This window comes from Mytilus californianus, unplaced genomic scaffold (assembly GCF_021869535.1).
Source record: "Mytilus californianus isolate M0D057914Y unplaced genomic scaffold, xbMytCali1.0.p SCAF_5, whole genome shotgun sequence".
In the NCBI taxonomy this organism is placed as follows: Eukaryota; Metazoa; Mollusca; class Bivalvia; order Mytilida; family Mytilidae; genus Mytilus; species Mytilus californianus.
Window position 1 is genome coordinate 9,628,677 of NW_026262701.1, and position 144,179 is coordinate 9,772,855.

General features: G+C 32.2%; 6 protein-coding genes and 1 long non-coding RNA gene across 7 annotated transcripts in view; 5 read left to right on the plus strand and 2 right to left on the minus strand.

Annotated features, from left to right (window-relative positions):
* Nucleotides 1–13,462: 13,462 nt before the first annotated feature.
* LOC127700583 (docking protein 4-like) lies at nucleotides 13,463–32,991 on the plus strand. Its single transcript, XM_052204133.1, has 7 exons — nucleotides 13,463–13,658; nucleotides 17,055–17,178; nucleotides 20,281–20,509; nucleotides 21,708–21,776; nucleotides 25,750–25,945; nucleotides 28,727–28,866; nucleotides 30,007–32,991. The coding sequence occupies exons 2-7, from the start codon at nucleotides 17,101–17,103 to the stop codon at nucleotides 30,036–30,038; spliced, it is 744 nt and encodes a 247-aa protein (XP_052060093.1). The 5' UTR covers nucleotides 13,463–13,658; nucleotides 17,055–17,100; the 3' UTR covers nucleotides 30,039–32,991.
* A 14,491-nt stretch (nucleotides 32,992–47,482) lies between these two features.
* Nucleotides 47,483–47,902, plus strand: LOC127700587 (uncharacterized). Its single transcript, XR_007981648.1, has 2 exons — nucleotides 47,483–47,615; nucleotides 47,706–47,902. It is a non-coding gene; the product is annotated as an uncharacterized LOC127700587 (long non-coding RNA).
* A 1,264-nt stretch (nucleotides 47,903–49,166) lies between these two features.
* Nucleotides 49,167–62,786, minus strand: LOC127700584 (E3 ubiquitin-protein ligase ZNRF2-like). Its single transcript, XM_052204134.1, has 4 exons — nucleotides 62,333–62,786; nucleotides 59,038–59,133; nucleotides 52,777–52,882; nucleotides 49,167–51,630 (listed from the first exon to the last, which is right to left on the minus strand). The coding sequence occupies exons 1-4, from the start codon at nucleotides 62,628–62,630 to the stop codon at nucleotides 51,573–51,575; spliced, it is 558 nt and encodes a 185-aa protein (XP_052060094.1). The 5' UTR covers nucleotides 62,631–62,786; the 3' UTR covers nucleotides 49,167–51,572.
* Nucleotides 62,787–62,875: 89 nt separating this feature from the next.
* On the plus strand, nucleotides 62,876–86,392 carry LOC127700579 (uncharacterized). Its single transcript, XM_052204129.1, has 12 exons — nucleotides 62,876–63,139; nucleotides 64,724–64,773; nucleotides 65,889–65,994; nucleotides 69,460–69,580; nucleotides 71,387–71,502; nucleotides 74,185–74,254; nucleotides 77,791–77,888; nucleotides 81,408–81,454; nucleotides 82,510–82,615; nucleotides 83,570–83,705; nucleotides 85,149–85,258; nucleotides 86,183–86,392. The coding sequence occupies exons 1-12, from the start codon at nucleotides 63,048–63,050 to the stop codon at nucleotides 86,259–86,261; spliced, it is 1,131 nt and encodes a 376-aa protein (XP_052060089.1). The 5' UTR covers nucleotides 62,876–63,047; the 3' UTR covers nucleotides 86,262–86,392.
* A 9,659-nt stretch (nucleotides 86,393–96,051) lies between these two features.
* Nucleotides 96,052–116,304, minus strand: LOC127700575 (putative sodium-coupled neutral amino acid transporter 7). Its single transcript, XM_052204126.1, has 9 exons — nucleotides 116,059–116,304; nucleotides 109,980–110,101; nucleotides 109,195–109,393; nucleotides 106,860–107,001; nucleotides 102,691–102,783; nucleotides 101,735–101,792; nucleotides 100,905–101,164; nucleotides 99,212–99,411; nucleotides 96,052–98,978 (listed from the first exon to the last, which is right to left on the minus strand). Exons 1-9 carry the CDS (start codon nucleotides 116,174–116,176, stop codon nucleotides 98,788–98,790), a joined length of 1,383 nt encoding a protein of 460 aa, XP_052060086.1. The 5' UTR covers nucleotides 116,177–116,304; the 3' UTR covers nucleotides 96,052–98,787.
* Nucleotides 116,305–131,484: 15,180 nt separating this feature from the next.
* LOC127701813 (uncharacterized) lies at nucleotides 131,485–140,968 on the plus strand. Its single transcript, XM_052205779.1, has 4 exons — nucleotides 131,485–131,575; nucleotides 135,988–136,977; nucleotides 138,267–138,396; nucleotides 140,894–140,968. The coding sequence occupies exons 2-4, from the start codon at nucleotides 136,019–136,021 to the stop codon at nucleotides 140,966–140,968; spliced, it is 1,164 nt and encodes a 387-aa protein (XP_052061739.1). The 5' UTR covers nucleotides 131,485–131,575; nucleotides 135,988–136,018.
* LOC127701632 (uncharacterized) overlaps nucleotides 140,323–144,179 on the plus strand; it is a 7,931-nt gene continuing 4,074 nt past the window's right edge. Inside the window, exons 1-2 of the mRNA XM_052205612.1 lie at nucleotides 140,323–141,129; nucleotides 142,031–143,057. Coding sequence (XP_052061572.1) covers nucleotides 140,976–141,129; nucleotides 142,031–143,057 — 1,181 coding nt within the window. The 5' untranslated portion in view covers nucleotides 140,323–140,975. The remainder of the gene's footprint in view (nucleotides 141,130–142,030; nucleotides 143,058–144,179) is intronic.

Consider the following 144,179-nt stretch of genomic DNA (forward strand, 5'->3'; position numbering starts at 1 on the left):
TAACGTCCAATGGCAAATATTTCTTACATGTTTAGGACGAGTATAATAGAGACCAATTGGCAGAAGAATAAAGAATAGAGTGAAATCGTATAAATTTTAAGAGATATAGAATTATAGAAACGATGATCTGACCCCCCCCCCCCCCCCCCCCCCCCCCACCATTACCGTGGCACCCACACTCGCATATATACATCTCTAAATAAATAATTAATGTTGGTTTTATGTTTCATGTGCCATCCCCCCCCCCCCCCCCCCCCTGTTCTAGCATATTTGACATCGTATACAATCCGCAAAGTAAGGCGGACAGAAAGTCGCAAATTTGAGGAAAAAAAGTCACATAATTTGTTTATAATTGTTTGAATATATAAGAGAAAGTTCTTGAAATAATTTTTTTTAATTAAATATATATATATTCATTTTACGTATACACAGTCACAGAATTAGGAAATTCTTCATCAACCTTGATTAATGAAGATTTATCCGTGGAGTGTTAAAGCTTTTATAATATTCCATGTTGATCAAAAGTTTTAATATCTTGCTTGCAAACTTTGTTTGGTTGTTTCTCAAGCATTGCAATTAAGATTGACACATAAAATCAATGAAAAGGCGGAGTAACAGTCTGTTTACAATATGCATAGATTTGATTGGACTATGAATAGCTTTGACTTTCAAGTGCCTGACTGGAAACATATATGATAATGTGCATTGTCCAATCAAATCTTCCACGTGGCTGCTGGTGTACCAGGACAACGTTGCTGCCGCTCGCTGCTGTTTGCTTGGTCTAGCTTTCCTCCTGTTCCTCCGTTTTTGTTAATTATTTATTTTTACATATATATATTTTTTTTTATTTTTATTTATCTTTGGTTTACTATAAAAATTTGCATTGTTGTATTCTTTTATTTTATTTATTTTTATTCATCAATTTATCTATTTATTTATTAAATTATACATCAATAATGAATTTATTTATTTATTTAATTATTCAAATTTTTACTCATTTTTACTTTTATTTACTTTTTTTGTTTTTTTTTTTGTCATTCTAAATTATATCAATTACCATATGGTAAAAACTAAATTATTTACATACACAAAAAGGCGCCGCAAGCCAGGGCCGACCGTGCAAGGGCTGTATAGCCATTCAAGGTCGTTAAAAACTTCCATATATATACAAATCTTCCAATATAGTAAACAGACTGTTACTCCGCCAACCCATTGAATTTATGTGTCAATCTGAATTATAATGTTTGAGCAAACATCCAAACGAAGTTTGCATACCTGCCAACTTTTCAAAATGTCCATGGGGGTTTTACGTGCAAGATGGCTCTTATAGTCCTAAAAAACCTTCAAAGGGGCCTTCAAATCTATTTTAATGTTGGTTTTTGGCTTCTTCGTATTTCTAAAAACTCAAAGCCATTGTAAAATAAACTGTTTTGTTTAAAATTGTAGACAAAATTGCTATTGTTTTTTCTCTTTTGATCTTTACAATTTTGGCCAAATCTCACGCATTTGCTTCATGAAAACTTGGCAGTACTCACTGGCAGACCTATTTGGAAAATCACCGCGATTTTTGTAAAAACTCCGGTGTTTTTTGGCTAATCTCCGCGAAACGGATAAAAATTAGAGGTTCATCGTAAATTTGCTGTATTACAGGATATTTTGCATGTTATCCGGAGATTTTCCGTGTCGGCGGGAATTAGCCGTTTGTCCGATAAAACTGGTGTGTATTGAGTCATTGATAGAATCACTGATGCGTGAGCGACGGTTATTAATAGGTCGTTGTATAATCCGTTATGCGTGAGCGACGGTTATTAATAGATCCTTGTAGTGTGGTACAAATTATGATATATAGATGTTTACAGAATTAAAAACAAAGTAACTATAATCATTTGAGATATAAGGAATTTTCAAAAATATATCATATAATGTTTCTGTAAATTTAGAGAGAAACATTATATATATCTGGGGATTAGATGGTTACTTTTTTCAATTATATGTCAGAGGCCGCAGATCATTTAATTGCTTCTAGAACCGTTTATTGAAACAAAAATTAAATGAACGGCCAGGGGAAAGTCTTTAGTAACCTTAGTTGGTATCAGGGGTCAACTGGGTTGAGTTCAATATCGTAGCAGCTACGTAGCGGCTATGTAGTTGCTATCAATATCTATGTAGCAGCTTATCTATAGCTACACGTTCAATAGTAAAAATCTACATAGCACTACGTAGCCGCTACGATATTGAACGCAACCCTGGTAATACATAGAGTCAGACCGTCGTTGCATAATATGTATATGTATTTACACACAATGCAGTGCATTCAAACTCGATTTCGCAAACTCGTGGGTTGTCTTTTTAGACAAAAAAGTTCAATTTAAAAGATATGAAAGTTACGTACATGTATACAAGCATAGATATAATAGCCATTATATCTATGATACAAGGAATTGTATATTTAACGTCAATGCCTGTCTTGTAAACTAATCTGTTACACTTTGAAATGTAAATAAGTTCTTTTTAAAAGATTGGACGGTTATTTCACATGAATAAAAGTTCTTCTGATCATTTTTGTTTTACAATGATTTTTGAAAGTGCGATCTTAAAACTAAGTTTGTCCGGACTTGCATGGAATATTTGCCACTGGAAGTTAAGCAACCAACAATCAATCATCTTAAAATAAAATAATATGCCTGAGCGATAATATTCTTAATTTTTTTAATGTGAAACACAGTTTCTTCATTTATTAGAAATCACTTTCAGGTCTAATGGTAAAGTAAATATACATTCCGGGATGAGATTAATTTACTATAATTGCCAAAGAAAAAGAAATGATATTACGTTTCTTTTAATTAAATTTTAGACTGCAACAAATGTAGATCGAACATTTTTAATAATAAAATAATGCACGTCAAAAATTTCGCTCACAATAGAGATGTTAAAAATAGATTTTATCAATTGTGTCACTGCACGAGATCTTCCAACGGCGGGAAACATCATGTAGCTATAAACACAGGTGATGTTACTGACCGATTGTGGAATGTCAATTTAGGGTTAAATTTGATGTGTAATGATTGACATTATTGTGCGCGTTAGGTTGAGGCTCTAGAAGGTTCATTTCAATTGATAACCAAAATTATAAAATCAAGTTTTTTTTTCAAATCAACGTTTAAGTGTAAAATTTTGTGGGAGGGAAACTTTATTTTGTTTGTTTTTTAGGGGCACAGGGAGTTACCATAAAAATCTATAGGAACATTGAATAAAACAATTTCGAAGGTCACAACTTGTAAACTAATGAAAACAATGATAAACACTGCTGACAAGCGTAAACAGTTGTACATTACTTAGAAAATAGAGAGAGTGAAAAAAAAGGACGTTGATGATGGTTACTGTTCATGTTAATTTTGAAAGATCGTGGTAACTGATTTCTCGGATGGTGGTACTTGCCAAAAGGTTGTATAAAAGGACAAACTAAGTACAATTTTAGCCGTGATATATGGGGGCCCCTCACGCTTGAATTAATTTACGTTACGTATTTCGTCCTTTATTATGACCTACAGTTGATCATAGTTGAGTACTACGTATCGGTCAGGGGCGGATCCAGACACTGTGAAAAAAGGAAGGGTGTGCTAGCCAGGGTTTCTCAGAAAAAAGGGGGTGCTAGTACAGTTGGCCTAATGTATTTGAAGGCCAGGATTGGAAGATTATCAGACATTCTGTGGCTCAATTTTAATTTTATTTTCTAACTGTGAAGTGCTACCTAAGCCGTGGCCTGGAGAACCATTCCCAATTTTTTAAAAGGGTGTTCCAAAGGCATATTAAAATACTTCCAGCATTATACAGGTCCTGAGGTACAATTTCTTGGGGAGGAGATTTCAATTGCTGTTATGTGGGTTAATTTTTTGTTACTAGGAATTTTCGGTTTTTTTTTTCATCAGGTTTGCCCCAATTGTCTATTCTGTTGAGGTTTCACAAAAGTCAAAATATATAACACTTCATAAACATCTGAACTTTGCCTGTATTTTTCAACCTATAATGAATAAAGTCCTAAACTATATGCAAATATCTTCATTTAAACATACTTAAACATGTGCACACCGTGTAAATTGTAAATACAATTGAAATTGTTATGTTGTGGCCAACCCGGTTCTTGGGGTGAACACCAAATTTTCCAAAAGAAATCTGGAGGCCTATTCTGATCATATTCTGATCCCCAATTTGATGAGAGAAAAAAATATTGTGGTCTGGCAGTTGACAAAAAAAATCGGAATTCCAGAATTCCCCATACCGTTTATTTCAAGAAAAAAAATGTTTGGTGCATGGCAGTGGGGAATAACGTTGTGTTCCGAATTATTTCCGACTCAGAACAAACCCCTAACCCATTGAATTTAAATGTTGCTCCTATATACCTTACTATCGTGAATTTTCAATGTTTCATGTATATTTCAGGTCAGATCCCAGGGCATACTATGTGTTCAAAATTATAAAAACGTAGAAAATTCATGATTCATGTACGTGTAATATGTCTCAAGAAAATGGATTGAAGGCATATTAATTATCAAATTATTTATTTGTACAAAAACACGCATAGGCAATGAAAACCGTGTGTGCGCCAAGAAAGGTCAATACGTATGACTCAACTCGGAGGCTGATTTAGGGGCAGGCTGTCCAGATCCCTCCTTATGGAACTACATATGGTTAATTTTGACTTTTATTTACTTGTTTCACTTACCCGAATAATTCAGTCGTTATATTCCGCTGATCTACGATTATTTCATTAACAAGTATATAGAAGAGATCGATTACGGAGAGAGACTGAATTTTTCGGGGTTATTTCCACTCCGACCTTTTTTTAGTTTATACAATAAAGCAAGTCTATTTAATCCATTTCTCCGCTGTTTTCGTTATATATAAATAGCACTTTCGTCATACTAAGGTTAGGTTTCAAAGAGTGGATCATTAATATGAACATATCGGGGTCTTTTAGAGCTGACAATGCGGTATGGGCTTTGCTCATTGTTGAAGGCCGTACGGCGACCTATAGTTGTTAATTTCTGTGTCATTTTTGGTCTCTTGTGGAGAGTTGTCTCATTGCCAATCATACCACATCTTCTTTTTTTATATATAATAACAATATCATAATTACAAATACTAATTCTCCTTACGTCATTCGAGAATACACGTGTCTTTTCTTTGGGCTTAAGCGCGAGTAGATGGTCAGATATATATATGGAATTTTGAAAGGACCTTGACTGGCTACACAGCCCTTGCACGATCTGATCGATGGTCAGAAAGATGACCGTCAAGTTCTAAGTGCACACAAATGGTCACATGTCATGAATATCCATGAACGTACAACGAACTAAATTTTATATATACGAATCCTTGCTGTACCACAGGTGTCCTTGTGTAATGAAATTTTAGGGTATTGGTGCATAGTCAAGTGATTAGATAAACTTGGATAATCAATGAGAGAGAATGAATGACCATTTTAAGTTAATCCAGGGACTTTCTATTGATTGTTGTTTGCTTTACGCTGCATTAGCACAAAAATGCTATATCGCGGCGAGAGCTTATTCCAATATTTTTACAATTTAAGGTATATTTTTAAAATCAGACAATAAGGTCCTTCAATAAACTAAAAATCTAGACTAAAGGGACTTTCTATACTAACGGGATAAGATAAGATAAAACTTTTTTTTATTAAATAATGAAAGCTTTTTCAGATAAAGGGAGTGTCGGACATAGTTTTAACTCTAAATGAAACTGTTCTTTAATTCATAAATAATAAAACATAAAATTAAAGGCATTTTAGACCCTTCCTACAAACGGAAAAGATGAGCATGAAAAATAAGTGAAAGGGGGGTGGGCATAAGTGACTGGTTACGAATTAATTTTAATAGTAGTTCACCGTGCAAGAAGTTTTAAAGTACTAATGGAATAGTGTGACAGAAGCGGATTTAGAGGGGGCCAGGTACCCCTTTTCTTGAAAAAAAAATGTGGTTGATTATACATGTATTGGGAATCACTGAAGCGACCCCCTCTTAGGCAGTCAGTGCATATGAAAATTTCTGGATCCGCCACTGGTGTGCTAGCTTATAAATGATATATTTTTTACTTCCTTTATTTTTTTAATCCTTACTCCGTCTTTGTAAAATAATCGAGACTTCATCAGGTATACACGCGGAGAAATAAAATATTGAAGTGATTTGAGTACCGATATATGAAATGTCTCCTTGTTAGCTGGTATCCCTTGTGGGATTAATAAATTGAACTCATGTGTGCCGGAATAGGTAATTAATATATTTAATTTTTATTATTTGTCAACTTATGGTACGGTAATAACTTTTATTTTTTTATTTTCCTTTTGTTTCAATTTCAATTTGCCCTTCGTTCTGTCTGAGACTACTATAACACATTATAGTAGTCTCAGGTTCTGTGAACAAAATAACACGGCTACACATTTTAAGACAAAACACACTAATAGTTCGACTAACACGTTGACTTATTGTACTCACTTAGTATCAGATAAACGAGATGCATGCTCCTTAAAATCATTTCAGATATTCTATGGAATTTTTAATTCACCAGAAAATCAGAAATATCCATCTTAAACATTTCTTTTTTCATTGGATGTTATATCATTTTAAATATCTAACAAGGCACATAAAAAATTCTAGTTTTTTTGCGATGTCCAATATTACGTGCGATGATGCGTAGCTGCATGGAAGTTACTACATGAATTACATCATTTTGATTATCTTTGAAATCACTCACACGTGGCGGTGTACACATTACACTCAATATACGACTTAAAATACCTGGGGCAATTTATACTTCCGTTTATTGTCCCTTTACTAGCCAGTGTACCTGTGTAAGGTTATAGATGTAATTTTACATCTATGGTAAGATGTATCTCTGACTCCAAAACAGTCGAGTGCGAATCCCGGATTTTGACAAAGAATGTTGGAGGACGAAAAGACAACATTCGAAATGAGATTTATGTATAAAGTTTATATTATGCATATATACCATTGAAGCAGCCTCTGATAAATTGTCATCTAAGACGGTATAAATTAAAATTCTGTTGACATGGCACGAAGAGGAGTTGAGAAATATGCGACACATTTTATTCAATGTCCTCACAAATGTAGTTTATTTTACATGTTCTCGGACATTAAATATATTTCTTGTGTGACAGTTTGCTGACTGTTAACACCATGTTCAATTTATCTTAATTGACAAACATTTTGATAAGGTTCCATCATTTGAAAATAAGTTATTAAAATCTCAGTAGGTTCAAAACTACTAAATTTTATCACACAGAATGCAACAAATAACGGTTACAGAAATGGGCTCTACCACTTCACACTTTGGCAATTGAAAATAAAATCTAATCAGTCAAATTCTCAGTATCACAACTTCATTTAACTGCAGTAGATATTGTCTTTCAAGATAACTGAATAAAATAAATATTCTTTAAAACAAGAGTGTAGGGAGTCTATTTCCTACCGACTCGCATGAACAATTTTCATTTTTTTTATATACTGCCTGAATGACATGACTCGAGAAATATTTGTCACTGGACATCAATTTAAAAATTAAAAAGAAAACAAAGAACTCGAAATTAAGGATCTGTATGACACCGTACGGCCCTTCTCAGACAGTGAGCAAAACTCATACCATATAGAATTTATAAAATGCCCCGACATGACATAATTTGGAAAAATTAAAAAGACAACACCTTTAAAAATTACAAGCTCCTGACTTGCCAGGACAGTCATAGAATGAGGAGGGTTTAAACCTATTTGAGATAGCTCAACCCTCATGCAGTCACCAATCCTGGAATGTAAGACTGAGAAAATCCATATCCTTTGCTTTATAGGATAGGACTGGGCCTCTCCCAACCTGGACAGTGAGGTAATAACATGCACAAATTGTGAAAATTAAAGTTAAAATCAATAAGAATCATTGGATCTAGTGTAACGCAGTTATAAACAGTCAGAGAAAAATCATGAACTTGTGTGATACCAAAATATACGTACATAAAATCGAGAGAAAAAGGCACGACCATAAGTATGCATTAAAGCAATCTATGTATGTAGCAGGGAATTTATGTTTTTTTTTGTTCACATCTCATCCTTTTTTTTCCATTCATTTCCAATGTTTGTCGACTTGATATATAGCCTGGTTAAGGATGTACTTATGTGATGTTTATGAATTTGTGTATAGCTTGTTATGTTTCTTTACAAAAGCTTCTCCGACTTATAGTATCTATCTATCTATACTACTTAAACGAGAAGACCTCATTTTGTTAGTCGCTTCTCTTCCTTTCATAATAAATTAATCATCATGACTCTGTGTTCTATAGGTTCCATGCATAGTTGCATTTGTCATCTATTCTTATGATTCTACTGTTTGGGTTATTTTAGGAGAAATCAATTTAGCAGTGATCGCCGTGTAGAAGAAACTTGGAATTGATAGTTTATATCAAATATACTTTATTGATAATAAATGTATGTTCGAAGTATACAGAAACGCCAAAATAATGGTATTTAACAGAAAACAAAAAAAATAATGCACTTTGGAGAAAAGGGAGAGGGCTTGAAAAAAATTGTCCCGTCTCCAGGAGTCCCTATGAATTTTGATACCTTTTCTGAAATTATCCAGATTTATAAAAAGAGATGGACCATTTTGTACATATACCAAGGGGAAACTTCGTGCAAAGCATTATTATTTATAGTTTAATTGAATTTAGTAGAAAAAGAAAATTTGGTGAAAATAAAACCAAGATTTTTTTAGAAAATCCACAGATTTTAAGACCGAGATTTTTATACGATTCCAATTTTTTTTTGGGGGGGATCGTATAATGGTATGATGTGGTTGTTGTCGTCTATGTCGTCCGAAGACACATTTGTAGTTTCTGGACTATAACTTGTGTGTAAGTGTATGGATCTCTCTGACATTGTACCACAAAGTTCCATATCACAAAAGGAAGGCTGGGATTGAGTTTGGGGGTAATTGCCCCAATCATGAAGGAATTCGGGGCCATAAAAGGGCCAAAAAACATTTTTTTAGTTATTCTAGTTTTTCAGACAATAACTTGTGTTTAAGTCACTGTATGGATCTTTCTGAAATTGTACTACAAGTTTCCATACTACAAAGGAAAACTGGGATCAAGTGTTGAGGTTATTGCTCCAAAGGGCGGGGGGGGGGGGGGGGGTTGTGAGTTCAAAAAGTTTGCAGGTTTCCAAATTTTTAAAAGGGGTTTAATTTTTTTTTCAAAATTTTTCAAATTTTAAAATATTTCAAAAGTTTCAAGAAGATATCTTTAATTGCACAGTATTGCCCAATAGATTTGAAAGACCTTTACACATGTTTTGTGTCAGAAACCTATATTATGTCAAAAATTTGATCACAATCAGGGGTTAAAAAATCCACTAGCCCGACGCCCGGGACTAGACTTTTACACTTCGGGCAATTAAAACTTGTAACCGAATATGCCCGACGGACTAGTAACAAACAATTCTTGGCATTTCCAAAATAGTAAGAGGAAAATCCCCTCATCGCTATTCTATCTTAGCCAATCAGATTCAATTACGTACGTCATCCGGGATTCCAAGAATTTGAACCGATTTTGTACATGTTTTAAAAATAGAACAACTAACTCTGGGTGGACCGGTATCATGTATATTGATCGCAATTCACGTACTTTCAATATCAATTTCTCAGTACAGGGGGTATTGTACATTGCTTATGCCGAGATTTTCAATTAATGGTACTTGGGTGTATGATGTAATGATCGATATTGACCTGTCTTGTCGGACAGCTGTTAATTTGAGCTTGAAACCATGCACAAATTATTTCTAAACATTTTAGTACGGCCACCACAGGAACTTTGTCAGTTTTAAAACGAAAAACGGTAGATGAAGGGGGTAATGAGGCTGAAAATTTATCCCAAAAAATGCCAAATACGACCAGGAAAAGCGGAAAAAAACATTTATAGTGTCATTGACAGAAAGATTCCCCATGGGCAAGGTCGACTGTTACTGATGATAAACAAGAGATGATGTTTTGTGAATATTGCCGTTATTTTCCCGATCTCGCTGATAAAAAGTCTGCTTTGTATGTGGGAACAACAAATATACGAATTGAACCGCTGGTTTAACATGACAATATCAATGAACATATTTTCTGTGCCCGAAAATATTTAACAACCCATAGTACAAGGGATATCCAAAAAGATGTCTAGAGATCCCTGTTATAATTAATAAAACAAAAATTCATTTGATTTATTTAATCAAATACCGTGTATAATGCCGGATTCAAAACAAGGGACATCCACTCTAAATTTGAAAGGTATACTCGGGCTAGCAGGTCAGTTTTGATGGGCTAGCAGCTCTTTCAACAGGGCTAGTAAAATCCTGCTACCAATAAGTCCTGGGCTAGTGAGCTGTAACACATTTTTTTAACCCCTGACAATCCTAATTCAGACAGTAATAAGCTTGAATATTGTGTCAAAATTTGCCCCAACTGTTCATGGTTCAACTTCTGCGGTCATATCAGGCTGCGCTCAGCGCCGAAGCATTTTATTTTTGTTATAATATTTTAAACATATATAACTCAATTAAAAAAATCATTGCTAGCACTGAATGCAATAATCCTTCATCAATAAAGCATCGAATCGCCAAATATGACAGTACAAGGGAAAAGTTGTGGATTTTCTAAAAAAAAATCCATATGTTTAGCATTTAATCAACACAAGGGTACATAATCCTTAAAAGCCTTTGAGAACGTAACTTTATAGCAAGGAACTATAACGTATGCAGATTTTCTTTGAACACATACGAAGGTCTTGAATATTGGGGGGGGGGGGGGGGGGGGGGGGGGGGGGGGGGGGGGGGGGGGGGGGGGAGGTCTTTCAATCCTAATTGTCTTTTAATTTGTTAGTCATCTGTTTTTCTCTATTCTTCATATTTTTTTCTCATTATTCTATATTCTTTATTTTCTTGGCAGCTATTTTTTTTTACTTTTCTGGTCCTATGTTGTGCACTTTTTGTCCATTTGTGTTCTCTATTCTTCTATAAATCCTATCCAGACCCTCACAAACATACATAATCAATAAGTTCCGCTCCTATTACCTAACCCCACTTGACATGGATATAGATAATTGTCATCCATGGGGTTTTCTCATCCGTTTTGAATATAACATTGCTATTAAAACGGGTACGTTATAAAAAAAGAAGACGTGGTATGATTGCCAATAAGACAACTCTCCACAAGAGAAATGACACAGAAATTAACAACTATAGGTCACTGTACAGCCTTCAACAATGAGCACAGCCAATATTGTATAGCCAACTTTAAAAGGACAACATACTAGGAGTCCATTACATCAGATATAACATATAGAGATGTATAAATACGCAGTCACGTATACGTCCGATGCTAAATTGTTGACTTTGTTGGAAGGCAAAATGATTAGCCCTATACTGACTGGAACTAGTATATATATAACTGAAACTAGATGAAAATCAAGGAATCTACACATGCTGTAATAGCAAATCTGAACGGAACCAAAACGCATGTTTGTAAAAAAATAAATAATATACAACTTACATTTCAGCAACTGTTATATTAGTAATTATTAATGATGTAGTTCGTGAATAAATTGTCCTACACAGTGGAACAAATGGACAGTCTAAGTACGTTTATGTCTGGATTAATATTTCTGCAAAGACGTTGTCATTTGATTGTTTCCATTAACCGACTTAAATAAAAATCAAATTATAACTTTGTAATTATTATAAATGTTTACCTTTTGAAATAAATTTTGGTTTATTGAATATATTTACGGGAAAAACGAACTCAAATGTTTTATTTCCATGTATTTTATGACATATTAAAAAACATCTTTGTGTAAAAGAAAAATCGAATCACATCAAATTTTGATCGGCCGTAAAATAAACTTCACATCACTTTATTTATATCACAAATCAATTTACAAAAACTTCTCAACGATGTCATAATAGAAAGCACGAGTGATCTATCTGGCGGACCAACTTGTGGCTAATGATTGACAGGTATGATTAGATCTTGAGGCTCCTATGGGGAACGTGGTGTCGAAAGGAAAATAGAAGATTATTCAATTATAATTTTTAGGACTCGTACGAAATGTGATCTAATATGGAAAATTTTGAGTTCTTTTAATAGCACAAAGAAATAAGACGTTAGAAGGGTTACAAATGTGTAACTATAAACCAAGGACTCGTATGTAATTTACGGGAAAGATTTTATCAAAAGTTTGTTGAAAACTTTCAATTTCAAACCTTCTTGGTTAGAATGAATATGTTCGATTTATATGCAAATAGGTCTTTATTATATAATATATTTAAATTATCTTCATTAATTACAATACAATATATAACATGTATCTATGATATCCTCCGTAACGACTAAATATATGTACAGGTAAAATTAAATTCTGATCAATCGGGTACAGATTGATTTACGACCTTCCACTGGTATTGCACAAGCAATATCACAGCAGGTGTTAAATACACTAGGACAAGGGTCAGATCAGTTTGACATCCTGCCCGATTACGGTATCTTCCGGAGACTCTATAAGTACAAGGACTGATTTTTTTTTCTAAACATGACAATTGTGAAGAATTTTTTAAAGTGAGAACAAAGTTTCTGACCCAAACTATCGATTCACATTATGAATCTATCATGAATAGTAGATTAGTTTACGTTTTTTAACGTAAATACGATTTCCATTCATATATTAAAAAAATTGTAGTTGTCTTTTGCAAAGATAACACATGTATTCATCTTGTTCATTGGTCACATTAAAATAGATTTTTCTTTAATGAACAATGACAACATTTGATATTTATATCGTAAGTAACTTTATCATCAAAAACACCGTTTTATCTCGACCGAAAAGGGAAATAAGATAGTTTTTTTAATCTGACTGTAAACATTGTATATATCACAACGATCTATTAATAACCGTCGCTCACGCATAACGGATTATATAATCATCTATGTACAACGATCTATTAATAACCGTCGCTCACGCATCACTGGTTCTATCACTGACTCAATACACACCCGTTTTATCGGACAAACGGCTAATTCCCGCCGACACGGAAAATCTCCGGATAACATGCATAATATTCTGTAATACAGCAAATTTACGATGAACCTCTAATTATTATCCGTTTCGCGGAGATTAGCCAAAAATCGCGGGCATTTTCCAAATAGGTCTACCAGTGACTGTATTTGGGAGCTTTCATGGGGGAAATCCCCCGCAAATAGTGTAAGTTGGCAGGTATGAGTTTGCAAGCAACACCATGAGCAAGGTATAATTTAAATTGTTGATCAACATGGAATATTATAAAAGCTCTAATCAAAAATCATAATGCCGCATATTCCGAAATTGTATTTAAACTTAGTCACACCGGAAGTACCAACCGGATTTTTTAGCAAGCAAAAGTTACAAACTCACCAAATATATTGTATTTTATACAGTAGGGAAAACAAAGATAATTTACAGTTTCTTTCTACAAATCTCGAAGAGACAGTGTTGTCAGCTGAGGCACAACAAACTGAATTGTATACAATCAGACAGTACAGTATCTAATTGAATCATGGTGACGAAGGTAAATAATTATTCTCTTGTTCTGTACGTATTTTCTTCCGTTTAGGAACATTAATATGATTAAGGAATTTCTTGTAGAACATTGATTTGTTTACACGTGAACACTTAACACAGGTTAACTGTAAGTCCTCATATAAATATGAAAACAGGACCTACGTGTCATACACAATTTAGACATGTATCATGTGTATACACTTCAAATTTGATAAATAAAAAACGCACAGTGGTATCAGGTTGTTCCAGCTCCTTAACCTAAACCAATCCGGCCCCATAATTTAAAAAGGAATACCTACATGTACTATAAAAATCTGAGAGTTTCATGAACTATTTGATCATTGTTGATTTAGGGCAAGTAGAAATTTTGCAAATGAAAAAGCTGTGTAAATTTTGCTGATGATCAGAAAAATATCTTGAAACATTATTGATGAATTCTGTTTATAGGGACATGCGGCACTGGGCTTCGTCAGTGTCGCAAATTCCAAATTTTTTATATCATCTGGTGACAAAATAAGGGTGCTGGCGATATATCTGGCACCAACAGTTTTCCATGTCAAATTTTATTTTTTCTGACTGCAACGTTAATTAAAACGATGTTAGGGCATTTTCTGGTATATTTGTGGTATGTTAGCATGTGTCGATCTTTTATATAGGTAAACGGATTATCAAAGAGTGATCATCGACATGGTGATCATGGTGATAGTGTGAAATGAAGATGAATAGAAGGTTACATTTAAAGTAATGAGCGCTCGCTGATTTATAAAGGTTAATTCAAAATGTGTTCCCTTGTTCTATTTTAAGACCTAAGGTCATGACTAAGTAACTAACTGAAATCCACTCTTAGACTGGTTACTCCTCAAAACTTGATCATGTTTATGAACAGGGAAGTGAAAAAAGCGCCTCGGTCAAGGTTAAAATAGTTATCCTCATTTGGCTTTAGTTCCACATTTTCAGATAACAGTGTCAGTGAGCCTGTAAGTTTTTTTCTTTCACAGAAAGGAAGAAAAAATATCAAATAACTGGGCCATACATTTTGTACATCAATATGGGTAGAGAAATCAAGACTCTAACTGGCTGTAAGTTTTCCCAATTGGTGACAATATATATAGCAGCTGGCGATTTTTCTGGCTCCAACTTTTTTGGAGCCAGTAGCCCCTGGGTTAGTGACTCTTTATGGCATGTATGGAAAATACTCTGCAAATCATCATGATAAACAAGATTCCTTAATTTGAGTATTTTTTATTGATTTTTCAAAAAGGACAGTGTTTGTGCATCAGCTTTGGGATTAGATTGTGTGTAACCAATTGTTATCACACCAGTTGAAGTTAAATCACAAAAATACTGAACTCTGAGGAAAATTCAAAACAGAAAGTCCCTCATCAAATGCCAAAATCAAAAGCACAAACACATCAAACGAATGAAAAGACTGCCAAGATGAAAGTCATATGAAAAATTGCTGATTAATGTTGATTGTACTAACTTCTTTAATACATGCGTGGGATGTATATGTTTTTATTAAAATTAGATGTATACCTCAGATTACTATCATGACTATAATGATTTAGTAGTCTCAATAGTCTGGATAATTTCTTACAATGTCACATTATGTGTAAATTTATAATCAACATACACTCTATTATATACTATATATATATACAGGTATACTTCATATTTATCATCCCTACTCCTGCATTAAACATGTTAGAGGTGATAAAATGATTTTAATTTAAATATTTGACATTAAAAAAATAATTTTATTTTGATATTTCAAAGCTCAAATTCATCTACTGATATACTGCACATGTGCAGATGTTTGATACAGTATTGTACTATTCAGCGGCTCTTTTCACAAACAATCTTAAGAGTAAAAATACTCGTAAAGTCTTGCACATTTCAGTATAACTTACGATCGATTTTAATCGTAAGATTTTATGTGAAAAGAGTCGCTGAAGTCTCATCCTTGACAAGCAACATCACAACAAGGAGATGAGTTTATGCCTGACAGTCAATAACAGTTGTGGCAGTGCTAATTCATTTTTTTTTTCATTTTAGCCTTTATCATTGATTCAATAAGGTACCCGTAACCACAGGAATAATTATGTTTTTCTGATTTTGCTATTCAAAGCAGAAAGGCAGTTCTCCATATTAAATTCAAGCTAATCCTGACATCTGCTGAGGGTATTCCAGGCTTTACAAAATTTTTTGAAAGAATACATCCACATGTCATGCATGTACCAATATATATACAATGGCAATTTTGTAGTTTGGTATTTGATACTGTCCTACATCTCCTAGGCCTGGATTCTTTCTTATTCTGATATTTATCTTCTTGTGTCTAATGTGTCAGGAACCTGAAGATGTAAAGTGAAGTGTTTGGTAGATGAAACATTTTAACATGTTCAAATAAAGGTGTTAATTTTTAAACAGCATCCACTAAATGGAAATGTTTAACACATGATTATGATGACAGTCTTCCTGTCCTTTTAAAATGCATCAGTTGTCCAGACTTCTCTTTTATATTTATGACTATGTACATGTATATCATGTATATACGTATTACAAATTATATAGTCTATCTGACTGTCAAGTTAGTGTACCACATGTATAGTGTACTTGTAGAATTTGTGGTTGTGTTATCAGCTTGGACATGTTTAAATGGTGTTTAAGGTACAAGTTATTTTTGCACAATTGTCAATAACAGAATATAAAAATAAGAAGATGTTGTATGATTGCCAATGAGACAACTCTCCATAAGAGACCAAATGACACAGAAATTAACAACTATAGGTCACCGTACGGCCTTCAACAATGAGTAAAACCCATACCACATAGTCAGCTATAAAAGGCTCTGAAATGACAAATGTAAAACAATTTGTTTGTGCAAGGCAAAAGCCACATTGATTTATAAATGCGAAAATCCCTACCCATTCATAAATTTCATATGAAAATCACAACCCATTTATATATATTTCCCAGCTATCATGGCATCTGATTTCAATGAGATGGTAACCACATGGGATCTGACATTCTGTCATTCATATTATGAGATAAAAAGATCAGAACACAGTTTTTACAGACAACTTAATGTTCAGGAGATGAACATACATGACCCATGCATTGATATATTACCACATAATTACTTCTGTGAAATTGCACCCCATTGATATATTTGAAATTCCAAAAAAGTTACCCACACCAGGGTCTTTGTATACCTTTATATAGGAAGACAATCCATGGCAAAATTAAAAAAACAATTTTAGCCCTTGTGTTGCCCTAGATAACTCAGGCACAATAAATTATAATTATAATTTTTAAAATTTTAGGTAGATTTTGATTTGCATATTTTCACCACAGTTTAATTCAAAGACAATTAGATGATAGTTTTGTTTTACTTTTGTAGATATGTAGTTAACTAAGTGTTGAAAGTAAACAGTATAGACTTGAAGATGGCAGATCCTCAATATGATAAAACTATGATAAAGAAAGGATATGTCAGGGTAAAGGGACGAATACCTATAGGCAAGGTATGTTAGATTAAAGGGTTGCTTTGTCCGAAGCCAAATTTCATACATTTTTTAGGAAGAAGGTAGCATTACCTAAATGCCAAATACAGAGGTAGATTTAGGGGGAGGGGCGGTGCCAGCCCCCCTTATAGAGCTTCATTTATGGTTAATCCAGACTTTGCCGGGTTCCATTGCAAATTTTGTCTTGTTTGTGGTTCAAAATCCTGGATCCGCATCTGAAATGTGTAAGGGTAATTGGTTTTTTTTTTTCTAGAAGCATGTTATATGAGGGTAAAAGGCAGATTTTTATTGTCTCGCCTTGACAGAGTCAAAAAGCGAGACATAGGTATGCTGTTTCCGGTGTCGGCGATGGCGATGGTGACAGCGTCAACAATGTATTAGTTTGTGATTAGGTCTAGTTAATGGTGAACCACAAGTGATAGGTCAATGATAGTTGGTATGCAGTTGTATTAGCATTGGCACATCTCATTACCATGGAGATTATTTGGCCCCGCCCCCTTAGTCAAGGTCTATTGACTTTGAAACTTTTCATAGTTTACATGTATTAGTTTGTGATTAGGTCAATTTATGGGGAACCACTAGTGGTAAGTCAATGATATTTGGTATGCAGTTGTATAAGCATTGGCATATCTCATTTCCATGGAGATTATTTGGCTCCGTCCCCTTAGTCATGGTCTGTAGACTTTGAAAATTTTGCTAAGTTAACATGTATTAGTTTTTGATTAGGTCAGTTCAAGGGGAACCATTAGTGGTAGGCCAATGTTAATTGGTGCTCAGTTGTATAAGCATTAGCACACCTCATTTCCATGGAGAATATTTGGCCCAGTCCCCTCAGTCATGGTCTATTGACTTTGAAACTTTTGCTTAGTTTACATGTATTAGTTTGTGATTAGATCAGTTTAAGATGAACTGCTAATGTTAAGTCAATGATATTTGGTATGCAAATTTATTGGTATTTGCAAGTATCATTTCCATGGAGATTATATAGCCCCACCCCTGATCATGGTTCATTGACTTTGAAACTTTCACATAGTTTACAAGTTAATGTTTGTGCTTAGGTTTGTTTAAAGGGAACAACTTATGATAAGTCAATGGTATTTGGTATGCAGTTGAATTAGCATTGGCACATCTCATTCCATGGAGATTGTTTAGCCATGTACCTTCAGTCATGGTTCATCGACTTTGAATATTTGCATAACTTACATGTACATGTTAAAGTATTGCTATTTTAATTTCAACATTTGCATTATCAAATTACAAAAAGGTGAGACATATCTCTGTGATAACAGTTTATGAAACTTATAGTGTAGATTTATATCAGCAATGTTTTGAACGAGTTCGAAAATCAGTGCTGATTAACTATTTTTAAAATAGTTATGCCCCTTGGAAACATTAGTTATATGGAAAATTGCACTGTTAGCGGTCTCATGCGTGCAATTCTTGCCAGATGTTTATGAAACTTATATTGTAGGTTTATATCAGCAATGTCTCTGACAAGTTCGAAAGTCAGTGGCGATCAACTATTTATAAAAGAGTTATGCCCCTTGGAAACTTTGGAAACCTTGGAAAATTGCATTGTTAGCTCTCTGATGTCATGGATGTGTATAATTCCAGCCAGATTTTTATGAAACTTGCATTGTAGGTTTATACCAGCAATGTCTCAGAGTTCGAAAATCAGTGCAGATCAACTATTTTCAAAAGAGTTATGCCCCTTGGAAATATAAATGACATGGAAATTTGCATTTTAAGTGCTCTCACATACATGTTCAATTTTTGCCAGATTTTTATCAAATTCATATCAAAGGTATATAACAGCAATGTCTTGGACAAGTTTGAAAATAAGTGCCGATCAAATATTTTTAATGAGTTTCCCTTGGAAATATTAGATATATTGGAAATTGCTCTCAAAGTTTCAACTCTTTAGTAAGATGATTTAAAAAACTTTTAAAGAAACAAAATTTTTTTCAGTAATTGCCCTTGGACAGAACAGATAAAATATGTGCGATGCGAGGGACATTGGAACTCTCTTCTTTTATTTAGCTTAAGTTATAAAGGTTTGTTAGGGTGAAGAATTGTATTTTAGCTCACCTGATCACCCAAAGTTTAGTGTGAACTATTGCCATCACTTTGCATAGATCTGTTGTTTGTCATATTCTAACTTTTACAAAAAATACAGAAATCTATAAATTAAGCTTAAAGGGCATTATCTGTCAAATTCATGTTCATCGATTTGACTCAAATTCTCATATTTGATTTATAACATACTAACACGTGTATCCAAATTACAATAAGTCTGAAATAAACAATTAACAATGCATAGACTCGATAATATATCTCGGCATTTTGTGTGTATTTTAGTCAAGACACCATCTAATTAACCATCGATGCCTACGGTCACATAACCCGATATAAACATACACATAAATATAAATAGATAGCGACCTCGTGCAATTGGACTTTTCTAGGTGTATTTGATTTCATGTTATAGGTTAAAAAAATAAGTTAATCATTGTTTTTACCTGTATCAGAATGATTTTTTGTGGATCGAATCAGTCAACGAAATGGTTCACCTTTGTACCATTTCAATGTTGACATTCTTTTCCTTTTAATGGTTAAACACAACTTATACATGCGTAACCAATCTCTAGCTAATAGGTTGAATAAAAGGTCACATGAATACGGATTCAATGAGGTAGAATTATTCACTTGCAAGTGAATAATTCATCAGCGATGTTTCTTAGCTTATTTTGACAAAATTGAACTAAACTGGCTGCTAAAAGCTGATTATTATTTCACTATTTCACTTTCATTAATGATTGAACAAAAAAATAAATTATATTTTATTTTTTTTTATATCTCACGTAGCTAATGCCCCTTTAAGAAAACAAGTAAGGGAATTTGATATTGACATTGCTTTGTTGCTTTGTTTAGTTTTCATCTCAAAAATTGTTTATTCACATTGTTTCAGTATATTATCATTTTCATGCTGTTCTTGATAATGTCTATAAAATGTTGTATACTTTAAATACAGCACTGTAATACACAATAAGTCATCAATATATTATACCTGTATTTTTTAATTTATTGCTAATTTTTTTTTAGTCCTGGAAGAAAAAATTGTTAGTGTTATATGGTCCATCCAGTAATGGAGCCTCACGACTGGTCAAATATTCAGGAGAGCAGGCATTTGCAGAGGACGAGCCTTCATCACAGATTCCACTCAAAGATGTTGGTAGTGCTTTGAGATGTAAAATGTCCGAAGGATCTCATGGAGATGGCATTACTTTACATATGTCTGATCGCAGCATTAAACAGTTCCTTTGTGATACAGGTTACTATATATTCCACATCAGTTTTTATATGAATAAAACTTTTTATAACTCACCATCGGATAGATTACCTCAAAGTAACTTATATAAACATGATAAAGGTTATACTGCAGATATGAATAAATTCATTTGTGATAGAATAGGTAGGAATAGAGCCATTATTTGTTTTTGATTTTCAACTTATTCAAAGACCAAAAATGTGGCCTTTCTTGTCTTTCTCTTTATTTTAAGTACTTGACAAATCCTAAATCAGTAAATGAGATAGAACATTTTTTATTAATAAATTAAATTTCATATCATTACAGAACTTGACATAATCATTATAATTGCTTTATACCAACACGAACAAGTAGTCATGTAGTAGAGAGTGTGACATTATATTATATTATACTTCACGTAAAAATGCCATATTTTGATTGGCTAATACGAGGGTGTTAATTTACTCTATCACATTACTGAGCGGGTGACAATTTTTTTGAATGTCACCCTCTCGTCCAGACCAATCAAAAATCGATAATTTAAAGGACAATGAATTGAAATTACATCAAGTTATTAAAGACAATGCTTAAGTTCTACATTTTGGCTCAGATTCTATTATTTGACTGTCAAAATAAAAAAATAAAACATCTTGTTTCACTTCTAATCCCCGTAACGTTGTTATGTATGTGACGTCATAGAAATTACTTTTGAATAAAATTCATCCGTAAAAGACAATAATGATAGGACATTCATTATAATAAATTGATTAACACATAGCTGAATGGGTGATAGAGCAGATTAGTTCCCCTCAAAAAAGCATTGTCAACCTTGGCTTCGCCGCGGTTGACAATGTTTTCTCGGGTACCAATCTGCTCTATCACCCTCTCAGCTATGTGTTATTTATATGATATTCCATATATTTATATATGTATTTTTTAAGAAATTGTATTTTGATGTTTTACAAAAAATAAAACAAAGCATAAATGTAGCTAGTTTCTGCATTTAATACCTAGGAATTTCTTTTAAGATGTATTTACTTCTACATATATATAAAAAATTCCATTCAAGGATGTATAGATATATATATATATACAGAGGAGGAAATCAAAAGACATGTTTCTGTGTCAAATTTACTTTTTTCTGAAAATTTTTATCTACCTAGAAAAGTTTTACTTTCAAGTTATTGAACAGAGTACATTAGCAAAACTTTAATGATTACAGAATCAGAATCTACAGATTGGTTGAGCGTCATACAGACAGAATTGACCAGAAATGATAATCTGCCTTCTGGTCAGTATATATATTTATTTCAACATACAAATGTACATCAATCTTCAACAATTGTTTCTTTTCTTCTGAAAATCTGTACGATTACAGAAATGAAAAAAAAACTAACAGTAAACTAGTATAAAAAAAACTACCCAATTTAGCTGTGTATAGTATGCAGTTGTGTATAATACACACCCCTTTTCATCCCTCTGAAATCGTGAAAAAAAAGTTAAAAAACATTTTTATACGACCGCAAAAAATTTTTTGGGATCGTATAATGGTATGATGTCGTCGTCTTAGGAAGACACATTGGTTTCCGGACAATTACTTTAGTTTAAGTAAATGGATCTCTATGAAATTTTTTAAGAAGGTTCAATACCACAAAAGGAAGGTTGGGATTGATTTTGGGGATGACGGTCCCAACCGTTTAGGAATTAGGGGCCCAAAAGGGGCCCAAAACAAGCATTTTTCTAGTTTCAGGATAATAACTTGTGTATAAGTATTTCGATTGCTCTGAAATTGTACCACAATGTTAAATACCACAAGTAGAAGGTTGGGATTCATTTTAGGGGTTTTGGGGCCAACAGTTTAGGAATTAAGGGCCAAAAAGGGGCCAAAAACAAGCATTTTTCTAGTTTCCAGACAATAACTTGTGTGTATGTGTATGGATCTCTCTGACATTGTACCACAAGGTTCCATATAACAAAGGGAAGGCTGTGATTGAGTTTGGGGTTAATTGCCCCAAACATGTAGGAATTGGGGGCCATAAAAGGGCCAAAAACAAGCATTTTTCTAGTTTCCAGACAATAACTTGTGTTTAAGTGTATGGATCTCTCTGAAATTGTACTTCAATTTTTATACTACAAAGGAAAGGCTGGAATTGAGTTTTGGGGTTATTGCTCCAAGGGGGGGTTTCAAAAAGTTGGGGGGGGGGGATTTTTTTTTCCAATTTTTTAAAGGGATTCATATTTCAAAATTTTTCAAATTTCGATTTTTTTGAAAAGTTTCAAGAAGAAATCTTCAATTGCACAATATTGCGCAATAGATTTGTAAGATCTTTGACAACATTTATTTTGTGTCAGAAACCTATGTTATGTCAAAAATTTGATCACAATCCAATTCAGACAGTATCAAGCTTGAATATTATGTCCAAATTTGCCCAAACTCTTCAGGGTTCGACCTCTGCGGTCGTATCAGGCTGCGCTCAGGGAAGCATTTTATTAAATGGAAGAAATACAAAAAAGAAAAAAAATTTAAAGAAAAAACGAAAATTTAAAAAAACTCTAGTTCACTGTAAAAAGCCTTAAATAGGGAACAATTAAACCATGTTTTTATTTAAGTCTGTTGAAAGATAAAAATAATATATACGATTGATTGTTCAATCAAATTGTTTAATTAAATAATATTAAAGTCATAAACAATAAAATGGTAGAGCTTTCATCATGTAATTAACATTTATTAATTCTATAAAAGTAAAGTTATTAATTAGTTATCCCTTTTGAAATCAATGTTTGTCTAATCTTATCCAAGCTCATGCACTGTTAAAATATTATAATAGAAATAACTGGAATGTTATGGAACAAAAGAAATTAGACCTCAAACATTTTCTAAATTGATTAGCAGTAATTAAAATTTATTAACTCTTTAATCCAATATTTTCATTTCATTGGTCATGTTGATTTAGAGCACTGCCTGAGGTTATTAGTCCCCTACTGACGGGGACTTTAGGTTTGCACTCCATCTGTCTGTCAGTCTGGCAAATCAGTTTTCCAGACTTTTTTTCTTCAGGCTTGAAGATATTGATTTGATATTTGTACATTGATTCATCTTGACAAGTTACAGGTCAAGTTCATTTATCACGATTTTAGCTTTTCTCTTTGTTCAGTTAAAGCCCCTTTCCCTAGAATTAAATTTTTGATGAAATACTTATTAATTAGTAGATTTCTGTTGAAAGGGAAATAACTCATTTTTTAAAAGATAAAAATGACATTTTGGATTTTTTTCCTTTTCTTTGGTAAATTGTTTGAAGAATTTAGTGGTAGGTTTGTTTGTCATTCTTGAAGATATTGATTTGATAATTAGTATATAGTTTTATCATGACAAGTTACAGATCAAGTTGGAATTTTGTTCCAGTCTGATAATTTTGTGCAGAGTTATGGTCTGTGGACATAGAAAATTCACTTAAATAATCAGTTTTCAACAGTTTTTTCGTCATGCTTGAAGATTTTGACTTGATATTTTTATGTAGTTTACACCATGACAAGTTATAGATCAAGTTAGAATTTCGTTCCATTAGAACGAATTTGTAACCGGTAGGGGACTATGTATTGCCATGCAATACTCACAGAATGCTTGTTATATTGAACACCTGTCAAAAGTTGACATGATTAAACACCCATACTTAATCCCTAATTTCATTTTAAGCTCTCTCAAGAAGGATGTCACACCAGTATTTTGAATATTCAATAATGAATGAAAAAAACGTTATTAAAAAAATTACGAATAAAAAAACGTCTTGAATATATACAATAAAGAAGAAAGAAAAAAAAACGATATTAATAAAAAGAAAAAAAAAAGAAAAAACCATCTATAGTTGTATATAATATGCACCCCTTCTACCAACTACATTTTTGGGGTAAAAATGTGCGTACTATACACGACTAAATATGGTTTATGAAGTAAAATAGTATCAAAACAACTATATGAAGTAAAATAGTATCAAAACAACTATATGATGTAAAATAGTATCAAAACAACTATATGAAGTAAAATAGTATCAAAACAACTATATGATGTAAAATCGTATCAAAACAGCTATATGAAGTAAAATAGTATCAAAACAACTGTAAAATAGTATCAGATATTAAAATGGCTTCAAATTTATTGTTTTGTTGTTCAGGTATTTTTGTATAGAAATTGTTAAAAGAGCTTTTTTAACTATTTACACCACTACCTGTACTAAATGTACTTTCAATACATGTGCAATTAGTATAATTTTGCTAAGTATTGATATATTTTAAATCTAAAAAAAACTCCTGAAAAAACATGTGCTAAAGTCTTTAAGAATCAATGAAAGAATTATTTTCAAGGAATTTTATGTTTAATATTTAGATATATGTTTTTATGATTAGAACAGAAGATATCTAGAAATTTAGAACATTTTAGGTAGACATTATTCAGACCAATTAATTTCAGGGAATAAAAAGACAAATGGGTACTCTCTTGTTTTCTTGCTATTCACAAAACAAAGTAAATGTGATAAATTCAATAATATCCAGTCTGATTATCTCCCCTTAATTGGCTGTGTGTATATATATATATATATATATACATACTAGGCGGTGTTGTCTTAGAAGTATGAAGTGAAAAGTACAGGTTCCAGCCCCGGTCGGGGAGGCAGTAAAGAATCAAATCTACTCTTCACATTGTTAGGTTGATTTTCTAGGCACTTTATATATATATAAAGATATATACAGATATATATAATATATATGTGCCAAAAATTTCACCCATGATAAAACACAGATTCTTTGATCCATAAATAATACAGAAATACTAATACATGTATATTTTTTTTTATTTCTTTACAAAAAGAATGAAATGTTTCAGTCATGTGAATTTCTCAAGCAAAAGGATAAGTTCTAACGTTTGTATGAAAATGAACATAATTAACTGTTACTTAACTCAATCTATTGCAACTTATTATTGTTTCATTGAATCAAACTGTTAAGCTAGTTTGAAATTGTACCAAACTTCTCTAGGAGAGCTGTAGTCATGTCACCAATGTTAGCAGTGCAAGTACAAAAAGAAAACATCCTTACAATCCTGCCATGATTGATACAGGCTGACAAAAAGTATATATTTTGGAAGTATAGTTAAAACTTATCATTTCAACTTGCAAAATTATAAAGAAGATTAATATTTATACAACAAACAACAAAGCAATAGTTTGAGATACAATATTATGACATCTAAATGATAATCTACATTTCAGGTATGTTCCGAGTCTTTCTTTTACCCTGTGCCACATTAAATGACAGTGGAGAATGTATATTATATGTGACTTCTGATTGTGTATATATTTATGATAACGAACAGAAAAGTAGACAAATAACTGCATGTGATATCACTCATATACGAAGATATGGCGCTGATGGTAAAAGGAAGCAATTTCTTATAGAAGCTGGCAGGTAAATACTATATTTTAGAACACTGAATGATTACTTTGGGTTGAAACTATACACCATATTTATAGGGTGTAGAAAATACTGATCAAGAAAAATGTAAAATTTCCTGATCTGCTAGCTATAGGCAAAACAATTTCCTCCTCTAGACTGTTGTATGTTAATAAAAATTTTAAAAAAATACGCTAACTTTACTTGATAAATGAACAGGATAACTGCCTGTCCAGTTAAAATCAGAAATATCATTTGTGATGTCAAAACCGACATATTTGATAAAAAATGGTTATCTTACATATATTTTTTGTTATTTATGTTTTATAAAACACCATTACCCCAATATACATTGGACCAACATCAATACCTGCTTACAACACAATTATCCTGGTTAATAGTGGTCATATCTTAATCTAAATTTTGATCTTTGATAATTTCTGTTTAATTTATTCACAATTTTTTTAGACTCCAGACTGTTTAGAACTTTACCATGTTGATATGTTGTATAGATACCTGTCAATTGTTGAAGATTGTAAGTTGCCCTTGATGTTGTCATTTCTGTTGTTTTGTTGTTGTCTCATTGATGTATACCCAACATCTCTTTACATGGTCTAGCCTGCAACATTATGCCACAGAAGAGACACATAACAATCCTTCATTCTGTCGGGGTTGGTGTCAGTCACCATTAAGGTTCTGTCTAGCTGTGATTAAAGTTTTTGTTGACATCAGTAATTTGTCATACCTTCATGAAATTTCATGAAAGTTGGACTGAAGCTATATTATTATCAAAAGACAGTATCCAGAGTAAAATTTTGAATTTCTTAATTTTTTGGTATTTTACTGATGAATGGACTTAGTATATTTAGCAGTTAACATTTAGATACAGTCTAATGTTAAAGTTTTTAGACATCAATAACTTTTTCAAGCATAGAGTTTTATGAAACTTTAGCAGAAGCTTTTTATGCCCCGGCCGTAGCGGAGGGGGCATTAAGTTTTACCCTTGTCCGTCTGTACATAGGTACTTGAGTACATACGTCCCAAAATTGGTTTCCTTTCTCTAACTTTAGTTTGCCTCAACCAAATGTTATGAAACTTATACACATTGCTTATAACCACAAAACACAGATCAAGATTGAATTTTGGTGGCGTCACTTTTACCGTTCTAGAGTTATGCCCTTTACAAATGGAAAAATTGCTGAATTTTTCGTTTCCGTTCTCTAACTTTAGTTGCCTCAACCAAATGTTATGAAACTTATACACAATGCTTATTACCACAAAACACAGGTCATGTTTGAATTTTGGTGGCGTCACTTGTACTGTTCTAGAGTTATGCTCCTTTACAAATTGAAAAATTGCTGAACTTTTCGTTTCCGTTCCCTTACTTTAGTTTGCCTAACCTAATGTTATGAAACCTATGCACAATGCTTATTACCACAAAACTCAGATCAAGTACGAATTTGGGTAGCGTCACTTTTACCTTTTCTAAGTTATGTCCCTTTATAGCGTTATATGCAAGCGGGGGTATTATCTTTGTCCCATGGACACATTCCCCATTTATTGTTTTATACCTCTAAAACTTAAACAATAAGAAAAAAAAATGACATAGTTTAAAATAATCAGCAGGTATGAGCCCATATCCCCTGTGAAGATCCTAACTAACACACAATAATATCCCCAGCCATTGTTCATCACTGTATCTTAGGCTATAATTTTGAAAACTATAAAAGACAGAGTGAAACAGCAAATATAGTCAGCAAGACAAGATCAAACATAGTTTTAATACTTTATTGATTGAATGTTACATACCAATATCATACCTGTCAACCTATGACAATGAAAATGCAGGTGATGACCTTCATAAAAGAATGAAATCTCAGGTCATAACGCGTACGAAATTTTTCAAGCTGAATATCAGTATTTAGGGGACATTTTTCTTATAATTTATATCAAAGTTTCCAAAACATGCCCACATGGTTAAGTAATTTAAAATTGTACATTTTATTATTTCATTGCACTTGGAGGTTATTGATAGATTTGTGTTACATTGCCTTTATTCCTGTTCATATTCAGTCTGTGGCATACAATGTGCCACTTTGTGTTTTTTTTTGCATACATTTGTGCAGCTTTTAAGCAGTGAAACATTTAAGAGGTTGATATTAGAGTATAATAAAATAAAGTTAAACAATTAAAGGAGGTATAGATGAAAAAAGTAATTTTCAAATTTTTTTTTTTAATTGTTCTAAGGTAAAACAATAAGTAAAAGTATTATTCTGATATGTTTTTGCGTTCAATTCATTTTAGATTTAATCTTTTTACAAAAAAAACTCATAAGTTTAAGGAGTATATTGTGAATTGACAAAAAAGGGGAAGTAACTCAAGTTGTTTTTAAAACAACTTTGAAATACACAAATTATTTACGACCTAAAGCTAAGGTAATTGGTGTTAATTAACAGTGTGTTTGACACCAAAGCTGTCAAGTGAAGCCATGCACTGAAATGGGTCACTTGAGCTGAGTTTACACAGCTAGTTGAACTTCTTGTCCAGGAAGAATTACGAATTTGCCGGTATTTTAAAGAAATCAGTTTATATCTAATCAGTCTCAAGGCTTAGGAATCCGGGTGAAAACGGATTATTTTCCGAATTCCCAGGTTATTTGGTCACCCAGTGGGTGTTCTGGGTGACCCCTCAGAATTGTGAAAATCTCGAGTCCAGGATCCGGGTCAGTTGACAGGTATGCAATATGTCACATTGATAATATGTTTGATGCTAATTTATTGAAGTTTTCTCTTACAGTAAGAATCCTACTGGAGAAGGAATCTATTTATTCAGAACAGTTTTTCACCAAGAAATTCATGATCAAATAGAAGATGCTGCTGAAAGAATAAAGAAAAAGTCTTCAGGACGACAAAGAACTGTTCCTAGTATTCCTGCAAGTATGTCTATATATATCGCCAGCATTTAACTGTGATAGATCTCTGGCAATGGTTGCTACATGAGGTTTTTTATATGCCCCAGCCGTAGCAGAGGGGCATTAAGTGTGACCCTTGTCCGTCATGTCTGTACGTCCCCAAAATTGGTTTCTGTTCTCTAACTTTAGTTTGCCTCAACCAAATGTTATAAAACTTATACACAATGCTTATTACCACAAAACACGGATCAAGTTCGAAATTGGGTGGCGTCATTTTTAACTCTCATAAGTTATACCCCTTTATAAACAGAAAAATTGCTGATTTTTTTGTTTCCATTCTCTAACTTTAGTTTGCCTCAACCAAATGTTATGAAACTTATACACAATGCTTACTACCAAAAAACCCAGATCAAGTTTGAAATTGGGTGGCGTCACTTTTACTGTTCTTGAGTTATGCTCCTTTATAAATGGAAAAATTGCTAAATCTGTCGTTTCTGTTCTCTAACTTTAGTTTGCCTCAACCAAATGTTATGAAACGTGGAAGTTGACTCATGCATATTTACAAGAGGGGGCATCTGTGGCCCATAGACACTTTCTTCATTTATTTACAGGTTAAGTTAATACTTTTTTTTTGAGAGACTCTATGATGAATGGAAATATTATCATTCAAATGAAGAAAAAAAACCTCTTGTTTTTAAAGACAAGAATACCTCTCCTGCTTGGAGTATATTTTAGAGTACATAGATTTCAAAAATTGGTTCCATTTCATGGCATTCGTTTAGTTCTCCCTTCAACAAATGATTGACAATTGGCAACATGGCAAACTTTGGCAAAGCCTAGTGCAATAGTGCAATCCTGCAAATGATTGCAATTATTTGTGAATTTTATCAAAATATATGTCTATGTTTTTCAATACTGTAAATTCAGAAGTTATTGCGAGGTTTTTATTATTGCAAATGGGTGAGTATCGCAATAATAAGAACTCCCATTCTGATATCTGATACATATATCTGTTTGCAGATTTTCTTGAAATCGCAATAATTAATCTCGCATTTTTGCCTTTTCTTCAATAATCGCAATAATAAATGCACTCAATAATTTCTGAACTTACAGTAGTATATTCTTGGCTGAGCCTCTAGTTGATATATATTTTTTTTTATTTCAGAGCAGCCCATTTATGTGAACCAGAAACCTTAAAGATGCATCTGATAATTGATCAAACCCTTGTAGGCCTTCACAGACATTCCTGTTGGAATTTGCTCAAGATATTGAAGTGGCGATTTTGTTGTTAGGACTATTTCACTATATGGGATAGCCCTTAGTCATGTTTACATTTTGTTGTTAGGACTATTTCACTATATGGGATAGCCCTTAGTCATGTTTACAAGCATTTTTGAAAGTATATTTTTATATTATAAAAAAATGGTGTAATCTGTGCTTTAGCACAATCAGTGGGACTTCTTTGATTTTTCATGTTTTTATGTAAATCTGTTGTATGCAAAGGCTTATATTTGTACTGGAACTCAGGGTCCTTGTTCAAACTATTCTCATATTTGTTACAGTAGAATGTTCTAATGTAGTAGAATGTTCTAATGTTGTGGTTATTATTTATTATATTTTTGATACAACATAAAATTTGAATGACATAACTTTTTTTGGGAAAAGATTGAAGTTATGCAATCAAAACCCTTTTGTTGATGGCTTGATAGTTATCAATTTTCCAAACTGTATCACTGCTTTAGAGATAAAAAAAAACATAGTGTATTTAGCACAACGTTCTATGCATAGTATTCAGCAACATTTCAAGAAATTATCAATTAGATATATACTCAGATATTCAAGTTACAAAATTATGTCTATGTGTATAACTGTACTCATCAAGAGTTTCATAAATTTTGCACGATGTATGAATTTAGTATCTGTTCTAAAAATATCAATGATGTCATTGTTAAAGTAATATTCACAAAATTTGGGTTATCTTCCTTTGTCCATAATTGCAGTCGAACCAACTACAACAATGGACTCCAATTCATAGTATTACCTTTCAATGCTTAATACAATGGAATATTTAATTTTTAGTTTGCACCGCAAAATTAAAGCAATCTTTACCCTTCAATGCTCACAAGCACTTTAATTATGTTTATTTTTGAAAATGTGTGTATTGTAGTGTGTAAAGTTCAGTTACATTTTCTCTGACAATCTTCATTAACAAATTCGTAATTAGTAAAAATCATTCAAGATATAGCCAACAGTGCTGAAATTAGCCTTAAACACTAAGATTTAATCAATCAATCAATCAGAAAATGGTTAATGCTACCTTCTATAAAAGTAAAGGCTGCTTTGTGTCCAATGGTCAATACTATAGAGTCATTGTCATGTTAAGTTTTATACTAACAACAACCAAGATAAAAATAGTCTTATATAACACATTCCTTAACTCCGGCAAACAGGATTTTTCATTCATTTAGTTTATTGTATCATGGGGTAAAATAAAGTCCGTAATAAAACTGAAAATGTAACATAAAAAATGAAAGGTTTTCCATATTTATCATTAAAAAATGCTATATACCTGAAGTAATTGGGACACTTTTAAATACAAGTACAGTACCTGTCAATGGAGTTACAATAGGTTATATAAATGACTAATCATATACCACTGATGTTTTTTTTATGAGATATATGCATGCTTTTTTTATCTAAGAATATATATCAGCTGTGTAAATTTTACTTTTTTTTTCAAGAAGTATTGCCAATTTATCAAAGCAATTTTCCATATGTAAAAATGTTTTGACAGGAAAAATATTACCTGCTAATATATTTATATATTTTATCACTTCTAGTTCATTGTAAAGGAGTAGGTCCAGTAAGACCACTTTTTGGCCCCAAAATATAGCAGTTTTACAAAATTGTTAAAATGTAAATTTTCAGCTATTTATTGGAAAGAAGAATACTTCTGTTACATAAATATGGGCTGTTTTTGACAATACAATGCACATGTATCGGGTACTAGCATCATTAACTCATGCTAAATTACTGAAATCTTCAAAATTATAGCATTTTGGTTAATTTTTAGACAGTTTCCGTCTTAAATGGAAGTGGCCGCATTTGTGTTCATTCTTAATATTTAAATGTCAGTTGTATTTGATGATAATACATAACATATATAAAGGTTGAGAATGAACACGGATGCGGCCACTTTCATTTTTGACAAAAACCATCTCAAAAGTGACATATTATGGCATATTTGATAGATTTTTCATAGTTAAGCTTGAATTTGAGCGTCTTTAATGACTAAATCAGTTCAAATCTTTCACATAAACTAATTGAATCGACTGAAGAAGACACTTAAGTGTTTAAAAAGTGTCCAGAATCTTTCATCAGATGAACCTGAATTTTGAGGCCAAAATCGGCCCTTACCGGACCTACTCCTTTTGTATAATTAGTGAGCAATAGCTGATAGTACATCTTGTTACTTCTTTATGGATCTTGGGAGGAATCATAATGCAAATACTGCAAAATTATAGAAATACACAAATTTTACACTCCAAAAAAAACCCAGTATGGTACAGTTTTTATATCAGTGTCTCAACGTTGTTTCAAGGGGATACATGTGACAAGTTTTAACAAAGTCATAGTGACTGGGGTGGGGGGGGGTCAAATAGCTGCCAATCAAAAGAAGAATGATTTGATGGTTGTTGTGTCTCCTCTTTTAGTATGTTGTTAAACAGTATGTTAATATGCATAATATTTATAAGAGATTTCACATGTTCAGATCTATTTATGTCTGAGGTTCTGTCATATGATGAATTATTTTGAAATTTTTGTTGGTATATCTTGGTTCGATAATGTTAAATAATGTTAGTGATTCCTAATTGGGCATTAGTAATACATTTCAATTATATAGGGTTAGTTGTAATAAAAATAATTAAATTCAAATGTATAAATTGCTCTATCATCAGAAAGTAAGTACAATGTAGTTTTCTAAATGTTCCAAGTTTCCAGTCTCGTCATGGCTATAACTAAGTCCTGAATTCAGGATAAGATGATGGGATGTAACAACACATTTATTGTTAAGTCTTGCATGTTTTATTTTAATCTTCAGAGACGTGTTCATATTGAATTAATGTTGAAAGCATTTATGAAATACTATTATTGCTATTGTATTTATTCAATAGGACAGGTGAACTTGCAAAAGTTTAAATACCTGGTCAAGATAGAGATGGCACTGTGAAAAACTTTCATTGGGTTCGCAATAAGAGTGCATGAAAAGGAAATATTGTCATCCACTGTGTTATATTTAAGTGAAGAGATTTCTTTTTAAGATTTTAAGAGAAGGGACCAAAAACTTCTCTTCTAATTTAAAAGATAGATACATGTAAACTGTTGTTTTAAGCTTAGTTTGGGGTTTTACAGTAACTATAGTATATTGTAAATTCAGAAATGAATGCATGTTTATTATTGCAGATCACTGATACTGGTTACAATGCAATATCTAATTGAAGTTTTTAATTGGATGAACTAATTAGTTAAAAAGAGGAGTTTCTATGTTTGTAAAGCCCTAATTTCATTTGCTGTTTTGGTTTGCAATCATATATTTGCATTGTACTTTTTGTTTACAAGTCTTCCTAAAGATTTACAAACACTATGCAACATTGTAGGTGATTTTATTTATTATTTTGCTTGCTTGCATGATACAGATAAAGCTATTCATATTTTAGTAGCAATCAGTACTGCTAATCATTAATATAGAAAAGTTGAGTGATACAGGCCTCTTTGAGCCTTTATTTTTTAATTTTAATAAATAGTTTTGGTTTTTTTTCTTGGTTTATTAATAACGCATGGATTTATTTATTTATCAGTTCTTAAATCAATAGATAAGTCTATATGCATATAACACAACACATCTCATCAGTTTTATTGAATTATACTTTTCACATACACAGCTACTGTGAATTGACAGTGTTTCTGTAGGCATATTCATTCTCTCATTTGGCATAAAATTAAATGTTTGACACAAAAATATAGAGAAAAATCTCCCTTTTTTCCTCTCACTATATATCTGTCAGTCAGTTGTTTTTGTGATCTTTTACTTTAGCTTTGTTTTAATAAAAAGGCTGCAGAAAGTAGATTGCATAAGGAACATGTCCGTCCATATGGTCTTTATTATATCAATATATAAATTTCTTTCCATCAGTAAATTTTCTATTTCTTCATAAGGTGAACATTGATCGTAACAACTTAGTTTTGTGACAGAAAAAAAACAAATGTACTGCCATAAGAGTGTAAAAATTATGTATCACAGTGCTACTATAAATAACCAGTTCTTATCTTTGGAATAGCCTTGCTGTGTCATAGACATTTACCCTACATTCTTTATTCATGTTAATAACATTATTTATAGAATAAATAATCTGAGAATTCCAATATCGAAAAAAATATTCAACTAGTGACAGAACAAAATATTACTTCAGGAATATGCATAGTGCATGAGTTAATTATCAGTGTTGTTTGGTTATAATTTGAATATTTTCAAAGTATGCAATCTTGGATTAGTTTTTCATTTTATTACATTGACTTTTACCAGAAATAAGGTGGAAAATTCAAGGAAATATAACTCTTTTACACATTCTTACTTTGTTTTGATGCAACTTCATTGACAATGTCTTGACAACAGCCATTGTTGTATGATGTCAGAATAGTGAAATTATTGGTTTTTATTTTGTAATTTCAATGTAATAAATGTGGGTACATATAAGTCTGTAAGTACATTTGTATTTGTACAAAGTTGGCAATTTCATTTAATGAACTGATGGGTGTTTAACATCAAGTGGGTAAACTTTGAACTAAATGCAGGTCTAGAACATGTAGATGTGATAAAAATATCAGTCCTTTATTGTACAAGACACACATACTCAAGAAAGATTTGGAGCAAACAAGGTAACAGTTTGCAGGAAGACATGTCAGGAAGACATGTCACCCTACATGTTCACTTTATTCTGATTACAGATGACCAGTCTGCATTTTTGATAGATAAGAAGAATTTTGTATTTGTTTTATAGTATTTGGTTGACCTGACATGGGATTACACTGGTGACCTCTAGAGATATAATATGTGGTTGACCTGACATGGGATTACACTGGTGACCTCTAGAGATATAATATGTGGTTGACCTGACATGGGATTACACTGGTGACCTCTAGAGATATAATATGTGGTTGACCTGACATGGGATTACACTGGTGACCTCTAGAGATATAATACGTGGTTGACCTGACATGGGATTACACTGGTGACCTCTAGAGAGACCACCAAAGTAGTTTACTTTGTCCACCTTTACCTTTGTTACGCACTGACTTATTTTTGAAACTTTTTGCATGCAACACTAAGAATATTATAGTTAAGAAATTTTTTTTGTGTTATGGAATCTTCATAAAAGGATGATCATATTAATTAGAATTCAATAATATATTACATAAATGGCCTTGCTAGAATTCATGTAAAACAATTCATTGACCTTTAGTATTGTATCTTTATTTCTTTGCTTCTTTTTTTAAATTATTGAGATTTTCAAGATACTGTAAATTCAGAATTTTTTAGATGTTTTTAGAGATTTAGCAAAAATTAAAAACCCACATTCCTATTTTGAAAGCATTATTTGTATGAAGAATTTCTAGAAATTGCAATAATAAATCTCACTTTTTTGTCATTTGTTTATCAATTGCAATGATAAATTTACTTTAATAAAAAATTTCTGAATTTACAGTAGTTACCTTGGTGACCAATGAAATTATACGCTATTATTTAAAGTTATTAATCATGTTATATATTCTTTTTGAAATAAATTTATTCATAAAGTTTTCGTTGTTAAAATTCTTGTGGCTTATTCCTATTAGATGATGGTCATTCAGGAAGTGATCAGAATGCCTATGGTTTTAGTCTCGCCTGCGACAAAAGTTGTGGAAAGCGAGACATAGGGATTGATGACATCAACAATTGTATGAAGTTACATTACTATCTATACATATCAGTTTGACAACTATTTTGAGGCCCTGCCCCCTAGGACATGGTCCAGTGACTTTGAATTAATTATCAATTTTTAATGTTAAGTTTTCTGTCCAAGTTAGATTGATAGGAACTACTTGCAATAGAGAAGAATATTTTCTATAAAGTTACATTACTGTCTGTACATCTCAGTTTGTATACCATTTTCTGGCCCTGCCCACTAGATCATGGTGCATTGACTGAATTTATAAGCAATGTTGCTGTCCAGAACTCTAATTATAATGGAAGTGCAGGATTTTTACCTCTTAAATTTCACTGCCAAATTTCAATCCCAGTCGGCTCTTTGTGGTTCCTTTTGTGTTCTCTGAGAAAATTCTTGAAATGTCATGATGGCCATTTAAAAGATCAATAAATAATAGAAGATGTGATATGATTGCCTACTATCCATCCAAGACTAAAGAGAAAAAGTACAAAGATGTAAACAACAAGAAATGATTGTAACAGGATGCTGTTACGAAGTCTCCCAAACGAAGCTCCCATAATTCGTAATTCCCAGGGTCGCCTGACATTGGGCAAAGTCCAGTGAAAATTGGTTTGGTCCAGTAAAGTTATTTGCATTAGTGATGCCTAAGGACTAACCCTGTATATCATTCATATCATCTTGGCATGACAAACCAGAATATATATGGTTTAGGGGTGGGGATCTCGACCATTTACAAGATATTAGAACTTTCTCAAATGGCAGGGGGTTGGGATAACCCCTGGGGACTAACCCTGTATATCATTCAAACCATCTTAGCATGACAAACCAGAATATATATGGTTTAGGGGTGGGGATCTTGACCACTTACAAGATATTAGAACTTTCTTTAATGGCATGGGGTGGGGGTGACCCCTGGGGACTTACCCTGTATTTCATTTCATGTGCTTAATCATGACAAACCAGAATATATATGGTTTAAGAGTGGGGATCTCGACCATTTACAATATATTAGAACTTTCTCAAATGGCAGGGGTAGGGATGACCCCTTGGGACTAACCCTGTATATCATTCAAACCATCTTAGCATGACAAACCAGAATATATATGGTTTAGGGGTGGGGATCTTGACCACTTACAAGATATTATAACTTTCTTACATGGCATAGGGTGGGGGTGACCCCTGGGGACTAACCCTGTATTTCATTTGATTTGCTTTATCATGACAAACCATAATATATATGGTTTAGGGGTGGGGATCTCGACCATTTACAATATATTAGAACTTTCTCAAATGGCAGGGGGTCGGGATGACCCCTGGGGACTAATCTGTATATCACTCAAACCATCTTAGCATGACAAACCAGAATATATATGGTTTAGGGGTGGGGATCTTGACCACTTACAAGATATTAGAACTTTCTTAAATGGCATGGGGTGGGGGTGACCCCTGGGGACTAACCCTGTATTTCATTTCATGTGCTTTATCATGACAAACCAGAATATATATGGTTTAGGGGTGGGGATCTCAACCATTTACAAGATATTAGAACTTTCTCAAATGGCAGGGGGTCGGGATGACCCCTGGGGTCTAACCCTGTATATCATTCAAACCATCTTAGCATGACAAACCAGAATATATATGGTTTAGGGGTGGGTATCTCGACCATTTACAAGATATTAGAACTTTCTCAAATGGCAGGGGGTCAGGATGACCCCTGGGGACTAACCCTGTATATCATTCAAACCATCTTAGCATGACAAACCATAATATATATGGTTTAGGGGTGGGGATCTTGACCACTTACAAGGTATTAGAACTTTCTTAAATGGCAGGGGGTGGGGATGACCCCTGGGGACTAACCCTGTATTTCATTTAATGGGTTTTGTCATTTAGAACATTTTCAATTAAAAAGATTGTGTCTATCACAAACGGTTTTCAATTTATAATCATTTGAAAATTTTAAAAAATAAAATCCCATAGGGTTCTATAGTAAAACCCTCTTTTCTTTTTGCCCCTCAAAGTACCCCTTTATAAACCCCATTGCACAAACAAAACCCTGATTGCACCACTAGACATGTTAGTCTAACATATTGTGAAACCCTAAGTTAATCTGACAAGCGGTTTTGGAGAATGGGTGTGGACAAGTTCAGATTTAAAAGCGGCGGAAGAGGAAGAGGAAGAGGAAGAATAATAATAATAATAATAAGAACTGAGCAAAAACAATAAGTCTTCCCAAACTTCGTTTGGGAGACTTAACTACAGGTCACAGAACAGCCTTCAGCAGTGAGCAAAACCAATTCCATATAGTAAGCTATTAAAGGCCTTGGGACAACAAAATGTGAAACAATTCAAAAGAAAAAACCAAACAGCTTTATTTAGGCAAATAACATTAAATGGTGGCCGAGTAGTCTAAATGGTCCAACTACTACATCACTAGTCTGCCAACACTGAGATTGTCAGTTCCAATCCCACATGTGGCAGGTGCACTCGACTCCAATCTTAATTGACTAGGATTCTCTCCAGGCACTCCAGCTTCCTCCACCAGTGAAAACTGACCGCCACAAAATAGCACATTTGTGCTGAAAGAATCGTTAAAAAACCCAATCAATTAAATGAAAGAGACCAAGATTGGAATGCGATAGAGAAATGTCACCATTTAGAGTAGTAAGATTGGATGTCATTATGTCATTGTGGTATGATAGTTGAAATATGTTTTAAGTCCCATAACTCCCATAAAAATGGTCAAATCAAAATGAAATTATAATATGGTCAACTACACACGATGGCAAACATTTCTGCCAAATATAAGAGATTTCTGTACTACAGTCTCAGAGGATTTGCCCTAACAAAGCCTCATTGTGGTACAATAACATACAATTTTTTTAAGGCTATTGTACATAACAGGATCTAAGGTAAAATAATTTGAGGTTCAGGTGGTTCAATTTTTAGGAAAAGGTTAGGGCCCTCGGTGGCCTAGTGGTCTAAGTAGTTCATCTACTGTATCAATAGTTTGTTAACACTGAGGTTGTGAGTCCGAAACCCCACATGGCCAACGACACAATATGGCAAAAATTACTACAAGGTTTAAAGCTTTCCTTCAAATGGAGACACTGTAACATTACTCTAGTATGATCAACTACACATGATGGCAAAAATCCTACCAAATATGATAGCTTTCTGTAAAACAGTCTCAGAGGAGTTGCTTTCACAAGGAGCTTTTGTAACAATACTCCAACAACTGGTCAGTCCCATTTCTCCTATAAATATGGTCAAATCAAATGGCAATATAATATGGTCAACTATATGTGATCGCAAACTGTGAATAGAACCAAGTATGAGAGCTTTCTGACAAATGGTCTCAGAGGAGTTGCGTTCACAAGGTTTTATTGTTACAATACTCCATAAATGTTTAAAGTCCTATAACCATGGGTCTTATTGTTACAATACTCCATAAATGTTTAAAGTCCTATAACCATGGGTCTTATTGTTACAATACTCCATAAATGTTTAAAGTCCTATAACCATGCATGATAACACTTGTTAAAATTTTCATATCAAAATGATGGTACAATATGTTCAACTTCAAATATATGATGGCAAACAATCCCCAATGATTATGGGAAGTTTCGGTAAAAGGACTCTGAGGAGTTGCATTCACAAGGTGTCATTGTTACAATACTAAATAAATGGGGAATGTGTCAATGGGACACAGATGATGCCCCCTCTAGCATATAACATTATAAAGGGACATAAATCAGGAACTGTAAAAGTGACACTACCCAAATTTGTACTTGATCTGAGTTTTGTGGTAATAAGCATTGTGAAAAAGTTTCATAACATTTCGTAGAGGCAAACTTAAGTTAGATAACAAAAACGAAAAATTCGGCAATTTTTCCATTTGTAAAGGGGCATAACTCTAGGACAGTAAAAGTGAGGCCACCAAAATTCAAACTTGATCTGTGTTTTGTGGTAATAAGCATTGCACATAAGTTATTCATGACATTTGTTTGAGGTAAACTAAAGTTAAAGAACAGAAACGAAAAATTCAGCAATTTATCCATTTGTAAAGGGGCATAACTCTAGAATGGTAAAAGTGATGCTACCCAAATTCAGACTTGATCCGTGTTTTGTGGTAATAAACATTGTGTTAAAGTTTCATAACATTTGGTTGATGCAAACTAAAGTTAGAGAATGGAACGAAAAATTCAACAATTTTTCCATTTGTAATGGGGCATAACTGTAAACTGGTAAAAGTGACGCCACCAAAATTCAAACATGATCTGTGTTTTGTGGTAATAAGCATTGTGTATAAGTTTCATAACATTTGGTTGAGGCAAACTAAAGTTAGTGAACGGAAACAAATTTTGAGATGTACGTACGGACAGACGGATAAGGGTGTAACTTAAATGCCCCCTCCGCTAAGGCGGGGGCATAAAAACAAATGGTCAAAGTCCTTTAACTCCCATAAAAATTGTCAAATCATACTGATGATACAGCATGGTCAAGGGAATATGATGACATTTAACAAGCATTCTGAGAGTATTGCATAGCAATACATAGTCCCCTACCGGTTGTAAATTCATTGTAATGGAAAGAAATTCTAACTTGATTTATATCTTGTCATGGTGTATTTAACTACATAAAAATATCAAGTCAATATCTTCAATCATGACGAAAATTATTTTTTAAGTGAATTTTTTATGTCCAAAGACCATAACTCTGCACAAAATCATCAGAAAGGAACAAAATTCGAACTCGATCTGTAACTTGTCATGATTAAACTATATACTAATTATCAAATCATTATCTTCAAGAATGACAAAAAAAAAGTATGGAAAACTGATTATTTTAGTGAATTTACACATGGCCAGGAGTGGGCGATGATATTTGGTAATTCCAACCCTCGCTAACACTCGGGAATAATTTGGATATCATGGCCGAGACCATGTGTAAATTTCCAACAAATCTATGGCTTCCATGAATTATTTCTTAAATGAAATATATCCATTATCAAAAAAAGATGATTATCTAAATAAAAGAGTTCACTTCATCCAAATTTTTTTTTTAATATATAGCATTCAGAATCAATAACAAACAAACCTACCACTAAATTCTTCAAACAATTTACCAAAGAATAGGGAACAAATCAAAAATGTCATTTACTATTAATAAAAATATCTTTTAATAAATGTGGATAGTGTCCACATGTGGACACAGATGATTCCCCCGCTTGCATAGCATATAGTTATAAAGGGACATAACTGAAGAACAGTAAAAATGACGCTACCCAAATTTGAACTTGATCTGAGTTTTGTGGTAGTAAGCATTGTGTGTAAGTCTCATAACATTTGGTTGAGGCTAACTTAAATAGAGAACAGAAATGAAAAATTCAGCAATTTTTCTATTTGTAAACACGCATAACTCTAGAACGGTTGTGTATAAGTTTTATAACATTTGGTTGAGACAAACTAAAGTTAGAGAACGGAAACGAAAAATTCAGCAATTTTTATGTTTATAAAGGGACATAACTCAAGAATGGTAAAAGTGTCGCCACCAAATTTTGTACTTAATCTGTATTATGTAGTAATAAGCATTGTGTAACATTTGGTTGAGGCAAAATAAAGTTAGAAAACGGAAACAAAAAATGTGTACTTGATTTTAGTTTTGTGGTAATGAATATTGTGTATAGGTTTCATAATGTTTGGTTGGGGCAAACTTAAGTTACAGAATGGAAACTAAAAATTTTGCAATCTTTCGATTTATAAAGGGGCATAACTCAATAACGGTTAAAGTGACACTACCCAAATTCAACTTGATCTGTGTTTCATCAGTGGAAGTCAAAATTAAACATTGCATTGTATAAAACATTGATTGTAGTTGATTCAATTTTAATCACGGACAAAGGAAGATAACTCCAATTTTAAAAATTACTTGATATTTAGAAGAAAATAAAAATTTTGCAATTTTTCCATTTATAAAGAGGCATAACTCTAGAACGGTTAAAGAAAAGCCATCAAAATTCAAACTTGATCTGTTTTTTTTATGGTAATGAGCATTGTGTACAAGTTTCATAACATTTGGTTGAGGTAAACTTAAGTTAGAGAACGGAAACTAAAAATTTTGCAATTTTTCAATTTATAAAGGGGCATAACTCTAGAAGGGTTAAATTGAGGCCACCAAAATTTAAACTTGATCTGTGTTTTGTGGTAATAGGCATCGTGTATAAGTTTCATAACATTTGGTTGAGGTAAACTTAAGTTAGAGTACGGAAACTAAAAATTTTGCAATTTTTCCATTTATAAAGGGACATAACTCTAGAACGGTTAAAGTGACGCCACCAAAATTTAAACTTGATCTGTGTTTTGTGGTAATAAGCATTGTGTATAAGTTTCATAACATTTGGTTGAGGTAAACTCAAGTTAGAGAACGGAAACCAATTTTGGGACGTACGTACGTACGTCCAGACGGACAAGGGTAAAACTTAATGCCCCCACTGCTACGGTGGGGGCATAAAAAATGAGTTATTTCCCTTTGAACAGAAATCTAGTAATAAGTATTGTGTCAAAAATTTAATTCTAGGGAAAGGACTTCAACTGAACAATGAGAAAAGCTAAAATCGTTAAAATTGAACTTGACCTGAAACTTGTCATGATAAAACAATACACCAAATATCAAATCAATATCTTCAAGCATGAAGAATTAATGTGGATAGAGTCCACATGTGGACACAGACGATGCCCCCGCTTGCATAGCATATAGTTATAAAGGGACATAACTGAAGAACGGTAAAAGTGACACTACCCTAATTTGAACTTGATCCGAGTTTTGTGGTAAATAGCATTGTGTGTAAGTCTCATAACATTTGGTTGAGGCTAACTTTAGTAGAGAACAGAAACTAAAAATTCAGCAATTTTTCTATTTGAAAACACGCATAACTCTAGAATGGTTGTGTATAAGTTTTATAACATTTGGTTGAGACAAACTAAAGTTAGAGAACGGAAATGAAAAATTCAGCAATTTTTATTTTTATAGAGGGACATAACTCAAGAATGGTAAAAGTGACACCACCAAATTTCGTACTTATGTAGTAATAAGCATTGTGTATAAGTTTCATAACATTTGGTTGAGGCAAACTAAAGTTAGAAAACAGAAACAAAAAATTTGTACTTGATCTTAGTTTTGTGGTAATGAATATTGTGTATAGGTTTCATAATCTTTGGTTGGGGCAAAATAAGTTACAGAATGAAAACTAAAAATTTTGCAATCTTTCGATTTATAAAGGGGCATAACTCAATAATGGTGAAAGTGACACTATCCAAATTCAAGTTGATCTGTGTTTTATCAGTGGAAGTCAAAATTAAACATTGCATTGTATAAAGCATTGATTGTAGTTGATTCAACTATAATCATGGACAAAGGAAGATAACTCCAATTTAAAAAAAAACTTGATATTTAGAAGAAAATAAAAATTTTGCAATTTTTCCATTTATAAAGGGGCATAACTCTAGAACGGTTAAAGTGACGCCACCAAAATTCAAACTTGATCTGTGTTTTGTGGTAATAAGCATTGTGTATAAGTTTCATAACATTTGGTTGAGGCAAACTTAAGTAAGAGAACGGAAACTAAAAATTTTGCAATTTTTCCATTCATAAAGGGGCATAACTCTAGAATGGTTGAAGTGACGCCAACAAAATTCAAACTTGATCTGTGTTTTGTGGTTACAAGCATTGTGTATAAGTTTCATACTATTTGGTTGAGGCAAACTTAAGTTAGAGAACAGAAACCAAAAATTTTGCAATTTTTCCATTTATAAAGGGGCATAACTCTAGAATGGTAAAAGTAACGCCACTTAAATTCAAACTTGATCTGTGTTTTGTGGTAATTAGCATTGTGTATAAGTTTCATATCATTTGGTTGAGGCAAACTCAACTTAGAGAAAGGAAACCAATTTTGGGACGTACGGATGGACGTACGTACAGACGGACAAGGGTAAAACTTAATGCCCCCACGGCCTAAAGTCTCCTTCAACTTCGTCGGTAGAGGACTAACAATCATACCAAGTATGAAAGCTTTCTGTAAAATGGTCACCAAGGATTAATATGCTTGGGACTGCACAAAGTGTGGAGATAGTTATTATGGATGACAGCAACTAGTTACAGGCACATAAAGAATATGGCAAAGTTAAAACATGTTTGTGAGCACTCAACCTTTCCCTAACCTTATACTGTGGACTAACAGTACAACATAAAAACAATTGTAATAATCCATTGAAAAGGGCTGGACTTACCAAATCAGCATTAAGCACTAAAATCAAGGCAAAGGGTTTTTGGCTTTACCTTTGGTTCTTTTTGGTTTTATTGTCTTGCCTGTGAGGAAAGTGCCCTGTCTATTTGTAAATGACTCAACAAACAAAGAAATATTTGAAGTCAATCTGTATTTTCATTATAATAAGTAACAACAACTGAAGCATTATATAAATACTGTCAAATTACTTACATTACACATTTCATGATTTATTTTACAAATGGTGCACATTTCACTCTCAGGCCAGTTATAAATAAGTTTTAGTTGTATGATATTTAGTATTCAGATTACATCTGATTATTATTGTAACAAGTTGAGTATGAAGTGTACCAAGGAGTGTAATATAACAGTTATATCAAATTACTAACAAATCAATTACTTTGAGAAAATTCAAAATACCCTACAACCTCCATATTCTTATACTGTATATTCAGAAATTACTGAATTTACACTACTCCATTTCAACCTCATTTATGCATAATTTTCATTATTTTTTTTATTTTTTTATAGAAAAGTATAATTTGAAGTTATTCAAAACTGGCCACTGATAGCTAACAAAACTAATTAGCCACATATCTAACCTGATTTTCAATAAAATGAAAAAAATTATCTCTTATCTTATAAAAAGATTATATTGTATTGCTTTCAATGGAACTATCATAGATGATGAATGTATTACAAAAATCACAGCTTGATATCAACAATGAAAAAAATATATGGCATGCCGTATCAACCTGAACTATTGAAAACTTTTCTGTGTCAATGTTATTTTAAATATCTCAATGATTTTACTGTGGATCAACTTTTATATTTATGCTTACTATGAACCTTTAGAAATCGTTTATTTGTTGTATATCAACATGGTCGTTTTGTAGTTTACTGCAAAAAAAATTAGAAAAAAGAAAAAGAAAATTAAATTGACATTATTTTGTATACCTAACAAAATACAAAAATTATTTTCACTCACATTAAGCTTGCCACCACAAATTTATATGTACTTATGTTATCCCCAAAAAGATTTTCCCTAAAAATGAAATACAAAGGTCCACAAATAAAACATGTTCATAGAATACATATGAAATAGGCCTTAAAACTGTAAGTAAAAGATTTGTTTAGATAAAACACTTTTCAAAAGAATATTTCATATGAAATCAATTTACCCATAGAATATTTTTATATTATGTGTTTTTATAGGTGCATTTATAAGACCTTAAATTTTACAATCATTTACAATCTATTCAAATAAATTAGGTGTAATCCTAATATTATTTATTTTACATTTTGATATAAATAGAAGAAAAGTGATTTGATGGTTGAAATATTCTTTTTTATTTCTCCATTATAAATCTCATTGATCATTCAATTTCGTATTTTCTCCTTTAGTATAAACATGAAAGGACATCAATCCACATTAAACGTACACGATTATGGTGCCGGTGAAACAAAAAAAGTAATTTCTACAAAGAATTAAAACAGTAAATGTGATAGAAAGGCACTAAATTTAAACATGTTGATGAGTGAGTTATTTAAAGTATCATTTCAAGATTTACATTTGCAAGGCAATTACAATGAATTTGATGTCGGTTCAATGTATTGTGTCATCAATTTTCAGACATCTAAACCTCATTAATTCAATGATAAAATAAACTAAGGAGTTAATTTTTAGTCAAAAAGGTTATAGGTAAGTATAATTATCATACATGAGAAACCAGAAGTTTTAATATGTGAATATATGATCTAGGTTCTAATTTTAACCTCGTAATAAAATGCTCTGCTGGGCGCAGCTTGATACGACCGCAGAGGTCGAACCCTGAACAGTTGGGGCAAGTATGGACACAACATTCAAGCTTGATACAGCTCTGAATTTGGATTGTGATTAAATATTTGACACAGCATAGGTTTCTGACACAGAATGAATGTGGTCTAAGAACTTAAAAAATTTTAATTTACCTATTATGGTCCAATATCCAAAATCTAAATACATACACGGTTAGATTCAGCATATCAAAGAACCCCAAGAATTCAATTTTTGTTAAAATCAAACTAAGTTTAATTTTGGACCCTTTGGACCTTAATGTAGACCTATTTGAAAACAGGACCAAAAATTTAGAATCTAAATACAAGGTTAAATTCAGCATATCAAAGAACCCCAATATTTCAATTTTTGATGAAATCAAACCATATCATTATTATTTGCTTTTATATATAAATAAAAAATAACCAACTTAGGACAAAAAATCCCCCCCCCCCCCCAATTTTTTTAACCCCCTTATGATTCATAACCCCCAAACTCAATCCCAGCCTTCCATTTGCGGTATGGTACCTTGTAGTACAATTTCATAAAGATCCATATACTTACACACAAGTTATTGTCCTGAAACTAGAAAAAGGCTTGTTTTTTGCCACTTTTTGGCCCCTTATTCCTAATATTTTGAGGCAATTACCCCCAAAATCAATCCCAGCCTTCCTTTTGTGGTATGGTACCTTGCAGTACAATTTCAGAGAGATCCATACAATTGAACACAAGTTATTGTCTGGAAACTAGAAAAATGCTTATTTTTAGCCCCTTTTAGGCCCCTTATTCCTAAACGTTTTGGGCAATTACCCCCAAACTCAATTCCAGCTTTTCCTTTGTGGTATGGTACCTTGCAGTACAATTTCAGAGAGATCCATACAATTGAACACAAGTTATTGTCTGGAAACTAGAAAAATGCTTATTTTTAGCCCCTTTTAGGCCCCTTATTGCTAAACGTTTTGGGCAATTACCCCCAAACTCAATTCCAGCTTTCCCTTTGTGATATGGAACCTTGTAGTACAATTTCAGAAAGATCCATACACTTACACACAAGTTATTGTCATGAAATTAGAAAAATGCTTGTTTTTTGTCCCTTTTTTGGCCCCTAATTCCTAAAATTTTAAGGCAATTACCTCCAAAATCAATCCCAGCATTCCCTTTGTGATATGGAACCTTGTGGTACAATGTCAGAGAGATCCATACACTAACACACAAGTTATTGTCTGGAAGTTACAACAAGAGTGCACACACTGAAATGTCTCGCCTTCTTTACTAATCATTGATATTATGTTGATAGTCCTAAATATAAAGGTTTATTACAACTGTCACATAAACTTAACATTAACCAAGTAAACTAAACATTGACCAATGAACCATGAAAATGAGGTCAAGGTCAGATGAACCATGCTAGGCAGGCATTTACAGCTAACAATTCTTCCATACAACAAATATTATTGACCTATTGCTTATAGTTTAAGAAAAACAGACCAAAACACAAAGACTTAACACTGAGCAATGGACCTTGAAAATGAGGTCAAGGTAAAAAAAAAAAACCTGCATGACTGACAAATATATCATAAAATATTTCCATACACCAAATATAGTTGAACTATTGCATATAGTATTAGAAAAAAAGACCAAAACTCAAAACTTAACTTTGTCCACTGAACCATGAAATTGAGGTCAAGGTCAGATGACACCTGCCAGCAAGACATGTACACCTTACAAGCATTCCATACACCAAATACAGTAGACCTATTGCATACAGTATAAGAAAGGTCAGATGACACCTGCCAGCAAGACATGTACACCTTACAAGCATTCCATACACCAAATACAGTAGACCTATTGCATACAGTATAAGAAAAACAGACCAAAACACAAAAACTTAACTATAACCACTGAACCATGAAAATGAGGTCAAGGTCAGATGACACCTGCCAGTTGGACATGCACACCTTACAGTCCTTCCATACACCGAATATACTAGACCTATTGCTTATAGTATCCGAGATATGGACTTGACCACCAAAACTTAACCTTGTTCACTGATCCATGAAATGAGGTCGAGGTCAAGTGAAAACTGTCTGACCGACACGAGGACCTTGCAAGGTACACACATACCAAATATAGTTATCCTATTACTTATAATAAGAGAGAATTTAACATTACAAAAAATCTTAACTTTTTTTTCAAGTAGTCACTGAACCATGAAAATGAGGTCAAGGACATTGGACATGTGACTGATGGAAACTTCGTAACATGAGGCATCCATATACAAAGTATGAAGCATCCAGACCTTCCACCTTCTAAAATATAAAGCTTTTAAAAAGTTAGCTAACGCCGCCGCCGCCGGATCACTATCGCTATGTCGAGCTTTCTGCGATAAAAGTCGTAGGCTCGTCAAAAATGCTTATTTTGGCCCCTGATTCCTTAAATGTTGGTACCATAACCCCCAAAATCTATCCCAACCTTCCTTTTGTGGAATTGAACCTTATGGTCCTTACTCCGGACGACAACGAAGCCAACGTCATACCAATATACAATCGCAAAAATTTTTTGCGGTCGTATAAAAATAGCTGACTTTCCATAGATATTTCTTGTCCCTGATTATATCCTAACTTGCCTTACAGTAATTTCACACAACTTTACACAGGAGACTTTTTTAGGGTGAAGAGTGGTTTATTTTTTGCAGATAGCAGATATGATTAAGAATAAAGAATTCTTTTAAAACATTGACTGTCAAGAAACTCAATAATAAAAGGCAAATCTCAAAACACGTCATCAAATATGAGTTATGGGGTCTTATTACCCATAATCCTTCACTTGCTTCAATGTCAGTTTCAGAGTATTATGATTTATATCTATAAATGATTAAAAAAAAACATGCAACATAATTTTTCAATTCCTTTCTGTGAGAATCTCCAAAAACAAAATGATCTTACATAAATGAATTCAAATGCTTATTTGCTGCAAATATCTTTTGCATTTTCTGCATACAAAATAATGAAACCTGAATCAAGTGAATGTCAACATTCATAAATCTAACATCTAAAATATCACAACATAACATATAAACATGAAATAAGAGCACTGCACTGTCATCGTGGATGTACTACATCCCATTAGAGTAACATCAATAGATTTGCTTGGTACATACATTTTCTGGCATACTTGGTAATAGCATGCATATATTTTGTTTTAGTTTTCAAAGAAAAATTGTATTACAGAGAAATAACTATAATTTTACATGTTTATTTTTTTTTTTTAAATAAGTCTGCAAACCCATTCCTTTAAAGTTAATTTTCTATAAAAATATGTATACTATATTGTGCTGTAATATTTAAATTTCTGGATTGTGAATTTGTGATCCAACTTTTTCGGGGGGTACTTTAGCAAATCTTATTTTTAATTTTTGCCCTATTTGTAAAAACCTCTCTCAAACTGAAAAAAACAATAAAAAACAACTAAAATTTAATTTTTTTTCACTCTCACTGAATATAATTTATAGCACTATCAATTCTCAAAAATATTTGTTGATTCAAAAAAGTGTAGACCTACAAACTTTTTTTTAAATATTAAGAATGGCATAAAGCAAATATGTATATGGCAAAAATGTATATAACTGATGTACACATCTGACAGTACAGCAATAAAAAGAAGAAAATTTTGATTACAAAGATTGAACTCACTGCTTACAATGTAACATTAAATCCTTTAGAGTTAAATAGTATAAACGAAATACATGTAAACTTATACATGTCATACAATGCACTATTAACTTATACATGTCATACAACGCACTATTAAAAGTAAACATTAATCCACAATTTACACAATAAAATAAGGTATCTGATAAAATAAAAATGAAAGATGTGTTTAACATAAAATAAATACTGCAAATAATTATCACTATCAAAAGTAATCTTTTCTAACCTCTTTGGTGTCTTTGTCAAATACTCATTTTTTAGTCAAGTAAATTATCAACCGACCTTCAACATGTTTAAAAATATATTGCCATGTTAAAAATCTATTTACTGGTTCTGAGGTACTAAATTCAAAATTTTTTTTTAAAGTTTGTAATTTATTCTATGAATATATTAACGTCAACTGGTATTGAGCATCACAGTTTAGTAATCTTTTTTCTAAATATGTCATATGACTTTTAAGAATCGTATGGTTTCAGGTTGATGTACAAAACACTGAACATAGAAATAAAACTAGATAAGTATACAGATCCATTTCATACTGCATTGATTTTACTAATTTAGAAAGCATACATGAATGCTATACAACACTGTTAACCAACTAGATTTTGTGACTTAGGCGAGTAGAAAAATAACATGAATACAAGGATGTTATCTTTGATGTATGAATTGTAACTTGACAGGTCAAAACTAGATATAAGAAAAAGAATGACAGAAAAATGTACACATCCATCCATCTACTGTTCAATCAGTTATACATGAAGTTTACGTAAAACATTGTGAACTCAGCTCAAATCTAAATACAGTGTATATATATAAAAGATTCTGACAACTGATTATACCATTGTATACTGTGGATTCATCATTAGTCATGTGATACAAACTTTTGTGCATTTCTTGGGTCAAGGTGAACCACAAATTTTCTATAGACTTTTATGTCTCGCAAAACCATGATATCAAATATCCCTAAAAATACAATTTTCCCTCAATCCACGAAAATAAATGAATCCACGGTATAGCTGTGAATTAAATAAATATCAAAACTGCAACAAATTCACTAATTGAATCCAGACCCAGGTTTATTTGTAGACACAATTGTTACATAATGAATCAAGCAAAATATTACATGCCTTTATTCAGATCACTTCAATTATAACATACATTTAATTCCAGCAAGGCACTTTTACAGAGCAGATATAAGCATATCAATTTAGTGGTTTGGTACACTATATTACTTTACTACTTTTTTAATGCAAGAATATTGCAATAGTCAAGGCCCTTTTAAAACAGATTTTCTCAAAAAGTGCTTCAATGATGAGTCAAGCCCTTTCCAACTGATCTTTAGAGTTTTTCACATTTTATCATCCTGGAACCTGTTACTGCTGACTATATGGTAAAAGTTTTGCTCATTGTATAAGGCCGTTTATAATCAGTGGTTAACATCCTTGTTTTGTTAATCTTTGTGGATATCATACCACATCTCCTCATTTTTATTTTTATAATAATGAAACATCCCACATTAAAAACTTGATTGATTGTTGGTTGCTTAACTTGAGGATTCTGACTTCAAAGTGAGCAGCGTCTTCTCTGGTCTCAAATGTATGTTGTAGCTGAAAAGTTCTGTAAATGTCAAGTTACATCAATAGATATATCTAACTGTTGTGACTTTGCAATTTTTTGTGGATATTTCTTAACAAAAATATAACCATGTGATGAACATTGTATCATATTTTGTCTAATAGCTATACTATGTATCTCTTTGCAAAATGCACCATCTCAGGAACTATAAGAATAGTGTTAAATGTTCAATATACATATTGTATATATCAGATCATTTCTGTTACCATCGTAACACACATCACACAAAATTCTTCTTATAGTCTGTAATGACTTGTGTATAAAAAATGAAAGCCCAAGTATACTGTTTTATTGTTTGTCTCAGTCTTGTGGATGTTCTGGACATGATCTGTTTCTTTCAAACCATTTGTCTATACACCTAAAACACACAGAATAAAACATTCAGAAGATGCTCGAGCATGTGTTTACTAGTCAAAGATACCTCATATATGACCGAAATAAACTGTTGATACAGAGATGATTATTTTTATTTACTTGAAGAAGTAAATATTAATATACTTATATAGGTAAATTTGTAAGATACTTATACAAGTGTATTTTATTTACTTGTATAGGTAAATTATTTTAATGGCTTAGTTATGTCCCTTAAGACATTCAGATTTTTTTACTTATACAAGTAAAAAGTCATACTATCTTCTTATCTTGAATTTCTCAGGACTTCTTTGCTCTAATAGAATTTTTAATTCTCTGTCCTTTGCAGATGTCTTTACTAATCATTTAAGTGTAATTTCATGGACAATGAAAATCTCATTTGTCTGTTATCTTCAAAACACTGCTCATTTACAAGCCTCCAAGGGGCAATTTTTTAAGGCCTTGCGCAATTATTTAAGAACTTTGCACAATTAGTTTCTTTGTTGAATTAATGAGATGAAACGATGAACTCTAATAAAATATTATGAGCTAACCAGAGAAAAATTGTTAAAGGCATGTTTTAACATCCCAAAACTTGAGAATTTTAGTGATTGTAAAAAAAAATTACTTATTCAAGTAATTTTTTTAAGAAAATTAAGGGGAGATTATTCAAACCTTATAAGAAAATATGAATATAACAAATCTACTTATATAAGTATATTATTATTTACTTCTTCAAGTAAATAAAAATAACTTGTACAAGTAGTACCCCTGACTGACGATATAAATTTCATAAAAATCTAGCAAGAATTGTACACATGAGAGCGCTAACATTTGCAATTTTCCTTATAATTAATGTTTCCAAAGAGCATAAAACTCTTTTAAAAAAAAAAAATAGTTCATGATTTTCGAATCTGTCCGAGACATTGATGATATAAATCTATGATTTAAGTTTCATAGAATTCAGGCAAGAATTGTACATGTGAAAGCAGTATCAAGATTGGACGGACAGATGAACGGACGGATGACCGTTATTTCTATGTCCCCAGGAACATGTCGTGCAGGGGACAAACATGAGCAGAAATATCATACATGTTTTATTACTATTATGTTAATACAATGTATTAAACTTTAGCTGACTTGATAAACTTACGCTTTATGATATATACATAGGCATGGTAATCGTGCTATAGTGTCTCCTTGATTTAATTCATCAAAACATATCACACATTCTCCTTTGTCTTCTGTAAGAACATCTTCTGCAAATAAATATGCCACTTGACAATACTTGATTATATTATACACAACATGTAATTTTATTTATTTTTAAGAGTACTTTGTGATTATTTACCATGTAATTATACAAGCATGTTATAAAAGAGATTATGGGCTCTGAGCCGCTCTATTGGCACTAAAATCAAGTGTCTTTCAAATTGGTTTTTATTTGCAAAATTGAAAGTTGAGACTATGTACTTTTATTAAAATTTGAAGTTATGTACCGGTATACACTTTTCATATGAAAAGTAAAAAGTCAAAAATTCACATGTGAAAGTAAAATGGCAAAGGGTAGAATTTTTTACTTTTTACTTTCACGTGTGTAGAAACAATAGACAGCACAAGTGTGGCCCAAGCAGACATACTTACACAAAGTGTATTTTGTGTTTATCTATTCAATTGCAAAATATTTTTCTGTTTGAACCTGAGCTTTAATATAATATTTAGCAACAAAAATGTTTCCATAGTACACGGATGCCCCACTCATACTATCATTTTCTATGTTCAGTGGACCATGAAATTGGGCTCAAAACCCTAATTTGGCAATAAAATTAGAAAGATCATATCATAGGGAACATTGGTACTAAGTTTCAAGTTGATTGGACTTCAACTTCATCAATAAACTGCTTCGCTGAGCGCAGCTGGATACGCCAGCAGAGGTACAACCCTGAATAGTTGGGGCAAAAATGGACACAATATTCAAGCTTGATACGGGTCTGAATTTGGATTGTAATTAAATATTTGACATATAATAGGTTTCTGAATAATTGTAGTCAAAGAACTTGAAATTGGTTATATGAATTGAATTTATATTCAATTTTAAAGATTTCTTGCTGTTGTGCAATACACTATGCTGTTGCACAATACTTACTAAATCTGTTGTCATACTACAAACAAATAAAATTTATAAAATTCTAAAGGGACCTTACATCAATAGATATAATCAATTCCCCAAAGTTTCATAAGAATTGCTGAAAGCATTTTTGAGTTATTGTCTGAAAACTGGAAAATCCCCCCTTTTTTAATGAATAAAACCCCATAACTCGGAAATGTAAAATCTAAAATTTATAAAATTCTAAAGGGAGCTAAGGGATCATAGATTTATTCTAACGAGGAAGCTCCGAGCATGCTCGGAGGATGCTCAGAGCTTTTTCAGTAGGCTCTTCTCTGCAGTTTATGTGAAAATAATTATCATGATCCATTAAGATGTCAATCAAATCTACACCACTTCTATAATAAGGAAAGTTGAGCATTATAGAGGAAGCTCAATTAACACCTGTGTAAACATCTAATCTATTCAAATACATTTTGCCTGAAATTTTACAAAACTATAGAATAGATTAGAAATTCTTCAACAGTACTGTGTAATGCTTGGAAAGAAATCTCATGTCTCCACAAAAAGTGAAAGTCATTTGACAAAAAATATACAATTATTATATTTTTAAAATAATCATTTCTTTTTTTATAATAAAAAAAAATCTCAAATTATATAATTAGATGATATGATTTAAATATAGTTTATATTATATAATATGCTACATAAAAGTTATCAAGACACAAACAATAGTCAGTGGGCGATACTAAAAGAGTTATTTTTTTTAGTTACTTATATTAATAGGTATTTTTTGTTTTTTTAAATTATTTGATATAATCTCAATTGTTATTTTAAATGACAAAAGTGGACTAAATGTAGTTTTTAAGAATTTTTATATCATTTCATTAAGTAAAATTAAGTATTTATCCAACTTGAGATGAGTATAGAGAGATTACTTTAAAAATAATGACAAAAATATTACTTTTATAAATTATTTTATACATCTTCGAAAAACTAAGCATACTTACAATTATTTAAGGAACATATGTAATTGTTTTTGATAAATATTTCAAATTATAAATAACTTCATGTCTTAATTAAATCACAAGGTTCCATCCATTTATATTTGTTCATCTCTAAGATTTTGAAGGAAAATGTTATTTTAATAGCCCCAAGAGACCAATCTATGACCAAGAAGTGTGGCATCAGAAAGGCAATTAGTGTTTCAGGAGGATTTAAATAGTTTTATACTGCATGGGGAAAATAACCAGATGTGAAAATTTGTTAAAGCTTGTAGACCTGTATGAATGGACACCTATAGAAATAATATTAACAGAAGTTACTTATTCATGATATATAAGTAATATTTGAAACAACCTTGTTTTCAATATAACTTGTATAGGTTATTTTGAAAATTACTAGTTTAAGTAATGCCCTTAACTAAACAATGGTATTTTTTTTATAACATAGCAAAGTTAGTTTTTTATATAAAATATTTTTGCAATTTTAGGGGACATGACTACTAAAGCTTGTAAACAGAGAAAAAAAAAGGGGGATAGAATTTGGTTGGTTAATTCTGGTGATGTCTTCTTTCTTATATGCACAGAAAAATTATGTTGTTTTATTACTATAGAACAGGACAAGAAAAAACTTTACTCATGTCAAGTATTTCTTTATTTAAAACATAGATAAATTCTGCACATATTTTTGGAAAAATACCAATTAAACAAAGACTGATAGGGGGAAACAAATTTATATTAGATTTTCATTCAAGTACAGGTCAGGATAAAACTTCACTTATATAATTATGCTAAGTATTTCTTTATTTAAAATAAAACCAAATCTGCACAATTATAAAAAAAATTACAATTAAAGTGAGACGTACTAGAGGGAAAACAATGGTGGTATTACCTCCTCAACTTTTCTTAGAGTAGCCATAATTTTTTTTATAAAAAACTAACTTTGCTATTTTATAAAAAAAAAAAAAAATCATTGTTTTAATAGTTAGGGGCATTACTTAAACAAGTAATTTTCAAAATTACTTATACAAGTTACATTGAAAACAAGGTTGTTTCAAATATTACTTATATATCATGAATAAGTAACTTCTGTTAATATTATTTCTATAGGTCTCCATTCATACAGGTTTTACAAGCTTTACCAAATTTTCACATCTGGTTATTTTCCCCATGCAGTATAAAACTATTTAAATCCTCCTGAAACACTAATTGCCTTTCTGATGCCACACTTCTTGGTCAAAGATTGGTCTCTTGGGGCTATTAAAATAACATTTTCCTTTAAAATCTTAGAGATGAACAAATATAAATGGATGGAACTTTGTGATTTAATTAAGACTTGAAGTTATTTATAATTTGAAATCTTTATCAAAAAAAATTACATATGTTCCTTAAATAATTGTAAGTATGCTTAGTTTTTCGAAGATGTATGAAATAATTTATAAAAGTAATATTTTTGTCATTATTTTTAAAGTAATCTCTCTACTCATCTCAAGTTGGATAAATACTTAATTTTACTTAATGAAATGATGACAAAATTCTTAAAAACTACATTTAGTCCACTTTTGACATTTAAAATAACTATTGAGTTTATATCAAATAATTAAAAAAAAAAAAAAAATACCTATTAATATATATTAAGTAACTAAAAAAAATAACTTGTTTAGTATCGCCCCCTGACTGTTGTTTGTGTCTTGATAACTTTTATGTAGCATATTATATAATATAAACTATATTTAAATCATATCATCTAATTATAAGATTTGAGAATTTTTTTTATTATAAAAAAAGAAATGATTAATAGATATAATAATTGTATATTTTTTGTTAAATGACTTTCACTTTTTTGTGGAGACTTGAGATTTCTTTCCAAGCATTACACAGTACTGTTGAAGAATTTCTTATCTTTTCTATAATTTGTAAAATGTCATGCAAAATGTATTTGAATAGATCAGTTGTTTACACAGGTGTTAATTGAGCTTCCTCTATAATGCTCAACTTTCCTTATTATAGAAGTGGTGTAGATTTGATTGACATCTTAATGGATCATGATAATTATTTTCACATAAACTGCAGAGAAGAGCCTACTGAAAAAGCTCCGAGCATCCTCCGAGCATGCTCGGAGCTTCCTCGTAAGAATAAATCTATGATCCCTAACATCTATAGATATCAACAATTCATCAAAGTTTCATGAGAACTGCTGAAAGAATTTTTGAGTTATTGTCCGAAAACTGGAAAATCCCCCTTTTTTTTATGAATAAAACCCAGTAACTTGGAAACGTAAAATCTAAAATTTCTAAAAATCAAAAGGGAGCTCATGTCAATACTACAATAGCCAATTCACCAAAGTTTTATGCAAATTGGTTAAAGCGTTTTTGAGTTAATGTCCGACATGTTGACGACGGACGGACAACGGTATACCATAATACGTTCCGTAAACGGGCGTATAAAAACTACCTTGACCAAAAACTTTAACCTGAAGCGGGAAAGACATACGGACGGACAAACGAACGGATGCACAGACCAGAAAACATAATGCCCCTACTACTATCTTAAGTGGGGCATAAAAATGTTCCTACAATAATGAATAAAAGGCTAAGCTTGGTATATGTCAATGAGGCATTTATCCTACAACAAATATAACCAAAAGGCTTCCAGAGGGCCACATAGTCTTACACAATAGACAATTGTCTACTTCCAGGGGACAACATAGTCTTACACAATAGACAGTTGTCTACTTCCAGAGGACAACATAGTCTTACACAATAGACAATTGTCTACTTCCAGAGGACAACATAGTCTTAAACAATGGACAATTGTCTACTTCCGGAGGGCCACATAGTCTCATACAATGGACAATTGTCTACTTCCAGAGGGCCACATAGTCTTACACAATAGACAATTGTATACTTCCAGAGGGCCACATAGTCTTACACAATAGACAATTTTCTACTTCCAGAGGACAACATAGTCTTACACAATGGACAATTGTCTACTTCCAGAGGACAACATAGTCTTACACAATAGACAATTGTCTACTTCCAGAGGACAACATAGTCTTACACAATGGACAATTGTCTACTTCCAGAGGACAACATAGTCTTACACAATGGACAATTGTCTACTTCCAGAGGACAACATAGTCTTAAACAATGGACAATTGTCTACTTCCCGAGGCCAACATAGTCTTACACAATAGACAATTGTCTACTTCCCGAGGACAACATAGTCTTACACAATAGACAATTGTCTACTTCCAGAGGACAACATAGTCTTACACAATGGACAATTGTCTACTTCCAGAGGACAACATAGTCTAGCACAATGGACAATTGTCTACTTCCAGAGGACAACATAGTCTTATACAATGGACAATTGTCTTCTTCCAGAGGACATCATAGTCTTACACAATGGGCAATTGTCACTTCCAGAGGACAACATAGTCTAACACAATGGACAATTGTCTACTTCCAGAGGACAACATAGTCTTATACAATGGACAATTGTCTACTTCCAGAGGACAACATAGTCTTACACAATGGACAATTGTCCACATCCAAAGGACAACATAGTCTTACACAATAGACAATTGTCTACTTCCAGAGGACAACATTGTCTCACACAATAGACAATTGTCCACTTCCAGAGGACAACAGAGTCTTACACAATGGACAATTGTCTACTTCCAGAGGACAACATAGTCTTACACAATAGACAATTGTCTACTTCCAGAGGATAACATAGTCTTACACTATAGACAATTGTCCACTTAAAGAGGACAACATAGTCTTACACAATAGACAATTGTCCACTTCCAGAGGACAACATAGTCTTACACAATAGACAATTGTCTATACAATATGTCATCTAAATAGTCCCTGGTTCTATAACAGTTGCACAATTATAACCATGAAAACTGAAAATGAATAAACAAAATGATTCTTAACAATATGTAAATAGCAAATATTTCCCCTGAACAGAAATCTGACAAAAAGAGTATATTTCTGTTGAGAGTACCAACTTATTTCCAGGCAACATGGACACACAGGTATATATACTGAAATATTCTGGGAACAGCTGGTATCTTTATATGTAATGGTCAAGCATGGTCAAGGTAGTGACAAACCTATAAAATAATAATCTGGTAAAAACAGTGTCTTTTGGGTTCATAAAATCAATAACAATTTACAGAAATACATTTACCCAATTCTTGGAATTGGAAAGTCCTGAAAAATATTTTTTCCAAGGATGAAAGTTTTAAGAGTTTTAGAATGTTTTATTTTTTATGATTTAGATGACAATATCTTACCATTATAAGTAATCCTAGGTTTGGTTAAACATATGACTAGGTGACATTCCAAATCATCTGGGGGCACAAATTTGGAACACACAGGACACTTTATACCTATAATGGAAATAAACAAAATGTCAGGGAATTGAAACTCTGGAACACACAGGACACTTTATACCTAGAATAGAAATCAACAAAATGTGAAGGAATGGTCAAAATCTTACAGATGGAAAGTCTGGAACACACAGGACACTATACCTAAAATAGAAATCAACAAAATGTTAGGGAATGGTCAAAACCCTCAAGATGAAAACTCTGGAACACACAGGATAACTATCTTTCTTTTTAAAAGAACTATAAACTTATTGTTACAGCCTGAGTGTTATTAGCTTTGGACATACTAAAGTATGAAATGTTTTTGCTGAAGTTCAATCAAAGTTTTAACTCCTGATCAATTTATGCAAGATTTTGCAGTAAAAGGCTGCATTCATTTTTCAAATAAAGACATGTGTAATACTGTATAATGGTTTATGTTCAGTGTAGCAGACAGTAGATGTTGCTGATCATTTGTGAAATAACACGAAAAGCCAAGATATTATAACAAGTTAATGTGACTCATTCATGAATGATTTCTAAATCACTGATTCAAGTAACAATTTGGCCACAAATGTTGGAAGTGAGAGTTGTCTTTCTTTAATAATCACCTATTTAAGTAGTACAAATAAATCACTAGACTAAGTGATTTAATTTTATTGTAGCTTTAAATATACAATACTAATGATCCAGGAACTAATTATGTTGCTAAAATTATCAGAACCAACATCTGTGTTGATGGGATGACCGGTCATGTCAGGTGATGACTTTGTACTAAATCTGGGATAATGACATAAAAGTCACTTGTTTAAGTATCATACTTGTACCTCTATTTTCTTCCAAAAAATCACTTCTTTAAGTATTATTATTTTAATAACCCCCACTAATTTCAACACCCCCGAACAGTGAAATTTTGATCGGGAACAGTAAAATTTCATTACATAATCTGTAAGATGAAACCTTGAATTTTACAGGAAAAATACTCCCACTGCTGGGAAAAATCTGTTAAGAAAGTACCACTTCATTATGTAAAGCCTTCATCAGAGCATTTTTTCAACAAAAATAGAATTTACAGCTAAAAGGCGTAAACCTTTCTACTTAAAAGAAGCAAAAGGTTCATTTTTTTCAATTTTACAAATACATGTAATATTAAGATATATTCTAAACCTATGCGTTTAAAATTTTGGAAAAACTACAAAATCACAATTTGTGACAAAATTTCGAATTTGCTACATAAATAAGTGAATTTATAAATCACGTATTTCAGTTTTTCCCCTGACTGGTATACTCGGCTATAAAAGGCCCCCCTGACATGAAAAATGTAAAACAATACAATTGAAAAAATTAATGGCCTAATTTATAACAAAACAAATATGGCAAACATGAACCAATGACAACCACTGAACTACAGGCTCCTGACTTGGGACAGACACAAACATTTTTGTAAAGAGTGTGGCGGGTTTAAACATGGGGCAAAAAAGTCGCTTTTAAGGTCTGTCACTTCACTTTGCCTAACCGTCAAAAGCGAGATCTAGTCCCTCTGGTGTTCTAAATAGTCGTTTTGGTCATCAGCAATTTTCCATTTTTACCAAGTCAATAAAACAGCATTTTTTTATTTATAAGTAAAGAAATTCAAAGAAGCAATGATTTATTGCTATAGAAAAGCTCTGAAAGTATTGACTTTACAGATTGGTTGTATGTTATTTCAAAGAAACAACTTTAATGAGGTATTTTCTTTCACTTCCCGTAATTGTTACTCGAAAGCGTATATCAAAACATTCTGATTTTCGGCAATATAAGTTTGTTTCTTCATTAGAACGTGATAAAAATTGCCTTTAAGTAATGTTTCATCCATTTATTGCATTAAAAGCATCATATTCCTTTTCAAATCCCTTGTCAAACATTGTTTATTTTCTTTAATTTTCTTCGACCGCCATCGTATGTTCTGGTTGATACCTCCCTTATTCGGAACTCCCCTCGAAAGCTGCTATGGTACAGTGGTATCCATGAACACTCCCTCACAGGATTAGTGGAGATGTGTCACTAACATATATGTACAACCCACCACCAAGAACAAAATCCCCAACACAACACCCCGGGAGTGCTAGGACACCGGAAAGTCTGTTATAATGGTGGAGGAAGCCAAAGTACTAGGAGAGAACCACTGGGCAACTGGGCGTGAACAGACAAACCAAAGAGATATCTGAAGATTGATCTCCTGGTCAAAGTCAGGGACCACTTCGACCAACCGAGGCCCCCAAAGTACCCATTCTAGTTTAAACTCCTGTATAGGTGAAAATCTCCCTTCTAGTGTACTGAAATTTCCAGCGCTCTGAGTCAGGATCGAACCCAGGACCTTCAGCACTGTAGCCATTGGTTTTAACCACTAGACCAACAACCCACACATGATATATTGAAATATTTGTATTTGGATTCATCGAAAGCGGATCAGCTATGACCGAAATCTGCATTCTTAGGATGATAACCACAGACGCACCAATGGAACAACTGACAGAAGAATAATGATCCCAAAAGTTAAAATTTTGTATTCCACGCGCATACAAAACTTTTGGTTAGATCTCCTTCCTAAATGTTTATATTTCCATGTAAATGCATTGTTTCAATTTATTGATTAAATTTGCTTAACTTTGTTAAATTTATATATCTTTTTAATGAGAAACAAAATATTTCATAAACATGATAAACAGAATAGTTTTTTGGTTGAATTTTAATTGTTATATGATGCTTTCTTTTCTTTTTTGCTATAAAAAAGATCTTTTTAGTGCTAGATATATAGTTGGAAGTTTCTGACTAGTGGAAAAAATATAATTGAGTTACTATAAATGATTATTAAAGACATACATTGTAAACTGAAACAACTGTTACTTTAATTGTATTATCAGGTACATGTGTACAATGTATGAATTGAAAAATATAAAAGTTATAAAAACAGAATTAAATAAATAGGATGCTCTTTATATTATGGCAAAAACAAAACATTGTAGTGCCACGAGCGAATGAGCACTTCTCTTTCAAGTCTCACCACTTCTCCGTATCAGTTTCAAAAAGAGAAGTCACTTCTCCCTATAATTCTGAAGTAGTGTGAGCCCTGGAAGGCGCCAACCATTGAGCAACATTATTTGTTCTAAAAGTTCTTTCACAATTGTAGGTACATGTCTTAACAATTTTTCTTAGTATACATGTCCCTTCTCATACTCACCATGAAGGGCAAATAAATGTAATGGTAAAGAATGTGCTATGTTAGTTCTGCCAAAGATGGGGCCATCCTCAGGGGTACTAGAATCCGAGTCTGGAGAACCAGCTCCTCTCGCATCACCATTCCCATTTGGAATCCCCATTGAAGAACCTGCAACAAATGCACCAAGACTTCGTGCTCTCTGACGAGCGCCATTAGCTGTGCCAGACAACCCCATTTCAGAAGCACCATGACTTGTTCCAGGAGCACTTCCAGAAAAAGTTCGACCCCTTGGAGTGTTTGTACTTTGTTTTCCTCCCATTTTATTACGACATTTCTTTTGAAATCATAGTATCTTTTCTTACAACTGTCAAATTAAGGTAAGGGATACACGTTTTCATTTTCATTATAAATTGTTTGTTTATGTGGAATCATTGTCTTCCGCCATGTTGTCTTCCCTGTTTGCGTCATGGAACCAACACAAAAAATGACGTCAGTCATGTGATCAAAGTAAACTGAAACAAACTAAATGATAATATGTAAACATTGGGTGCTTTCTATGAAGTCCGCGTTTAAACTTGTTGTCGATGCCTACAGTAGTGTTCTCAAGGAGGTCCGCAATAATCTCTATAAAATCAACCAAAATTGTTAATGATTAGACAATGTTTTTTGTTAAAGGGAAGCAACTGTATATTTCCCGCTCAAAGTGTGAAGCAAAGAGAAACTAAGGTTGACAATCATGTCCAAAACCAAATCCACATTGAATTTAGTTGTAGCAGCTTGTAATAGTAGAGGCATAGGTATAAATGGGAAACTTCCATGGAGAATAAGGTATACATATGATGTGACATCAGACATTATCATATGTTAAGATTAAGTTCCCCTTTTCACTGCATCAATCTTGTCTGATATACATGACATATGAATATTTGATTGTTCGTGATATACATACAGTGCATACAAACATGCAGCAATATTATAGGTGCTGATGCAGCTCATTGTTCCTGTCCTGATTTTTTGGCACAGGAGCAGTGTGCTGTCCAATAGGCATGACACTCATCTGGTGGTGTGCAAGACAACACAGCCCAAAGAAAACTTGTGCTGTGTACAAAAAAAACAAAGCAAATAGTCTTTGAAGTCAACTCTGACCGTCTATAAAGTTAAGTTGAACCGCCTTTAAAGTCATTTCAGACTAAGTATAAAATGAGAGTTTGGATTTATTACATGTGACGGGATTGCTTCCTTGAATAGCAGATACTTAGTCAGCCGTAAGCCGTTGAGCTAAGGAAGAACTTCTTTAGCTCAGTCAGTTAGAGAGTTGTCTTGTAACACAGAGGTCCTAGGTTCAAGTCCCTGAGGAGACTATTTGATTTTCATGCTCTCCAGTTACATTTGGTGCCATATTAAAAAAACCACAGTGGTTAGAGAAGATTGATATCTAGCCAGGGTATCTGTTGTGAGAGTCATAATAGTATGATGACTGTTGAGGTGGGGAAAGTGTGATGGGATTGCTTCCCTTGAATAGTAGATACTTATCTGTAAGCTCAGTTGAGGTAAGAAAGTACTTCTTTAACTCAGTCGGTTAGCAGGTTAGAGTGCTGCCTTCAAGGCTTGTAACACAGAGGTCTAGGGTTTGAATCCCTGAGGAGACAGTGTGATTTTCTTTTGAGAATCAAGTTCTCCAGTTTATTCATATAATTATGTCACATTTTTTACATTTCATATCTCTGATAGGAGAATATACATGAAGGTACACAGGTAACTCACTAGTTAGAATTCATTTTTAGAATTGTGTGACTTTTTGCATTTCTTATCAAAACACTGGACATATCTGTGCCTAATGCCATGTACACATTAGGTAAATGGAAATAATTAGAATTGAATTCACATTAAACAAATTATTTTGAAAATGTTTTGCTAATTCAGCTACATTTAAAGGATTCCATCTTTTATTTGAAATATAACAATTTGTCATTTATAATCATTTTAAATAGTCCAAACTCTCTTTTTATACTTTATCTGAGTGGATATAGATGGTCCGAGTTGACTACTACTTTTGCAGTTGATCAGATTTGACTATTTGCAAATAAATACTTTCAAAAGTTGAAAAGTAGATTTAATCAGAAAAGAAGGTTATATGCAGATGTACCTGAATCTACAAATTCATTTAGTACCTTAACTAGAAATGAAAAATATCGAACATGTCAAGGGCACAGCGGTTTCATATATAATCAATATTATTATAATATTATATATATATTATTATATTTCCAAACTTTAAGTTAGATAAATTCACACAATATTGTATACAGCAAATGAATTACCCTGGTGCAATTTCAGTTACTTCACCATTTTTAACCTTGAACTTGTTAAATTGCACTAACTTTTGTTTTATTTTCACATTTTTTTTTTCAGGAAAGATATGGACTTTTTCAAAAAGATTACCATGGAAACAAAGAACCCAGGTAATTTACCAAGTTTCAGGTCACTTAAATATGTTTATATAAATTGCATTACTAAGACTATCACCACTTTAAAAAGAAAAAGTTTAAGCTTTTTCAGCTCACCTGGTCCTGTCAGATTTTCTCTATTTCAAAATAATGGACAAAAATTGCATTTAACCCTATGTTTTATTTTTAGCCATGTCAGCCATCTTGGTTAGCAGGCGGGGTTATCAGACACATTTTTTAAACTAGATACCCCAATGATGATTGTGGCCAAGTCTGGTTGTATTTGGCCCAGCAGTTTCAGAGGAGCTACTGGGCCAAATTTAACCAAACTTAATGAAAATCAGAAACCTATTCCATATTGGTTCCCAGTGACAAAATACTTAAAGAGTTAATAGCATGAATTTTAATGAAACTTATATTTTGTTAGAACATGTCCTGAATATTTTTTTGAGTCAAAATTTACAAACATTGATACCCCATGAAATGCATTGCTTTGTTAACATTGATCAATATTAATTATTTAGCTTCTGTGACTCACACAAAAATTTGCAAGCAGTTTCTCGACATTTAAGCCATCCAGGTAACTTAAAAACAGACTGGTGCTAGGGGTTGACTTAAACATGCAGTGAGGTGAGAGCTTTTATGTTCCATGTAGAAGGCCTTACTGTGACTTTGAGATGACAACAATGAAAGCACTATTCCTTTGCTTTTTGTGTTTTTTGCTGTGCATATACTGATTATGTGTCATGGATGGACCCCATATCCTTCTTCTCTATAAGATTATGTTTCTTCAAAGCAAACTTTAAAAAATAAATTTTTATACACATTCAGAACATTTCAGCCAAATTGGTTCTGATCTGCAAACATCTTACTGTATTTCTTGTTAAAACTCATTCAAACAACAGTTTAATTTAATTTCATATAAATCTCTCTTGTTTCTGTGTTTATTTACTTAAACTGCTAAATATGTCCTGACAGAAAACATTTGAGAACTTTACAACCATTGCTTTTCAAATTTAATGTTGTTACAGATTACAAAATTGAGGTCAAGTGTAGTAGTTTGGCTGAAGAATAAATGAAGAATTTTTATCCATTTCATGTCTTAACATTGCTTAAATTTTTGTTTACAGACAAGAAGAATGTTGTGATTATGGGAAGGAAGACATGGTTTTCTATACCAGAAAAGTTCAGGCCACTTCCTAAAAGAATCAACATTATACTCAGCAGAGAAATGAAGTAAATACTGAAAAAATATCTCACTTTTTGATTGAATTATATTATCCAATAAGGCCTAAAATAAAATATTGTTTGTTTCCCCAATCCTGACCGACCCTGCAAAAATGGTCCTACTCATAAAATTTTATTGTCAAAACTTAGTCAAATATTATTTTATTCATTTCCGATTTTCAGGCTTGCCGGATCATCCGATAATGTTCAAGCTTTTTGGAAAAATAAAATTATTTCCCTACCTACCTACCCACACCTGCTTGGCAGGGTCGGGATTGGGGAAACAAACAATATATTAATTTAGGCCTAACTGTAAATTGCATTTCCTGTATCCTAATTTTGTATATTCTTCATACCAACCTTCATTGATATTGTATGTGCTTTGGGTATTGTATGTGCTTTGGGTATTGTATGTGCTTTGGGTATTGTATGTGCTTTGGGTATTGTATGTGCTTTGGGTATTGTATGTGCTTTGGGTATTGTATGTGCTTTGGGTATTGTATGTGCTTTGGGTATTGTAATGATGTAGACATTTGTAATGGACTCTTGCCAATGTAAGACTTTATTTGTTTAAAATTTTATAAATACATAGGAAGATTAAGATATCAATTGGGCAATAATAGTTATGTTAAAAGTTAAACAACACAATGGCTAAAAAAAACCCAGAAAAACAATAACCCCCTAAACCTTACTCAGAAAACTGGAGATTGCACACAACTAGAATATACACCAGTTAGAAGTAAACTGTTACCAACATTAAGAAATTTTTAACTAATTTTTTGACAAGCAAGCTCCACAGGACAACCATTGGGTGTATAACTATTTGCTGATTTCACCATACATTAAATAATGATTTTTTTAATGTATACTTAAACATTGTATTTGATTGGTACATGATGAGCAGTAGTAATGAAAGTATTATGAAACAATGTTTTCTGTAAACATCAGTCAGTGTTGTCTTTGAAGTTTAGGCTTTTACTAAGTACTACAGAACTAAACAAAAAAGAAGATGTGGTATGATTGCCAATGACACAACTTTCCACAAGAGACCATACACCGTTAGAAGTTAGCATTTATAGATCACCATACGACCTTCAACAATGAGGAAAACCATACCACATAGCAAGCTATAAAAGGCCCAGAAAATGAATAACTAAGGCCATAAAAAAGAATAGGTTGGTTTGCCTTAACCCGACCGACCCATAAAAAAGCACCTGAGTCAAAAAAAATTTTTATTCAAAATTCGCGACGTTTTTTTTTTTTTTGCGGAGTTTTGTCGTATCCGTATCCCTCTTGAGTTTGTTGCATAGAATAACCTGATCCGATCTGACCGCGCTTTATCAATTTGTGTTATGTATTAAAGCCTCCAATTAATACGGATGAAAAACAACGTTACCGTCTAGTACAAATAAAGGTTGGATTAAAATCAAAACCCGTAGTTTCCAACAAATTCTATCGTTTTGAAAATGCAAAAACATGGAAAGAGGTGTTTGATAAAGTGTGTGATGACGATTTCATGCTACGGAAAACTGATGAAATTTGTGTGACTGTCTCTGACCGATCGGGACACTCGTTTGAGCCCGATTTTGAGGAACCAATCCAAGTTGTTCAGGAATTTGATTTGGCATTAAAATTTGATTAAAATGATATTATTCTGACAGAAGTTCTGTCAACAATGTTTTGTTCAAGTGTTTTGTAATTTGAATTTTGTATTCAAAAAAACTTCTTCCATTCTTCTTCTTAGTATGAGCCTCCTTGAATTAGGAGACCCTCCAAATATATGGAGTTTTTCCTTAACTTTAAAATTTTAAAGAATAAAAAAAAAACGTTTTTTCCAACATATGTACAGCACATATAAATATAAAACAATAAAAGTATCATGCATGGCATATTTACAGGGACCTTTTTATTAATTATTTAATTTCATTTTCATAGCTTTTAATATTTGTCCAGAGCTTCTTTACATTTCTTACAATTGTTATATGACAGACTCTTTGTCGGTATATATATGTCACTTATGATAATCACTATTTTCATTTGGTTGTCATTTTCTCCATTTTGAGATATATATGTATATATATACGTATATGCAATATATGTCTTTCTATTTGTGGGGCCTCGGTGGCCAAGTGGTCTAAGTAGTTGGTCTAAGTAGTTACTACTGTAATCACTAGCCAGTCAACACTGAGGTTGTGAGTTCGAACCCCGCTCCTGCTGGTGCACTTGACTCCAATCTTAATTGACTAGGATTGTCAGTTTTCCTATCGAAGGTTGGTGGTTTTCTCCGGGCACTCTGGCTTCCTCCACCAATAAAAACTGGCCGCCACGAAATAGCCCAAAAGCGGTGCTTAAAAGTGGCGTAAAACACAAAAAATCAAAAATCAATCTTGCTATTTGTTGTCCATAATTTTCAATCTTTCTATATGCATTTGGAATAACATATTTTTGGTTTTGTTTTCAATATTTTCCTTGAATTTTTCACAGTTATTAAACAGCTCCTTATATTTTGAACAGTCTATAAGCAATTGTACTATCGCAGTTTTGTTTGTGAATGTACAGTTCCATTTTGTTGGTGTGATTTTATCAGTGATCTCTTTTCTTATTTCAGGGAAATATTTTTCCCTCGTAGTACTGAGTATAAACTCATTTAAAATGTTTGTCTGTATTTACAATGTAAACATTCAGAAAAAAGTGTGAACATTGAGGTGGAATGCTGAAAAAAAAACTGTCAATAGAAAAGATCATATAGTACAAAATTATAGATCCTGGCATATATGTGTCTGACAATTTATACAAAACTCTATAATAGTCTTTCATTTTAAAAGTTGTTAACAAGGTAAAATAATTTTCCCCCTATTTTTCTCTAAAAGTAAAAAAAAAAAAAAAATTCCCTACCTACCTACCCACATCTGAGACTGGTGGGTAGGGTTTGGGCAAACAGAAATATTTTTAAGTCTGGCCTAATCCAAGAATTCAAATATCAAAAATTATCCAACTTGTGACCTTAAAACAATGGAAGTTCCAATTGCGCTATGCTTTCATGAAATAATGTGTTGTTTAGTCACTAGTTGACTGCTTTATTTTATTTTATTTGAAAGCTTGGATTAGGTATTCTACAATTATTGTCAACCTTCCATTACAGAGAAGCTCCACCTGATGTGTACATAGCTAGAAGTTTTGGTGGAGCTATCTCTATAATAATTTATTGTCAACCTTTCATTACAGAGAAGCTCCACCTGGTGTGTACATAGCCAGAAGTTTTGATGGAGCTATCTCTATAATAATTTATTGTCAACCTTCCATTACAGAGAAGCACCACCTGATGTGTACATAGCTAGATGTTTTGGTGGAGCTATCTCTATAATAATTTATTGTCAACCTTCCATTACAGAGAAGCACCACCTGATGTGTACATAGCTAGATGTTTTGGTGGAGCTATCTCTATAATAATTTATTGTCAACCTTCCATTACAGAGAAGCTCCACCTGGTGTGTACATAGCCAGAAGTTTTGATGACGCTATCACCATGGTGAACAAAGACTTGTCAGACAAAGTGGAATCCATATATGTCATTGGAGGAAGTTCTATCTATAAGGTCAATATACACAGTTTCTGTTGACATTCTTGGTAGTTTGTTTCAACCTTTTGGTAACAATCATAGCAAATTGTTAATGTTTGTGTTTACTATAAACCATATCATATTGTTTAAAATGTGTTTTGTTGAATGTTTACATAAAATTTGAATGTTAATGCAGTAATTTTTACATAAATTGCCGTCCTTGACCTATGGTCAACACCATCAACCATACCTGTCAACTGACCCGTATTTTGCGGGTGTGACCCGTGAATTTCCCCTCTCACCCGGGATTTTTAAAATACCAGATTGGTGATCAAATAACTCTGGAATTCAGAAAATGACCCGTTTTCACCCTCATTTCTGACCAGTATTGATTCCGGTATTTTGAAGTGACATATACATTCAGTTTTATCGGCTTTTTTCCTTTGAAAAAGAAAACATAGGATTGGCTTATTTACCTTGCTCTTAATTGGATGAATAAAACTATCAAAACATATTTTTGACACTCCTTTGATTGAAAAGTAACAATTCGCTTATTATCTCGTTAATTGTTCACCAGAAAGGTTGAAGCCAGTCAAGCTTGCCATACAATGTCCTGATTATATGTTTGCCATTTGCAAATATCAATTATCCTATAAAAATCCTTTCAAAACAATTTGAACCTCTAAATACATTTCTGTTGGAGAGATATAAGTCGCTTATAAACTATTTTAAATCATTTAATTTTGTTATCAGTTAAATGTAAAAGCTTTGAGTCAAATCAAATGCTCTAGATATTGCAATGGAATTAAACACACTTACTTCTTTCTCTTATCTTCCTCTTGTGTAAAGGAGCACATTAGCCATAACTGATTTCTAATTATAGCTGAGGTTTATGAAATTCGTTTATAAAAAGTTGTGTGCATAAAACAATTAAAGAGCATTGCTTAAAAAAGATATTTAATTAATGATAGATATTTATGTATTTAACAAATACAATGGTGGACATTGGTAGGAAACTGGTATATATTGTAGTATAAACATGTATTATAAAAAAAACCTCTTAAATACTAAAATTCAACCGAAAAAAAGTTTGTACGCTTTATGACCTGACATTTTCTTCCTCAATGCAGGTCATGACCTGCATTTTCATTTTCAAAGGTTGACAGGTATGCATCAACTATAAGCATATTATTGATAATTTTTAACAGTTTAAAGCTTCCAAGTCATAAAATTGTTCATAGTAGAACAAGTTGATCTATGTCATGAGCTGGATATTAACCTGATTGTATATCAATATTTTGCATTTTTTGTATATTTAACTACTCGACCAAGTCTTAGCAAAGAAATAATAATTACGTTAATAAACTACCATGATTTTTACCTTAAGATTGAAAAAATGGAATGGGAAAAGAGTAGGGCCATAAAAAAGAATATGGTTGTTTGCCCTAATCCTACGTACCCAGAAAATAGCAGCCTACTCAAAATCTTTTGTTGTCCTGGTGTGAAAAAGTTTTTTTTTAATCAGATAGGTATGAAGACTAAAAAACATCAGACACTTCTATTTCTCTTTGACGAAAAAAAAAAGAAAATGCCTTCCTACCTACCCACTGTCTCTACCATTGGGTAGGGTTTGGGCGAACTACAATATTTTTAAGTATGGCCTAGCAAATTTTTTATTTTTCCCACGCTGCAGATAATTCAGATGTATGAAACATAGACTAAATTTTATATAAAAAAATATTAAATTTTATGGTAGAATGAAATTTAGCATCAACTACTTGCATACTTTTGACCTCACGAATTTAAAAAAAGTATTTAAAGTTACACTGTTTGTCTTTTCAGGCAGCAATGGATTCAGATTATGATATAAGAATATTCCTGACTAAGATTTTAGCTGATTATGATTGTGATACATTCCTTCCACAGTTTGATGAGAACCTGTACAAGATTATAGAAAAGTAGGTAAATTCTAAATTATAATTGGGTTACTACATTCAAACATACATAAGTATTGAATAAGTGAAGCAAGCACTTTTAGATCTGTTTTTACATTGATAAGAATTGATATACACGAGATGACATATTCATACCTTTACTGGTAGTTTCTGTGTATTGAACACTTTACCAGAGGTGATTGGGGGGGGGGGGGAGAGGAGGGGTCCTGATCCCGAAATCCCGGGCTTAAAAACATGGAATCCCAAGGTCCCGAATTTAAAAAAAATTAAATCCCGACATCCCGAAATTCGAAAAAAGAATTCCCGGATCCCAAAAGGACCAATCCTGTAATCCTGAGCATAAAAACACCCGATTCCTGAGTCCCGATAAAGGTTCTACCCCCCCGTGATTTGATCTAAAGATATAGTCTTTGATGGTAAACACTTGAAATATTTTCTCCAAACCAGTGAAGTACTTGTGAAAACTAAAACAACAAAAATACATAAGAAAATTCAAAACGGAAAGTCCCTTAACAATTGGCAAAATCAAAAGCTCAAACACATCAAACAAATGGAAAACAACTGTCATATTCCTGACTTGGTACAGGCATTTCCTTATGTAGAAAATGGTGGATTAAACCTGGTTTTAAAGGTAGCTAAACCTCTCACTTGTATGACACTGAACCTTTCAAAGATGGTCTTTAGGGTAATTGCTACAACAGTTTATGTTCCTGTGGATTTTATCCCTTAACTAACATAGCCTGTGGTAAATAAAAAAAAATTGTGACACCTATGTCCAAATTGAAACCAAATTTATAGGTCAAGGTATTACTTTTTTTTAAGTGTTGACTCATGGTAGTTAAATCTATGCACATTTTATCAACTAATACAGCAACAAGATTTTCAGATCCCAAATTGAATACCTTACTTTATTGTATTTATTGTATTATTCTGAAATATAATTGGAAATGTTATTCTTATCTACTGTATATGAAACCCTATACAATATGAAAATAAGAAAATGTGGTTGGATTCTGTTCTTACAAACAATATGATAACATTATCAGGTTACTTTGCTGATAGAGGTGTAGCAGTTATGTTATTGTGCTTTTATTAACAGCTTTTGTGCAATACACTTATTATCAGGTGTTAACATAAAACGATAGCAACACACAAGAGACTTATTTTTTAAATATTTGATGGTATTGGTAAAACAACCCATAGAAATAACATAAGGTTCCTATGGAGATACTGGCCAAGAAATGGGACGTCATCCCAGAGTAGCTAATCAATATGCCAATGACAGTTGAGTTAGATTTACAATACCAATGCAATATATGTAAAAGTCTTGTTCTTTAGATCTGCTTTTAAAAAGACAACAGAGCCCTTATAAAATAAGGAGATTTGGTATGATTGCTAATGAGACACCTATCCACCAGAGACCAAATGACCTAGAGGTCACCTTACGGTCTTCAAAAGTGTGTAAAACCCATATAAGCATCTCAAGATATAAAAGGCCCAGACATGACATAATGTAAAACAATTCAAACAAGAAAACCAATGGCATGATTTATGTCCAAAAGAAATATGATAAAAAGACTTGGGACAAGCACATACAGAATGAGGGAGGGTTAAACATGATTGGTGGTGCCTAAACCACCTTATAACCTGGGACAGTGGTGTAAAAGCACAACATTAGAACAAACTATTAAAATCAGTTGAAAATGTCTAGACCATACCTGTCAACTGACTCTTATCCTGCGGGTCACACCCGAGAATTTCACCCCATACATTGGATTTTTTAAATACCCGCTGGGTTGTTAAATGACCCTATTTCAAAGTTGTTTTGACAATAAATTTGAGTTACTTCCCCTTTTTTTGTCACCTTTCACAATATACTCCTTAATTTTATGTTTGTTTTTGGGAAATAGATTAAATCTAAAACAAATTGTATGCAAATACATATCAGAATATTACTTTCTTTTATTAATCTACCTTAGAACAATTATAAAATTATTTTGAAAATTAATTCTTTTATCTCTACTTCCTTTAAATGCTTAATTTTTTTTTTTATCATATTCCAATATCAAAAACTTTGTGGCTATACATTGTGATGATGTACTGGGAATCAAAAAGATTAAAAATAAAGTAGCCTGAGAATTGATATATATAACTATGAATGAAACAAGAAGAGGGGGTATGGCTTGGTATGAAGTGACAAAGTACAACACATCAATAGTTCAATAGCTTATATTGCAATGAATTTCAAATTATTTTCAGTTAGTATTTCACCATGTGAACATATTTTGGAAACTGTTCCATTTAAAACACAAAGAAATGTCTCCTAAATACTTAAATTCAGCTGAAAAAAGTTTCTACACCTTATGACCTGAGATTGTCTTCTTCAATGTAGGTCATAACCTGCATTTTCATTTTCATAGGTTGACAGGTATGGTCTAGACTCATCAGATCGAAACAAAGCACAAAAACAACTGAAAAATAACTATAAAGAAGCAAAGTACTGCTCTTAATATACTCCTCGTTCAAAGCCAATAACAACTAAAGTCTAATAGAAAATCATGTATTCAAGTCATAATATAAATCAGTGCACATCCAATGGATTTAGTGTAAAGACATCATTAATATTGTATGTAAACATTACCTTGTGCATTGCCAAACTGTATATATACTTTATTACTATTTCAGTTATGAAGGAGTACCAAAGGGGAAACAGACAGAAAATGATATTGACTTTATTTTTGAAGTTTATGAAAAGGTCAGATAACTAAACACATCACCCATTGCTGTTGTTCATATTCATATTATCCATACTTCATTTGCACTTCATTGTATTATTTGTTAATAAGGTTCTCTTTCAAAAGTGTTGCTGTTATTAAACTGTAAAGGACTGTCCATAAAGTTTAGTCATGTTTAGATATGAAAATTATATGTCATTTTTGATAAAGTTTAATTTTTGTTAACATTGTTTGCCTTTTCATTTTATTTACATACACCATATATTATTCCTTTGCTTATCAATAGCAGATGGAAACACTTCTTGTTGATGGTTATACTCATTTACAATTGAATCATTTCATTTTTGTTAGCTTTCTACACTGAAAGCTACACCCTGTAATCTTTTTTTTCTCCTATTTTCCATAATACAAAAATTTATTCTTCAATTTTGGATAACACAATTCAGGATCACTTATTTGAGTAATTTGAAATATACAATAATTATAATGTTAACAACAACTATTCCATGTATTCCATAATTCCTTACATAAATCAATTATCAATTCCTGTTTTAAGTCAATTTCATTGGGTTGGATGGCCAGTGAATTTATACTGCATCAAATCCTTAGGTATACTCCTTTAGTATTTTCCTGTAATTCTTAATTTATTAAATGGACTTTCACTAAGACAAAAGTAAAGAAATTTTGGAAAGATTAGAACATCAATAGGATGTACCCAGGTAAGCCACTTAATCTATATACACTGAAATTTAGTTCTTAATACTTCTCATGTAAGTATACACAAATGAACTGTAAACATTTTGGTTATATCTTTAGAGCATTTTTATCAAGAAAGAATGTCATTAGTTTTGTCAGTTTTTGGTTTCCATTCTCTAACTGCCTCAACCAAATGTTATGAAACTTTAATAATACACAATGCTTATTACCACAAAACACAGGTCAGTTTCCAATTTGGGTGACATCAATTTTACCGTTCTTGATTATGTCCCATTATAACATTATATGCAAGCGGCGGCATCATCTATGTCACATGGACACATTCTCCATTTTTTGCTTTTTAGATAAGCAAGAATATTAATACAATACTAGTATGAATGAACTGTCTTAATGAAGAAACAATTAAACACTAAGGTTGGAGTGATTATTAGAACTGTTTAAATATGCCTCCAATCTTCATTGATCAAATTATTGAGTTTATGCATAGCATGGCAGACCCTTCATTACACAAATCAATATACAGCTAAATACATAATTCTTGACCTCACTAGTATAGAATAGATTTTTGATCAATATAAAGGTGTTAGATTTAATCCTTAACCTTTGTATAACTTTTGATTTCTAAACTAAGGATCAATGATGGCTGATTTATTTGTTTAAGAAAAAGAAAAAAATAACATCTATAGTAGTAAAAATACAAGTTGGGTCTATTTATGCCCCACCGTAGGTTTTACCCTTGTCCGTCTGTCCGTATGTCCAGAAATTGGTTTCCATTCTCTAACTTTAGTTTGCCTCAACTGAATGTTCATAAAGTTATACCTAATGCTTATTACCACAAAACACAGATCAAGTATGAATTTGGGTGGCGTCACTTTTACCTTTCTAGAGTTATGCCCCTTTACAAATGGAAAAATTGCTGAATTTTTCGTTTCCAGTATCTAAAGTTTGCCTCAACCAAATGTTATGAATCTTATACAAAATGCTTATTACCACAAAACACAGATAAAATATGAATTTGGGTAGCTTCACTTTTACCATTCTTGTGTTATGTTCCTTTATAACATTATATGCAAGCGGGGGCTTTATCTGTGTCCCATGGACACATTCTCCATTTATTTACTTATAAAATCTGTGCAACAAGCATCTGTAATTAATCCAAAATTTAGGTTACAAATATCACTGAAAGGAAAATTTGATAAAAAATAATACAGGAAATGATTTTGTTTTGCAATGAAGAATTACCCCCTTTTTTACCTTAAATATAATATAACAAATATTTAGAAAAAGATTTTTTTTGAAAATCAGTGCTTCTTCTTTAATTGAAATATAAAAAGAATTTGCATCTAAAGTTAAAATTTTCCATCTTTGGACAAAAGAATTAGTTCATTATATTAAGCTTATTGATATGCCAATTACCCTTTGCATCTACATACAACCATTCATTGTTAGGTTTTACAGAGAAACTACAATGATAATATGTTTTTTTTAAAAAGATAATTCCTTTTCTTTCAAAATTGTAAAACTTTATACTTGAAAATGATTATAATGTAAATTTAGTGATCACCGGTTGCTCTATTGAGCTCATTTTATCTACTGAAAAAATTTTCATATTTCTTAAAATCATGCAGTTATGTAACAAACAAATATATGCAATAGTGCTAGTATGTTTATGTCATTGTGTGTTATTGTGACTATCTTACACCATAGTGCAGACATAATTTTTATTTCACAATAAACTGTTTTTAATCATTTGGTTTTTAAGTTGGTCAATCTCGGATTTTAAGACGAGACAAAATTTAAAAAAATGTGTTTAATTAAACCATATATGTGTCAATGACTTAAAGAAAGCATAAAACACAATTTCAATCATCTCACACCAACTTTTCACATGTAATTATACCCCAGCTCCAAAGAAGGGGGATAAACAGGTTAACCTCTGTCCATTGGTTCTGTCCATCCCATGGAATATTTAGTAATAATTTTCTCATGAAATATCAGAGCTTCCATAAATTTGGTTTTGAGCTTCATGTGAGCATTCCATATAGTGCAATGCGTTTTAACAGTTCAATCTCTTTTTTACTGAATACTTTATATATTCTTTACATAATGGCCATGTATGAAGTTCTCTTCACAATTTTGTTGGGAGCTACAAAGCAGAGTTTCAGGGAAATTTGGTATCAAGCCTCTTGTAAGGATGCTTTACAGTGTGATATATTTTCATATTTATTGCTTTTCAACTTCTTGTTTACCAAATACTTACATTTTCCTACACATTATGAAAATATATATATGAAAATTTCCTCACATTTTTCTATGGAACTACAAATCTTAGCTCCCTGAAATTTGGTATCCAGCTTTATGTGAGCATGGTATAATGTGAGATGAGTTTTCACAACCTGTTAAGAACAGACTTATAGCTGGGGTATCATCAGTGCACAATAGCTGACAATTCAACTTGTTTGTTCTTTATAAATTAGTTTGTGATGAAGCTTCTTTAAACAATTTTGAATAAATACACTTGCATGTAGTTCCTATGTAAATCAAAGTTTATTACTAGGAGTTAAAACTTTTTAACAAGGTTTTCCAATAAAGAATCTACTAATCAATTCGGGGTAGTACAGGGTGGAATGGCTACAGTGCTTTGATTGAAAGCATTGTTACAAGATTACAACAAAAAACAACATTCATATGGTATAAATATTTGGTTTATTCTCACATCAAGCTCCGCCAAAAAATGGTGCCCAAAAATAACTTCCATAGTAATTTCCTACCCAGTCATTTTTAAGAAATTCTCGAACATTTAAAAAAAAAATTATTAGAAATGCATGTTCCTTTCTAGGAGAATATTAACCAGATGTGTGAATTTGATATCATGGCAGCAATGTGTAGCAACAGAGGAATTGGAATGAACAACGAACTTCCCTGGCCATATATAGAGTGAGTGTGTTATATGCAAGTAGCTTGCTCATACTCTGCTAATACTTGATCACTCAGCTGCAATATAAAATGAAGCAATTCAATGTCATCATTTTTCTCTTCGCTGTTTTCTAGCTGTGCGAAAAGAGAGGCGAAGGATAACAAAGGGACATTCAAAATCATAAGTCGAAAATAAACTGACAGCGCCATGGCTAAAAAAGAAAAGGACAAACAACAGTACACAAAACAAGATAGAAAACCAAAGACTGAGCAACACGAACCCCACCTAAAATGGGGTGATCTCAGGTGCTCTGGAAGGGTAAGCAGATCCGGCTCCACATGTGTGACTTTCATTCAATAATATTATTTGTGGATTCTTTAAAAAACATACATAAAAATAATACAGTATCGATGTCCTTATGTGATCTTATGCACTCACTTGGATAGTAGATGTGAGAGATTAAGAATTCCTTTCCCAGCACCAATCTTGAAAATTTGGTCGGTTTTCGTTTTTTGCCATGGCATTGTCAATTTGTTTTCGACGCATGCGTTTGAATATTCCTTTGGTTTCTTTCGCCTATCTTTTGTCAAGGTTACATGCCCATCTAACAGGTGTTTTTCTTACATTAATTCATTTTCACTTTTCATTGATTAACGTTGAAGTTAACCGTTGTAAGATCAGTTTCTCAGTAACTTTAAATGATATGTCAACTGAATTTATCAGATGGAATTGTTGTAATGAATACATATCCAACTGACGGGGTTCTTCTGACTTTGACAGCGTTTTCATGACTAATTGATCAGCGTTTTGTTTTGTTTTCTTGGTTAGGTTAGTTTCGTTATTTAAATACTAATAGTAGATAGATAGAAACTGTAAACAGACAAAACTATAAGCAACACAAGATCAACAAAAAGAAATTTTAGTCGTGCATTATCATGTTATATTCAAGTCTACGATGTTGGGGATTGAACAATGTTGAATATGCACATACAGTACATCACGGTGAGCGACACAGATTCTTTAGAGCTTCTAGTTTCAGGGACCAGTCCATAAGCGATAGGTTAATTGCATTTGGTCCATAGAATGATTGTGAGCTGTTCGTGAAATGTCCTGGTGAAGTTCATCTGATCTTAACCTCATTATTATGGATCATTGTTCAGTGTTTCGTTTCCTGATAAGACTAGTATAGGTGAGCAATAATTTGGTGTAATGAAAATTATAAGGTGTCCACTTCTCTTGCTTATTTCTATCTGACTGGATTCACCAATTTTTCACTTCATTGTCCGTGATATTGAATAATGTTGTCTTTGTTACAGATTTGAACCTCCTCATGGTTTTTATACGCCCGTTTACGGGACGTATTATGGTATACCGTTGTACGTCCGTCTGTCCGTCCGTCCGTCGTCAACATGTCGGACATTAACTCAAAAACGCTTTAACCAATTTGCTTAAAACTTTGGTGAATTGTTTATATCTATTGACGTGAGCTCCCTTTCGTTTTTTATAAATTTTAGATTTTACGTTTCCGAGTTATGGGGTTTTATTCATAAAAAAAAGGGGGATTTTCCAGTTTTCGGACAATAACTCGAGAATGCTTTCACCAACTTGCAAGAAATTTTGGTTAATTGTTTATATCTATTGACACGAGCTCCCTTTGGATTTTTATAAATTTTAGATTTTACGTTTCCGAGTTATGGGGTTTTATTCATAAAAAAAGGGGGATTTTCCAGTTTTCGGACAATAACTCAAAAACGCTTTCAGCAGTTCTCATGAAACTTTGATGAATTGTTGATATCTATTGTTGTAAGCTCCCTTTAGAATTTTATTAATTTTAGATTTTACATTTCCGAATTATGGGGTTTATTCATTAAAAAAGGGGGATTTTCCAGTTTTCAGACAAAAACTCAAAAATGCTTTCAGCAATTCGTATGAAACTTTGGTGAACTGTTTATATCTATTGATGTAAGCTCCCTTTAGAATTTTATAAATTTTATTTGTTTATAGTCTGACAACAGCTTTACTAAGTATTGCGCAACAGCACAGTGTATTGCACAACAGCAAGAAATCTTTAATTGAATATAAATTCAATTCATATAACCAACTTCAAGTTCTTTGACTACATTTATTCAGAACCTATAATAGATGTATGTCAAATATTTAATTACAATCCAAATTCAGACCTGTATCAAGCTTGAATATTGTGTCCATTTTTGCCCCAACTGTTCAGGGTTAGACCTCTGCGGGCGTATCCAGCTGCGCTCAGCGAAGCAGTTTATTTTATTATGTGATTACTTTGCCGTTTTTATAGTGATTATTTGATTAACAGACTAAATATTGCATGATTATTTGATAATCTAGGACTGTATTTTTGATTATTTGATTATTTTGTTTAAAAAAAATAATTAATGGCCAAAAATTTGTGATTATGGGTTACTTGGACAACCCCATGAGGGGCCTCAGATTTAGTAAGAGCCTCGTCTGATGTGTTTTTATCTTGATACACTACCTGAATGTCGTGGTCTCATTGTCAATCGATATTATACCATATTTCGTCCCATTACTTTTTTTTACCAACAAGAAGCTTTGTATAACAGTTTACTTTTTGGAGTAGTATATTTTATGGTGAAATAGGATATTGTGTAAATGAGCGTAACATTTGTGACGGGATTGCTGACTTAGCTTGGATAACTAAAATACCCACAGTGGTTAGAAAGGATTTCTAGCCAGGGTATGTGTTGTGACAGTCATAATGGCAGGGAAGAGTGGTGGGATTGCTTCACTTGAATAGTATATACTAGACAAGCCGTAAGTGGTTGAGCTAGGGAAGTACTTCTTTAGCGCTATCGGTTAGAGTGTTGCCTTGTAACACAGAAGTATCGGTGGGACAAAGTGATTTTTTATTGAGAATCATTCTCTCCGGTTACATTTGGAGCCCAACTAAAATACCCACGACGGCTAGAAAGGATATCTAGCCAGGGTATGTGTTGTGAGAGTCATAATGGTAGGGAAGAGTGATGGGATAGCTTCCCTTGAATAGTTGATACTTAGCCAGTGGTTGAACTAGGGATTTACTTCTTTAGCTCAGTCGGTGAGAATGCTGCCTTGTAACACACATGTCACGGGTTCGATTCCTGGTGGAGTCAAAGTGGTTTTGTATTGAAAATCATGCTCCCCGGTTGCACATTGTATACAAATGTATGTGTTTTATCTGATTAGGTAAATGCCTACAGTAACTATGTATAACTTGAAGCTGATAACCTACAAGTATCATTGCTTAAATAAGGCGACAGTTGTTTCCTGATGTTCAAATATCGTAAATCTATTGGGAAGAGACAATTCAAGTTAAAAAGGAGAAAATGAGGGAATCCCATGAAAAGGTGCGAGACTGAATGCATCTCTTGCTATGCATGCATCACCCGCCATGCGAATTCACAATATCACAAACGGGAATAGGAAACGTTCAATCGGTACAATAACAGATAATAACATATTCCCTGATTTTTTATATAATAAACATTTGATTGAAATACGTTTTACAGGAAAGATTACGAATATTATACACAGAAATGTAGCCCAAACACTAAAGGTAAGAGTTTTCAAAAAAACATCCTATTTATGCAGTTAATTTAAAAATTGATCCATTGACTAATTTGTAGTGATGTACACCATTGCAAAAACATTTTCTGCTGTAGTTAAAACTACAGCATAAAGTTTGGCAGAAGTTTAAATTATAATGTTGTCATATTTAATAAAATAAAATACCCCACCAAGAATTAAGCTTTTTTTAAGTATTGAAGAAATTATTCGATTTTCTTCACTTCAAACATCTTCAGAAACTATTTCGGACAATTGATTGATATTATACTTCATCATGATAGGATTTTCTTACTAAGAAGGGTGTTTTTAAGCCGGTCCAAACTTCAAAATTGTCACCCTGACGTTGGGCCCTGTTGGAGATACGTGTAACATGATGTTATAGAAAACTGCTTTATAAACTTGAGTACTATTAAGCATGCATAATGTTAAAACAGTCTATTTGATGATGATCTGGAATGAAACTCACTATATGTGCAATTACGGATCATAGTGTTTCATTGGATCCTGTGGAAAACACCTGTAAACATCTTGGATATCACTGAACAGACTAGAAAGAAATACGACGAATAATAGATGCTGTGATTGTCTTGTCTAATATTTCGTTTTCGGATGCATATTATACAAGTTCTAGATAGCGGCCACTGCAGAACACGTTCGAAGATTTAAGCAATTAACATATTTGTTAATGTCTTTCACAAGAAAATTATGTAGCAAATTAAATCAATATGATTCATTGTAAACAGCTCTTCTTAATGTTTTTGATTTTGGGATAGATTTGATGGTCAGCATGGCTGCCTTCTCAAACCATAGTTTTAAATAGGTTTTGTTGAAAATACGAGAATTAAATGTAAAACTTGTATCAGTTTCTTATACAACTAGATATGCGATTATAAGCTATAAATTCCCTCCATTTCTCTTGTTTAATTTTTATACTTCGATGGTAACTAAACAAATGTTGACATGCTGTTTCTTATTAGAAAGTTTGCTCATTCGTAAAGTGAATTGATGCAATCATTGACAAATTATATTTGTAACATTTTACAGGAAAGTACACAGTGTTGATAAAAGGACGAATGACATGGGAATGCACAAAAGGTCGGGAACGGACAAATCCTGGCTTTCGGAACGTCATTATTTCTCATTCGAAAAGGTAAGGATGTTTCAACATAGTTCATGGTTGAATATAATGAATACGAATTAAAAAAATAATAAAAATATTGGAAAACTTTTTCATTCTTGATTATTATACAAATTTCGCTTTCCACAGATATTCTATACTGACCATTTGAGTTAACTAGATACTTGGAGTGTTGACTTGCCTCTGTATTAACATAAACGTTTTATTGCCCCGCCGTCACCTGGAGGGAGCATTAAGTGTTACCCATATCCGACCGTACATACGTCCTAAAATTGGTTTCCGTTCTCTAACTTTAGTTTGCTTCAACCAAATGTTATCAAACTTAACACAATGCTTATTACCACAAAACTCAGATGAAGTTCGAATTTGGGTGTCGTCCATTTTACCGTTCTGGAGTTATGCCCTTTTCTAATGCTATATGCAAGCGGGTGCATCATCTGTGTCCCATGGACATATTCTCCATTTATGGCAACAAAAATGGGAGGGGATTATTTTTCTACATAATGTTTATAAAATGGACGAATAAAGGAAAAATGTGACAACAAACTTTTGTTTTTACGTACATAGCTAGACAGTGCCATTTAATTTTCAGAAAATTCCAGGCAATAACTTACTTTTACAATTGATTGGGCCTGAAACTATCAAAATTAAAAAAGTTAATTTCCAGAGGATAAGAATGAAACAAAACTTTATTTAAAGAGGAATACAAAGAAACGAAAGTTTTTAAAAGATTTTAAGAAGATTAAAATGATACACTAGTAAATTAGGACTGTGGTTAGCATTCAAAAAAGTAATTTGATCAGTCAGTCAAAAACAAGGCGATGCTTTATCGTAATATTTGTATTAATGAGGATATTCTTTCGAATTAAGGTATGACAGCAAAACGGAACAAAGAACCGAGAGATGCATAAATGTAAAACAAAGACAATACATTTACAAACGTAGCTATTGTTTTACATTCAACAGGGATCAATTAGAATCAGATGAGTATGTACATAAAGTAGCAGACAACTTAGATGCAGCCTTGATATATGCAAACAAATTGAAACAAGAAGGAAAATGTGAACGAGTATGGGTGCTAGGTGGTCAAAAAGTATATGATGTAAGTTTAAACATTGACAGATGGGTGTTTTTAGTAAAAAAGTATATGATATTAGTATATGAAAATTGACAAACACACTTTAGATAAAACATTTACTTTACAAGAAAATAAGCAAGCGTTAGGCAATATCTAGTATTTTGTCCATGAATAGTTGTTCAAGGCAAATCCTGGTTACTCCTTATAAAATATTTACAAAAGAGGAACGAAAGATACCAGAGGGACAGTCAAACTCGTAGATCGAAAACAAACTGACAACGCAATGGCCAAAAATAAAAAAGACAAACAGACAAATAATAGTACAGATGACACAACATAGAAAACCAAAGACTACAACTTTCTAAGCTGTTAGGTAGAGAACGATTTAGAGCTGGACATATCGGATTGACAATAATTGTTTATTGTTGAAGAAAAGACGTTGTTATCTATATGTCTTTTGGATTATAGTGTCTCTGGAATGCTGTCTCATTGATTTTTACCAGGCATCTCTCAAAGCTGTTTTGCTCAGAATCGTATCTTTTACATTTACGGTTTAATAATTTTGTTAATAACTTCTTCAAATTTTGTCAAATCTCCGACGCAAATTGTGTCTTTCAGCTACTGCCATCATTGAGATGTTCCACAAGCTCCTGATATCAGCTACAACTTCTATTATGACACTGCACCACTATATAAGACAATTTGAATCATTGCATGTATTTATAATGTAATAATTATAGGGAAGTGGTTACTGTAATAAAATTTTAACAAAAAGAAAAAACAAAATTGGATGTATCTATCAGGTATTAAAAAAAATGAAAAACACCACGTTATAAATTTCATGTGTCAGAAGCTCTTTTCTGGATTTACATTTGTAAGGAACACTTAAAGCAGAATTTGTAAGGAACACTTAAAGCAGAATATTTGAAAGCCAAAGACGTATAAGAACCGAAACAGTTGAAGAGCTATATGACCAAAAAAGGACTGAAAAATATAGCCATTTAATGTCAACTTTGCCTGAGGGAGTTGAAACCCTAGTTTCTTAAAAACTTCAAAGTTTATAAACGGACAAGCCTGGTTTGTTATAAATCATGTCAGTAACGAAGTACTAACTAATGAGCTAATGATACCCTTGTGGACTGATAGCTGTAAGAAAAGAGAACAAGACGTTATTAATTTAATGCGTTCGAAGTGCTTTTACTAGATTTACTTTTACCAGGAATGCTCAAGCATATATTTGAAAGCCAATGATGTATAAGAACCAAAACAGTTGAAGATCTATATAAGGTTCCCAAATGATAAAGATAAACTTTTATCTGATATTGGTCAGTCTATAACACTTCAGTTGCTTACCTCTTCGCATTCAGTATTGTATACCCATATCCTGAATCATTTATTATGGAATGTAAATGAAAGCAAAAAACTAGATGCTAGGATCAGTGATTTGTATTTCATTTGATATTTTAGAATGCAGTACACCATCCCTGTTGTAAGAAAATATACCTTACAGAAATATACAAGGACTTCCCAAGTGATACATTCTTTCCTCTAATGCCAAGTTGTTTCAAGGAAACTGGGTATGTTTTGGGGTTTCTACATTTGCAGAATAAATACATATATGTGAAATACCATGACATTGTGCATAATAAGTTCTTTGTAAGCGGGTACACAAAATGGTTTAGTCAGAACAATTATTAGCGGAACTCTTGTTTACAGATAACATTAAAAAAAAGTTAAGACTAAAATGTGTATGCCTTATGATTTGAAAAGCCGTATGAATTTTGATTACACTAGTAGTTGTTGTGTATTCGGGATTATTTTTTAGAGCTAGTAAATAAAGGAGATACATACAAATTTGTAAAGCTTTAGACTACTAGGCGTAATGGCAAAAAGTTTTTTATGTGTAACCTCTATTGAGTATGCTGCTGAAAATTGACAACCTGGAACATCTGTAAAAATGCTCACAATGTGTGTATATTTTCAATGTATATGTAGAAACGTTCTACAAAGTTGTAAGGCTATATGGCTTCAAGATTCAAGGAGTTAATAACACAATAGTTTACTTGCATTGAGAATATTGGTTAAAAGACTACAGTTGACCATCTTGAAAATCTTCCAAAAACTCTCCACATATAAACAGAAAGTGCATGCCTGTCTCTTCAGATTACATGAATATGCAAAAATGCAGTAAAGTTTGAAGAACCTTGGTTGTTCTATTTTGGCTCTTTTGGTTAATATGTTCTTACATATTTTATATATACATGTACATACATGTGATTTTTCAAATGTGTTAGGGCTTATCATACATTCTTCTTGCAGTGTTAATAGTAAGGACGGTAATATTGGTTATTGGTGAAATAATGCACAGTATATGAAAATGGCCTTTACCATTATACATAACGAAATGCTTACTTGTTACTCGCACGAATTTTCTAACAATACTTATAAATTTTCTTATTAACATTATCGTCTAATTTAAAATTTATGAAAATTATTTACAGGGAGGAAGGAGTTGACCCAGACATTCAGGAAGATAATGGCTTACAATTTCAGTTTAAAGTTTTCACACAAACAGAATGATAATGTACTTAAGATTGGCTTTTGATTTACTTGATTTATCGAAATGCGCATCTGGTTCATTAACATTGATACCGTTAATGTTATTATATGTGTAGTTGTCTTACTTGTGCAATAAAAAAATTATATTTTCATATTTTTTTAATCCTGGATCCAACAGGTCCGCCGTCATCTTGGCATAATAGGATTTGTCATGTTCCTGGCTTCGTACGCTTGCCTCTGGAAGTGGCTTTGGGGTCAAGTGCCGAGTGATGCATTCAAGCAAAATATTGTTACCCTAACTGTCAATACCTGGTTTGAATCCTCTTTTAGTCCAAATTTTTCTCTCCAAGTTTTTGTCTGTTTTATATAACACATACACAGTGGATGATATCATAAAAAAGCTGGATATTTTTATCAACAGAATATTTGTTGAGTTCGGTGGATTGATGTTTCAACAGAAAGTCGGTATTCCAACAATGAACCATTATTAGCGCTATAAAACCAGATTCAATCCACCATTTTTAGCTCACCTGGGCCGAAGGGCCAAGTGAGCTTTTCTCATCACTTTGCGTCCGTCGTCCGTCGTCGTCGTCGTCGTCGTCGTCCGGCGTCGTCTGTTAACTTTTACAAAAATCTTCTCCTCTGAAACTGCTGGGCCAAATTTAACCAAAGTTGGCCACAATCATCATTGGGGTATATAGTTTAAAAAATGTGTCCGGTGACCCGGCCAACCAACCAAGATGGCCGCCATGGCTAAAAATAGAACATAGGGGTAAAATGTAGATTTTGGCTTATATCTCTGAAACCAAAGCATTTATAGCAAATCTGACATGGATAAAATTGTTTATCAGGTCAAGATCTAGCTGCCCTGAAATTTTCAGATGAATCGGACAACCCGTTGTTAGGTTGCTGCCCCTGAATTGGTAATTTTAAGGAAATTTTGCAGTTTTTGGTTATTATCTTGAATATTATTATAGATAGAGATAAACTGTAAACAGCAATAATGTTCAGCAAAGTAAGATCTACAAATAAGTCAACTTGACCAAAATGGTCAGTTGACCCCTTAAGGAGTTGTTGCCCTTTATAGTCAATTTTTAACCATTTTTCGTAAATTTTTGTAATCTTTTACAAAAATCTTCTCCTCTGAAACTACTTGGCCAAATTTAACCAAACTTGGCCACAATCATCATTGGGGTATCTAGTTTAAAAAATGTGTCCGGTGACCCGCCCTGCTATCCAAGATGGCCGACATGGCTAAAAAATAGTACATAGGGTAAAATGCAGTTTTTGGCTCATATCTCTGAAACCAAAGCATTTAGAGCAAATCTGACGGGATAAAATTGTTCATTAGGTCAACATCTATCTGCCCTGAAATTTTCAGACCAATCAGGCAACACGTTGTTGGGTTGCTGCCCCTGAATTGGTAATTTTAAGAAAATTTGGCAGCTTTTGGTTATTATCTTGAATATTATTATAGATAGAGATAAACTGTAAACGGCAATAATGTACAGCAAAGTAAGATCTACTAATAAGTCAACATGATCAAAATTGTCAAGCTATAACCTGTGGAAGTTTAATTTTTAGCGGAAAAAATAAAAACATTCGGCGACGTTATTGATGTCTACTGTAACGTCATCACAATTTCTACTCTATAACGCTATTATAACGTACAGTGTCGTAACAAAATCGTGAGTTTGTATAAAATTGAGAATGGAAATGGGGAATATGTCAAAGAGACAACAACCCGACCAAAGAGCAGACAACAGCCGAAGGCCACCAATTGGTCTTCAACGCAGCGAGAAAATCCCGCACCCGGAGGTGGTCCTCCGCTGGCCCCTAAATAAAATTTCGTACTAGTTCAGTGAAAATGGATGTCACACTAAACTCCAAAACATATAAATGAACTAAAATTAAAAAAAACATACAAGACTAACAAAGGCCAGAGGCTTCTGACTTGGGACAGGCGCAAACATACGGCGGGGTTAAACATGTTTTGTGAGATCTCAACCCTCCCCCTATACCTCTAGCCAATGTAGAATAAAGAAACACATAGCAATACGCACAGTAAAACTCAGTTTAAAAGAAGTCCGAGTCCGATGTCAGAATAGGTAACAAAAGAAAATAAACAAAAAGACAATGATACATAAATTAACAAAGGACTACTAGCAGTTACTGACATGCCAGCTCCAGACCTCAGTTAAACTGATTGATAGATTATGTCTTCATCTTATGAAAATCAAGAACAATCCCTCCCGTTAGGGGTTTAGTATCATACAATCATAAAATATATGAGAAGAACATAACCCGTATCATGCCAACAACTGGTTTTAGAATAATAGTGTTTATTTCCGATACAAAGACCCTATGAGTGAATCAATATTAATACCAAAATATGCAATCCTTAATGACCTGACAACAGTATCGTAACTATATCCTTTCCGAATAAGTCTGTTTAAAGGTTTGGTTAGCTTTTGAGGTGAATGCCGACATTTTTGTGCTTTGTAAAGAATATTACCATAAAATATTGGGTGTGAAATACCTGAACGTATAAGATGTCTACATGTTGATTTATATTTACGAATGATTTATAACCCATTTTCCTAATTATTGCAAATGCTCAAGCGTAATCAATTGATAAGGAAATAAACTGAGTACTTTTTAAGGATATTTCTGCTGCCAAAAAAAAAAAAGCAAATTGGCAAATAAATATACTGCAAGTGAAAGAAAGTTACTGTATAGACTTTAACTCCATCTTTTCTTAATTTGACAGGGTTCCACATCTTTTTTTGAAATGCTTGTATTTATAACTGACTATGGGCTTTGATCATTGTTGAAGGCCGTACGGTGACCTATAGTTGTTAATTTCTGTGTCATTTGGACTCTTGTGGATAGTTGTCTCATTGGCAATCATACCACATCTTCTTATTTTTATATTGTATTGTTCTAATAATTATGAATCAAATATCAAGTTCGGAATTGTCCCGGTTAACACAGCGTTGACAGAATGATTCTATATGTATTTAAATAATCGGTTATAATTATCGCGTATACTCGTCTTTTTTAAAATCTTATTTCTGCATGTTTGTTTTTTAAAAAAGTGAATATAATTTGCTGCTTGTTTTCATCCTCACCATTACCGGCGCTATTCGAGGTATTGCGCACAAAACATATTTTATTTGTCAGGTTCACACACGTGCACGTGACACAACTCTGCAATTTTATTTTTAAAATTTCCTGTCTCAATCGCTTTCCCTTTTCTTTAACTACACGACAAAGCATGATATAATGTTTGCTGGAGATTTTAAGTAAAAAAGGAAATAATTTCTTGTACCATTATTTGTTAAATATCCACATGCATGACTCCCAAAAAATAAGAAAACTGCATCTGCATATTATCTTTAGAATTTTTATGGCTGTAATAAGGTCAAAAGAAGAACACGCATATGAATTTTAGCAAAGTAAAACAGATCGGAGTTTTTGATATAACTTCCCGTAGCACAGATCATTCCCAGTGTTAGCCTTAGCATTGTGTATATTGTGTATAATGCTATAGCATTGTGTATAGTGTAATGCTAAAGCTTTGTGCATGGTGATATGCTATAAATGTACTGGTGTTATACTATAAATGTACTGGTGTAATACTAAACATGTACTGGTGTAATGCTATAAGAATGTACCATGGGCGATGCTATACGAGTTTACCTAGTGTAGTGCCATACAAATTGTTCCTGTATATAATGCAAATGAATTGCAGTTTTGTTAATATAATATGAAAATAAGGAGATGTGGTATGATTGCAAATTAGACAACTATCTGCCACAGTTTAAGGTAGACCGGGTGTCTTTTTCTGAGCGTCCGTTCTGATCATGTTGCAAAAATACTTTTTTGTTTTAAAAATATTTTACCAAGTATCATTTAATATACAACAAAATACCTAAAACTTGAAATTTAAAGATTGAACTATCAAAACATTAAGTGTCGTAAAGTATATTTAAAATTTTTGGGGATTTTTTCAAGAAAATAAGGCCCGTGACCCCCTATTTTTATTTGATATTTCGGAGTTATTAATGAAAAGCAATTCTCTCATCGAATTTTAGCCAATTCTATCGTTTAATGTTTCCGCAATAAGGAAAACTTAAGTTTCCTCTATATTAACAATATAAAATAACCCAAATTTCGTTAATTTCAATGTGTTATTACGAAAAAACAAGGTCCGTGATCCCCAGTTTTTGTATTGAAATTTGAAATTACATTGACCCAGAAGTCTTTTACAGAAGTTTAAGGAAAATCTATCGTCAAATATTTAGACACCCCAGCTACCTTAAATCATGTGGATGTAATTATTATAGGCAACCATACGGCCTTCAACAATGACAAAAATCCATACCGTATAGTCGGTTATAAAAAGCCCCGACATTGTAGACCCTAGTTTCTTCACCCCCTCCCCCTTCTTCCCCTACCTTATACTACTGCTGAATGATACACAAAACCACAACAAAAGAAAACAAATTTCGCTATCCCTTCGAAATTGGAATTTGATAAAGAAAAAATAACACGTTCTATTTTTATCATACATGTGTAGTTTCAGTTTCAACCATGGTTCTAAATTTAGATTTTACTTTCCCAAAAAATTGCGGACGGAATAGAAAACACCTGTTTATTTTCTGCACCTTGAAAACTGAGATTTGGATGACATAGATTTTACTTATTCTGAGATAAAAGTAATAGTGCTCAATTCTTAGTTTCTGAGTGTGTAATGTTTTGTGGACGGAATCTGATGGTTTTTTTTTTGCTGTTGGCTTTTTCTTCGGCTTATAAATGTTGTACTAGTGGTCGATTACCCTTAGTATCTTTTATACTTTTTACATAAATAATAAAATATAAAACATCAATTGCATAAAATCGGACATGCCAACGTCTTTCTTGTTCAACACACAAATTCACATGCAATATAATTATTCGTTACCTACAATTTTACGCTACACTGAATTTCATTCAAAACTAGGGTTTTTCAAAAAATATTGTGGGGTCAATTCTGGTTTGATTTTAATGAATTTGATACGAATAGAAGCAGAATTGTCACTGGTTTATTTGTTTATTTGGTTGTAATTTTGTTGTTTAGGCGTTTTTACCTTCTGTTGAAATAAACACGAGTCGTATTGTGTACCTGCTTCTGCGTGTCTAAAACAAAAACAGTGGTAATAGAGTCAGACTAACTCACAATAGGATCCTCAGATTTCTGATTGGAGTCATTATAATAATTTCTTTGAAGTTTTGAAATAGCACATGAATACTTGTTTGGATTCATGAAAGACCGCACGAAGTCATTTTTCTTTCATGTGCCCATTTTTCCTTTCTTGGAGTAGGGGAGATAACCCGCGTAACTAACGACGCACGTTTTTTATCCTGAATTCCGCTAGAGGCGTGCAATTACGTACACTTCGCCTTAAGGAGTAATTACCCTTTATAGTCAATTTTTTACAATTTTCATAAATTTTGTAAATTTTTGTAAATTTTTACATAATATTTTCCACTGTAACTACTGGGCCAAGTTCATTATAGATAGAGATAACAGTAAGGAGCAAGAATGTTCAGTAAAGTAAGATCTACAAACACATCACCTCACCGAAACACAATCTTGTCATGAATCCATCTGTGTCCTTTGTTTGATATGCACATAGACCAAGGTGAGCGACACAGGCTCTTTAGAGCCTCTAGTTTACATAAGAAAATGTCTGTACCAAGTTAGGAATATGACAGTTGTTGTCCATTCGTTTGATGTGTTTGTGCTTTTGATTTTGCCATTTGATTAGGGACTTTCCGTTTTGTATTGTCCTCAGAGTTCAGTATTTTTGTGATTTAACTTTTTCCAAAAGGGACTCATTGTACACGCCTATTTGCCGACTTGTTTTTGTACTCGTATGAAGCATAAACTATACAAAAGCATCTTGCAAAGTTCTTTTATTTCAAATTCAGATATATTAATGCTGTCCTGTCATTCCCTATCTTACAAGTCAGTTAATTATGTAATCTCAGATATCACAGTGAACTTGAAATTAAGGATACTACCGAAACTAGAAGGTCTGCGTCATATCTTCATCTTTTACTCAGTGTTCACACAGATGAACGACTTCAAACTAGAATCTATGACAAACGTGGTGATTTCAATTTTTCAATTACCCATTCTTAGTATGCAGTAACATACCCTCTGCTCTATTCTATGACGCCTTTACATCTCGACTGATACGTTACGATGTGTTTTATTATACTATACAGACTTAGTAGGAATTTAGGACATATCATTAATCAAATAGTCCTTTGTTGGTCAACATTTGTAAAATCCTACTAACTTATTCAGCCGACCTTTCAGGCTCAGAGGACAGAATTCTGGCTACGACAAGTAGAGCATATGTGGCATAGATATTCAGGGGATGACCCAACCTCACCATTATGAACCTTTGGTTCAACAGCTTCCTTGTTAACAGTAACCCTCTATTAAGGACATTTTGACTAGTAGACCTGTTGGTGGCCTTCTGCTGTTGTCTGTTCTGTGGTCGGGTTGTTGTCTCTTTGACACATTCCCCATTTCCATTCTCAATTTTACATGTACCTCATATGCAGGTGCTGCTGAAATGTTGCTACAATAAATAGAGGGTTCTCAATGGGGATATTGAAATCTTTTCTTCTGTCATAAAGATTAGTTCTCAACCTACCCTCATTGTCAATTTCTAAATGGAAGTAAATATTTGACGCAGAGGTAACTGTATCTTTGCTATCCTTTATTTCAATAGTAATGGAATAGACGCAATCGATATAGCCGTTAAACCTTGAATTATTCAGCAAAAATACATCTTTATATCAGCTTTTTCCTAATTCTCTTTAGAAACACCTGTATGGGGTATGCCTCAAAAGAAACAGGGACAAATCGAAAAGAGAAGCACAGTTGGTTACCATAGAAAAGCTAATTGTCCTCCACACGTAACTAATATGTTGTCAGTATCTTGATATCAGTTTCATAGATTTTTATGCCCCCGCCGTAGCGGAGGGGGCATTCAGTTTTACCCTTGTCCGTCTGTACATATGTACTTACGTACGTACGTCCCAAAATTGGTTTCCGTTCTCTAACTTTAGTTTTCCTCATCCAAATGTTATGAAACTTATACACAATCCTTATTATCACAAAACACAGATCAAGTTTTAATTTGGGTAGCGTCACTTTTTTACTGTTCTAGAGTTATGCCCTTTTTCAAATGGAAAAATTCCTGAAATTTTCGTTTCCGTTCTCTAACTTTAGTTTGCCTCAAGCAAATGTTATGAAACTTATACACAATACTTATTACCACAAAACAGATCAAGTTTCAATTTGGGTAGCGTCACCTTTTACCATTCTAGAGTTATTCCCCTTTACAAATGGATAAATTGCTGTATTTTTCGTTTCCGTTCTCTAACTTTAGTTTGCCATTCATAGTCTTTACGTTTAGAATGAGCAAAATGCATGTAAAGCTAGTCATGTTTTTACACTATTGCATGAGAAGGACTTCGATTGTATGAACTCGTAACAGATCTTTGAATTTTATTAGGCTCCACATCTGATTCAGAGCTCCCCTAGATTAGGTAATTTTACCATGAATCTGAGGCTCTGTTTTTGGTGCTGATAAAATGGAATTAAATAACTTGGAGAGGTTTTGTGGAGCCTTGGGCAGACACTGCAATATAATGGTGTTTGCAAGTTCGCTTGTGTAATTTGAGTATACAGTAAAGTTGGACTTTCCATGATACAGAACCAGCTGCGGACTAGGGTATTGATGGTTTAAAAGTACCTAAGAGAAACTAAGGGGGACTAAATATACTAGCTCTTATTTATGACCCTAAATAAGAACGTCTGGTCTTTTTTCTAAAAAAAAGTTCATCGGAAGATACCAAGTCCTTCAGGCTTGTCGATAAATATTCTGTATCAACTTCACAAATAATACATGATGGTCTTGAAGTATAGATTCTATGTCTTCATCATCTAAATCACGTGTTATAGTGATATATTTATTGGTCTTTGTATATTGCTTACCTTTACTGTTTAATCCATTTTTGGTAATATCCTTTTGGCGTTGCTCGATATTTATACATCCCACCGTTGTGTTATTGTGTTATGGTCAATTTTTGTATTCTTGTCTTTCATGTTTGCTTATTTCCTTCGTCTATAGAGTGTCTATGTGCCATTTTGTTTTTCTTTTTTGACATAGTTGTTTGTTTTATAGTGATTAAGATTATAACACAATGTTGACTCTTGTACCCCAATTTTTGACATTTGTAGCTATTTTGTCTGTTTGTTTTGTTCACACGTTGTTGTCAATATAATGGAATTATATGCAACTGTCATACAAGTGAGAGGTTTAGCTAGCTAAAAAACCAGGTTAAATCCACCATTTTCTTCATAAGGAAATGCCTGTGCCAAAACAGGAATATGACAGTTATTTTCCATTCGTTTGATGTGTTTGAGCTTTTGATTTTGCCATTTTACAAAGGACTTCCGTTTTGAATTTTACTTTAGAGTACGGTATTTTTGTTATTTTACTTTTTTCTTTACCCAATTGATTTAGTCCAAACAACTGATGGCTGCTACCCTCCAAATACGTGAGCTGTGTCGGATAGAAATCGACCTTATGCAAGTCCACATATAGATGTACATGTATAGGACTTTGATTTTGGAACATTCAAATACGAAATAAAAGATGAATTTTCGTCTGTTTTTTAGGGTTCTTATAACAACTCAATTTTAAAACAGTTACAGATTTCCATAGATATTTTTTCAACCTGAATAGGCTTACAGATGTATTAATATTTATTAACATAAGGTTGATTTCTATCCAACGCAGAGCAAGTCTTAACGTGGATATAAGACTATTCTAATAGCATGTTATCAACCATACCGTGGATAAGAACCACACCATTTTATAAGACCACAATATTCATATTGACATTATTAAAACTCATTAAAAATCAAACTAGTAAAAAACGGATCTGAATATAAAATCAAAAGATTTATCAAATTATTTGTTTTTTTATATAAACTATGTGCATAAACTAAAACTAAAATCGAACATATTCAAATATCACAATTATTGAACAAATATTACATATTATAAAATATAAAATTTGTGCTACATGCAGAATAAGTAAACAAAGTCCAGTCTATCAACTGACATTTACAGTGTTTGGTTCCATAGATAATAAACAGCTGCGCCATAAGCGCATGATATGCCCATCCCATTTTCAAAGAATAAAGTTCAATAACTTCTCAATGTCATATCAGAAATTTATGAAACACTAAAGGGAGGTTATCTTAAAAGATATAAATCGGTCACCATAGTTTAATCAAAACTGCCCAAAGCACTTTAAAGATAATGTCAGAAAACTAGAAAACACCCCTTTTTTATGAATAAAATTCCATAACTCAGAAATTTAAAATCAAAATATTTAAAATTCGAACGGGAGCGAAAGACAACAGATATAAACAATTTACCAAAGTTTCATGAGAACTCCTGAAAGCATGTTTGAGTTATTGTGCGAAAAATGGAAAATCCTCCCTTTTTTAATGAAGAAAACCCCATAACTCGGAAACGTAAAATCTAAAATTTATAAAAAACGAAAGGGATGTATTAGATGTTAATAGATATGAACAATTCACCAAAGTTTCATGCAAATTGGTTAAAGCGTTTTTGAGTTAATGTCCGACATGTTGACGAAGGACGGACAGACGGACAACGGTATACCATAATACGTCCCGTAAACGGGCGTATAAAAAAAACACACAGTATATTGAAAGAAAAATATAAAATAAAATTGCATTTAATATGGTAACTACAACATTTCATTATTTACTAGTCTGCAAACGTGGACGACTTTCATGAAATAGATATAATATTTTCCTTCATCTGCTACAAATGGAACTCTCTAAATACGTTTAACTTATTGTATCACTTGTTTACAAGGTTGTCTATTGAGGCCTTTTAAATTCATTTGATATTACAGCCAAATAATTGAAGCCTTGTAAATTCTTTTAATATCACAACAGCCAAAATAATTGAGGCTTTATAAATTCTTTTAATATCATTACAGCCAACAATAAGCTGATTTTGTGGCTCACAGAAAAAATTACGACTAGCATTAAAATCTCATTTTAAATGAAGCAAAATGTAAATTGAAGACAAAAAGAGCCACATGAGAACACTGAGGCAACATAAATCAGGATATTTTGGTGGTCTACTCAAAAAGCTATGGTTAAATTATGGTATCAAATATGTTATAATTTGCACCTTCATCTAAGGCATCAAATAAACCAAAATATGACAACAGCAATAATTTATAGTACTATAATTAGAATGTCAAATTAAATTAAATTTTTTATAACCTTTTTTACAAAATAATTGCTAGGGTCTATAGTTCGTTGATTTTGGACAAGCATCAAAATATTTTTTTCTACAAAGAATCATTATGTGTTCTTTATACTATTGAAAAGTAAAATAACAAAAATACCGAACTAAGAGAGAGAGTTGATAAAATTTGTATCAGCCAAGCTTGATTACAAATCACAATGAAAATTTAGGAATTTATAAAGGGGCCTCATGTAACATCTCTGCACAGTAAGGATTTTAAAGGTGCAATGCTTCTTGTTATGAGGCAAATGACAAATCCTACTGAATCCTATACTCTGTAACCATAAAATGATAATTAGTGGTTTCTTACAGGAAAACTCTTAAATTATTTAACACTGATTATGCAATACAAAATAATATACTTCAAATAATGGTTACAAATCAGTTCAGTATCAACATTTAAAGCTTTACTTACATCTTCCTGATATTTGTAACATATTTAAGTAGTAGTACATATTACCACAAAGCAATAAGACAATATCATCTAGAAAGACAATAAATTTCTTGGCAGGTGAAAAACGTTGAAATGCCCATTATAACATAAAACTAAATCATGACTTAACAAATTATAGCATGCCCTCATATTCCTGCCATATCAAAAAGTGCAATAAAAACATAAACAAAAGAATATAAATTGTGTATTTGTTCCAGACCATATGAGTATTAAGACCATACATGTATGGTCATGACCATATGAGTATATACTCCTTTGATCATAAACAGGCCACACCATATAAGTACTTAGACCATATAGGTATTTTTTCAAATAAATGAAAACGTCTTTTTCAGGTTCACAAAGTTCATTCTCAAAACCAAAAACGTCTAAACAGTTACAAAATGAATTCCTTTATCTAAACATATTGTCTTTATCTTGGTGTATTTGTTATCTTGCCTTTGACAGAGTCAATTTAAAGCCCTTTATCCTGTGGACTGCATGTTTTGTCCATATGTAAAACCACAGTCGTTTGGGGCATTAACCTTTTTTCTTTTACAATTTATGAAAAACAGACTTAAATACTAAAATAATAATTAAAAAAAACAACAACAGAGGATTCAATGTACTACGTGCCTGTGTGTTAAGACTTCTTATTCAACAGTTCATTTAGATATTTCTAGAATTTATTTTCCAAAGTCAACATTTGTGTTTCGTAAGAACAATGGATAATAACCATACAAAAAAGATTCTGCTATAATAATTCTATCTTGTCAGTAAAATTCACTTTAATTCATTAATCATGTAACAATGGTTACCATATGATTCTATAAGTCTAAATTTCATTTTTAGAAATGCTTTATTATGACACTTTTTTTACGTTCATCTTATTAATTACCTGAACCATATGCATATGGTGGGACCATATGAGTATATACGCATAACTCATACATGGAACCCATAGAAAGCACTTTGAAATCTCCTTTATGGGTAGGTGTCAAGTACATTGAAAAGGTCAGTGAAATTTTAAATTTACCTCTATAGGGGGGGTATCCAATTTTGAAAGATGTATCCCTGGGTACCATGCATCCCCAAGGCAAAATTTTGCCAAAATATGATTTTTAGCATGCATGGAGAAACAGGTCTTTTTCAGTCAAAAGTCTCTTCAGAGTTGTCAGCTGAATCAGTTAATATATAAAGGTAAACTTCAATAAGCATCAACATATGGCACAGTTAATAGGATAAAATAAAATGGTTAAAATGATAAAATCATTTGTAGTTCAGACACCTTACCATTAGAACTCATTGCTTCATTTTAATTTGCATAAGACTAATTACTAAATGTTAATCATGTTCATAGTTTGTAAATTGTGATACAAAGGTAGTATGGTTAGGTTGATCAAAAGTATTCATCATAACATGATAAAATCAAATGAAAAATTAATGATTTTTTTCATCATCTAATGCAGATATTTGTCAGTCAGACATTGGAATGTTCCTTTTGCAATGCATTTTTACTGGCAATTTTACGAAATATATAGTGATAAAAATCATGGCAGTAAAAAAATCATATAAATGAACACTTTAACTGTACAAAATAATGAGACATGAGTATTCCTTTTCTTACATACTAGTGACACGCACACATTAGTATTCCTTTAATTACTGACTAGTGACACAAACATTAACATGTATACTTTGATTTATCTGCCTTGACGCCATTCTTATCTGCTATCACAGACTGAGTCAGTGTCAAACCAAATATAAAAGCTCCTATTAAAATGAATGCACAGGCAAAAGCGGCTAACCCTTTTAATCTTCTCGTCCAGATGCCATCGTCTACTAGATTTTGTACTGCTGACATCATACACATTCCTGTTTAAAAAAATACTATATTAGTTTTAAAAAGTTAGCATTTAAAATTAAATGACAAGAAAATTTTCAAGTTCATTAACACAAAATGTTTTAAATGGACACTTGTCTTCTTGTTGAAGACCTCTGCATGTAGACCTCTAGTTATTTTAATTTTTTTTTATTATTATTCTGTTGGGTTCCATCCCCATATATTGACAGATACCCTATATTTTATTTTATGGATACTTCCTTACCTGGGAAGATAAATATAAAGACAGCAGCAAATGCCCCAAGTATCTGTATAACTACACCTATATTAGGTATAAACACTGCCAGTAGTAAAGTCAGTATGAACCAAATTATGGTGACTATGATTCGTCTGTTCTTCTCCGAGTCTTCTATTTCATGCAGACTCATTTTCCTGATATCAACCCATAAACTTACTAAGGCAGCCCTGAAATAAACAATACATAAAAAACAATGGTAAATGATAAATAATAACCAAATGTTCATACTTGTTATTAATTACAATGATTTTTTTTAAATAGTTCAAATCATGTTTCATGCAGCACTGAAGATATGTTTTGCTGTTTTGCTGTTGAAATTATAATGAATTTCTCACAATCATGGCAACTGTAAATCCTGTTAACTATAGTGCATAAATAATATATATATAAGGATAACTTTCATAACTATGAGGGGTGCTAATTTCTGGGTCATGACACTCCGACTTTCACAGTCAAATTTTAATCTGAATCTCGACTTTTAAGAGTCTTATAATTATTATTTTTGTGTTTCAAGAAGAGGTGTCATCTGAACTCCCTTGAACCACCTATCAATATCAGTGGGCTGACTCTCAATAAGTTTTAAAGTAACCTAACAATATACAACAACTTTCTGACATTAATGCCTTTGTTCTAGCATTTTCATTTTTGAGTTTCACAACTAGTAAAAATTGACAGAGATACAATTGAAATAAATTTCTTGAAGGATTATCATCAGTGTGATATCTCAGCCTTAAAATACATACAGTTATATATAACAACACAGTACGTTCAACAACCAGGTTAAAGTAAAACAATACTAAAGAATACAGGCTGTTACTGAGAGCATTCACAAAGTACTTAAGCTACTGAAAAAGATGTCATTTTGTCGTACCTTCTAAGGTTAGTAAAAAACACAACTGTTACATGTTAGTCTTGTTTTAAACTATATATAAATACCAAATTAAGTTATTAAAATAATTCAGACATTGATTTAACAACAAAAATATACTTATAATCTTTATCTATAAGTATAAAATTATTATAATTTATATTACTATAAAACATTGGGTTTGAAATAATCTTTACTTAATTTCTGCATGTGGAATCATACTTCCATGATAAATATATATATACAGTACTGTATTTGTGAAAAGAATCTTGCAAAACTTTTGACCAACTTATGAAATATGTATTTCTGTTTTTTTTAAATTCTATTCAAAAAATACAATGTTCATGGAAATCTCCAGACAACACTGTTAATGCTGATGATGGACATATCAAACCAACTTGACATGTAGAGTCTTTCCTACCTTTCCTTTAAAAATGCATTTAATGACCTTTTAAGTGGTATATTATTATTTTCAGGTATTAAATGACATCATTGGAAACATGCATACATTTACATATTGACACAACTGAGAAATGTACACTCTAAAAGTAGACAATGGAACAACACCATCAAGGAAAGCAAAGCTTATCAAAGAAAAGTTATCCAGTATGACACACATTTTGGTATGAGGATTTCCCTGAAAAATTCTTATGTCAAGGTCCAGGAGTATGAAGTGTACCAACTACACATGATGGCAAAGATCCTACTATTACTGTCACAACAAATCATCTCACATTTGTGTCCATTGTTGAACAGTTTCAATAATAATTTAATTTAAAATATTCTACATACCTTCCACAGAAAAGTAGAATGGGGTAGGTGGTATATGTCTTGAATGCAATTAGAATCACAGCAATTATCACCCATATATCTGGATCATATGACAGTAAGATGTCTGATGTTATGTTCTCACCAAAGGTCAAATATCCACATACAGCGGTACCTGTATAAGTCACTACACATAATAACATGGCACAGGAAATTGTTTTGGAAAACTCCTTCAGATTTCTATTCTGCATACAGGAATATATAGGTATTATACTAACATGGCACTGGAAATAAAAATATTTAAATTTGAAGGTTTTTTATTTACTTGGTACACACAGACGTTTTTGTTTCCTGTTGTTCCCAAACATTTAAAAAAGACAAATTTGATACTACCAATGAAAAAAAAGACCATAAGAAAACATTTGTTAACACTACAAGTTACTGCAAGATACTCAACAATGACAAAAATTCAGCAATAGTTGAAACAAAAACAAAATTTTGCCATCTTCACAATGTAGAAATAGTTAAATGTATTAAATAATACCAAAGAAAAAATAGATATAAATGATAAACATTGATTAGTGCTTGATTTCAGAGTACTTCATCATTTTTGTAAACATCTATTTTTAAGGATTTAAGTCATTTGTCAAGAATTAGGGCAAAATGCATATATGCTTGCATTTCAATCTCAATAAAATCTATTAAAAATTGAAAAAAAACTGTACTTATTTAAAAATAAAAATATATCTGATCAGATGCAAGAAAAAATTTTTGTAGGATTATTTTCACTGTAAGTGTGTCATAAATTCTTAATAACTAAAAATACATACTTGATTTTAATAGAAAATACTTACTTGATAAGCAAAACATATAGTTGGCACTACTAGAAACACATCAATAAAGTGGTCTGGCCTAAAATGTTAATAATCAACATCAACTATAGTTTTTCTTAGGTTAATCATCTTATTGTATGTATTAAATAGTCTGCAACTATAATAAATACTGTTGATTATTTTTGTGGATTTCTTGGAAAAAGGCTAACCATGAGTTTAAATGTTCAACAGAATAAAGTTTCTTTAGACTTGTATGTAGTATTTGTTATTACTATGATGAAATCAAGTATCCTATGAATATGTCTACGAATAATCATCAATTATCTAATACCTTTAACAAAGTTTAACAGTCTAGATCATGTAGATATTGCTAACATGTAGTCCATACATCATATGAAAATTATATATGCTATTTGCAAACTTTATTTTCTAATGTATATAGAATACTGAATTCAGAGAACCTACTCATTTGTTTTGTATTAAAGAGAATTTTATTTAACAGCAACACTAGTTTGGGTGTTGGTGTGTTTCACATTGCACTGATTAAACCCACCAAAATAGTATCAATTACTTTTGAATCTCTTACGTTTTCAAGATGGTAACCAGATTTCAAACAATTATGTTAATGCTAAGTGGAGAAATGTTTATGAATAAAGAAGACAATGTTTCCAAAGAAACTAAATCCTTAATGCTTTGAATATATTATTAAATGCCATACAGCTTAACAGGGAATTTAGAGTTTTAGACAGGATCTCAATAAGTGAAAGAATTGCTGAAAATTTTCATTAATCTGAGTTCCACTTTAAAGTCCTGGTACCTATAATTAACCTGTGCAGGTCTTTTTATTGTTATAAAAGCTATTCAATCAAACAACTGTGGTACAAATGTTTTAAACTTTGGTCTGTATTAGCAATTAACTGTTCTGATACAACAACAACTTGTGATAGGGTCTATGACTAAATTACTTAAATACTTACTTTGTTTTTATAGGACCTGGTGATGGATGTGATTTAAAATATTTGACAAAAACTAAAATCTCAACATACAATATGGCAAATACTCCAAGCATACTGTCAAAAGAGAGAAAACGATACAGAATAATTTACATTTTAAAATATAATGTGTCTGTTCAAAACATTAAATAAAATGCAATATGATCAAAATGTAAAATGATGAATCTAAACATAATTAGAAGGGAGTTGTGCAGTGTCCACAAATCAGGAGAACAATTTTCCTCACTTGGTTCATAAAAATAATTGCTGTTTTAGATGAATCTATGGCAAACTGGTTTCCCCACATTTAAATTTAAATAAAATGCTTCGCTGGGGCGCAGCTTGATACGACCGCAGAGGTCGAACCCTGAACAGTTGGGGCAAGTATGGACACAACATTCAAGCTTGATACAGCTCTGAATTTGGATTATTATTAAGTATTTGACACAGCATAGGTTTCTGACACAGAAAGAATGTGGTCTAAGAACTTGAATTTTTTTAATTTACCTATTATGGTCCAATGTCCAAAATCAAAATACATGGTTAGATTCAGCATATCAAAGAACCCTATATATTCAATTTTTGTTAAAATCAAACAAAGTTTAATTTTGGACCCCAACTTGGACAAACTTGAAAACTGGGCCCATAATCAAAAATCTAAACACATGTTTAGATTCAGCATATCAAAGAACCCCAAGAATTCAATTTTTGCTAAAATCAAACTAAGTTTAATTTTGGACCCTTTGGACCTTAATGTAGACCAATTTAAAAAACGGGACTTAAAATTAAAAATCTAAATACACAGTTAGATTTGGAATATCAAAGAACCCCAATAATTCAATTTTTGATGAAATCAAACAAAGTTTAATTTTGGACCCTTTTGACCTCAATATGAACCAATTTGATAGCGGGGCCCACAAATAAAAAATCGAAATTCATGGTTAGATTCAGCATATCAAAGAACCCCATATATTCAATTTTTGTTGAAATAAAAAAAAGTTTAATTTTGGACCCCAACTTGGACCAACTTGAAAACTGGGCCCATAATCAAAAATCTAAACACATGTTTAGATTCAGCATATCAAAGAACCGCAAGAATTCAATTTTTGTTAAAATCAAACTAAGTTTAATTTTGGACCCTTTGGACCTCAATGAAGACCAATTTAAAAAATGGGACCCAAATTAAAAATTCTAAAAACGCGGTTAGATTTGGCATATCAAAGAACCCCAATAATTCAATTTTTGATGAAATCAAACAAAGTTTAATTTTGGACCCTTTTGACCTCAATATGAACCAATTTGATAGCGGGGTCCACAAATAAAAAATCTAAATACATGGTTAGATTCAGCATATCAAAGAACCTCATATATTCAATTTTTGTTGAAATCAAACAAAGTTTAATTTTGGACCCAAATTTGGACCAACTTGAAAAGTGGGCCCATAATCAAAAATCTAAACACATGTTTAGATTCAGCATATCAAAGAACCCCATATATTCAATTTTTGTTGAAATTAAACAAAGTTTAAATACTGGACCCTATCTTGGACCAACTTGAAAACTGGGCCCATAATCAAAAATCTAAACACATGTTTAGATTCAGCATATCATACCCCAAGAATTCAATTTTTGTTAAATCAAACTAAGTTTAATTTTGGACCCTTTGGACCTTAATGTAGACCAATTTAAAAAACAGGACCCAAAATTAAAAATCTAAATACACGGTTAGATTTGGAATATCAAAGAACCCCAATAATTCAATTTTAGATGAAATCAAACAAAGTTAAATTTTGGACCCTTTTGACCTCAATATGAACCAATTTGATAACGGGGTCCACAAATAAAAAATCTAAATACATGGTTAGATTCAGCATATCAAAGAACCCCATATATTCAATTTTTGTTGAAATCAAACAATGTTTAATTTTGGACCCCAATTTGGACCAACTTGAAAACTGGGCCAAAAATCAAAAATCTAAATACACGTTTAGATTCAGCATATCAAAGAACCTCATATATTCAATTTTTGTTAAAATCAAACAAAGTTTAATTTTGGACCCTTTGGACCTTAATGTGGACCAATTTGAAAACTGGACCCAAAATTAAAAATCTAAATACACTGTTAGATTCGGCATAACAAATAAATAAATGTGATCAAAGATTTTACAAATCTAATGCTCCATACTGTGCAATTAAAGATTACTTCTTGAAATTTTTCAATATTTGAAATTTGAAAAAAAAATAATATTTTAAGAATAATTCTTTTTAATTTCTGAAATCTGAAATGAGAAAAAATTGACCCCCCACAATTTCTTTTTATCCCCCCCCCTTTTTTTCCCCCAAAAAATTCTTTCCCTCAAGATATGGCCATAATTTCAATTCAAATTTCCAATGGAGTTGGCAACCATAATTACCAATTTAAATTTACCATAGTGCTAACTTAATCTATTTTATAATAGAATTAAAAATATAGTGTCAAATCTTTCATATGGATTTTTTTGTAAAAAAAAAAGATGCAACATTTGCAGATATTTTTACTGGTCTTCCTTTATAAATATGCATTTCTTTAAACATAATTTAAAAGCAGTGTAAGGGAAGTAACCAAAACGTTGTATTTGGATTACCTCCCTTACACTGTTTTAAATTATCTTTATTGTTCATTAACCATTACTTTATACATAATTTAAAAGCAGTGTAAGGGAGATAATTTCAATGATGTATTTGATTTATCTCCCTTACACTGCTTTAAATTATGTTTTGTACTAAAGTTTTTGTCCATTAACCAGGACAACCTTGTTTTTCCCCCTTTTTTGCCCCTAATTCCTAAACGGTTTTAGCCATAACCCCCCAAAGCAAATCCTAACCATCCTTGGTGGTATGGAAACTTGTAGTATAATTTCAGAGAGATCCATACACCGTTCCACAGTTATTGTCTGGAAACTAGAAAATGCTTATTTTTGGCCCCTTTTTGGCCCCTAATTCCTTAACTGTTGGTACCATAACCCCCAAAATCAATCCCAACCTTCCTTTTGTGGTATTTAACCTTATGGTCAAATTTCAAAAAGATCCATTTACTTAAACTAAAGTTAGAGTGCGAAAACCAATGTGTCTTCGGACGACAACGACGACGCCAACGTCATACTAATATACGACCACAAAATTTTTTTGCAGTCGTATAAAAATAGGAGAAATATGCAATTCCTTTATAGATATCATTTTTTTTTGGGGGGGGGGGGGGGTGGGGGTTAATTTATTACCCATAAAATTTACTAAGTTTGGTTACTCAAAATTGTAAGAACTTTCACAGTATACAGACTTTATAAATAATCTTTACAACTATATATTTAGAAATACATCATGTACATGTAAGATACATTTGAATTACACATTTTTAAATACATATTTAGTGGTGCCTATTTTCAACATGAAACTCCATCAAACACCACCTAGCACATAATAATACCATTAAACACTTCTAATGTTAATTTATGCATGGTTTTTTTAAAGAACATTGAAGAGTATGTATATTTCCTTGGTATAGAAGACTAAAAAATTACCACCGAAATCATGTCTTTGTATATTAATAGTCTTGCCAAAAATAAACTTTTATTGTTTAGATGCAAAATTCCCTCTTTAAAAACAAATATCCCCTTTATTAGGACTGTTCTCTTCATAATTTTTCTTGTACACCTTAAATTGAAAAAATGATATCTGAGCATGTCAAAATGTTTCAACTTTGGGGTACTTAAGACTTTAACTTCAGTTTTTTAAAAGTATATACATGATATATACAGTACTGATTTATGTCACCAGCCAATGCTGCCATAGGCACAATTTTGTTCACAGTTGACATTAATGTACTGTTAAACCCCTTTTAATTTTCATTTAAAAAGCCTAAATGATAAGCAAATTTATTAGAGCTAATGTTTTTTATAAAATGTTTCACATTTATGTTACACATATTCTGTATGTGCTTTGAAGAGTGTGGTAAGTTGAGGGTATTTGTATGGTTATGCCGTAAAAAGATGTGGTCAGTTGTGGGTTTTTGTAGGGTTATGTGGCAAAAATATGTGCCCATTCACTGTTCATTCCATTCAAATTCATATATACTATTAAAAATAATTTTTCACTATAAAATAATAAATATATTCATACCTTGGATATTTAAGAAAATCAATCCTTTTAGGGAAGCATATAGGTAGAATAAACAGCAATGATGTCACACATATTGTACTGATTCTGTCCAAATACCATGGATTCTCTTTACAGTAAAAATCTTTGGCAACAAACAGTAAAACTGAAAAATATAAGTAAGATATCTGGTATTTTTCTATTTAAATTCATATGGGGCTTTTTTTCCAATGTTTAAATTTTTTTGTTTAAAGTTGTGTCGTGGTATTCTAAATTTTGTGTAATGTACAGATCAGCTTTAATTAACTGTCATTTTATTACTCAATTTTACCTGGAAGTCTTCCCAGTATAATTCCATACTGATACAATAAAAGTATTTCACTCTGTTAGATTTGTTTTAGTGTAAGTTTTTTTTTATGGATTTTTAAAAATGTTCTTATGATTGTAAAAAATATGGTGAAATGTTCATCCCTATCAAACTTACATTTATTACAAAAATGTACTGTAACATGATATTTTTTATATAAGAATTGAGTGCTTCTTTTTGTAATATTATTGGGTATAAAAGCATGGATTGAAGCATATTTGGTATGAAGCGCGGAAGTGGTTCATACTAAACATGAGCACACAATCAACGCTTTGACAACCCCATAAAATTATAAAAAGAAGCATTCAATTCTTTTATGCTACAACCACGAAATTAATAGTTATATCAAATATTTCATTCATTTTCCTTTGCATTGTTGTGACATTGCTTCAAGAAGCGCATGCTATCATAAATGTTGGATTTTATTTGGAAATTAAAACTAATTCTGGAAGCCTCTCAAATTGTTTTCAGCCAATCAAAAGCATGGATTCTTATGAAACATACATAGATATAAGAAGATGTGGTATGAGTGCCAATGAGAAAACTCTCCATCCAAGTCACAATTTGTAAAAGTTAACCATTATAGGTCAAAGTACGGCCTTCAACACAGAGCCTTGGCTCACACCGAACAGCAAGCTATTAAGGGCCCCAAAAATTACTAGTGTAAAACCTTTCAAACAAGAAAACCAACGGTCTAATATATATAAAAAACTGCTTCGCTAAGTGCAGCTGGATACGCCAGCAGAGGTCCAACCCTGAACAGTTGGGGCAAAAATGGACACAATATTCAAGCTTGATACAGGTCTGAATTTGGATTGTAATTAAATATTTGACATAATAAAGGTTTCTGAATAAATGTAGTCAAAGAACTTGAAATTGGTTATATGAATTGAATTTATATTCAATTAAAGATTTCTTGCTGTTGTGCAATACACTGTGCTGTTGCGCAATACTAAGTAAATAAACAAATAAAGTTCAATTTCTTCTCAATGTCATATTTGAAATTTATGAAAATCAATAGGGAGATTACATCAATAGCTATAAATAATTCATCAAAGTTTCATGAGAACTGATGAAAGCATTTTTGAGTTATTGTCGAAAAACTGGAAAATCCCCCCTTTTTTAATGAATAAAAAACCCTATAACTCATAAATGTAAAATCTAAAATTAAAAAATTCTAAAGGGAGCTTACATCAACAGATATAAACAATTCACCAAAGTTTCATGAGAACTGCTGAAAGCATTTTTTAGTTATTGTCAGAAAACTGGAAAATCCCCCTTTTTTTATGAATAAAACCCTGTAACCCGGAAACGTAAAATCTAAAATTCATAAAAATTGAAAGGGAGCTCATGTCAATAGATATAAACAATTCAACAAAATTTCTTGCAAGTTGGTGAAAGTATTCTTGAGTTATTGTCGGAAAACTGGAAAATCCGCCCTTTTTTAATGAATAAAACCCCAAAACTCGGAAACGGTAAATCTGAAATTTATAAAAAACGAAAGGGAGCTCACGTCAATAGATATAAACAATTCAATAAAGTTTCATGCATATTGGTTAAAGCGTTTTTGAGTTAATGTACGACATCTTGACGACGGACGGACATACAGACGGACGGACAGACGGATGGACAGACGGTCAACGGTATACCATAATACGTCCCGTAAACGGGTGTATAAAAACAAGAAAGGAGAAACACTTATGGACAACCACTGAACATCAGGTTCCTGACTTAGAACAGGTGCAAACAAATGCAACAGGTTTAAACGTTTTAAATGTACATGTAATGTAATTATTACATTTTGTTTGTTTACATTCACTCTTTCTTTCTGTCATAAGATAGTCACACAAGTTTTTTTTATGTCTAGACTAACACACTATGCATGCAATCAATTATGGTGGTAGTCTGCATAAAATTTAGAAATATAATCATTCAAAAAGAAGTTAAACAATTAATTTATGACATAATATTCAGCTTTTCATTTTTACTTACATTCTTCCCACTGGTCTCCTATGATAATTAAGAACGTTATACAAGTTCCAAAACAGTAAGTCATTACAACGAAGGCACACAATCTCTGTGCGTTTCTACCACAAACAGATAACACTACATCCTGGTATGTATCTGTACTTTTAATGTCAGAACAATAGGCCAGGATCAGTATTGCAAATATTACGAACACCAAAAATATCTAAAATAAAAACACTGGCATTATAAAATACTATAAAAATACATCGAATGATATTGTGTTTAAATTTTATGTCATCTTATAAGCCCAAGATTTCAATTTTTAAACTGGTCAAAAATTTAAATAACACTTTAACATGTTTAAGCCAGCTGGTTTTTCTAGAAAATTATAGACAATGACAAAATTTATTGAGTAATCAATAAACCCTTATTTGATGCTATTTATTGTATTTATTCATCTCAGTGTTGCCAATTTGGAGAATATATACCGTATCTTAAAATCAGAAAAGACAAAAAATATTGTTTTTTGTGTACATTAATATATATTTTAAATTTTATTTTGAATAAATGTGTGCTTAATTTTCCATTATGTTTTTAAATATTGCCTCAATCTAAATCAGATCAACATTTTTGAGTCACATTTTTTTTATTTTTATACAATGTATATATGTTTAAATTCATATCATACATGTGTCATAGCATACAATGCAAAAAAATACTTATTAAGTACTAGAAAACACTAATTTGTTTTGGAAGGTATGTTTAAAACTTTTACAACTGATGAGGAATACGAATGAATGTGTACATACTGCCTGTATAACTACTGCTATCATCACTCCACCAGCTTGTCTGTAGGAATCGGGGAAGTTTAAAAGACCAGCGCCTAATGCTGCATTCACTACCAAAAATACGGAGGCATACCATGACGATCCTACAATAACAATATATTAAACATAAAACAGAAACTATTATGTTTTTAACCAAAAAAATATAACCGCAAAACAAGATTATCCTACAATCTACGCAGAATGACAATTCAAATATTTATGTAAAACTCCTCAATCATACCAGGTTTATAATTTGTTACGTCAGACACACGTTTCATCTACATCAGACGTATAAGTAGCATTTGAATCAAAACAGTTAGAAGGCCATATCAAACAGAAAGTGGAGGAGCAACTATCATCATGATCATGAATACTGAAGTTGGCATGTACTGGTACATTTTCCATCATACTATGTTCACATAATTAAGACAGGATGAAAAAAACTAAAGTAAAATACTCATGTCTCATAACTTATAAAATATCGAAACATACAATTACCAATGTTGTTAATCAAAGTGCTAAGCTTGTAAGCACTGAGGGGTGAAGATTGCTTCCATTTTGTAATTTTAAATAAAACATTGAATTGTATTTTGCTAGGCAAATTAAATATTTGAATTTGAGTTATCTTCCTTTGTTCATGATTGTACATGTGTAGTTGAACTTATTTTTACAACAGATGGCCCGACAACACAGTTATTTCGTAGTGCATTTCTTTTAGACAATAATTTCAAATTAAAAAAATCGCACCTGCTCTATCTCAAAAAGATTTTTACAGTGTAGTGTACTACTATTGATACAAATAATATCAAAATTATAGAAACTTCTAACAGCTCTAACTCAAAATATTGACAGTTCTGTGTTAAGGGGGGCTAAAATTCAGTTTGACAGCTTCAGACATTCTAATTTTTGAACTTTTTTAACTGGACCAAAACACTACTTAACATAAAGATTCAGCACCCAAATTTTTTTAACATGTAATTTCATCCCCTTACTTAATATTTCATGCATAAAATATCAAGAAATAAATTGGGAAAGTGTATCAAAAAAAAATGCAAGTTATACACTGTTCACACTAGGGACTATATTCGTGGACAACGCAAAACCAAAGGACGATAACTGTGTCCTTGGACCTAATAGGATAGAAAGACTTGACCAATTTTTATAAAACTTTGCATGACTTAAGCTTAGGAAATTATAAGATAGTTGGCCAAGTTTCATGGCCATAGGATATATATTATAGAAACTAGGGTCATTTTAATATTGAAATTTGGATGTTTATTTTTGACGTTTAAATCAAATATTTTCAACTGTCAAGATTTTGGCCTAAAAAATTTAAATATTGCAAAAATTTGCTTTTTAAATACTCTTGAATATAATAAAATAAGTATTAAAAGCAACGGAACACTCATTTGATTTATCAGATTTATCACAGTTATTCAAAAGTCAAATTAATATGAGCCGGTGCCTGAAAATAGAGATTTTCGAATTAAGGGAAGCCTTACATAAACATGCATTTTTTTCAACCAATTTGAAGTTTTTGAAGTTTTTTAACCATACATTATTCTTCCATATATATTAAATGTACTTTAAATGTAAAGAAAAGTTACAAAAAGCATACCACATGAGTATAAAATGGTCTTAGGCCATGTAAGACTGAGAATTATTTAGAGTCGATTTAGGCCGTAGCCCATATTTACATATAAAAATGCACACAGAGGCTATAAGAAATGGAAATTTGTTACTTTTTGCTCATTTCTATGCTAAAATGTTATGATACAAGAAGTCTAATTGCAAAAGGACTCTTGAATTCAACTTTTTTTTGCAGACAGTATAGTCTGATGACCAGTTTTTCACTTTTCAATGGAAAACTTGCATGTAGTTTTAGTCTCAATTGGCATATATTTGAACCACTTACTATCCTAAAGAAGAAAATTATGGTAGCATATGAAATGAATAGGGTGTACTGATCATTGTAAAGTGTTTTTTTTACAGATTTAGTGAAATATTTGCGATGGACTACAGATTTTATGTACAAAGCTCTTCACATTTCACATACATCAAACAGGCCGTTTAACCAGGGACATTTATAAATACAAATATTCTGCACATTTTTTCTGTGATAATCTACTTTTCTCTAGATTCCGAGTTCACAAATGGTTAATTAAATTTGATTTAAGCATAGAAACACAAATATCAGGAACATAAAAAGCTGTCAGATAGAAATTCAGCATGGCTCTTAGGCATAAAATGGAAACTCATGCTTTAAAATGCTTATTTTAGCCGTATAATGCCAAAATGGGACATTTTAACAGAATTTCTGTCAAACAAAGATGTAAATCCTTTACTTTTATTGAGTTTGACAAATTGAAACCAGCAAACCATTCAGGAAAGTTGCTTAAGTACAGAATCTACATTTACGGAATTCATCTCTTAGACCCGAGAACACAGTTATTTCGTAGTGCATTTCTTTTGGACAATAATTTCAAATTAAAAAAATCGCACCTGCTCTATCTCAAAAAGATTTTTACAGTGTAGTGTACTACTACTGATACAAATAATATCAAAATTATAGAAACTTCTACCAGCTCTAACTCAAAATATTGACAGTTCTGTGTTAAGGGGGGCTAAAATTCAGTTTGACAGCTTCAGACATTCTAATTTTTGACCTTTTTTAACTGGACCAAATCACTACTTAACATAAAGATTCAGCACCCAAATTTTTTTAACATGTAATTTCATCCCCTTACTTAATATTTCACGTATAAAATATCAAGAAATAAATTGGGAAAGTGTATAAAAAAAATTGCAAGTTATACACTGTTCACACTAGGGACTATATTCGTAGACAACAAAACCAAAGGATGATAACTGTGTCCTTGGACCTGATTCATACACCATATACTAATATTACTTATGCAATTTTTAATGAGCAAATGTTTTCTTGACAAGTATGGTAATTCAAATACACATCATATTCATTGATATTGTAACTTAAATATCAAGGTATATCATATCATCAATAAATTGCATGACATTGACTGGAATAGGATCTAAATAATGATCACTTCACTGCACTATTTTGTTTGAACTATTAAAGGTAGAGATAAACCTTAGAAGATATAGATATCAAGTCAGTACCATAGGGTTTTGATAGCATTTCATGCAATCTTCACCCAAAAAACTGTAGTCCATTGTATCTGAAGACATTGAATCACACTTATGGAGTGTTTAAACAATATTATTTATAATATCTGAATACTTCAGTACTGGCATCAAAATACAGATATTGTTTTTATGAAATTTGTAAGGATAAAACTTAAATGTAGGAAATCCTTTGAATTAAAGAATGATTATAGCATAGCTCTGATTCCTTGTCTGGCTATATATATATATATGTATATAATTACTTTTTGATCTTTTTGGTTATTATCAGCTGTTCAACATTTGCAGTAGCATGATTAGGTTTTGGATTTATAAATATTTTGACCTCGAGCATCACTGAAGACATTGTTTGGCGTAAAGTGCATCTGGTGCAGCAACATCATATCATATCATTTAAACAAATATTTTTATCTGTACTTCATGTACTTATAATTAGAATAACTTTGGCCAAGACATGGAATCTGGCCAAGTTTGATTTAAATTTGCCCATCCTGTTCACTGGACAATTTGTTTTTTTTTATTGTAAACATCTGTGTTATCTTATCTATAACACAACTCAATATTCAATAGTAACAGACATATTTAATTATGGAAGGGTTCAGCAGGTAATGTACTGATACCACTTTTGCCCTTTTGAGTATAAAACATTAAATTGCATGTTCATGATGATTAGACAATAATAAATTTTAAATCTAAAAAATGCCTTTTCCAATACTTTTAAAAAGTATTTTATTGTGCATTATCAAGATAATAATCACACATTTTTCTCTACTTTTCATAAAAAAAGTAATCTGTTTATGATTTTGTCTATTAGCAGGATTTTACATGTGGATGGACTTGCCAAATAAGGAAATTTAAACTGAAAACAGCATGCCCACCCTCTTTTTACAGCTTGCCTCTATCCTTTAATACTTGACCCTTATCCTAGATAGGTTTTTTTTTCAAAGGATGGTGTATATGTAATCAATTGAATGTTTATGTTGCCCTTCACAAATTTTTTCTCATTGATTGATCACTTGTGTCTAAATTTTGAAATAAAGTACATATAAAGTTGTTTTGGCAAAAAAAAAAAAAAACAAACAAGAGGCTCACAACAGCCTGAATCTCTCACCTGCTAAACATATGCCATTTTGATATTAATTTTTAGGTTTATGCAATCGCTTAATTTTTCGTATATCTTGTATTGCTGATAATTTTAACAGTGTACTGTTAGGTATATCTTTTAAACAAGAACACAAAAATTAGTCAAAAATAGTAATTTTGGCTTTTTTTGTATATCCTGTATTCATGGTTCATGGTATTGCTGATCATCTTTGTTTAAACAACCTTAAAAAGATGTTTTCTAATTTTTATTGACTTTTATATTAAAAATCACTTTTAATGTCAAAATAGATTATGAATTGAAACTAATTTTTCTACATGTTCTAAAAAAATGTACAATTTCAACATGTTTTCAAAGATTTTCAGGAATTAAGGTGATCATGTTAATAGATGCAGTCTAAATCACCTATTGCTGTGTAGATATGTATTGTCTATCGTCTGTGTGATTTAATACATGAACATATCACTTTAATATTACATGAGGGTAACATCTCAAAACATTTTCCCAACTCAGTTTATTATGACACTTTATGTAGGAATGGAGGGGGAGCTATTTATCAGAACCTTTAAGGGAGAGAATTGTAGATTTAACAGGTAACAGTCAAGGGTACTACTTGTACAAGTAATCTTTATTTACTTGAAGAAGTAAATAATGATATACTGATACATACATTGTACAAGTAAATTATAATGTGTGAATAATCTCCCCTTTATTTTCTCAAAAATTTACTTGTACAAGTAATTTTTTTTTACAATCCCGAAAAATTCTCAAGTTTTGAGATGTAAAAACATGCCTTTAACAATTTTTCTCAGGTTAGCTCATAATTTTTTATTAGAGTTCAATGGATCATCTCATTAATTCAACAAAGAAACTAATTGCGCAAAGATCTTCAGTATTTGTGCAAGGCCTTCAAAAATTGCCCCATTGGGGGCTTGTAAATGAGCAGTGTTCAGAAAGATAATAGACAAATGACATTTTCATTGTCCATGAAATTACACTTAAATGATTAGTAAAGACATCTGCAAAGGACAGACAATTAAAATTCTATTAGAGCAAAGAAGTCCAAAGAAATTCAAGAAAAGAAGATAGGATGACTTTTTTACTTGTACATTTTGTATAAGTGAAAAATTCTGAATGTCTAAGGGACATAACTAAGCCAATTTTTTTTTTACCTATACAAGTAAATAAAATACACTTTTATACATGGTATAAGTATCCTACAAATTTACTTATATAAGTATATTAATATTTACTTCTTCCAGTAAATAAAAATTACTTGTACAAGTATAGTACCCCTGACTGGGTAAGGGACAATTATTATATAACACCAAAAGGGGAATAATTCCCAAATGAGTAACTATCCCTTAAATAACAAATGAATGAGGGATATCACCTTTTTTAATACCCAAAATAAGATATATGGTTCTATTGGAAAAATTGTTCCATTTTCTATCAATTTGAGGCATTTTAAGTAAAAAGACTTGTCTAAAAGATTTTTCATTCTTACTTATCACTTTAAAAATATAACTCAGTTGTGGGATTGTTACTCATTTTGGTGAACTAATCCCAATTGTACACTTTTTCGTCCTGAACATACATGAGATATTTGTCACTGGACGTTAAGGGATTTTTTTTTTTACATAATTTGATTGGCTGTCCCACCCATATATACCTGACCTGTTGGATGTTTATTTTGGGAAGTTACATTATGCCACCCTGTCCCTGTGTCCATACACTTCAAATTATACTAAGCAATATTTGTATGGTATTATGGTAACTTCACAAACGTTGACGTACCTCTTACTGTCCTGTTTCCCGAATATGTTAGTATTGTTGCTTTATCCAGCAACGAATTCAACTCCCCTTCATCTATACTTGCATTTACTGAATAGTTTCTGTTTTGAATCGAAGTCATTTTGAATAATACAATGTTAGTTTTTTAATCCTTAATTATGATGATTAAGTCATTCTGTTGAATATATCCCTCTAGATCTTCAGTGTACCATTGACAAACGGTCAGGAGGCAGACATTTTGAACCATCACGTGACAATGACAAGAGGCGTACTGAGAAAGTAAATGATAACAGCATTCTTGACACCTAATAATCCAGTATTCATAGCAACTCACTACTTTCGCTCGTATAACCTTGATGATAACCTTTGGAATAAACGCGGCGCAGATTTCCACCCTGATTATAAGTTACATAAAATTATCTTTTCTATTGTTTTATATTTTGGACCGACTGTGACAATATTTGGGGATGGAAATAATTAAACTCATCATATGAAAATGATTAATAAACTGTTTGTAATTATATCTCTAACCAATTATACGCATTGGTTTTTATGGTATGATAATGAACACTTACAAATATAAACCTATTGAATAACAACTGTCCAGGTAAAATGACGAGAACAGATGTTATACTGGGATTTCCAGACTATGATATTGCGTATACTATGACGAAATGAACACCAATCCAATGACAAACAACCCACCAACAAGGAAACCCCCAAATGTATAGAAGAGCAAAATGAGAGAGCATAAAGAAATATACTAGATAGTATGAATTTGCTATATATTAGATAAGAAAGCCTGAACAAAATGGCAAATATCAATAATATCTGGAATATATGTTTAAGGGAGGCATTGCAATCAGTACAAACCAACATATACCTTCCAAAACATGCAAGACAAAAGATAAAAAAACGATGGATAACCGAGGAAATTAAAAAAGAACTTACAATGCGAGAGACCGAGCCTTCAAAAAGACAAGAATCAAACCACCCTTCAGATATCAAAAGATATGACGGCAACTAAAGCAAACGTTCAAAGAAAATCAAGAAAAGCTTATTGGAAATATACAGAAGACATCATAACTCAATAAGATAAGGAAGACACCAATTCATCATTGAAAAGATTCAAAGCCTACATCAAACATAAGACACCGATCCTATAAATGAAGTTAACAGTCATGTCCTAATCATCAATTCCAATCCGTCTTCTCCGCGTGTCCAATCAGTAAAAGAGAATTCGATAGATAACAACTAATGCTGGATCCACCAAAAAATATCCAAGCAGCGAAAATATTATCATAAAAAATTATGGAGTAGAAAAAAACAAACTGAAAATTCTTAATCCATACAAGGATGCTGGACCAGGCAACAAATATAAAATCGCCACAACAAAGTCACTTGAGACATTCAAGTCTCAAGTGACCAACGCAACTAAATACATGAAATAACCATATCAGCAATATTGTTTTTTAAGAAGAAGAAGAAGAAGAAGACAGCTGTAGTTTTGTATGGAATGATAGACTCAATGTTGATTAACTGTGAATAATAAATATTTGAAGTTTCTTATAGTCTCATAAAAGAAGTTTGGAAGAGATATCTTCCCTAGAAAATAAAATTGAGAGCAAAGGTTTTATTACTATCAAAATCCTTGTTGAGAGAACCAATTAAATTCACCCTTACATATTGCAAAGGTATGGCTTTTAAGTAAGTTTAGCTGCAGTATTAATTGCCATGGCAAATACAGAACGCTTCATCTTTATTCTGTAATTTTAATACAAAGTCATGAATTAAGGATTATCGATACAATTTGGAAATTTTGAGCGCACGAAAAGTTTTAAACGATTTTGACCGAAGCAACCAGCACATGGCATAAAATAGAAGTGAATGGAATGTATTGAAAGGAATAGATTTGAATATCATTGAACAGAATAGCATACAAGTTTTAAGTTTTTTTAAAAAAACTTTGTAGTGCTTCGCTTGTCATACTTTAAGTAAGATGTGGTCTGTGTGATTGTTTAAGTATGGGAAAGGTGTTACTTGGTAAATAAATCAATTTATTACGAATACTATTCTTTTACAAATATTTTGCGTATTAATTAAATATATTTGATATAATATGTGTGTATGTGTTGTATTGTTTAATATATGTTACTACTTAAAAGTAACATAATTTTTCTGTTTTGTAGAGAGTATTTTATTTTTCCTGCAATTTCACATTGACTTAAATGTTAAGTTTTTTTTTTATCACAGTTGTATTTTATTTTTGAAAGAAATCGATAACGTGATGCAAAGCACGTGATGCGAAGCAAAAATGGAATTCACAAAGTGAATAGAGCAGAGAACATAATTGAATTCACAAAGTTAATAGAAAAGAAAAGAGACGAGAAAAGAATAGAATCTCCAAAGTTAATATAGAAGAGAATAGGATTGAATTCACAATGTGAACAAAGAATAGAATAACATAGAATAGGCCAAAATCATTTATTTTGTAAAACTTATTCCCATACTCCATGTATACCTTACAACAAAATTATTTTTATTTACCTGTGTACGTTATTTTGTTTGTCGGCATTTTGTCCAAGGTTATGGTTGTCTTTCTGATATTGTTTTACATCTAACCCCCTTGTTTTATTAATTTTGTATTTACATTGTGTCATAGATCAAATTTATTCGTTCAGTGTATGTTCACTTGTTTTTGTTAATATGTCTTTTGATTGAGTTAAGCCATTTCAATTGATATTTTATAGTGTGTCTTTTTATGTTGTGATATTACACTATTGTTTCAGGTAGGGTGAAGGTTGGCGCCTATTTAAACGTTTAAACCCGCTGCATTTGTTTGCACCTGTCCTAAGTCAGGGACCTGATGTTCAGTGGTTGTCGTTTGTTGATGTGGTTCATAAGTGTTTCTCGTTTCTTTTTTTTTATATAGATTAGACCGTTGGTTTTCCTGTTTGAATGGTTTTACACTGTTCATTTTGGGGCCCTTTATAGCTTGCTGTTCGGTGTGAGCCAAGGCTCCGTGTTGAAGGCCGTACTTTGACCTATGATGGCTTACTTTTACAAATTGTGACTTGGATGGAGAGTTGTCTCATTGGCCTTCATACCACATCTTCTTATATCTAAGTAGAATAATATTCACATAGACAGTGTTCACCATTCTACTACACGTACATTGCCGGAAAATCCCCATTTCTACGAGATTTAGAAACGGGAATAACAGCAAGGCTCGCCGAGCCTTTGATTTTTTCGGTTTTGTAGAAGGTATTTTTCCAACAATTTTACATTGACGATTTTCAATATGTTAAGTTTTTTTATCACAGTCGTTATATCTTATTTTTTTTAAAGAGAAATCGATACTGTTAAGACGTGGACATAGAAGAGGCCCTAACATGAACTTTTAAGCAGGATACCAGGAGACTATATTTTAAATGTCAAACAATATAAAAATAAAGAGATGTGGTATGTGGTATGATTGCAAAGAGACAACTATCCACATAAGTTCAAATGAAGCGGATGTAAGAAATTATAGATCACCGTACGGCCTTCAACAAGTGAACGAATATAAAAAGCCCTGACATGAAAAATATGAAACAAATGAGAAAACTAACGGCCTAATTTATAACAAACAACAATTTACGAAAAACAAATATAACAGACACGACCCAACGACAACCACTGAAGATCAGGCTCCTGACTTGGGACAGGTTTTTTTAACACTTGTATTTGTAAATGAAAACGGACGATTGTAGGACTGATGAACATAAAAAAAAATGCATTAACTCAACGAGACTAACTATTTGCTAGGAATAAAAAGGTGACAGAAAAAAGTAGATTTATTATATGCATTGCATATCTTCTTAAAAGAAGTTTTGAAATGATAAAACAAATCCCCTTAAATGATCTTCCAATGATTCCAAAACAAATCCCCTTAAATGATCTTCCAATGATTCCACATATCATGTAGAATATAACCAGAAGATTTATGTGCATAGGTTGTTAGTTTCCGTTATGCTCGTACCATTAAAAGTAGATACAGGGGACATCTAACATCGGACAACATTTCCGAAAGATATTATGATTACTGTATTAATTTTAACAATGTCATCCATACATGAAGGTGACAGTGTAGATCAATGATGACTGTAAATGTTTACTACTTAATTCCATGTGTTGTAGGAAGTCATTTAGGCTGACTGTATCATTAACTAGTCACCACTTTCACTACATATACAGAAACGGTCATTTAATATGACAAATTTTATTATGACCGCAACCTAAAAATGAAATTTCAGCCAGAGGAAAAACATACGGTCTTCAATTACTAACTAGCATCAATACTATGCAACGCAAATCTCTTACAAACAAATTAGACTATTTGAAAAAAACAATTGCACAATAACACTATGGGGGTTCCAACCCCCGGAATATCCCCTGGATCCACCACTGCATTGTATTGTATTGTGACTAAACCTGTGTTTTTTTTTACAGAAAAACAAACATTCAACAAAAATAATGTAGAACTTAAATAGGAAAGATGTAGAAACTGCGTTCAGAAGACCTGGCTAGCCATGAATGTCGACGATGTTAATGAGTAGACTCCGTTGATGGTTAAAGGACTTCTCTGAAGTCATATCTTGTATATCGGACCTACGGATCCTGTATAAACCAAAGGGACTCGGTAAGCAGATTAAAATGTTAGTAATCAATGTTTTTCAAATTCTTTTTTTTGTATTTCCTGTTTATTTGCATTACATTATTAACGTAAGTAACGTAAATGCGTTAGTAATGTTATACAAATAGACAGGAAATACTAAAAAAAGAAATTGAAAAACATTGATTAAAACATTTTTAATCTGCTATGAACCGAGTCCCTGTGGTAAAACGTATAGCGTAATTAAGGTTGAGTTCTATGTTCAAACAATGACATCCCTGCATGAGAGTGACTTTATAACAATGACATCCCTGCATGGGAGTGACTTTTTAAACAATGACATCCCTGTATGAGAGTGACTTTATAACAATGACATCCCTGCATGGGAGTGACTTTTTAAACAATGACATCCCTGCATGAGAGTGACTTTTTAAATAATGACATCCCTGTATGAGAGTGACTTTTTAAATAATGACATCCCTGCATGAGAGTGACTTTTTAAACAATGACATCCCTGCATTAGATTGACTTTATAACAATGACATCCCTGCATGAGTGACTTTTTAAACAATGACATCCCTGCACGAGAGTGACTTTTTAAACAATGACATCCCTGCATGAGAGTGACTTTATAACAATGACATCCCTGCATGAGAGTGACTTTTTAAACAATGACATCCCTGCATGAGAGTGACTTTTTAAACAATGACATCCCTGAATGAGAGTAACTTTTTAAACAATGACATCCCTGCATGAGAGGGACTTTATAACAATGACATCCCTGCAGGAGAGTGACTTTTAAACAATGACATCCCTGCATGAGAGTGACTTTATAACAATGACATCCCTGCATGAGAGTGACTTTTTAAACAATGACATCCCTGCATGAGACTGACTTTTTAAACAATGACATCCCTGCATGAGAGTGACTTTTTAAAGCATATATATTACTAAATATTATGGTCAACTAATTTTCCTCTCATACACATTTCTTTTCAATTCCAATGCATTTTAGATTCAGCATTACTCACACCCATCAGTTACTTAATTGAATTATCAATTAATGATCTAACTATGTTATCTGCAAATATACCCATACGATCCAACCAACTGAGTATACGTAAGAGAACGGTCTAAACACTGATATGGCATGGAAATTATGATAAAATTAAGACAGCCACTGCTTTGTATGGTTGAAGGATAAATTAGGTGCCGGTTTATTATGGAAGTATTTTATAGTCTAAATACATACTTCCATGGTGTTACCAGCACTTTAAAAATGTTTAAATGAATTACGATCGACACGTGTTGTATACTGTACTTCGTGTTTTACATAATATATTGTATCAATCATATGACCAAGGACATCATGTTTTACTGTACTCTCGGTGAAAGGATGCAATCTTTACCTGCATTCCGGATATACTACGCAGTATTTACAATAGATGAATTGGCTTGTTTACCTTTAGTTTTAAGATAGTAGACAAAAAATAAATGCAAAAAATTTTAAGGAGGTGAATTGATTGTTCAAAGAAAAAAAAATCAACACGAAAACGTATTTTATGGTGAAATAAAATATTTTATTTAAGTCGGTTAACATTTATATTGTACTGACAACTAACACGCATTAATTACAGAAATATTGACCAGGCATCCAAACTGCATAAGACAAACAACTACAGATTATGATTTATTTATCCACCTTTTTGTCAAACTTGCTTTCTATAAAGTTTTTGGTTGTGCGGTAACTATCGGCTTGCTTTCTTTTCCTTTTTCTGGTATGTTGTTGAAAATGAAATGTTATTATCATCCGTAAGAATAAAAAAAAAACAGCGAAACTTAGAATTGTGTTCCATTTTATCATGTTGTTGTTGTTCTTCAGCTGTTCAACAAAACTACAGGATACTGCAGATTACTTGTTGCTAACTCTTTGAATGCTGTTCCAGTTTGTAGGTTGTCTTCAGTTGTACAACAAATTAAACTACAGAATACGGTAGATTACTTGTTGTTCACTCTTTGAATGATGGTCCATTTTGTAGGTCTGTCTTCAGCTGTTCAACATGTACATTTAACTACATGACACAGCAGATTACTTGTTGTTTATATCTCTTTGAATACTGTTCCAGTTTGTAGGTCTGTCTCCGTCTGTTCACCAAATTAAAACTACAGGATGCTGCAGATTACTTGTTATTCATGCTTTGAATGCTGTTCCAGTTTGTATGTCTTTTTCGGCTGTTCAACACATTGAACTATAGGATACTACATATTACTTGTTGTTTGCCTCTTTGAAAGCTGTTCCAGTTTGTAGGTTGTTTTTATATGTTTTCCATTCGTTTAATTGTTTGAGCTTTTGATTTTGCCATTTGATAAAGGACTTACCGTTTTGAGTTTTCCTTGGAGTTCGGTATTTTTGTTATTTTACTTTTTATAACGTTGTACTTCATCTTTTTATCTCATACACAATACGTTTTATCTTAAATTACTAGTATAAAATAAGGTGATGTGCTATGATTGTCAATGAGACAACTATACATCCAACAGACTCCAAATGGAGCGGATTTAAGCATTTATATGTCACCGTACGACCTTTAATAATGTGCAAAACCCATACGTATAATCAGGACATGACAAAATTTGAAATAATTCAAAAAAAAAAAACAACGGCCTGATTAATGACAAAACAATGAATGAAAACAAATATGAAAGAGAGCAACCAATGAGAACCACTGAATTGCAGGCTACTGACGTAGGACAGGCAAACATAGAATGTGGAGGGGTTAAATATTTTATGAACGCTCATCCTCCCCGTTACTTGGGACAGTGGTTAAGCACAACAAAATAAAAACAAACTGTAAAAAATAGTTGAAAATGGATTGACTAAGCAGCTCGACACGAAGCACAAACATAACTAACATAAAGACAAGAGACACAAAGTGCCTATCTAAGTATAATCGCAGTTACTGAAAGCTTTCAAAGCCAATAACAACTCAATTATGAATAAATCATGTTTTCCCTGACTATAAGTATCAATCAGTACACATACAACGAATTTGGTGTAAAGACATCACAAGCAGTCTGCGAAAAGTATGACATTGTGCAATGCCAAAATATAAGTACATGACATCGATAGGATGTTGGTCTTTATAAATGTATAGCTATACATATTTAGTTATGATCTAATTTATCAAAAACCAAATCATTTTTAGTACCAATAAAAAAAAATTAACATATCTTACCTCGGTGTGAAATTGATATCAATTTAGAATAAGATTGTTCAAGGGATCAATGAGTTCACATTGATCATATTTAAATTTACGGGCTTAATAAACAATATAATCGTAAAATTTAGGATGGAGCATCCCGTTTTTTATAAGAATTGATTCATTAGTAAGCATTATATAATTTTCAGCTTTTCAACATATATTGTCACTTGTCTCTTGTTGAAAACTGTATGTTGTCCTCTAGATGTCTTGTTGGTTGTTTGTGTCATTGGGTTGCTGTCTCATTGGTAACATGTCAAATCATAATTGTGTCTGTCGGGGGCTTTGTCGGAGGATGTCTGGGGTCATAATATTGTATCCTAGTGTTTTATGCCATTTAAAAAAGAATGTTATATTAATGACAGATTCTTGCAGGCTTTTTCTTTATATATTATTCTCAATTTGTTTGAGATCGGGACGATTCAAGTTAAATATATAGACTTTTGCCCATTTTGAAAGCCGTGCATTGACGTCTATATCCTTTTATTGCTTATTGGTTGTTAGGGTGTTGTAATAATAACGTATGACCCACATATTTTATTCACATTGGAATTTTTAGAAACCATCATCAACTTTGAAAACGTTGTAAATTTTCTCTCTTTAAAATCATCATTATCAAGACGATTTAGACAATATGAGTTTCATTTAAACCAAATAAGCATATTTTAACATAATTGTTCAAATTATAAGAGTTTTGATAGCGACCATTTTAGATTCCAATCGAAAGGGAGCCAATTTGCATCTAAAATGATATCAGCAAATATAAATTCATTGTAACAGTATGATAATTGTTACATTGAAAGAGGCAGCAATATTTAACTGCGGTCCAAGTTTTTGAAAATATAACTTTACTGAAAAAAATCCTCACTGAGCTGTAATTAGGTGCCGCTCTAAGTTTGAGAAATCGAACTTCTGATGTAATCTTTATAGTTTATTACACTGCACTGTAAGTGCAAATTTGTATTTACTGCTTTAAGTAAAACGATTAAAATTGGGTAATTCAGATCGGTATGTCTGTTGATAAATAATAAAAAGAAACGATTTTGCTGCCTTTGGTGTACATTTTTAAATTTACTATCTTTTGTAACGATTCATGGCCAATCAAATTTTAGGTGATGCAGTATATGGTTCCTTGGATAACTCAATAATTCTAGCAAGGCGGTTGGATATTTCCATTCATAGTAATTATATATCACAACGTTTGATGATACAAGAAAAAAAATCAAAACATAACATTATAAAATTATACAATTATAGATTATGTTTTATGTTTTCAAATATGTTGCATTATTTAATAATCTGTCATTAAATACATGACCTTTTCAATTTCATTTATTTTCGTTGTTCAATTTCGATTTCATCAACTGATTTCGGGTTTACTATGTCACGGTAAGTTCTTATAAAGTACTTTTACTATAATATATTTCTAACTGTTAAAATAAGATGTGGTATGATTGGCAATGAGGAAAATCTCCACCAGAGGACAGAGATTGAGTATGTAAACAACTGAAGGTTACGTACGGCCTTGAAAACAAAATCTAGTCAGCATTTTTCAAAGCATAGTTATAGGCAAGTTAAAGTTCGTTGACATGTCAGACCATGCGTGGGTATGGTATTGCGTGTCGGTAAAGACGTAATTTGACGTTTTCAACCGATCCTCGAGGACGTTTTTTTCTTTTTCTTTTCTTTTTTTAAGAAGACGGAAGCGGCCCCCCAATTTTGGTTTAAATGAAGCAGTGGAGATTTATTTACAATTGAATAGAGTCATAATCAAAAGGTTAAACATGATTAAATAATCAAAACTTCACCAGTTTCAAAAACTGGTAAATCAAATTTTGAAAGATAAGAAATATGGGGAAATAAAATTGTATTACTCTCATATAGCCTCAGACTTATAAAATATCAAAATTAAACTCTTCATGTACAACAGTTGTATTGTCACTTTCAAGATCTACACACATATGTATGAAACATATTGCAGCATAATATCATAATAACAAAATGCAATTTTGAAAAGAAATGAGACAATAATAGAGCTCTTTGACAACTTTCAAAACTCTGTCGAACAAATAGCACCAGTCATATAAACTGAGCATATAAACACTTTATTCGATTGTATATGGTCTAAAAGTTAGGATCATTTGCTAAAACCGTAACCACCATGTCCTTTTCAACAATGTTTTCGAAAAGATCATCATGTTTACCGCAAAAATGTCTTCATTTGTATCGCAATTTGAGAAGCTTGCATTGTGATATCTTTTTTTCCCCAATAAATTGCGTTTTTTCACAATCGCTGACCATTCCATTGAAACACTTATCACAGTAGTAACACGATACGTTTTGGATTAGACAAGTCGTATCGGAGTGGGTGGATAAAAGTGGCGTATTTTGAGATTCTGGTGCACGGGTTCAAAGTTTTGAAATAACTATACCACTTATCTATTTATAAATTGTAATATATTTTATTCAGACAAGTTCATTTATAAAATTATTGATGTTATCTTCGTTTCTATCATTTGCATATAACTTATGAGAGTATTTTATAGTTTTGTTTATCTTAGAATTGATGAGGTTGAACAGTACTTTTTATTTTAAAAGCATCTAAGAATTACAAATACAAAATCGCAAACACATTAAATTGCGTACACAAAAAAAAAACACGTTTAAATAATGAATATGAAAACCTTTAAATTTCATTTCGAAAAGACATTGATAGCGTCCCGAAACGAAAACGTACGAAATAAAATCGTTCAGTGGACAAACTTGCAAGACATTGGATATGTTCAAAAGCGAGGTTTTATCGAGTAAGCAAACAATCAAAAAGTACGAAATCGTTTTAAAGCGTTCAAGTACAATAGCGGAGAACACTATTTTATATACTTTAACTCAAATATTCTAATTATTGACACTTTACCAGTAAAAAAAACGTCAAAATTCGACATTGGACATTCTTGCAAGACATTTACTTTATACTGTTGAGTTTTTATTTGTGGTGTGAATGTTGTAAAAAGCCGGTTTTGAAATGATTCATCTATGTACTTAAATAAGCGTCGTTTATCAAAACGAAATAACATAACACCGTATGTTAAAGTACCATCAATTTTGATAAATTAACATTTTCTAAAATCTGACCATGGTGAAAACTATTCATATTTGCCAAAAGATCAGTTCGGTAGTTCAATCAGCAAAAATTTGCTAATGAAATCCTAAATAAAATATGCCATAGAACATTCCTGCAAATTTTCGCGAGTTTCACATTTTCCTGAAGATCACAAACACCCCCGTAAAGGTTATTATGCGTATAGTCTGTTACATCTGACATGTCAAATTTTGACTTTTTGATAAAAGTAATATCTGCATTGGAAACCAGTAGATATTAGATCTAGTTTCATAGATAATTAGAAAAGGTAACACCTACTGAGCCTATAGATAGAAGTACTTTATAGATTATTTGTTATGATTTATTTTACCAGGGTTGCTTATAATCGTGCTGTGTATGATTTCGACGTATTTACGCAATAACGTGCATTAGTATGCATGCATGTCTATACATAAGGTTAAATACAAATATCTACTGCTCGCTACAGTATAATTTAAAGTATAAATGATAATAAATCACGACAATATTTTATGTAATTGGGACCAGAATCTTTCATAAGCATTTGCTCTATTATTTTTGTTTGCAATATAAAATTCTTTGGTATTGTTTTATTCTGGATTTTAGTCTTATTACACTAGGAGCTATATTTCTTAACTTACATCTGAAGATGTAGTTTTTAGCTATGGTAATATTAATAAAAAGAATTTGACGGAGTTAAACCTATATTGGTTTACTTTTATAAATTTTGACTTGGATGGATAGTTGTCTCATTGGCACTCATACCACATCTTCTTATAACTATTGTAAGCGCCCAAGCCTCCTCTAACATTGAACAATGGTTTTACAACACAATATAAGAATAAACTGTAAAAATCAGTTGCAAATGGCTTAACTCAATAGATCAATACGAATCACAAACACAAATCAACTAACAAAAAAAAACAATATATAGACACAAATTACCGATATAAGAATACTAGCAGTTGGTGAAAGCTAGTTCAAAGCCAATTACAACTAAAAACTAAATTATGATTTCCCAGGCTAAAGTATTAAACAGTACAATGTTAGATTGAGATGTACGTACATATTGTGTGTCAAGTGGGTATGCGTATTCTTTTTAACAGAAAATACATCCTAAATGTTTCATTCACTATTTGTCTTGATAATAATTCGTTTTATCGTTTTATGAATGGTATACAAGAACAATGTTCAAATGTTACTACTGTGATGAGGAGTATGATCAAGCGTATGTTATACTTGGTCACACAGCAATAAAGCACCATGATAGCTTCCTTTACTTCAGATAGCAGTGCCTCAAAAAATGGAAAATAGGGAATTTTGTCTAGACATTACAATTAATATGTTTATCTATTGAACTCTGCGAAAGACACGATTTAAAAACACGAGGTGCACACTATTATATACACATTTTTCTTTTTATTGTTTCAAAAGGATCTTAATAAAACTTATAGATTACTTATTTAATTGTTTATCATATATTTTATCTAAATTCAAAATTTATTGTCAATGGGAAATAGAACAGTGGCGGATTAAGTTTTTGTGTTATTTTGATATTGTATTTTTTTTTTGGGGGGGGGGGGGAGAGAATGACCTGGCTATAGGCCTCTCTTGGTAGAATATTTGTTTTTATATTGCATTTTACTGATTTATTACTGTCCCTTAGTTTTCTTATCCCTATTTTTAAAACTCCAGGGTTCGCACCTGTAATAAATAGAAATCATAAAATATTTTTTTACTGTAAAAACAAATTGTAGTATGAAATGAAAAGTAAAAGACTATGAATCCCCTGTTCTGGATTCTAAAGACAATTATATAAAGAATCCGGTAATTTGTAATATATCTTATTACTGCAAGGTTATGGTAGAATGTTTTCAGAACAAAATTTAATCAACAGTAATATGTTTTTGTGACTTATTAGGAATATATAATATTGTCCTTCGCTAAATTACAGTTGCAAAATAGAAAAAAGTAAGTTTTTAAGCCCAAGAATGCCTTCTTTCTTATTCATATTTTCTTTTAAAACCCCGGACTAATTGTTAAAAAACTCGGATGTTTTAAATGTTGCTCTCGAAAAAACCGGGACAATGTAAAACACTGAATTTTAAGTCATCTTCAAGGAAATTGTGCGTCGTTTGTGCTCAAAACATGTATAGTATTCAGAATAAGATGAACATTCATGAATAAAAAGTAAAAAATACCGAACTCCAAGGAAAATTCAAATCGGAAAGTCCCTTATCAAATGGCAAAATCAAAAGCTATGATACTCGCGAAATAGCAGTAACTAAATCTGATCGCATGTAATGTCACTCGAAACAACCTGATCTACACTTGAAAAAAGGTGGACCGTTTCACTCGAAAAAACACGATCTCAGCCGGACACTATACCAAATATGACAGACAGTAACCAACGACAACCACTTTTTTTACTGGCTCCTGACTTAAGACAGGCATATGAACATTTGAAAATAAGACGATGGGACATGATTGCAAACGAGAGAGCTTTTCACCACAAATTAAATGACGTAAAAGTTAGCAACCATTAAATACCCGAACGGCCTTCAACACTGAGCAAAAATGATACCGCAAAGCAAGATATAAAAGGTCCAAAAATGACAAATGTAAGCCAATTTATATGAAAATAAGACGAAAAAGAAAAAAAAAAACATTAATATCCGCAATGAACAGTACATACTTTTTTTCATTCTTACCATCAATAAATAGAAAACAACGAGGGAAAAATCCTTGAATTGTACCACCGAGTCACTGATTTTTTTTTTATATTATCATTCTCGAAAGTATCAATATTTGAATAATATGAAGATCGTCAGATCAAGTTTTGATTTAAACAAATACTATAGATTTACAAATGAAAGGATCGTGGTTCGGGGCTAATAGCTCGATCTAAAAGTATTGAAAGTCGAGTAATAATAAGTACTGTATTTGTTTAACAAACGGTTAGTCAATGGAAGGGTATATTCTATAAAATTTAGTGCGAGGGGCGTTGCACTTATTGTAGTATTGAAGTTGATTTTTTTCGTATTTTTCAGTACTTGAGAAAAAAGTATTTTGTTCCAGCAAAGTTTACAAAAGATGTTACATTTTTGTGTAACTAATTCCTCCTACTGACGCATGGACGGACGGACAGAGGTGAACCAATATAATACATCTCATTTGAGACGGGGTATAATAATAATAATAATAATAATAATAATAATAATAATAATAATAATAATAATAATAATAATAATGATATTGATTGATTGGTGTTTAACTCCACTTTCAGCACTATTGTCCGGCGGTCAATTTTTATTGGTGGAGGAAGCCTAAGATAGAATTGATATAGCCAAAACACTTTTGAACTGGCATTCGGTAAAATAAATAACAAAAACATCAAGCATTGTTTCTGTTTCACACAGAACCTTTTCTCTGTATGCCAATGATTGGATCTGTCGGGAAGTTATAGATATCGTGAGCGTCACCACCTGCCAAATGGTTAAAGACGTCTATATTTAAAGTTGCAAAACGTAACAGTGAGTCATTTGTTTTTTACATTTGTGTTATATAAATTATTCATCTGTTGATTTTATTTTGAACTAGATTATGTCTATGACGAAAAAAAGGAGATATCGGGGTAATACGCCAATGATACAGTAACCCAACAACAACTAACCAAACGATATCAAGAGGGCATCGTACTGTCTTCAACAAAAGACAGCTATCTATACAATATGTCAATTTCTTAATCGCCCTAAGTCTAGAATAAAGTAGAAAATACAATCAAAGTGATCTAGGACAAACTTAAGACTAAGATGCACAAATCCCCTTCAAAATCATTATTTCGTGAATATCTAAAACAAAATTGAAGTAATTTTGTGACTCATCGGTGGTGCTCGCATCTAAACATTTGGAATGATACATGATAACACTGAATTGTCAGTAATCTCAAAGTATGTGCAAAAGAAGCTATTTTTTCGAAAAAAAATTATGGCCATTGTATATTATAACGAAATATGTGATTTAACAGACAGTAAGCACATCTTTTTTATGTTTGGTAAACGAGTATCTGTATGAACGAATTTACTAACATATAAGCTATAAACAAAGATATTTATCAGCTTGAATTCATGTCCAACTGAACCAAACTATGACAATATCAATATTGTAAACTCTCGTTACAAGTTTAAATTTGGAGTTGTTTTTTTAAATCGGACAAATTGAAATCTGATCAATTCAAAGAACTTGTTAAACTTTATCAAAATGAGTTATTTGCAAATATTCAATGCTTATCAGACGTTGTTGTGTTGCTAGATTCGACGAAGGACAAAAACTACTGATAACGCGACATTTATCTTCAGATAACCCCATTTGGTCTGACTAATATGACTGATAAATAATTTCAATATGTGATCTGTTGTTGGATTTTTTATTGTATTTTAGATACATTTGTACAAATGAGCACCAAAGAAAGACAAAGAAACCATTAAGGTAAAAACCATATATTAAAATATATTAAAATACAATAAAATATTTAATCAGAACATGTATATTCTATATTTTGTTTCGTCGAAATTTTGTGTTCTGACTTCTCAAAAATGGCGGACCGGAAGTAATTATAGGTTATTTTGATTTTCTACATTTTTAAATAATGGAAAAAATAATATTTTTGTATTTTTTAACATCCTTTAAAAAACAAAACCGCAAATACATATGTATCTAATCACGTCAGATGTAATTAGTGGTTTCGTATAAGACGTGTTTAAGTTTTGATAAAACCACTTGAAACTTGACAATCATAAAATCGGCCTCATCAATCTTGCACGAAAATAGATAGCTTTTAGTTTATATTTACACAACTGATGGTCCAGGGAATATTTAATTTATCTTTTAATTATGGCTATGATTAGGCTTTCAAAATGTTTTTTTTTTATCTTTCATACACTTTATTATTATAATCGAATTCTAAACTTTTGAAGAAAATATTTTGATGCAACAGAGAAAAATTTTCTTTTTCGAATTGCTCTCATGTTATTGTGCTGGAAGAATCGACTTCGTGTCAAAATGTTAAAATGATCTTATCAATTGAAAATATATTGAAAACAAAGAACTAAATACATGTACGTCAATCATATATTATGGGATATTGATTGCAATATTGAGGTAGTTTACTTTCACAAGGAATATGGTTTTGCACACCAAACTTGAAGGACACAAAATGCATGCATAGTTTAAGGTAAGAATTGCTTATATCTTTTCATGGAATTTACAAAATGCCTACGCATTAGGATATAAAGAAAAACATTTAGGTTTAACCATTAAACTATATTTGTCTGAGAACAAAGTTGAAACTTAAATTGTCCCGCTCGATGCAATATTTAATAACTCTTCACCAGAAACGCCTAAAGCCAAACATTTGGAAAGTCAAACCAAACGGAGCAAAGAAAATATAGCCAAAATTGTCTACTGTCAGGAAGATGCAACCTTTACTTGTAATAAAAATACAAAATGCATCACCTGAAAATTTATCGACTTTGAATGAACTGATATGTGAGGTATACGTCAGTGAGTCAGCAACCCAATGAAAACAACAAAAAGTTCAACAGAAGGTTTTCGGCAATAAACCGGTTTCTAAACAGAATGTAAAGCTCAATGGTGAACTTTCCATTTCTACATAGCAACAGTCCAGCAGCGCCTGCATATGGAGTATATATATATCAGTTGAAACGATATTGCAGAGCTTTCATTTCCTATCAGCATTTCCTTGACACATGGTTGCCTCTTACAAAAAAGCTATTAAACCAAGAGTTCCAAGTGGTGAAGTTGAAATCATCCCTTTGAAAATTTTACTGACGCCATCACGAGTTGGTTGACCTTTATGGAATATCTGTTTCACAGATGACAACAGACATGTTCAAATTGTCGTAACCCCAATCCGTCCTTTTTTCCTCGAAAGTGACCTACCGAATAAGACTTATCACTGGATTTGTACTTAAATGAGCAACACGATGGGTGCCACATGTGAAACAGGATCTGCTTTCCCTTCCGGAGCACCTGAGATCACCCCCAGCTTTTGGTGGGGTTCGTGTTGCTCGGTCTCTAGCTTTCTATGTTGTGTTTTGTGTACTGTTGTTTGTCTTTCGTCGTTTTTCTTTTTTTGCCATTTCGTTATAAGTTTGTTTTTGACTTATGAGTTTGAATATCCCTGTGAAGCAGGATTCGCTTACCCTTCCGGAGCACTTGAAATCAACCCCGGTTTTGAAGGGGTTCGTGTTGCTCAGTTTTTAGTGTTTTATGTTGTATTGTTTTTATACTGTCATTTGTCTTTTGAACCTTTTTTTCTTTTTTTTTGTCATGGCATTGTCAGTTTGTTTTCGAGTATAAATATCCCGTTAGCATCTTTTGCTTTTCTACTCTAAATTGCCTTAAAAGTTTGAAGTTGTGAATTAAGACAAAGTACCTGAGATATATCATTTCAACTCAACTGTTCGGCTATCAAGCAAGATATATCAAGACATTGCGCATAAGTCTAGTCTATATCGAGATCCACTTTTAACGATAACTCCAGTTCAACTTATTTCACGACATTTTCTGCTTTAATCGTCTCAATCGTTTCTTTAACAATATGTCCATACCAGACACTATATTCTTGGGTCAGTATTGGGATGTCAAAGATACCCGTCCACGGAGACTGAAAGTATGACAATCTAATATTAAACATACACAACCATGTCTGCTTAGAATTGAATGTTTGTTTCTTTGCTTTTTTTTTTTTTTTTTTTTTTTATAAAAATCAGAATTATCTTATGAGGGAGTGAGCTATTTTAACTCTCAAGAAACTCATTGTTTTATTCCATTTTGAAAAGGTACTGTCACTGATGCAGACCATTTGTTCATATTGCTCTGTTTTTCTGTTTGGAGCACTTGTCGTTTAATCTTATGAATATTGGTATTTATAGTCTTCTTAATAAATATTTCATATAAGAATATAAACTGAAAGTTTAATCACAGAAGAAGAAACCACGACAAGAAAGCGTGACAGCATATAAATCACAACTCTTATTGTTTTATGACATTTTATGCTTTGTCAAATATAAATGTAGTGCATAGATATTAAGTTAATATCTCATAAGTCTAAGTAAAAGCAGAGAAACATCGAATCGAGTGGAAACAATCGGAATCACATTAATTTTTAAAGGAATTAAACCAATTTGTGTCTACAAGGTAAATTTTTTCCTGCTTTGCATGTTACACCCGTCATACGATTCTAAGTAAAAACCAGGAGTAAATGTCAAAGCCTAGAACATAACAAACCAGTAGTAATTTCAGATGTATTATGACTTACAAATAGCAGATTGGTCTTTTTGAAAATCTGGCTTTGAAAAAGATCTAGAGCACAGTCGATCAAGATTCTATTTGTTCTTTTGTACGAGTCAGTGGAGCGCTATATATGAAATGATTGTTTTGAAAACAAATCTTTATTCTATTTGTTTCTAATCGGATTTTATAGACCATCAACTTTGAATATTAGAAACTTGTAAAAATGACTCCTGCAAAGAAATATTCACTGTCCAAGTTATTTTAAAACTATAACTCTAATATTATAGATAAACGATTCCAATGGTTACAAAGATATGGCTATCTAGACCATCTTAATACTATACAAGATTTAATGAAATCTCGAAATATCGACCAATAACATATACTTCATCTTAAAGAAACAGAGGACTAACTCGGTACAGTTCCTTTGTGCCCCGTTGGAAAGCTAACTGTTTTCCAAAATATCTCCTTTCTCGATTTACCTCCTTTAAAAGCCCGAATAAGTCAGAGTGCATTTATTTTTGCAAAGAATTCCGCCTAAGCCGGAGACAGTGGCCGTCTTAAACGTTCAGTGAGGTGACAGTCCTTTTTTGCTCCTTGTTGAATGCCTCACTGTGACTTTGAAATGAAGAACAGCAATAAATGCGCTGTTTCTTTGCTTTGTGTGTGTTTTTTGCTGTGCATGTACTGATTTTGTGTTATGGATGGATACCCCATATCCTTTGTTTTTCTATTATATAATGTTTAAAATTAAGCGTTAAGCAACCAACGAACAAATAACTTGTCTATACTTATAGTTGGAATTTTTTTATTAGCTGTTATTGGCTTTGAACTGTCTGTAGTAACTGCGAGTACTATCAGATCTGTATTTAGTGTCCTTTTTGTTGTTATGGATGAGGGATAGATAAATACCCTGCCACGTCCGGTCTGTGTTAATGTTTGATGTTTTTCTGCTTTGTATCAATCTAATGAGTTCAGCCTTTTTCAACTGATTTGTATAGTTTGTTCTTTTGTTGTGCTGAAACACAACTGTCCCAGGTTAGGGTTAGGGTTGAACGCTCACAAACATAGTTAACCCCGCCACATTCTTTATGTGCCTGTCCCAAGTCAGGAGCCTGTAGTTCATTGGTTGTCGTTGGTTCATGTCTGTCATATCTGTCGTAAATTGTTTTGTTATAAATTAGGTCGTTAGTTTTTCAATTGGATTGTTTCATATTTTTCATGTCGGGCCCTTTTATAGACGACTATACGGAATGGGTTTTTCTCATTGTCGAAAGCCGTACGGTTGCCTATTATTGCTTAAATTCATTTCATTTGAACTTTGGTGGATAGCTGTCTCATTGGCTATCACACCACATTCCCTTATTTTTATATAAGATTCCAAGTAAAGACCAGGAGTAAATATCAAAGCCTAGAACATGACAAACCAGTATTAATTACAGATATATTATGACTGACAAATAGCTGATTGGTCCTTTTGAAAAAAAAGATCGAGAGAACAGTTGAACAAGACTTATCAATACAATCTTTTGGAGTTACATCTAGAATAACTGTAGTATATAGGTTTACTTTTCTCTTTTCAGGCAGTATTACTTGAGACTTCAAATGTGAAAAATGGCGCGAAGAAGTTTGACGGGATGTTCATTATTGATTAGAGCTGCCCCTTGGGTCATTGTTTTATTTTGTCATTTTGTCCTGGCAGGAAAATATGAATGGATGAAACGGGATAATTTTGACATTATTGATGATTTGTTTCAAGCAGTAAAAGGATCAAATTGTCGAAGCAAGTCTAAACGGGAAATGTTACTTCGCCCTGATGTAGTGTCGCAAATTCCAAAGGCAAACCAGTTGAAAAGTACGATTATTTATAAAAATCGAACAAATCTTGTCCACATGCATAATATGGCTTTAAATCGAGCTTATTTCATGAGTTACATTTTACAGAAGATGAATGACACTGAGTTATTTTACCAACAACCAAATATTCATTATTTGTATATGTCGGTAACAGCAGATATGAACGCCAACCCGAGCAATATAAACGGAAGCTCAATAGTTTTTGACAACAATTGTTATTATCCAAATTGGTTCGTCACTCTTGATTTCAACAACACCATCCCATTATTTGGCGTCAAAGGTTGGCGTTGGGATGACACATATGACCAAGATAACTATTTGCGTGAGCCAACACGTCGAGCAGCATACGTAACGGACATTGGCGCTGGTACCAATAAAAATTATACTACGGATGGTTATAAAATGAACCCTTGGTACAATTTCTGGTTACCTGATACTGACAGTGCCCTGGATAAAAGTAAAAAGTTTACATTTGGTGTAGGAATCAAGTATTCAAATGTCACCGGAAAGTTCACTAATGATCAGTTCGACAATTTTAACTTCTTTGGACCTAACTTACCAAAACAACAAAACTCGGACGATACATTATTGCCAGTTCGCTTTACACAGCCCTATTTTGATTGTCGTGGATCTAAGAAATGGAAAGTTAGTGCCGTGGCTCCCATAGTTGATTTTATGCCAAGATATTCTAACTGGACACATTTAAGGAGACAAAGGTGAGTTTAGGTTCGAAGTTAGGTTTCATTCTATCAAAATCAGAAGAAAAGTTGAAATTGAAATGGAAGAGTTTTAATTTTTAACTCATAATAATAGAAACTTGAAGTGCATGGTACTTCAGCATGAAAACTGTATATATACGAGTATTGTGTAGGTAAATTTCAATGAGATAAACTCAAAAACGATCATTCTTCAAAATTATCCATCCAGTGTTCACCACACCCTATGAACAATGCCAGAACTATAGGGTAAGCTCTAAATCATCCATAGTCCTTAAAAGATGGGAATTACCTTAACAATCAGCATATTAAGGAGACAAATGAACGTACATATAAAATACACAATTCTATTTATACATATAAAGCATACAATCATGGACAACTATTGAGACTTCCAGACTTGGAATAGACCCATGTATATGTGAAGAAGGGGGAGAGGTAAACCTAGTTTTGTGAGTAGCACACATTACGAGGTAAACCTAGTTTTGTGAGTAGCACACCTTACGAGGTAAACCTAGTTTTGTGAGTAGCAAACCTTACGAGGTAAACCTAGTTTTGTGAGTAGCAAACCTTACGCTTATCCTTTTTAAATTACAGGGGAAGGATAATCAAAAGCACAATCAGAATCAAATTAGAAAATAGCTTCAATTACATCTGTGCTTTAATGACAAAAACTTCTAAAGCTACATACAAACATAGATAAAAAGATATCAAAGAATATTGTTTTAAAAATCAAATAAAATTAAGATTAACAGTTTCATCTAAAGTCGATGTGCAAGTTTACAAATAACATAAGCCCTGAAGAGCTTTCAATCCACTACATAAATAAGACTTTGTAATACATATAAAATAAACAATACACAAGGACGATGCATACATATAAACATAAAACACTGCACAAAAACAAACACACGTTCATGCTGCAAGCAGATGAGTATATCAAACAATCAATAAATATAAGAAGATGTGGTATTAGTGCCAATGAGACAACTCTCCATCGAACGAGAAATACTTATGAACCACATCAACAAACGACAACTACTGAACATCAGATTCCTGACTTAGGACAGGTGCAAACAAATGCAGCAGGTTTAAACGTTTTAATGGTACCAAACCTTCACCCTTTTTCTGAAACAATAGTGTAACATCACAACATAATCAAATATGTTAAATTTCATTTCTTTTAAAATCCGTAACCCTTAAAAGTCTTTATAATTTAAACTATTTAAGACTAAGCATCAAGACTCATTGATGACAGATTTTAGGTTACATTAACGTTTTCTTTCCAGAATAGTAGGTGTTGTTGTCATGGATACAGATCTTCAAGAGATTGATTTTAATGCCTGTGGTACCAGTCCTGGTAATCCTGGACCGAGTTTTCTGTCTGGCATTTCAAGATGTAAACCACCTTCTACAGGGGTATAATTCTATCTGTTGATTTTACATTACAAATTAACGTGTGCTAATATAGCCTTATCTATAGGTATTTTTAAATGATATTTAACCTTCATTCTAATATTTCAAATTATTGCGATTCTAAGATTGAGATGAAGTAAAACTGAAAATAAATAGTTAAGAAGCCATGATGTTACATTGCCAATAGTTATATTCCATAACATAAGAACGCATAACAGGAGATAAAAGGGATATCTATAATAGGAAAAGGGTAGACAAAGGTGTTGCACAACGCTAATAATTTTAGATATACTAGAGCACCAAGCAGAACAATGTTTTAGAGATACAGAACTGCATTGCATATTTTATGTCTCGATAACACAATTATTATGTAGTGCATTTCTTGCAATTAAAAAATCGAGCCTGCGCTTTCTCAATAATATGTTTACACTTTACTACTTTTGGGACAAATTATATAAAAATTGTAGAAAATGTCATCATCTCCAACTCAAAATATGGATATTTTATGTTCAGGGGTCTAGAATTCAGTTTGTCACCTTCCAACATACTAATATTTTACCTTTTTCAACTGGACCAAATCACAACTTACCTTAAAATTCATCACCCATTTTTCCACGTAAATTAATCCCCCTACTTGCAATTTGAGGCATAAAACATGAAGAAATAAATTGGGAAGGTGTATGAAATGTATTTGCAAGTGATACACTAGGGAAGAAGATATCCTAATCTATTTTGATAATTAAGAATACTGACATAGATCACATAGATACAATAACACAATTATAGTCATTCAATGTTAGAATGTCAGAAAAACAAGAAACGTTAAAATCTCTTTTTTTCAAATATAATATCGACGATACGACAATGTATCTAATAATGTTTTTGACACGTCCGTCCGTCCGTCAGTCCTGTTCTTGTCAGCACAACTCCTCTGAAACCACACAACAAAATTGCACGAAATTTTGTAGATCATAAGGACATACTATGTCGATGTGCATTATGACAGAAAAATATGCTTCAATTTTTTTCTAGGAGTTATGCTCCTTTGAACTTAGATTTTTGGCCTAAACATACTACTGCAACAGTTTTTCATCGCAACTCCTCTGAAACCACACAGCAGAATTTCATGAAACTTTATAGATAATAAGGACATGTAATATATAGATGTGCATATCGACAAGAAATTTTTATGAGTCTTTGAGATTGTGTTTGCCCAGTGGCAATGTGGGGTCGTGGGGTATGTGACCGTGCTCACAAAGGTTCTTTCTAAAAAATAATAGTATGTCCATACATTACTAGAACGGTTAGATGTATTTTTAGCTAACTTTTATTGACCTAAGCAGAATATCCAAAGTTTATTCAGGACTGTATTGCATGAATTAGTTGCAACATAAATTAATTAAGATGTGGATATACGTAAATGAAATAGCAACCCAAAGAAAAAAAAATACAAAAAGACGTCAATATTATAAGTTATATGTGGTTTGCTATTGACCCTCTATGGATCCGTAGAAGGTCAGTAATGAACCGTATAACGGATTTATCGCAAACGGGACTTTTCCTGCCGAGTTTTGTAGAAAATAAAAGAATGAAAGACAACAACATTAACAGATGACGCCACCATTGATAGTAAACGTGACGTCATTAATCCCATGTGAAATATACTGACCCCATGCATACGTATCCATCCATAGGCCAGGGTCACCACGCGATGGCGTTAAACCAATCGTAACGTTATAATATTTACCCGAGGTGCGATAAAGTAACGTACAGTCTTCAACACAGATGTCAGGCTACACAACATGTCAAGCTCTAAATTTATCCGGGTCTCTTAATTATATATATATAAAGTTGTAAATGAATTTGATAGAAACTATAAAAGTCCAACACCAACGCAACATTATCTAAATAACAACATAAAATCCAACGTCAACTTCTGATGTGATACCTGATTTGGAACATTCACACTCGTATAAGAATTTCATAATTATATTTAATCATTAAGAAAATTTACGCCAATTATTTGTCAATTCAGGCCGTTTTCAAAGCACTGAAGACGATTAAAATTATTTGCATAAAGTAGATAAAGAAGTATTTGGGACAATACCAATAATGATTATGATTTATGTATTTGGCTTCCAAAACTTCCAGTCTTGACCGTAACTGATGAAAGTGATTCCAGACGCACGTGCCCGGAGTACTGAAATTGATATCATTAGCTTATGATGTACCTACAGCAAAAACACCAGATTTGGTATGGTGATTATGTTTGGTGATAGTTTCGGTTGGAGTAGTGATGAATGCATTGGTTTTTCTTAACTGTTATATGCATACCTTTTAAAAGTGAAATAAATGCAGATCGAACAGTAAAATCCACAAATAAAGGACATGTCTAAATACAAAAAAACGCCTCAACTATTTACAGAGAAAATAAAGTTTAAACTATTTTCAATATACCTTGAAGCTAGTCAGCTTTTGATTTTCCAATGTGTATTTATAGTGTAAACATAAGATTGGTTACGGGCGTAGAGTTGGGGGATATGTTTGTTATTGTAGATGTCTAATTTCAGTGTAAACATAAGATGGGTTACGGGCGTAGACGTGGAGGATATGTTTGTCATTGTAAGAATCCATATCGATATCCAAGATGGATATCTCCTCCATTCCAAGGTGATGACGTAGAACGAGCGACTGACGAAGAATACAAAAATAACTTTGAATGTGTAAAAGATGGACGTAAGTTGTAGACATTTTAATATCATAATTAATGTTTCCTGGTTACTTTTTATATTGTGGTAGCTCCCGTTGGGTGTCAAGATTTAAGTTTAAATTCGTAGATGTTTAATTGAATTAAATGGTTTTTAAAGAAGTAATGATATTTCACAGCAATCTTTTATGGCAATGTAGGTTGGAAATGTGGTGGCAAATTGAATACTTCTTTTCTGTTTAACTACTGTACGACAACTTCCTGTTAATTTCGCAATGTGGGTAAAGAGATCGTGTCTCATTTTTAAGAGAAATATTGTTTCAGAATAGGTTTGAATTCCAAAAATAAAAAAAGAATATATATATAAAAACCCGGTTTACTTTATTTGGAAATCAAAAAGAACAAAATTAAGAAAGGACAGCAAAATAAAAAATAGATGTATTTCTTTTGTTAGATATTATTATGGCTTTTTCTATGTTCTGATACTAGCTTGCCTTATAGAAAGTAAGAGTAATCATGTGTGTTTATCCTCCGATAAACTAATACAACATTTTTAAAATACAGATGTCCAGCCAGCTTTATATTCAGCCTAGAAATAATAATATCACTCAAAAAATATTTCGATTTGCATTACGCACTAATCGATGGGTGTTAGTTGAATGAATATCAAATGAACATAAACTTATCTTACTTTTAACGATTTTGACATTTGGTATTTTTGTTCCATATGGGCTCCGAAAAGTTGTGCCAAATACGACTACGGCAAATTACACTTGGTGGTAGAAAAAACTTAAGTGTTTCGAATAATTCTACATTTTATAAAAATTAAATTTAAAAAAAAATGGACATATCGATGACACGTTTTTTTTTTTATTTATTTTCAGGAAACTGATTAAATTACTTATAATGCATTAAATTAAATTATTGTAGAACTTGGAGTGCTCCCTGTTGTCGACAAGACAGAGCAAGTAGTCGTAGAATTTGGCGTAGGAGATATTAACGTTAGAAAAAGAAGATCATTAAACGGGTCTGAACCGAATGTTGTAAGAAGTCGAACGCTAAAATCAGTTGATGTGGATAATCGCACGTTGAAATTGGAACAGTCTAACAGATATTCGGAAAAATTACAAAAATTGTTTGAAAAAAGACAAAAAAAAGAGAGACTTACACCAATCTATTTAGAAGATAAGTTAAGAAAAAGGAGAAAGAGAACAGTTAATAGTGGCGAGAGATCCGAATTTGATCAGATGAGGTTTGAAAAAATGATAAGAATTTTTCGACAGAAAGCAAGTATCAATAAGGTTAGCTGTAAAACATCAGCTCCAAGTCTATTACATCTACCAGGAGACGTTGCCTATGGCGTCGACAAACAATTTGATTACCAGGGAAGAACGGCACTTAGACTTGCCCACTTCCTGAGTAACTTCTTACAAAATGTTCAAGCTAGCGACAACTTTGGTAATCTAAGAGGCGGTGGACGGTTACATATGGAACAAATGTTTGGAGAGGTAATTGCCAATGTAATGGCTGATCATAAAATTCTTTCTTGTGGGCTTTATTTCGAACCATACACGTTTGAAAACCAAGATGGTTCCAAAAGAGAAATGTTTGGTCCTTTTGCTTACATGCAAGATGGGCGTGCTCTTGCCCTTGATACTGCTGGCAATCCCAGAAAATACATTTATGAAGATTTTTATGTTAAGATGAAAGCTAACTGGAAAACAAATTTTGAACACCTACAGACGTATAAGATGAGACCAATGGTTAGGTACGATCCTGCTGGAACCAGTCAGATTCGATTTGAATACTTTCCTATGCGTTACAAAGCACCTGCATACTACGATGGCCAATGGTCACATCCATATTTCAGATGTGATGGAATGGTGGATGATTGGATCATGACATATTCGGCTCCATTCTTTAAAAAGAATTACATCTCAAATAAAATAGAATTCGCGTAAGTATGCCATCAAAATTTCACAAAAAACAAGTCGGCCAGTAAGGGTGAACAATTAATACCCATAGGAATACCGATTGCCGTTGAAATACCAATCCACCTAACTCAACAAATATGTTGTCGATCAAAAGTTTAGCATTTGGTGAATTCATTTCGGTGTATTTGATTTTGGAATCAGTGAGGTTCTTTACAAAGTAAGCTATTGCATGGCCTAAAACAAGAATTATGCATCTAGGAATCCTATTTTGTAGAAAAATCTGTTTAATTAGACGATATATTCAATCTTTCAATTGAACATGGAAAATAATGGTGAAAGCGCAGAAAATTCTAGTCTTGATATTTCTTCAAAATTGTAATGAACTTGTTTGATGATTTTGCAGTAGATCTTTAGAATTTGAAAAAAATATCAACAAAATATGATAAGAATATACCTCCTCACAGTATTTCTGAAGGTTATCTTTTACTGTAGAAAAATGGTGGTAATAATTTTAAAAAGATGTTTAGTCGAACAGTTTGATGACCTGTCTATATATAGCTTATAAGGATTTTTGTGAAGATTAGGCATCTAGTATTAAGACGAGAGATTTTCAACGTCCCTTTTTATGTTAATACAGAGTGAGAGAGGACAGATTTGTGATTTTCTCAAATTTCTTCTTTCGTGAAGGATGAAAGGGTATGTGTGGAGTCCCAGTTTTGTTGTGAATTCGGAGTTCTGTACATAGATAAATAAAATAATGATTTTTGCATATAAAAACATTGTTGTTAGAGGCTTTGTCTGCTGGAACAATATTTTGTCGTGAAGAGAGGACGGATCATCCACAACCTCGAGCTTCTTAAAAAGGTTTGAACCTGTGTTCTTATTGTTTTAAATAGTAGATTTTAATGCCCTTTTTAATGCATGACGGAAAAGTTTTGATCCATCAAATAAAAAGTGTTGAGTTTTGGTTCATCTTGCTCGCTTTTTACCCATTTTCTGGCATAGTTCTCAACTGAATCTATCATTAACCTGAAGTTCTTCTTTCAGTTAATAGGCTGGGTAATTCATTATTTTGGGCCTTTAGGTAACACATATCTAAGTTGTTAATTGCCATGGTCAACAGTAATTATATGACCAGTGGATTA

Excerpts from the sequence above, each read along its gene's own strand:
- LOC127700583 (XM_052204133.1), top strand. The coding sequence starts at position 17,101 with ATGGCAGATCCTCAATATGATAAAACTATGATAAAGAAAGGATATGTC. Across the intron at positions 20,510-21,707 it reads ACAGTTCCTTTGTGATACAG|AATCAGAATCTACAGATTGG; the intron begins GTTACTATATAT and ends TAATGATTACAG. Across the intron at positions 21,777-25,749 it reads AAATGATAATCTGCCTTCTG|GTATGTTCCGAGTCTTTCTT; the intron begins GTCAGTATATAT and ends TCTACATTTCAG.
- LOC127700584 (XM_052204134.1), bottom strand. The coding sequence starts at position 62,630 with ATGGGAGGAAAACAAAGTACAAACACTCCAAGGGGTCGAACTTTTTCT. Across the intron at positions 59,134-62,332 it reads ACATTTATTTGCCCTTCATG|GTATAAAGTGTCCTGTGTGT; the intron begins GTGAGTATGAGA and ends TTTCCATTATAG. Across the intron at positions 51,631-52,776 it reads CTATGTATATATCATAAAGC|GTGTATAGACAAATGGTTTG; the intron begins GTAAGTTTATCA and ends TGTGTGTTTTAG.
- LOC127700579 (XM_052204129.1), top strand. The coding sequence starts at position 63,048 with ATGTCCAAAACCAAATCCACATTGAATTTAGTTGTAGCAGCTTGTAAT. Across the intron at positions 65,995-69,459 it reads ATACTCAGCAGAGAAATGAA|AGAAGCTCCACCTGGTGTGT; the intron begins GTAAATACTGAA and ends CTTCCATTACAG. Across the intron at positions 77,889-81,407 it reads CTTCCCTGGCCATATATAGA|GAAAGATTACGAATATTATA; the intron begins GTGAGTGTGTTA and ends TACGTTTTACAG.
- LOC127700575 (XM_052204126.1), bottom strand. The coding sequence starts at position 116,176 with ATGACTTCGATTCAAAACAGAAACTATTCAGTAAATGCAAGTATAGAT. Across the intron at positions 109,394-109,979 it reads TAGCAGTAGTTATACAGGCA|ATATTTTTGGTGTTCGTAAT; the intron begins GTATGTACACAT and ends TTTTTATTTTAG. Across the intron at positions 99,412-100,904 it reads ATTCTACTTTTCTGTGGAAG|GGCTGCCTTAGTAAGTTTAT; the intron begins GTATGTAGAATA and ends TGTTTATTTCAG.
- LOC127701813 (XM_052205779.1), top strand. The coding sequence starts at position 136,019 with ATGGCGCGAAGAAGTTTGACGGGATGTTCATTATTGATTAGAGCTGCC. Across the intron at positions 136,978-138,266 it reads ACACATTTAAGGAGACAAAG|AATAGTAGGTGTTGTTGTCA; the intron begins GTGAGTTTAGGT and ends TTTTCTTTCCAG. Across the intron at positions 138,397-140,893 it reads GTAAACCACCTTCTACAGGG|TGTAAACATAAGATTGGTTA; the intron begins GTATAATTCTAT and ends GTGTATTTATAG.